This window comes from Poromitra crassiceps (assembly GCF_964638095.1).
Source record: "Poromitra crassiceps genome assembly, chromosome: 5".
Taxonomy (NCBI): domain Eukaryota; kingdom Metazoa; phylum Chordata; class Actinopteri; order Beryciformes; family Melamphaidae; genus Poromitra; species Poromitra crassiceps.
The window spans coordinates 41,351,459-41,460,877 of record NC_139642.1 but is presented as its reverse complement, the minus strand read 5'-3'; the positions used below and the strand labels follow the sequence as shown (position 1 = coordinate 41,460,877).

General features: G+C 43.6%; 4 protein-coding genes across 6 annotated transcripts in view; 2 read left to right on the top strand and 2 right to left on the bottom strand.

Annotated features, from left to right (window-relative positions):
• Positions 1-7,277: 7,277 nt before the first annotated feature.
• mlnr (motilin receptor) lies at positions 7,278-18,867 on the bottom strand (the record flags this gene model as incomplete). The annotated part of the gene is made up of 5 exons (XM_083636667.1): positions 7,278-7,576; positions 13,228-13,577; positions 14,664-14,896; positions 15,604-15,817; positions 18,638-18,867. The coding sequence occupies 5 exons, from the start codon at positions 18,865-18,867 to the stop codon at positions 7,278-7,280; spliced, it is 1,326 nt and encodes a 441-aa protein (XP_083492793.1).
• Positions 18,868-23,914: 5,047 nt separating this feature from the next.
• Positions 23,915-26,225, top strand: LOC310776211 (E3 ubiquitin-protein ligase TRIM21-like). The gene is made up of 2 exons (XM_083636397.1): positions 23,915-24,054; positions 24,288-26,225. Exons 1-2 carry the CDS (start codon positions 24,030-24,032, stop codon positions 25,916-25,918), a joined length of 1,656 nt encoding a protein of 551 aa, XP_083492523.1. The 5' UTR covers positions 23,915-24,029; the 3' UTR covers positions 25,919-26,225.
• Positions 26,226-29,743: 3,518 nt separating this feature from the next.
• fndc3a (fibronectin type III domain containing 3A) lies at positions 29,744-95,522 on the bottom strand. The gene is made up of 25 exons (XM_083637335.1): positions 95,385-95,522; positions 77,529-77,604; positions 56,560-56,636; positions 56,211-56,457; positions 55,065-55,364; positions 53,980-54,038; positions 52,380-52,546; positions 52,209-52,268; positions 51,968-52,106; positions 50,284-50,337; positions 50,035-50,159; positions 49,728-49,902; positions 48,351-48,437; positions 42,437-42,575; positions 41,299-41,367; positions 41,058-41,176; positions 39,823-39,928; positions 39,424-39,599; positions 39,160-39,273; positions 38,849-38,998; positions 37,953-38,299; positions 35,579-35,791; positions 34,669-34,835; positions 33,319-33,443; positions 29,744-30,344 (listed from the first exon to the last, which is right to left on the bottom strand). Exons 1-25 carry the CDS (start codon positions 95,493-95,495, stop codon positions 30,021-30,023), a joined length of 3,726 nt encoding a protein of 1,241 aa, XP_083493461.1. The 5' UTR covers positions 95,496-95,522; the 3' UTR covers positions 29,744-30,020.
• Positions 95,523-108,539: 13,017 nt separating this feature from the next.
• The window catches only part of rcbtb2 (regulator of chromosome condensation (RCC1) and BTB (POZ) domain containing protein 2), a 12,913-nt gene continuing 12,033 nt past the window's right edge, over positions 108,540-109,419 (top strand). For all 3 annotated transcript variants that reach the window (XM_083637327.1, XM_083637326.1, XM_083637328.1), the window contains exon 1: positions 108,540-108,702. The gene's annotated coding sequence lies outside the window, so the exon portion shown is untranslated. The remainder of the gene's footprint in view (positions 108,703-109,419) is intronic.

The following is a 109,419-nucleotide window of genomic DNA, read 5'->3' as shown; positions in this document are numbered from 1 at the left end:
AATTAAAAAAAAAAAAAAAAAAAAAAAAAAAAAAAAAATTTTGGGGTGGGCCAGGGCAGAAGTGGGTGGGCCTGTGCCTACCCAGGCCCACCCGTAGATACGCCCCTGCAAGCGCTCCGAGATCTGTCTCAGCAGATGGGAAGCCCTAGGCTATATAAACTCAATTTATCATAATTAGAAAGCTTGCGCGCTGCGCTTGCTCGATTTCTAAGGTGCACACTCTGGAGATGATGCGCCATGGCCCATGGCGCATCATCTCCAATGTTTGTATGAGTACAGGATTATAGCAGCTCCTAGATGGTGTTGTCTCACCTTCAATGCTGCTGGCTTGCTTTCCCTGGAGAAGGCTGTGTATCTGACCATGAGCAAACACTGGCTGAGGTAGGTAGATGCCAATGCAGTCATTCTCTTGTCCTTGACCTTTGTTGATGGTAAATGAGAATCTGATTGGGAACTGCCCTCTGACAAAGGTGAAGGGAAGCTCATCATTTCTGTCATGGTCTGGAATTTTTGGCAGGAAGATCCTTTCACCTTGTTTGACCCTACACAAATCTCACATTCAACCACCTTACTGTATCCATCATCTGGACCAGCACCATCCGGGTGACTTAGACTGTTATATGTAACCTGAAAAATGTATGATTAAATTAAATGTACAAAGGACTAACAAGTGCTGAAATGAGCATATAACACTTCAATCACATGCATTTATTTAAGCAAGCAAGCGACAAACATGAGACATGCACCTAGGCTACATCAGTGATTCTCAATCTGTTATAGATCTCAATCAAAATGGCCTGAACATGCCACTGTGTACAGACTGAATTGTGAGATGTACTGGCACAAAACCCCACTCTGCAGTCATGAAATATGACTTCCACCACTGCCGTACAAGACAAAACCCTCTCAGTCTACGTATATGTTCATGCAAGACAAATACCTCACACCTTTGATTAACTAACTATGTGCTCACCAAATTCCCTGCTCTTTCTATCACAGCAGTTTTCACAGCTCTAGCCTACATTTGCAGCCTTACAGATGATTGACCTCACAGTCTGTTAAGCGTGGGAAAAGCTTCAGAGACCATGAGGAGAGCCGAGAGTGATCATGATGGGACCCAGCAGGAAAGATAGTGAAACCCAAAGACTTCCTAGAGACAGATGGCATCAGACTCTACCTCACTTCTAGCCCTTGGGCCCTTGGTGCTACGCCCCTTTAAAACTCTTTATTAGCAACCACAAAACATTAGGTTCCCACTGCATGCTATCTTAGAGCTTTTAAGACATGAGGTTCCCACCACATGCTGTTTTAGACCTTTTAAGCGACTGGATTCCTAATCATTATCACAATTGCAGAGATTGTTTTCATACGGTTCTCATAAATATCAGCTTGTTTTGCTTGGAACCTCAGCCTGTCATGAGGTGAGATGGGGATGGGACAAATGCTGGAGCTTGGCAGGTGTGTGTGTGTGTGTGTGTGTGTGTGTGTGTGTGTGTGTGTGTGTGTGTGTGTGTGTGTGTGTGTGTGTGTGTGTGAGTGTGTGTGTCTGTGCGCATGCGTGCGTGCGTGCCTAAACTCTGAATTGGATAGCCTTTGCTCTTTAATTATTACAGTCACACTCTTATTTATTTATCCTACCATTTTTATGATTGTGGAAAGTTGTAAATGGGTCAGATTTGACACAGCTTCCAGTGGGCAAATGTATGGATCAGCAGGAACAGAATGCACAGGGAGCCTTGACCCTGCAGTAAGTGATCATGTGTTTCTTGGAGATAGAGGTAAAAACCCATGACTCTCTTGTACTGTACTTTTAAAAGAAAACAGAGAAAAAGATAATGATGCCTATGATGGGTCGCAGTTTTGTGTTACCGCCGGCTTGGTCGAGCATCCACAGGCACAATTGGCCATGTCTGTGGGTGGGAAGCCGGATTAAGGGTAACGTCCTGGTCCCTGCACTATAGTGCCTCCTCTGGTCGGTTGGGGCGCCTGTTCGGGGGGGAGGGGGGGGGGGGGGGGGGGAGGGGAACTGGGGGGAATAGTGTGATCCTGCCGGTGAAACTCCTCGCTGCCATGCTGTCAGGTGAAAAGAAGCGGCTGGCGACTGCACATGTATCAGAGGAAGCATGTGCTAGTATACAACTCTCCCTAGCTCGGCAGACGGAGTGGAGCAATGACCAGGACAGCAGGTGGAATTGGCCAAGTACAGTTGGGGAGCAAAACAAATACATAATGTTGGTATCCACCATAACCCCCAAGACATCAGCATTCCATATTGATAGGCTAATTCTCAGTCTCTGTATCATCATTCAGATTCAGATTACTTTATTGTCCATACATTTCCATTTTATGTAAATTTGTCAACATCATGATGATAATGATACAGATACTGTGACAATTATGTGACAAAACTTCCCTAGGTGTTACAGTATACTTACTGCATCTGTCTCTCCTGACAGAAAAATACTTTGGCTCCCCCCTCTGGTGGAAAGGACTATCAGACTGAAATGATGTTGCTGATGCTCATGCAGCTGGTGGAGAAAACATTAATCTCTGTGAATTAACTGTGTACTGTAATTGTAGTAAAATGTCTAACTTGGAGAGATTGCAGGTGCAAAACACTGCAGAGAAAGTAAAATGGAATTACAGGTTGATGGGTGTAAATTGATGTAGTCTTTTCCATTACAGGATTGATTGCTTGATTGCTTGATTTGATTCTGGATAAAGAACAACAACATCCAAGGGATATACATGTAAAAGTGTAAACACTTATTTCCAACATGGTCCCTGGTCTGGAACTCTGGATCTGTCATAAGCTTGTCTCTTATCTGTGATTTAGTCAAACCTTTTCATGTCAAGGACCTAACTGACACAAATGAAACCACTGACCCCCATTTGATAAGATTTTGTCCTAGAGTCCCCCATCTCATAAGATTTTTCTTTTAAATGTTTTATTACAGAAAGTTTATGAAACCCATCAATCATAACATTCTGTCATTGTTAGGATAGTCTGATGACCAAAAATGGTAAATTAATTAGCAGCTTTTTGGGATACAGCACAAAAAAACAAATCTATCAAACCAATGATATAGTAATCCTTTACATATACCACACATTGAGAATCCCACCTAAAAAAAATACTTTTATCTTGTGGAAAATTGTGGAAAGCTGAAACTGAAAGTGAAACTGTACAAACTGGCATTTAAAGGGTTACAATTCTGAAAATTAATCAACATTGGGTATGTATGATGACATCTGAAGGTACATAAAAGGTTTATCCCCCCCAAAAAATGAATGGAAAAAATACATTTTCATCCTAATTTCCCCCTTTGACCAAAAATGGTAAATTAATGAATTAAGCATTAATTAATGCAGGTTATGGGAGAAATATGTTGCGTATGCGTATGTTTTGTGTATAGACGGTTTTACTGGAATTCTGTTGTTATAGAGAACAGTTTGGACCCTAGTTTATTTGCTGTTACTGCAACAGGAAACAGGGTCCATTTAGAATATCTTTATGGTGTCAAGTCGAAATGCTCTATAAATTCTCAACACACCTCGCATGAAAGAATCTGGAAAATAAGTTTAATACTGACTGCATGGTTCTCCATGCAGTCAGTATTAAACTTATTTTCCAGAATATAAGCAGCAGTGCCTCATAATGTATCTATAATATAACTGTGATAATCACCAGATTTTGTTTAAGAGTAGGCAAGTAGAACAATGTGCTGTTTGTAGTTTGTGAAATAGTGTATAAGTAGTATAAGCATTCTAAGTTATTATCAACCCAATAAATCTTACTATATGAACATTGCATTGAAATAGACCTATAATTTAGAGTTGAAATTGATAATGAGCGTGACAAGATAATACTATTTTAATTATTTTGTCTCAGCTCAAGCCTACACTACACATGTAGTTGGCTAATTATACATATGTGTGTTTGTGGATCAAAAACAACAAATAGTATGTTTGACAGGCCTTCTTAGTCAGTCTCCTCATTATCAACAAAAAAATAACCAACAGTGGAGCTGTGTGCTGCTTGTTGGTCTTTCCTGAGGCGATGGCAGAGGGATCTAAGGTTTTACAGAGCGCTGTCTGCTCTCCACTCCTCTGGCAGAGACCAGTGGTTTGATGCAAAAGTGTGGTGAGGGTGAGTCAGCCCAGACTGATCTGTCAAACCAAGGCCCAGTGAATCACCACAGATCCTTTACAGAGGAGTATGACGTACATACAGTTGACATAACCTGGAAAAAGTGGGTTTGTCGGGTTTACAAATAGTTCAAGTTAAACAATTGACCTTTCCTGTGCTCCAATAACAGCTGAGCAAGCTTGGTAATAAATGGCAGCCTATGGAGCCAGTGTGTGATGTTACAATTCACTCTAGCTGACTTTCCAGGCTGCACTTTTCACTAAACACATGTTTTAATTGTGACAGTTCAAACAACTTTAACAATACAGTACATACATAGTAGGCTATATTATACATCAAACTCTACTTCTGCTCTCACTCACAATGTCAAAAATATAAGCGATGCGATGTATAGTTTTTGAGATATTATTGTTTGTTTGACACAGCTTTTCAGCTTTTCCACTATTTCACATTAGTTGCTGCTGAAAGTTGATTGGGGTTGACCGAAACTTTCTTTGGGATCAGAGAGGACAGCAAACTAAGAATTGAGTTTTTTCTTTGCATATGACAATAATGAACTTGAACTTGCAAATTTGACTTCATAGCGAGCATGGGGCACAAAATGGACAATTTCAAATCCAAAACACAACATGAAAGAAGAACTCAGCAAGGGTGTACTGTGGATATTATCCCATAAAATACTAACAATAAAGGCTGCCTCAGCTGACAACCTCAATACCCCCCCCCCCCCTTGAAACACACTTAGTGCCGCCATTACTTTGAATATGGTGATGCAGGGACATTACCTGCCAGTGTAAATCTAACTGAGGACCCAGGTAATGTAATAGTGGTGTCAGATTACATCTGACGGCCAGCACGTACACGGCCCCCGAAAACCTCAGGGGCTCAGGTGGCATCCATATAACACACACACACACACACACACACACACACACACACACACACACACACACACACACACACACACACACACACACACACACACACACACACACACACACACACACACACACACACACACACACACACACACACACACACACACACCACTTATCTTATTTTCATATTATCATATATCTTATCCGGTTTAGGTTACCAGAAAGATGGCACAAACACACACACACACACACACACACACACAGAAACATACACACACCGGAATATCCAATCTACACAACAAATGGCCCACAGCTAATAGGTTTTACTCTGCATGCATATTTCCTCTCTTGATTTATGAGAACATCTAACAAACAGCATGATAACCGTTGCTCACCATACATTACACTTCAAAACAAATGGAATCTACAACAGATTGTAGCTGAGACTACAATTAAGCGTTATAAATGGAGAGTCATTTCAAAGAGGGCTTTCTCCTCAGTCAGTGTGTGGATGAATGAAACTGTGGAGTAGAACTGAAATGGTGTGTGTGTTGGATAAGCCTTGAAAAATATGTTTCACTAGGCTACACTAAGTACATGTAAATCCTTTTGCATTAGGTTTAACAGTACGAACCAGTAATCCGTTAACGTAACCTTACATTTACACTAATTCACCCCTTAATTCATGCAAAATCCCGTTAAAATTAGCTAAGGGAGTTATTAATAGTGGAGATCCCATCAAAAAACAATAAATCACCCCTTAATCTTAGACTGCTTACTTAATTTAATGTAAAATTCATGGAGACAGGAACTTTCTATTTATAACTCATTAATAACCCTGTAAACAATGAACACAAGGCATAAAAAAAACTTAATTTCTAGTGTCTCCATGAATCAACCAATGAATAAATCCCTTAACAAAACTGAACAAGCCTAGTTAAGCCTGTCCCGGACTACTGCCACTGCTGCTCAACACTCGCACATGCATGTTTCAACAATGGGGAGTCAGTCAGTCAGTAGGCCTAAGCCGCTGAGATGTTTCTTGGTCGGCCCACTCCGGGTCCTCATACTAACCTTGCTTTGTTCTGAAAGCACTGAAGAATTTAATTTACTTCTTTTCCCTCCTTCGGGCAAAACGTGCCAAACTTTATCACAGGGTTGGTCACAGATAATCCGCTGATGACCTCTAAACAATGACGACAACACACACTTGAAAATCATCATCCAGTCTTTGTGAACAATAAAATAGTAGGCTACAATAAAATACTTTGCAGTATATTTGCATTGAATTGCAGTGGAGCTCTTAGCCCTGGTTTCCCCCTCAATAAAGATAGTAAAGACATTCCTCCTCCGCGGTTGCCTCTGCACATCTCTTCTGTCGGTGACAACTTCTCTACTTTCCTCATTACCTGCCTCTCATGTCCTGATGTCCTGATGACCCCTGACCCTGCAGACCCTGACCCTGAAGCCCCTCACCCTCCACAGGTGAAGTTGGCTACAGTGACACATTCTAACTCCAAACTCGTCAAATACTGACGAGTGGTCGGCTGACTTTTTCAGCATTTTTCCATGCCACGAGACGTAGCCAACATCTTGCGTTACGCTTATGGTTACGCAACTAAAACAACTTGGTTAAGGTTGGCTTCGGGTTAATAAGAAAAATGTTAAATGTGCCTTATGGTTGAAATGTAGACTTTGAACACGCTGGGTATCGAACCCCCGGTCGCCAGCATCAAAGGGAAATGTATACGCCCTTCCACCACCCCTACTGGCTAGCGTTTTATGTCATTGTGTTTCATTTCAGACTTTGTGGGAGTGGAGAGAAAAGGGAACCCTGTGCATCAAAGGGGGTTCCTGACCAAATGTAGGGATGAAACAATAATCAGCTTATATAAAACGTGATAAAATTCCTACAGTTTTAATTATCATTAAAACCGTGTGACCGTGATTACAGCGCTTTGAAAAACTAGTAAATAGTGTCCACCATCAACTAAAGCTATAGCAACAGTCTCCCGGACGCCTTGTGCGTTCTTGTTTTCCTTGTGATTTCATGAGTGTATCAGTGTTTTTTGGCCATTTTCAGCACATTTTAACGATACTGCGATAATACCGATAAGCGATAACCGTGATTATTTTGGTCACTATAAATCGTGATATGAACCTTTCATACCGTTTCATCTCTACGTCGGTATTTGACGAATTTGGGGCGTGAAAACGCATTGACACGTGTGAAGCGAAGCCTCGTCATCTCAGACCCCGGTCAGAGCAGTGGTGTCGTCGATGACGGACAGCTGCGTCTGTCCGCGGTGCGTCTGTCTGGGCGGGCGGTGCAGCAGGAACAGGCGCCTGGCGGCCGCCCTGTACTTGCGGGACATGAGGTTGTAGAGGACCGGGTTGATGGAGGCGCTGAGGTAGCAGAGCACCATGGAGCCCACGTTGAACTCCTGGCTCAGCTTGGCCATGTGGAAGTCGTCGTCCACCTGGGCAAACAGGTTCCTGCCGATGTGGTAGGGCAGCCAGCAGATGACGAAGGCCAGCACCACCACCACTATGGAGAAGACGGCAGGATGAGCAAACCAGTTTCACTTAAAGGGGCGTCAAGTCATCTGTGAACTGTGAAACGTTATGGATTTGATTGGTGGAATGTGCAATAGCTTGGTGTAAGGCATCTGTGCCATATCTAATATTATGGCCTTTGTGGGGGAGATCATCATCATCATCATCAAATTAGACAGACAAGAGATACAGTAAACACAGTGAACAATACACATAAACATACCTAGCAGCAACAACATCAACCAACCCTCAGATCTATCACATGCTACCTGGGGAGTGCGTTTACATGCAGACAATAAAAAGTTTATTAGCGGATTTCTGGAGTTACCTGATTATTCAAATGGTCATGTAAACAGCATAAACCGATAAGCTTTATCCGTTTATGGCCGTTATCGGGTTATAAATAAACCGATAAACATACCTAGGTTTTTGGCCAATAACCTGTCTTTTGAGTGCATGTATACAGCGTATCAGGTTTCTTGTGGGTTTATACATCTGCGCATGTACAAGTTGCATGTAAAAAGTTGAATTACCAACGCCTTCTGGAGAGAAATCCGACTAATTGACTGAATCATGTAAACACGGGTTTTTCCTATTGTCGGATTATTAAAGTGCATGTAAACGCAGAAATCAGATTATTGCCATAAACTGATTACTCACAGTTATCAGTTTATTGGTGTGCATGTAAACGCACTTGACCCAATAAGACAATGTGACAGTGACAGTGTGTGTGTGTGTGTGTGTGTGTGTGTGTGTGTGTGTGTGTGTGTGTGTGTGTGTGTGTGTGTGTGTGTGTGTGTGTGTGGGTGGGTGGGTGGGTGGGTGTGTGTAGGGGGGAGGGGAGGGGGGTGCGGCGGCTTCACCTAAGTCATCATCTGGGTGTATGGTAGCCATTCAGATATTCGATAGAGGACTTCCAGGTCTTGTCAAATGATTTGCTGGGGTGAAAATCTGATCTTTTGATGTGAAGTTTGATGTGGTTTAAAATCTAACTATTGTGTGAGGGAGGAAGAGCATGCTTCCACTTGAATAAGTGGCTACTAGTAGAGTAGAGTACGTGGCTTTGACGATGGGAAGTTGGGTGTTGCAGATGGTGAGACCCCAAACAGAGGTTCAGAGTTAAGGTCAGGACCAGGACCAAAACATGTGAGTATGGTCGGCGGGCGACTGCTACAAATTGTGTTGCAAATATCACTTACCTGGGTAGATTTGGGGATTTGTACTGTATAATGTACTCTGAAGAGAACCTAACAGTATAGTGTTGTCATGATTTTCCCCCCATGTCATGATTTTACATTTTTTAGTTAGGATTTACTGCCATTTTTGATTTCTCTGTGCCCATGATGAAAGGCCAGCCGTGGAGGATCAGGAGGGCGTGGTGTGGCCAGACTGGAGACTACAAAGAGGCAGACTGCTGTGAGCTCTGGATCGCACTGTCACATTTCTTCCGTGTTCACTCTTGTTAGTGCCGGTTATTTTCATTGAGCCAAGCCAAGAAAGCTGCCCAAATTTTTGAGGCAAAACATTTCAACTCTATTTTTTTCACCTACAGGACCAGAGCTCCAATTTTTGTTTCCGCAACCAAGATTTCATTTCTGGACTGGACCTGGAGACATCCCACTGTTTGGCGTTGCCGAAAGACTTTTCAGTTCCCGAAATAAGACGTCGGGTTTTTTCTTTTATTATTTAAACTTTCAACTCCTGTTCTTACCAGTCCTGTCCATTCAAGCTATTAATAAAAGCTTTAAAACTTTCTCTGCCTCCTGCGCTTGGATCCTCCCATCACTGGTTCTGACAAGTGTACTATGAAGAGGACCTAACAGGGTATTTGTACTGTATAGTGCACTCTGAAGAGAACCTAACAGGGTATTTGTACTGTATAGTGTACTCTGAATAGAACCTAACAGAGTATTTGTACTGTAAAGTGCACTCTGAAGAGAACCTAACAGGGTATGTGTACTGTAGTGTACTCTGAAGAGAGCCTAACAGGGTATTTGTACTGTAGTGTACTCTGAAGAGAACCTAACAGGGTATTTGTACTATATAGTGCACTCTGAAGAGAACCTAACATGGTATTTGTACTGTATAGTGTACTCTGAATAGAACCTAACAGGGTATTTGTACTGTAGTGTACTCTGAATAGAACCTAACAGGGTATTTGTACTGTAGTGTACTCTGAATAGAACCTAACAGGGTATTTGTACTATATAGTGTACTCTGAAGAGAGCCTAATGGGGTATTTGTACTGTATAGTGCACTCTGAAGATAACCTAACAGGGTATTTGTACTGTATAGTGCACTCTGAAGAGAACCTAACAGGGTATTTGTACTGTATAGTGCACTCTGAAGAGAACCTAACAGGGTATTTGTACTGTATAGTGTACTCTGAATAGAACCTAACAGGGTATTTGTACTGTAGTACTCTGAATAGAACCTAACAGGGTATTTGTACTATATAGTGTACTCTGAAGAGAGCCTAACGGGGTATTTGTACTGTATAGTGCACTCTGAAGAGAACCTAACAGGGTATTTGTACTGTATAGTGCACTCTGAAGAGAACCTAACAAAGTATTTGTACTGTATAGTGCACTCTGAAGAGAACCTAACAGAGTATTTGTACTGTAGTGTACTCTGAAGAGAACCTATTCAGGGTATTTGTACTGTATTGCACTCTGAAGAGAACCTAACAGAGTATTTGTACTGTAGTGTACTCTGAAGAGAACCTAACAGGGTATTTGTACTGTATTGCACTCTGAAGAGAACCTAACAGAGTATTTGTACTGTATAGTGCACTCTGAAGAGAACCTAACAGGGTATTTGTACTGTATAGTGCACTCTGAAGAGAACCTAACAAGGTATTTGTACTGTATAGTGCACTCTGAAGAGAACCTAACATGGTATTTGTACTGTATAGTGCACTCTGAAGAGAACCTAACAGGGTATTTGTACTGTATAGTGCACTCTGAAGAGAACCTAACAGGGTATTTGTACTGTATAGTGCACTCTGAAGATAACCTAACAGGGTATTTGTACTGTATAGTGTACTCTGAAGAGAACCTAACAGGGTATTTGTACTGTATAGTGCACTCTGAAGAGAAGCTAACAGGGTATTATAGTGCACTCTGAAGAGAACCTAATAGGGTATTTGTACTGTAGTGTACTCTGAAGAGAACAGCAATAAGCCATGCCTGGCACACTCCTACATCCATTTAAACTTTTAATGAGTTACCACTTTTAGGACCCTATCACCTTAATTCAGCTTTAATTTATCTTTTGTACTGTTTGAGAAATTGCAATTTAAGTTTGATACTTTTTTCAACCTTCATAATGGGACCTTATGGAGCCAGCCTTGAGTGTACTAAATTCACACATTTTAAAACTGCGACAGTTCACACAACTTTAGTATTCAACACTACAGATATAATATACAGTATATCAGACCCTTTAGCTCAGACCTCAGACCTGGGCATTATATGGCCTGGGGCCCAGAACCGTCCGGCCCTCATGATGGCTCTGCCTGGACCGGAAGGTCTAAAACAAACCACACCATTTTACTGATTAAGCTAAAAAAAATAATCGAATGAGATGTCCTAAACTGTCTGTTGAGTGATTTTCAATATAATAAATGCTGAAGAATAAGGGCACAGTATGTTCTCTATAATTGAATAGTGATAAGAATAGAGTGTATGGCATGACAATATTTTTTGGGGCCCTGACAACAATTTGGGTATGTGGTCCCCCAGGTGGGGGGAATTGTCCACCCCTGCTTGGTACTTCTGCTTTCACTCACAATGTCACATAAAGGCGATGTGATGTATAGGTGTTGAGATATTCACGTTTGTTTCTCACAGCTTTTAAGCTTTATTTCATACTAGTTTCTGCTGCAGTGGCACCCGTAACTGTTGTTGTTATGATGTCATGCTGATTCGTCCTATAGTGCATATGTGCCATCATTTATCAGGCAATATTCTTGTTGTGTATGTTCTGGTGTATATGGATCAATGTGTGTGTGTGTGTGTGTGTGTGTGTGTGTGTGTGTGTGTGTGTGTGTGTGTGTGTGTGTGTGTGTGTGTGTGTTACTGCAGCTGTAGTTTGATATGAATATGGATATAATGCATGTATGGAGATGCTGTGTGCTGCTATGTCACCTGTGTTCTCTCGACTGCCCAAGACAAATTTCCCCTAAAGGAGACAATAAAGGCTAATCTAATCTAATCTGATGTAAATTGAAGACTGACTGTGGATTCACAGAGCGAGCAGACAACACAGTCGCCTACAGAATCAATTGATATTTTCTAGCCCTAAGGGAATGATGATTATTGACTGCTGAGATGTGACGCCAGCAGATTAAACAGCAGTGTGGGAGCATGCACATTTCCATTAAGTTTGATTTATGGAGGCTTCTGATGGCAATTCAATTTGGGATTCAAAACGTGAAAACAAACGGACAAGAAGCCTGACGACATGGGCTCTGTGCAGTGTGTGCTCAGCTAATGAGCAGCATTAATATCATAATGGATACATCATGATTAAAGATTTGGGTATTACAGATTGGCCTGGTGACTGGTCATGGTCTTCTTGAAACAGGGTTTCCAGCACAACATGTCAGAGCTACAAATGAAGCCAATCAGTGTGTGCTGTAAGGATGTGATTATAGCTTCAAACAAAACAAAATAATTAGCTGGCTGATATCACAACAAAATGGACGCAACAGCTTGTTTTTTTGGTTTATATTTCAAACTCCTGCAAAAGCATCACAGAAGCCAGCCTGTAAAATCACGTGAAGTGGGAGGGACTTAATATTTTGGAGCTCATTTTAAATGGAGTACAAATCAGGCTAGTGAATAAAGCTTATGTTAAAACTATAATGATTGATTTAGCATCAACACACAACTCTGCCAAAGCTAGAAACCAGAAATGCTAGATTCTGATCTGTCAGCCTGGCTTTGCTCCGTTAGCACAAAAAGGAAGACAGACTGTGGGCTGATGGATTGTTTGTTTAAGGTTTTAACAAACAACGTCTTTCTTTGGGGGGGGGGGAATTATGCTGTCAGTCAGATTCCAATTTGAATCGTTCTCTTTCGTTTCAAGTCATAAGAATCAGAGAGGGATTTTAAGAAGCAGAATCATGCAATTTATGACTGTAGGATTCACATAAAACTGTAAATCTGTTTTTGTGTGAATAATTAGTGATCATCAGTATGTTTGACTGACTATTATGCATGTCTCGTTTGGCAGACTCAAATCTAAAACTTAGATTTAGTAGTAATGGGGCCAACTGCTACTGTATCTGCTTTCTGGAGCATATCCTCAGTAGAGACATTTATTCTGTTTTATTTCACAATTTTTTTTTAACCAGGTGAAATCCCATTTATAGCACAAACTAAACTACCTAATGGAAATGAAGCCTGATATTCAGTTTTCTTTATCTTCAACTTCACATTTTTCAGTTTTTATCCATGCTATATGTTCTGCCTCAGATCAGCATTAAGAGGATATGTGTATCTTTCAGTGAATTCCCAATCACAGGCAGAGAGCAGGGAAAAACGTTAAGGTTGTTCTACAACCCAGGTTTTACAAGTGAGAACGTGGATCAGCGTTATGTGAGAATCTGAGTTCGAAACGAAGTAAAACATCACTCACCCAGGATCTTGACGGTTTGCCTGTGAGCGCGTTCGCGGGCCAGAGCGCAGGGGCCTTGCAGGTCGTTCCTGCTCTTCCACAGCTTGCAGCCGATGGAGCCGTAGAGGAAGATGAGGCAGAACATGGGGAAGAAGAAGTAGGTGGTGGACACCCATAGCATGATGTGCAGCTGGCCTGAGCTGATGGCGTAATAGGTGGGCTTGCACTGGCCCGTGTTGTAGTCTGGGTGCGTGTTGTTGTCGTACTCCACCCCGACCAGGAAGAGCGTGGGCGCCGCAGACACCAGGGCGAACACCCATAGTGACAGGATGATGCACTGCACCCGTCGCCTGGTCACCATTACCTTAGCCCTGAGGGTATGGGTGGGAATCGCAGACTAACTCACCATATGATACTATCACGATACGTCAGCCACGATAACAATATCACGATACAGTGATTCTGCGATACTCGATGCATTGCTAGACAACAATATGATACATCACCATATCTGTCTAACTGAAGAAGAAAAAAGTAGCAGGAATTATGTATTTTTTCACTGCATTGTGGCATCAGTTTCACAGAATTCAACAACTAAAATAAAACAATGTACAACAAAGTGCATAGTCTATAGATACATTACATTACATTACGTCATTTAGCAACAGTACAGAAAACAACTATGCAACACAATCAATGACAGCTAAGATATTTTGATAGACTAGCACCATGTAGGAAGTAGTTAGAGAAGGAATAAGTAACATGTAGCATTAGTATTTTATTTTATTTTATTTTTTAATTAAAAGATGTTAGTTCAAGAAGGGCCCAGGTGTAGCCTGAAAAGGTGAGTTTTTAGTCTCCACCGAAAGATTGGCAGTGATTTGGCCGTTCTGACCGAAGCTAAGCTATAGCTTAGTGCCTCTTTACTACACACGCACACACCCACACACACACACACACACACACACACACACACACACACACACACACACACACACACACACACACACACACACACACACACACACACACACACACACACACACACACACACACACACACACACACACACACACACACACACACACACACACACACACAGACTAACTTGTCCTTGTGTGCCATTCCAATGTAAACAGCCATAAACTGGCAAAAGGCCAAACTGCCAGAAAGCAGAAAAGTTCTTGGAGTTAAAATGTTTAAAGGAAGGATACAACTATGCATCACTAAAATCTTTGAAAAATCAATGCAGTGCTTAATAAGCAACCAACTTGTTTTATGTACTATAAACCTGGACTGACAGTCCAGTGACAGTGCTTACCAACTTGTTTTATATAAAAAACAAACAAACAAAAAACAAACAAACAGATATTTGCCACCAGTGTATCGATAACGTATCGCAAGAGGAAGTATCAATCACATATATTCCAGTATGGATATTTTTGTCCAAGCCCTACCTGAGGGGGAAGCTGATGGCCAGGTAGCGCTCGATGCTGAGGGCGGTGATGTGCAGGATGGTGGCGTAGGTGCAGCCCTCGTTGATGTAGTGGTAGAAGCGGCACACCGTCTCCCCAAACAGCCAGGGCACGTACTTCCACAGGCGGTACAGGTCAAAGGGCAGGCACAGGAAGATGATTAGGTCGGACACGGCCATGCTGGACAGGTACAGGTTGGTGGTGGTCTTCATGTCCTTGAAGAAGGGATACACCATTGTGAACATTTTGACAGATACCCATAACCGATATTAAAGCTGCTGTATGCGATATTTTCGTGTTAAAATAAGTGTTCATTAAATACGGTAGCTCTACCTTCTGGCAGCAATCACTGATATAGAGTGTTTGCTCAGCATTGCAACATGGGTCTCCCACTCGCTCTGCTTTGCGGTAAACAGAGGAGAACCTTTTCTGGTATCCCATCCCACTTTATCCAATCAGAAGAGAGAACTCCACAAAGAGGATTGAGTCAACACGGTTCTCATTACCAAGTAGTCGATGCACTGGGTGTTCAAGTGTCAGTATTTGACTACTTGGGAATGAAAACCGCGTTGACTCAATCCTTCCTCCGGAGTCGCTTACAGCAGCTTTAACATTGCTGTTAAGGCAGATAACCGATATTATTTACCAATGTCAATAGGATCTGTATAAAAAAATACGTTGCTATGATAATTTGTACATACTGAAAAATGCTTGTAAACACTGTGAATTTGAAAACGTAATGTCGTTCTTTATTTCCAAAACATTTGGAAAAGCCCATAAATCATAGTTGTACCACATTGTTTCCTCTCAATATCAAAATCCTGGCCGATACGATAACTGATATTAACATTGCTGTTATTTTGCTCATCGGACCGATACCGATACCAATAGATTCCCAATCCAGTATATCGTGCATCCCTACCTTGAAGCGCTGGATGATGAGGATGGTCATGGTGTTGCCCATCACCCCCACCACAAGGATGAGGATGCAGATGACGGTGATGGGGATGAGGGCGGAGGCGGGGAACAGGGAGCCCTCATAGTGGTCGTAGTCCAGGCCATGCCGGTCCGCAGCTTCCCCCGCTCCGGAGCCAGCGGGGGGCTCCACCTGAGCTCGGGTCCAGGGCATGACGGTCCTCCAGGGGCCAGAGAGATTAGATCCACTCAGGAGGGAGTCAAGCGCTGTGGGAAAGTCACTGGCTTCAACTTGGAATAGCTGAAATTATGTAAAAAAAAAAGGTTAGTTAACTAAAACAAACGGTGAAAAAATAGTTCACTGAAAAAAAGTATGTTAGAAAAAAACTGAAACAATACAGTATGTACTTACAAAACTAAACTAAAAACATACAGAAAAAGTCTTTAGTTTTAGTCTTTGACAATTTGGTCAAATTTGTCAACACAACAAGCATGAGGAGCATTGGTGCATATTTATTGAGACTGGAATGTCTACATGATAGAGTCAGTTAGCTTCACTTAAGTGTTGAACTCCTTAAATCTTGCCCCTGACACATAGCCCCCATATTATAATAAAAACAAAAAGCAAAAACTAACACTGAAACGAATAAAAACTAAAACTAAATATTTTTAAACAATAAAAGCCAAACTGAAATGTGCAAACCCACTCTGGAAAATAACAATAATAACACTGAATTGAAAACTAATTAATAATATAAAATTAAACAAAAACAAATGAAATAACTAATGAAAAATACAAAACTATAATAACTCTGAATTGGGTGAGTTTACCTCTGGAGCTGCAGCTGGAGCCTTCAGCTTTGCCCTGGTGTGTCTGTGGCTCTGCCTGTTGCAGTGTGTCGGTGGAGAGCAGCAGTAGACTCAGATGGAGTGGTCCTTGGTGCTGAATACACAGTGGAGCTCTGGTGAGAGAGAGGAAGAGAGAGCACGTCCTTCTCCCACAGCACCTTGAAGAGCCAGGGAGCCACAGGGACGCTGTCCGCTCTGTGTGTGTCTCTGTGTCGAAGTAATTTTATTTGCAATCAAATGATGATGGCCATAACTGGAGGAAACCCCCACTGCCTGGTTTCGGGAAGGATAGAATTGATCGTGGATATGTGTCACTGTCTTCTTCTGTTTCAGAACAGCATCTGCATAATGATCACTATTATTGTATTAATTAAGGCATCAATCAATGCAACCCCATGTCTGAAAGTAATCACTGAAAAATGAATTCTCTGTTTGCTTCACTACCAACACCAACTCCCCCCCCCCTCCCTCCATCTGTCTGTCACTCCTCACTCCCTCCAGCTCATATCTTCCTGTTCTCCCTCCAGTCACCTACTAAGGTTGTTATAACAAACCCAAATCCAACAGAGCAGTTAAGAAGGAGTGGGTGGGCAATTCCACCTATTTTAAGAATTACCATAGGAATTATATCCCTCTGCCCCCGGACAGATCAACCAAAACGTGCAAACGTGCAGCACCTAAAGCGAGAAAATGGATATGTGACATAAAATCTGGCCCTTAGTAGAAATAACATGTTCATTCTTAAAATGTGTGGGAGTTCCCTTTAAGCGCATTGAGAATAACCATGTGTATGGTACAGGTGTATGTCCAATGTCAAGAAAAAAAGGTTGTGATCTATACATTTTTTTTCTAGCTTTGTCACCAAAGCCTAGATAACCTGAAGGATGAACAGTGTAGTTTTATTGTTTCTTAGTCAGTACATCCATTATGTAAAAGGACGTTTGTTAGAAGACTGACTCTGACATTAAGGTTGTGTGTTTACACGAAAGCGAGTGCATAAGCCTCAGCAGGGCAGCAGGAATGTCCCTCTGTTTGTTACTCTGTTTAGGCTTGTCAAAGTGACACAACAGGGAAAGCTTGTTTGGCCTTTTTTTTTAAAGGATTTCCAATCTGTCTCTCAACAAACCCTAAACAGAGTGGTGACCAGGCCGAGCATGCCCACTCTCACCCCCATTAATCATGACTTTCCTGCTTAAACAGACTGAGCTGTGCTGCATCTTTCTCTCTCTCTCTCTCTCTCTCTCTCTCTCTCTCACACACACACACACACACACACACACACACACACACACACACACACACACACACACACACACACACACACACACACACACACAACACACACACACACACACACACACACACACACACACACACACACACACACACACACACACACACACACACATATTCATTCATTCATTCATTCATTCATACACACACAGACACACATGCACGCACGCACGTGCGCATTCACGCACACACAAGTGGGTGTAGCAACAGAGTTTAATTGACCGGTCACAACAAAACAAAGACCAGAGAGAGCAGCAGTTTAGTCTGTGGCCTGCTGTTATATTTTATTTGACATTTCAATATTCCAATCTTTGATTTTTGATTATGTTGTTGGTTATCAGATCGTTGGTTATATTTATTGTGTTAGTTTTGTTCTGTAGGCTATGCTTTCTGGCTTGTGCCAACTGTGAAAAAGCATTCTTCACTGAGGACGATTATCTATCTATCTATCTATCTATCTATCTATCTATCTATCTATCTATCTATCTATCTATCTATCTATCTATCTATCTATCTATCTATCTATCTATCAATCTATCAATCTATCTTCCCTTCTTACAAACTAGTGCAGTGCCCGTTCGTCCCGCTGCTGTACACAGTGCTGTTCACTTGTTTGGTCAAAATGTATTAATACTAGAAAGTTTTACGTGTTTTGCGCGATCATTTCTAGTATTGAGACTCTGGAGACTATGAATCGAGCTTTGCGCGCTCAATTCTGTGACATCACTGATGATGTCACAATGTCTATGTGATAATAAACCTTGTTTTAACCAACAGTGTTTTTCACGGCTGCCAGGAGAATGTAAGGAAACAATGGATGGATAAATCCAGGAGGTGGTAATGCAACATAAAGGATGCCAACTGCCACAAAACAACACAGAAGAAGAAATGTTTTTGACCTGTTGTCTGCCCTCTGAGGACACCCAGCACCATCACCCTTGATGTTGGAGATAAATCCTGTTAGCAGGTGGTGGAAGATCCAGTTCACCTCAGGCCTGCTGCTGTCATTCATGGGAACTCCAGGTTCTTCTGCATGGCCGGAAGCGTGGGGTTCATGGTCACAGTCAGGAACAGATGGAACTTCCCTTCCCTGTGTGATGCCAAGGTCGTCCAGGTAGTGCTTGTACATGTATAGTCTAGGGAAAATAAGGTTTGACCTTAAACTAATTGCAACAGAATTTATTTTCACATTTTTATGTTTATATTGATGCCCGAAACACTATATTAAAAATCCCAGAAAATCCCATTAGTGGAAATATGTTAAAATTACATTTTTTCAAAATGGCTGCCATTATTAAAATGTTGGCCATATCTTGACTCCAACTAGACCTAGAATTACAAATTTGGTGTCTATTTCCACATTTTTGGGGGCAAGGAATCCACAGAAATGGTTGTTGAGTCTCTAAGTAGAACAGATTTTTATTTTCTCATGTAAGTATGTAGTCGTAATACAACATGTCATTTCTCACAATGTTAGCTACAACTTCGTATTTGTTAATCATACACATTTTGGATGATACCCATTACCCTTGAGCATATTGAAGTGCTTGCCATTGAAAAAAAAGTTTGTTGTTTCATATTTCCAATTAAAAATGTGTCACGGTAATGAATTTATTCCCTCACAGTGTCTCTAAAAGTGTCTGGAAATACATAAAAAATGAGCACATCTATCTATCTAAGGGAGCTAGGGCTCTGTTTGTTTGTCTGTTTGTCTGTCCGTCCCACTGATGACATCATCTCGAGCAATTGTGATGTCATCAGTGATGTCACTCGAGAATTGTGATGTCATCAGTGATGTCACTCGAGAATTGTGATGTCATCAGTGATGTCATAAATCCTTCCTGGCTCACCCTATATAAGTGGAAGCAGTGTGTCTTTTTACACGCAAACAGCCAGTCCCATAAAACACCACCAGCAAGCATCCAGTCTGTCCATAAGACGAAAAAGCAGCTCCTGCTGGTACATCAGTTGTGTGACCTCACAGACCTGCAGCATAGGACCGAAGAGATACAAACTCCCCAGGTGGCTATTAATTGCTCAGCCTCCCTCTCCATCTAACATCAACTCCACCAGTACCTCATCCACGCTACAACAGTGAGGCAACAGGCAAGTAACTACTACTTTTGTTTGTGAATATACTGATTCCTACTTGTATTGTTGTGAGATGCCTCGCAACAAAAAACGGAATCAGATGATGAAAAAGCTACATGCTGCAAAGAAACCTGAACCTGCTTTGAATCCCTTAGTTTTAGCTATGCAATGTTCTAAGCAGACTGGATGGCATGCAGCAGAAGCAGATGATAGAACGTTCATCCATAAGAGACTTGAGACTTGACTTGGACTTGTGACCAAAGACGTGAGACTTGACTTGGAGTATAGATAAAAGACTTCAGCCTTGACTTGGGGACTCTAGCTCAAAGCCTTGAGACTTGCCCGGCCACGACCCATTGCTGTGCAGCAGCTATAATTGTTTATTTATGTTTGTTTATTGTTTATTTGCACAAAGAAAATGAATAACAACAGATAGTACCTTAGAAAGTATCTTAATTAGCTATTATTAAGCTATACCTATTAGTAAACTATTAGCTAACTAGTAAGTGCTTATTAAGCTAGCCTACTTTGAATGGTAACACACAAAGACTGTCATTGGTAACAGACGATAAATGGCGGTCAACTTATCCATAACCTTCGGATATGCAGAATACTTAGCCTACCTGTCCACGCGTCTGCATGTTTGAGCTACAACTTGCGCTGTGCCTTGCCAAAATCAAATTGGCTCCAATGCGAAGCAGCTGCTTATGCAAGCTGCAGGGCTAGCTCAGCGAGCTGCAAGGCAGGCAAACTCGCGTAGGGTGCAAGATGCCTAGTGGATTATAATTTCAATTTGAATGGTGAAATTAGATCCTACTTGATATCTTGAGTTTTGCTATGAGTTGTACCATGTTCATGAGAATCACACACCTGTGGCATTCTCAATCCTCCCATAGGACATGGATGAAAGGCCAGGGGGTCTCTGATTTCGGATATTGATGTGTCCAACTGCTGCTATGTCACAGCTATTAGAGGTACTGGTTTGGCTCTCTGGTGTAACTCCAGCTATAATGCCCATAACATGGAATGTGTTGTGGCCATCAATGGTTCTGATGTTATGGTCCACGGTGCCACGATTGTGATGTCACGATTGTCATGTATCAGTGATGTCATCAGTGATGTCACTTGAGCAATTGTGATGTCATCAGTGATGTCACTTGAGCAATTGTGATGTCATCAGTGATGTCACTCGAGCAATTGTGATGTCATCAGTGATGTCACTTGAGCAATTGTGATGTCATCAGTGATGTCACTTGAGCAATTGTGATGTCATCAGTGATGTCACTTGAGCAATTGTGATGTCATCAGTGATGTCACTCGAGCAATTGTGATGTCATCAGTGATGTCACTCGAGCAATTGTGATGTCATCAGTGATGTAATAAATCCTTCTGTGGTGTTTTATGGCAGTTGGCATCCTTTATGTTGCATTACCGCCTGGCTGAGGCTTTATAAGTGGTTGGAGTATAAGTAGGGAGAAGAGCACAAGTGGTAGGCTACATCATCTCCAGAGTAAGTGTTTATTGTTTATTTATGTTTGTTTATTGTTTATTTGCACAAAGAAAATGAATAACAGATAGTACAAGTATCTTAATAAGCTATTATTAAGCTATACCTATTATAGCTAACTAGTAAGTGCTTAATAAGCTAGCCTACTTTGAATGGTAACAGACAATGACTGTCATTGGTAACAGACAATAAATGGCGGTCAACTTACCCATAACCTTCGGATATGGAGACTTAGCCTACCTGTCCACTCGTCTGCATGTTTGAGCTACAACTTGCGCTGTGCCTTGCCGAAATCAAATTGCCTCCGATGCGAGACTCGTGAATGACATGACTATGAAGTTATGGTTTGCGATGGCTGTCTGAGGGAACAAGATGTGCATGAAAACTCACCCTTTTCCACTAACTATTAGAACATATTAGCCACACTTACATTTTTTATGTTTTGTTTTGTTATGTTACAGTATGTTTGGTAGAGCTTTTCCCTAGCCCCACCCCTTTCCTGACCACACCCCCTCCCACCTCCCACATACACTCCCCCCCGATACACCTGTCCATGCCCCCTACCCACCTCTCGAATCCAGACTCTCTACGACCTTCCTATCCCTAGCAACTAGTCTGGGCACCTTCCACCCCGCTTTTTGTCATGGGGGCGTAAACCCCGGACCCAGAATTAACACCGGATGGCAATGCGCCTAACAACGTCTTTGTTGCCGTTAGCTTGACGCGGTGATGTTACCTAAACTAGAGTCTGATCAAAACAAAACTAGCGTTACATAAAACAAAACGTTTATGCAATATGGCATCTCCGCCACCACCGCCTGACACACCGGTCAAAACGGTGAAAGAGGATTCTGATACTTGGGTCAAATTGTCAAGTTAACGTGAAAGTTGACGAGCTAGAAACGCTGCCATCCGGTCTAGGGCGGGCTCTAGGCGGGAACCAGGGAACCAGTAGGGTGACAAAATCAATTGTGGGCGGGAGCCAGGCTCTTTCTCGCCGAGAAGAGCCTGGTGACGCGAGGTTACTAGCAACAGACTATTTTCCCTAGCCCCGCCCCCTCCATTGAGCCGACCCGGATCAGATCTGCTCCAAAATGTAATGGGTTCTTCCTTGGCCCATGCTACACCCTTCCACCAAGTTTCATGAAAATCGGCCCAGTAGTTTTGCCGTAATCCTCCTGCTAACAGACAAACGGTCAGACAAACAGCACCGAAAACATCACCTCCTTTGTGGAGACAATGCCAAATTTGAGAATGTTCCACTACTGGGATTTTCTGGGATTTTCAGTATGTTAAATTGGAAGGTTTCAAGAGCTGAATACAACACAAATCATTTCTGTTGCAATTTGTTTAAGGTTGGGTCATTTTTTCTCACAGATTCCCTAGACTAGTAGCGGGGGAGCCGGTGAAGAAGGAGGGGAGCACCTTCTCCAGTTCTGTCCCGCCTTGTCCGCCTTGGCCTGGGCCACAGCATCCTGCAGCCCACTGTACTGTGTCCTGGTGGTGGTTCAGGTACTGCAGTCTGAATGTGGAACCTGTAGAAGTCCAGGGCAGGTAAGGCCGCCAGCCTATGAATTGAACGCGCCTAGCGCGCAAGATGCCTATTAGTATAGTATTGTATACATTAGTAGTAGTAGTAGTAGTAGTAGTAGTATAGTATATAAAATTGAGTAAGGTCTCTGTCTGTCTGTCCCGTCCCACTGAGGATATAATCAGTGATGTCAGAGGCATTGTGACAACACACACACACACACACACACACACACACACACACACACACACACACACACACACACACACACACACACACACACACACACACAAAGTCCCAGTCATGATGTCATCAGTGATGTCATAAATTGTGACATCATCAATGCTGTCATATGAGGTTGTGATGTCATCAGTGATGTCATAAAAGCAGTTGTGACATCATCAGTGATGTCATAAGACTCCCACTGATGATGTAATCAGTGTACCAGGGGCAGACACTGAAAGAAGTGGGAGTCTGGCTTCAGACCCCAAGTCTTTAGCCATGGACAGCTGTATGTTGTCAGCTCAAGGACAGGTGATCCAGCATCCCTGAAGTATGCCATCAAGGAGCAGCCATGGCCGAGCTGCGTAGTATGCCAGCTGCAGGGCCAGCTCGGCGAGGCACAGGGCGGGCGAGGCCGCGCAGCGGGCGACCCTATAATTGAACATGCGTTCAATGCGAGATGCCTAGCATATTATAATTGCTTGGCAATGTATGCAGTGAGTTGAACTTAACTGCATTAGTTTTTATTTTTAATACATTTTTTTAAATTGGCAGTGATGGAAGCAATTCAGCACTACTATATATATATCAAAGGATATGTATCTAAATGGAATATAACCTTTTCCAGGGGTATGTATATTTAATTTGTATGATATCATCAGTTGAATTTGTGTATCGAGTTTGAATAAAAGCTTTTATTTTGAAAAATTCTGACGTTGCTCAATGGTCCGAATGCATGGGTGGGCGTGGCTCGTCCCCTATCATACATCCATGGGCGAAACCTCCGTGGCACAGATACAGGAAGTGACTGGAAGTTGTGTGTGTATCTAGGTATCTGGCCGTGTTCAGCTGAAATTAAACTAAAAGTAACTCAGAGTAACTCAGAGCGACAGCACTGATCTCTCTCTTTCTCTCTAAAGAAAAAGTAAACATAACAACAATGCAGCATAGTCTTATGTACACAGGTGAGTAGCCTACAGCAGATATTATTTAGTCTACTGTTTAAACGGATAGCAGAGCAGTGATGTTTCCCTGTTTTCATTTTGCACTGATGATAGGCATAGTAGGCATATAATCCAGAATGACTTTGGATAATATTCCAATAATCTAACTTTGATATTTTCCTAATGTGAAAATTCAAGAATTGTGTTACAGTATTGTTAACAATATGTCACTTTCTCTATGTCTTGGTGTCTAGATATGTCTGCTGCCAGTAGTCTCCTATCCGAAGATCAGTTTCTGTGCTCCATCTGTCTGGATGTGTTCACTGATCCAGTCTCCACACCATGTGGACACAACTTCTGCAAGAACTGTATCACACAGCACTGGGATATCAGTGTCCAGTGCAAGTGTCCCATGTGTAAAGAGCTTTTCGACATAAGACCTAAGCTACGGGTTAATACTTTAATATCTGAGATGGCTGCTCAGTTCAGAAAGTCAACTCAGATGAAAGCCAGCAGCTGCCCAGACCAACGCTGTGCCAAACCTGGAGAAGTTCCCTGTGATGACTGCACTGGAACCAAACTGAAGGCCCTGATGTCCTGCCTGGTGTGTCTGGCCTCCTACTGTGAGACTCACCTGGAGCCTCATCACAGAATCAAAAGCCTGAAAAAACACAAGCTGATCGATCCTGTGGAGGACTTGGAAGGTAGGATGTGTAAAGAGCACGATAAACTACTGGAGGTGTTCTGCAAGACGGACCAGATGTGTGTGTGTCTGCTCTGCACTGTTTTAGACCACAAGTCACATGAAATTGTTCCTCTGAAAGTAGAATATGAAGGAAAGATGGCTGAGCTGGGGAAGACAGAGGCTGAAATTCAGCAGATGATCCAGGAGAGACAACTGAAGATTCAGGAGATCAAACAGTCAGTAGAGCTCAGCAAGGAGGATGCAGACAGAGAGATAGCAGATAGTGTGCAGGTCTTCACTGCTCTGGTGCAGTCTGTGGAGAGAGGCCAGGCTGAGCTCATTGAGACGATTGAAGAGAAGCAGAAAACAACAGAGAAACAGGCTGAAGGCTTCATCAAAGAGCTGGAACACGAAATATCTGAGCTGATGAAGAGAACCACTGAGGTGGAGAAGCTCTACACTGAAGACCACCTCCACCTCCTCCAAAACATCCCATCCCCAAACACTCCTCCACACACCAAGGACTGGACAGAGGTCAGGGTCCATCACTCATCATATGGGACTGTGAGGAGAGCTGTGGCTCAGCTGGAGGAGACTCTCCAGAAAGAGATGGAGATGCTGTGTGCTGATGTTGAGCTGAAGAGGGTCCAGCCGTATGCAGTGGATGTGACTCTGGATCCTCATACAGCACATCCCTATCTCATCCTGTCTGATGATGGGAAACAAGTAAATTGTGGTGTTGTAGGGAAGAAACTCCCAGACAACCCAGAGAGATTCTCTGATTGTGCCTGTGTTTTAGGAAAGGCTGGCTTCTCTTCAGGAAGGTTTTACTACGAGGTTCAGGTTAAAGGGGAGACTGAGTGGGATTTAGGAGTGGCCAGAGAGTCGATCAACAGGAAGGGAGACATCGCACCAAGTCCCCAAAATGGCTACTGGACTGTATGGTTGAGGAATGGAAAGGAGTATGAAGCTCTTGCTGGCCCTGCTGTCCCCCTCTCTCTGAAATCTAAGCCTCAGAAGGTGGGGGTGTTTGTGGCTTATGAGGAGGGCGTGGTCTCCTTTTATGATGTAGATGTTGCAGCTCTTATCTACTCCTATACTGGCTGCACCTTCAGTGAGAAACTCTACCCATACTTCTCTCCCGGTGTTGGTAAAAACTCCACCCCTCTAATCATCTCTCCTGTCAATCACACAGATTAGAGTCTAATCTAGTCTAGTAATCGTTATACTATCATTTGTTTTTCTCAGATTGATTGTTATTTAAAATAACAAATTTACGTTACGTTGTTTTTCAGGTAACTGTTATAGCCATTCTAATGTTTAATTCTTTTTTTTACTATATAAAACCACAGAAAAAAACACTTGACAGACTTGTCTTTAGCCCACTTTAGACCAAAGATTCACAACGAGACTGGATGCAACTTGCAACTATTTGCAACCAGCCCCTGCGACTTGACAAGCTGAATTTCTGGCGATGCCATCAGCCGGCTGGAGTTGAGATGAGACGGGTCAGTTTACACCGCTGCAACTTTCCCTGCAACGGTTTTGTCTTGTTGCAAATCTTTGGTGTAAACTGAGCTTAAGCGCATTTGGAGATTTGGGAATTTTGTTCTTTCAGTGGAGCTCTCCACTGAGAGACTAAAACTATGTATCTTGTATCTTTACCTTTCTTCTTCTTTACAAAATGATTGTTTTATCATGGGGGGAAAGAAAATGCGAATAAAGAAAATTGTAACTCCAGATTCTGGTTAATATGGTAAATTCAGTATTCTTGATCCTGTTTTTTTCTTTTATGTATTCCCAGGGTTCAATGTTCCCCAGATATGGCACCTAATTGGAACATGACAAAGAGTTCAATGTTCCCTAGGCCTATGTGCTCTCCCAGGGTTCAATGTTCCCCAGCTCTATCTAAAATAATAAAGTTGAAGTTGTCTATCTTTTATGCCCTCCACACCCCAGGTTTTTTGTTCACCACAAAACACTAAAAATTGTTAGAGCAGGGGCTTTCAAAGTCTGAGACTGTGGGCCTCCCCTCAAAGCTTGGAAAAAGCCCCCCCCCCCCTCCCCTTAGTTTACTTGTTTAGTTTCGAGCAATTTGGGTGATTATGTTATTTGATCCCATAGACACAGACTCAACAAGATAGCCTGATATTGCTGTTTGACATTCCAAATCTATCTGAATTTATATATACATTTGGCAGAATTTTGTCCGGCCACAGCTATGCCATTTTACATGCGATCGGGCTGAAACATTCAGGGGATTTAAAGAGCTTTTGAAATTAGGGCAGATTAATTGCCCTAAGGCTGAGGCTATAGTTCGTTGATGATGTCACTGATGACATCACTGTCATCAGTGATGTCATATAGGCATTGTGAAATCACTGATGTCATCAGTGACACACATGAGACTGAGGGAGGGAGAGAGAGACATTGCGTGCACGCCAATAGGGCAGGCGAGGCCAAGCAGCAGCCGAGCTGCAGGACCTAGGAATCAAGTGCGCGTAGCGCACGAGCTGCCTAGTAGATAAAAAGCTGTCTGAAGGCATTTGTTTTTGACGCTGGGAAAAACAGAAAACATTTCCCAAAACTAGTGTATCTCTGAACTATCTCTTTAACCAAATCGCACACATTGCTATTCTGTGATATCATTTTGATAACATGTAATATTTCTTAACTTCCATTCACTGAGCCTCCCCTGAAACTGTTTGGAGGTAGCGTCCCTCTGATTTATTTCTGTCTGTTAAAACTTGTATCATGTTTCTTCTGAATACATTATAAATAAAATGTGGTCAATATAGAGTGTTGCCACACATTTTCAATTTCCATATCGCTTCCTGGCTAAATTAGATTATTCTTCTAACATACTGTCAAATATCAGTTATTGGTTCTATGACCTTGGAGAACGACGTGTTTATTGCATCAGGACTCAATAAAACCACAATAAAACCTTTCCAAACTTTTCAAGACCTGGAAATGATCAAATAAAATTTTCAACCTGATAGATGCGACCATCACATAAAAGCAAATTTTACAGCAGACTTCCTCAGACAGATGTTGGAGAGGTTCATGTGATGTTGATGAATTTCCAAAAAAAAACAAATAAGTCCAAACTTCAAACATGATTAAGAATTATAAATCTTTTATTGTGCATGGATCCTTTGTAGATATCATGGCTATACAGATACACTTTAGATACATATCTATGATTATACATTTTTCCCATAACGAACATTTTTAAAGTGATATGTCTGGTAGTATGTATAGTATAACAAATTTTCATTTTGGAATGTACGGTGTATGAGGTAACTGCAAACATTAAAATTACATAAAAATGGTCTCCTTTTTTGTGCATATTTTGATTTTTTGTTTTGTTGTAGCGTTTTGTTAATCTCCTCAGCCAAAGGTAATTACCCCACGGTGAAGAGGTGTTAAAATGGCACACGTTGCAATCACTATCAAAAATAGGAATTTGAATTGTTTAAATGACAAAGAAGACATTTTTGCAGAATGTCCGAAAGACCAAATCATGTAATTAACCCAAGCCGTTTTGCAAGGTACCTGTATTTCATTTTACCGGTTGCAACAGCAGTTATCTGCCCATAACCAAACACAACACTAGACCCTACAGCCAGATCACTACTGAAACTCAGCATTAGCAATCTGTTACAAATAGTTAACACACAGAGAAAAGGCAAATTTAGATTCACAGGAAGTACATGATATAACACATTTTGTATCTGCCATTTGCTTTCCATGTTTCATGAGTACTCGGGATTTATTATTTTATCTGGAGAGTATTAACTTATATTACTTCAATATTATAAAAAAATATACTTCACACATGTATGACCCGACAAAATAAATCAAAATAAATCGGAAGTAATACACAGAACTACTTTCAATTTCTCTCACGAATACGTGTTTACTAACATCAAATAAATGTTGCTAAAAATGAAAGGAAATAAAACACATTTTAGTGTTTCTAAAACTAAAAAAAAAGAATTTAAGAGAAATGAAGAAAATGCTCCAGAGATTTTTTTCCCTCTCTCCAATTAAGGCCTCTGAAACAACTGGTTCTCATACTTTTTTTCCTTTCTCCAAGATAGATCAGCTGTTTCAGTGACACATCATGTGACACATCATGTGGTACTACAACTTTTAAAACACCCAAAACACAAGTAGGGCTTGCACAATCTCAAAATGTGTTCTATAAAATGCATCACAAGACCAAGACGCAGTATGTCAAGGTTTTCTTTCACTAAGGTGCAAAATCAATTACTGGAAAAAAACAAAAACCAACAAACAAAACAAAACATACAGGTAAGCTTACATTTTTTGTGAGTAAAGCAGCTGCATGATTGTAAAAACAAGCTACAGTATAACTATATGATAGTAAAAATAATTAGAATTCACTGTTAGTTTGGTTTTTGTTTGTTTTCTAACTTTATACTGAGCAATTTTTCCTTTTATTTTTTTTCTTCAAACTTACAGGTCCTTGTGTCTTACTGTACAAAAATATACTAACATTTCTCCAGTCATTTTTGCATCCTTAAACATTCTGAACATCAAAAAGTTGGAAAGTGCTAAATGAATGCTCTATAATGCGAACAAGAATTTCATTTCCATCATCACCTCTCACTGCACCCCCCTTAAACTCCAGCAGGGGGTCGAGGGAGTCCCTTCGTCTGGCCCTGCAGCCCTCCCAGCCGTGTACCTCTGTGGCACAACTACACACAGTATGCATCTGGACACACACACACGCACGTGCACACACATACACTCACTCACACCCCGCTGTGCAAACACTGGCCCACCAGGTCCCAGAATCAAATAGCACATAGGCTAAGAACATACCTACATACTATTTTTTTGGAACATCTATCAAAAACAGTTTCATACTGGACACATAAATGGAAATATAAATAATGACTATTTTCTATACACATATATATATATACTGTAATCAACAAGTACATGAGTCAAAAGTGTCCCCTCTCTCCCTCCCACCCCCAAAACAAACCGCATCCCAGCTCTTTCGGAGTTCCTTCTGCACAGGACGCCAAATCGTAATGGGACAGAAACCTCAATTGAATGACAGATTCCACAAGAGTGAGCCGGGAAAGTATTTCCTCATTTCCTTACTGCTGTTTGGGCTTCTCCTGCCCCCTCCCCCCAGCACCCGGCTAATGCGATTACTCTGGTGACAACGGAAAACGACAAGTACAAAAAGAAGAAAAACAAATGACAGAGGATGGGGGAAATAAAGCTATAACGCTGCAGCTGGGGCGCGTGCGAGAGGCGTTCATTTGATGACGAAGTACTGGATGACGAAAGCGATGAGGATGGCGATGACAGCAAAGACCATGAGGAGGAGGAACGCGCACTGCTCGTCCGTCATGCTGCGCCGGGGCCGGTTGGACTCCGTCCCGGCCCGGGCCCCCGAGCCGGCCGCCGCCCCGCTCGCCACCAGCTCGCTCCGCTGCGGGGAGAGGGTCACCGTGGGGCTGTAGGGCCCGCTCAGCTCAGGGGCGTCCTGGCACTGCCGGATGGCACACACCCGGAAACGGTAGTCGCTGTTGGGCTGCAGGTTCTGGACGTGGTGCGATGTGTTGGAGCCTTTGTAGGCCTGAGAAAAGAGGGGGGAGGGCGAGGAGAGAAACATGCGATGAAACGCTGTTGAGTACATGCGGATAAAAAAATTACATTTTTTGTGTGAAATAGACCCAACCCACGACAGTTGACAAAAGTTTGGAAGTCAATTACATGAAAACGGTGTCGACTATCAAAAACCTGCTATGGGACTTTTGTGCAGGACAGTCCAGACATACTGTGTGTCATCATTTGGTGAACACTAGACAAAATTTGGAGGACTAACAACAACAACAACAACAACAACAAGTTTTGGAAAAAAATCTAAAAGGCAGAAAATTTAGCTGATGGAAATGGCCAGTGCCTATATGGATGGATGCAGAATGAATGATTGTGGCCCATACGGTTCAGAAGGCCAAAACATAAAGTTGCTATAGAGCCACAATCTGGTCGACATGGGGTCTGGCCTTGCCTGAGTAGTGGGGGAAGATAGGTATTTCTGAGCTGCATGTAAAATAATAATAATCCTAACAAATGTTGGTCTCGACCTAGTTTCAAGATGAGAACCAGTCATGTTACCTCATATCACAATAGGCATCAGCGCTCAGCATAAGTCAAGTATAATCCAAGTGTGACGTCCATTATGACGTGTGTCTCCTGACTCATCACTCCATCCTCAATAACTCCTCAATAGCCAATCAGCCCCTGTCAATATGTCAATAAGACGTTGGTAATGACGTCACTGCCGAGGCTATGACGTGGCAGTACATATAGCCATGGTCAGTGTGTCATCATTCTCTTTCCCTGATGCTTCACCTCATGGTCACTGTACCTGGGCTGATCGTATCCCATCCTCTGAAGCTGCGTTTTGCCCCACCCACCTCCCCAGTCCACCACCAACGTCTTGACTCCTGAAGAATTCCCTACGGCGGGGGGGATTCTCTATCCTAGTCTGAGCAGATGCCCTCCTCTCTCACCACAAGAAGAGAGGCATCTTACCACGGAGTCATTACGCCAAAGAATCAGTTGCCATGCTGCCATGCCATAGAATTAGTTGCCATGCCATTTGTGAATAAAGCTTGCTCCTTAAATTTTACCCACTGGTCTCTCATGATTGAAATAGAATAGGGTTCCAGCACCTTCGGTGCTTGGACCCGTAATGGCTATATTTGTACAGCAGTTTTCTAAAAACAAGTTTACAAAGTCATTTACGTAATAAAACACAAGAGAAAGTGATGTAAAAGTACCAAAATTAAATTAAAGGGGGGAAAATGACCAATAAAAATAGGAATAAAATGTAAATCAAGAGATACACAGACACAACTAGCAAACAGATAGAACAAATGCTGAATCTTACAGAAAAATGTGTTCCCAAAGTATAAGGAGCAATTCAGGTTGTGTTCCTCTTTTAGCTTGCACCAGTTCCCAATTCATGGCCTACTTTCTGTTTTGTTAGAGTTATGATTTAGTTTGTCTTCTTGGACAAGCAGCCCTGTGGGCAGCCATCTGTCTTCGCTGTTTGCCCAGCTGACACGCCCACAAGCACTTAGAAAAAAGCCTTGTGAACCGCTGTTCTGTTTGGTTGTTATGACACCAAATGTTTACTTTATGTTGCAGGTAAAAAATATATAAGTGAATCTAACAGCTTCCTGGATTTTCTCATTTGTGAAGTGAAAACGAGGGGGGGGGGGAGCTGGTACCAAAGTATTGCTTATTGCTGCAGTGCTGCACACAACAAGTCTCTAGAAAAGGTTCCTTTATTTTATATGAGATCAAATAGTTTAGGGGCAAACAACACCTTTCGCTTCCTGCTTCTACAGGTTCGCTCTTCCAAACCAGAAGCAAAACCTGATGTTCGCTCCTAAACCCAGGAACAAAACGCAAGAATAAATCATTTGCAATAGTGGTTTGTCCTGCACTTGCCACCCTAAAAACACAATTTTCAGTAGGGCATCTAGGTTTGACTATTCACTATTTACTCTTTACTGAGTTTTTCCATGAGCAAAATGCTTCTATTTTTACATAATGACAACCAAACTGCACTAAGTCTGGTCTGGTAAGCAAACTGTCTCACTTAAACTCATTCCAGGTAATCAACTCATCAAATGCACAATTCCCCATTGGAAAACATGGGGCTATAAAGTCCAGGTGCTGTGAGGGGAAATAAGGAGGGAAGCGAGCTCCATGCAGAATGGCAGCCGCATATTTCAAGTCCCTTATTCAATTGGGATGTCTGATGTGCTGAGATTAGCATAAGCCTGCAGTGGCCATTACTCTGGTTAACAGTGCTGGAGGCTAGCGAGGGGGATGGATGTGCTGGCAGCGGCGAGACACCTAGGATACCTCATGGATCAATGACGTTTGCTTAATGGGCAATTTAAAGCCAGCGGTGACTCATACAGACTGCTGTGATGCTACGGTGAACACATTAAGCCCCTGCATCCATCTGTATCCTGTATCTGCATTAAGAAAAGGTATGAAACGTTCAGTTATTACAGGTGTGTGTTTTTCATTCATTTTTATTTCATTTTCGATTTTTGTTTTCAATTCAGTTTAGTTTCAGTTAGTTTCCATTCCAGTTAGTTTGGATTTGCTCTTTTTTTTTTTTTTTTTTTACGTTTAGTTCAGTTTTTATTCGTTTGAGTGTTTGTTTTATTTATTTTTTATATAATATGGGAGGGGAGGTATTTGTCAGGGGCAACAAAAACACAACACTTTGTGAAGGCAACTGAGTCATGTAGACATCCCAGTCTCAATAAACATGCAGCAATGAGTCCTTATGCTTTTAGTGTTGACAAATTTGACCAAATTGACAAAGACTAAAACTAAAGACATTTTGTATGTTTTATTTTATTTTACATGACATTATCTTATTTAGCAAAATGACTTGCAATAGTACATTTTGTCAACAGTAGTGCAATCAACTGTGCATTGCACTACTAAGTTTTTAGTTTAGTTTTAGTTAACTAACCTTGGTTCAGACGTAAATCTTAACAGAGCAAGGTGGCTACCTGTTTGAAGTCAGAGTTTCCCATCATGCTCTGCAGGGTATAGATGATGGGGTCCCCCTTCATGGGCGGCAGAGCCTCCCAGGTGATTTCGCAGGAGTTGTCTTCCAGACGCTCCACTTTAGGGGCTGCGGAGGGGGAGGAGTCAGAGGAAGAGAGTGCAGATGCTGTGATGATACACTAAAGATGGGTGATATCTGTAATGATTGAGTATACGGAATGTCTTCGGATATCAAAAAGATCAACCTAATTGATCAGCCAAGGGTTTGTTGTTAACGATGTGGAATGTGATGAGTTACATTACAGTTACACTACAGCTACTGTGACTAGTTACATTTACGCCATATCATCATATAAACATCTAAAAATGGAAATAAGACAACATAGACATCAATGAATATGGTTCAGGAGGAGTTTGAGAAGGTGTGAGTGGTCAATCAGCTCTATAATAATATAATATAATATTAAATATAATTCAATATAATTGGGTTGACACACAAAAAAAACATTACAATAGAACTTGCGTTGATACAACAGTGCAGCCTGTGGCTGAAGAGTGAATTCCCTACAAGTAAATGTGAGTCCCAACCTTTTTTTATGTTCTTTTTCATTAGCAGAGTGTCATAATTATGAAACATGCTATCCTTTAAGTAGTTGTATTTTTATATATATTTACAATAGAACAAAGAAATAATAGAAGAAGTTCTATTCAACTGGTAAAAAAAGAAGTTAACTGCATTAGTCTAACTACAGTAGGAGGATTTTTATTATCCCTTGTTTCAACAATATTCCCAGGCCTGGGAGCAAAGGCAGAATGTTCTGTTCAGAAAGTAATGATCCGTTTTGTTGTGTGATTTAGTTGTATTATTATAGTGCTAGCTTATGTTATACTGTGTATCTTGTGTGTCTTATAAGCCTACGTGGGCTGGGCACTGCCTAAGTGCATGACACAATGAATAAAAACAAATCAATCAATCAATCAATCATATTCAGCTCAAAACTCGATGTGAAAACGCATGGCAAATCATCTGAATTCAAACAGTGGAGGCCAACACACTGACAAACTGACACACATGCCTTGTTGTTGAAAAGAGCCGCTCCCCTGAGAACAAAACCCACATCCTCATTACTGCCTTCAACACGTCGGATCACAAGAGGCTTCCCAGACTTTGGTTTAGTGAAGCACCGCGGGGGGGCGACGACAGCCCAGCGCTGGATCTCTAGCCGGCGGGCTTTAATCAAGCCAGAGTCAAACCCGGGTCACCCGAGGCTAAACGCTGAGCACACAGTCAGGACTGATGCGAGCATGTGTCAAGATGCAGAGAAGAGAGGGAGACCAAGCTGCCACCATACCTTTGACGGGGGCCGGAGGAGAGCGCAGTGTGGTGAATGTGTAAACATTGGAGAAGGGCCCCTCGCCCGCCTCATTAAAGGCCTGGATGCGGAACGTGTAAGAGGTAGACTCATTAAGCCTCTGGACTTTGTGTGTGTGGCATGGTCCTTTATACAAGGAGATAAACCTGCAATGACGAGAGAGAGAGAGAGGGAGAGGGAGAGAGGGGCGGAGCAAAAGGATAAAGACAACAAAAAGCAAAAGAGATGAGTAAGACTTCTGTCAGGGAATATGCAGTGGTATAAACCAGATGGGCTCCTGTCTCCTTGTAAGGCGCTCTCTCTGGCGCGTTACTTTCAATGAAGCCAAAAATACAATAATGTGAAGCTTTGGCTGAGGCACCGGTCGTCCCCTCTGTCTGTTTATCTCCTGTCAGGTTGCTTCCCGTCAGACCAGACTAATGGAGCGCTGACCTGTACACTCCGTTCTCTGTCTCTGTCTGCTTCACTGAACTAGAGACAGAGATCTTTCTCACAGCTATCGTTGTTAAAACTGGGTGGAAACAATTAAGAGTTTTTTAAAAAGCATTGCAGAACCAATCCAGAGTCTTTAGGGCGGCCTTACATATTAGCGGAGAGCATCATTTCCGGTAAGGAGATTACTACGGACAAGAATTGAAAATTAGTAGTAGCTAGAAAGTCTCTGTGCAGGAAATCAGTTTCATGCTCTGTACTGCAACTAAATTTATGTTAAATGGCATCGCCCCCCCCCCCCAAAAAAGAGCTAAAAAAGGGGCGTGTCCCTGACAAAGGGGCGTAGGTTTGTTAGCGGCCGTTCTCGCTGCCATTCAAACAACTACTTTTGACAAGAAGTTCCCAGACGATTGGTAGGCGGAGATCTCCAATTGTCTGGGAGCTGAGACCAGCTGACCTGCCGCTCTTGTCCTCCATCTGCAGCTGGTACTGGAGGGCGTCTGAGCTGGTGGCCTTGGCCGGGCCGTCGCCCCACTTGAGACGGAGGGTCTGATGGCTGAAGGCGGTGCACTCCAGGCGGGGCGGCTGCGGGGGCAGGGGCTTCGTCTTCAGCTTAAAGGTGTGGCTAAAGGGGCCGGCGCCCAGGCTGTTCAAGGCCTGGATTCGGATCCTGAAACACGAGCAAGGAGAGCGAAACCAAGATCAGAGCGATGTAAAGGCTGCGTTGATCTGAGCAGAAACACTACAGGGACTTCAAGGGGCAAATACTACCCACTACTATCCTAATACAAGACCTGAAAGCAGTGATCAATCTCAATCTTTAGCACCTTTTCCATACTCTTTCTTATTTCACTCCAGAATGCACTGATCACAGGACAAATCCAAAATATATGATAATGATCCGCTCTTTCTTCTCCACACCCCCTCCAACAACATGTTTGACCTCCCCTTGATTGAATTGGCGTTAAAAAATACCTGACTAGGTTTTTCCATTGGAACTCCCTCCACGACAGAGAGTGTCTGGTCTTCCACTGTCTTTCAGTTATCATTTCCCATTCCTCCCGCTCTAGATTGAAATTCCCCTCCCCTTCCCATTTTTATTTTAGATACAGAGTATTTCCCCCCCTCAGCATTTGAATACCCCTATATAGCTTTGATATGTTTTTAGAACCCTGGTCAGCGCTATACGCTGAGAGAAAGACCTTCAGCACCCCCTCCCCAATCCCCGACCTCTTCAGCTCTTCTTTACTACATAGTCTATCTGTATGGCTTCTCAGCTGCAAAAATCTGAATAGGTCTTGATTTTCTAGACCATGCTTATCCTTCAGAACCTGAAAGCTTTTGAATGAATACTTTTCAAATAAATCCCAGTACAAGGTTAATCCTCGCTCCTTCCAAGCCCTGAAGGATGTATCGAGCCTGTTTGGATGAAAGTCTGGGTCGTAAGCCAACCAACTGATCATCGAATATGGTTCCCACCCAGGTGCTAAAGGTCTTTACTACTTTGAACCAGATTTTCAGGGAGAGATCCAACCAAGGGTTAGGATTTTCCCCAAGGTAACATTTTAGCTTACTATTGCCAATTATAGCCTGAAGCGGAACTCTGGTAGAGTTTTAGCGAATCTTTAATCAAACGTTTTAACGGAGGAAGACAGCGGGTGGGGATAACAGGTGACTCACATCCAGAATTGACATTCACTCCATGGATTATATAGCCTATATGCCGAATTGAAGAGTGGCGCCTGGTAATCTATTTCATGTACCTCTGTATAATCAAGAAACGTTAAATAATGTAGATGTTTTTCATAGCGAGACAATGGCACGCACGCGTGGGTGGTGGTGTAGCAGATCAGCAGAGGCATAGCTTACAGCTTTTAACATCACGTTTTCCTCCTGGATATTTTCTCTTTACACTATCTCACATTTATTTGGAGAACGGGATTAATTCCCTCATTTTAGGGTTTCTGGTGTCTGGCGATGTTATAATCACATCAATCAATGTGCCTCCTCTTCACTAGTCTCGCTGGCCAGCCTCCCCTCTCTACCTCTTCACCAACTCCATTACACGCATAACGTAATGACTGGAAACTCGCATAATTCAGCATTTTCTTTTGCCGACTTTCTGAATACCATGATGATTTCTGAATACCATGATGATTTCATGATACCTTTTGGATCATGGAAGCCAAATGAGGGAGAAGACCCGTCATCTCGCTGTCACCACGATTGCAGATTTAACGTCCAAAACAGTAGCATTGTGGATGTGAGTGGATCTACGTTTACTAGTTTAATATTATCAATTGCCTGGCCTCCCAGGATACCTCGTAATGTTGCATTTACCCCCATGCACATCGTTTGACCTTTTTTTGTATGAAAAACTGTATGAAACACCATAAAACCAGAGGAGAATCCTGATTTCTTCTGCTTCTATATGCTTCTCTATGGAGCCCTAGGCTCAGGTTGTCCGAGTGTATGGTAGAGCTGCACGTACTGTGATTTGCTAGTCTGCGTTCGGGGCGGGACTTAGCGATAGGTCAATTGGACCAAAAAAGAGAGAGGCTTAAATTTGTGAACACTTCTCAACTGTGCTGTTACATGTTAAGTAAAAAACAAAAAAACAATTTCTATTCCTGCACAAAATATATAAATCCACTTTCAATGGCCCATTTCTACTTTCATAAACTTTCAAGGCCTTGATTTTGTTTCTCAAATTCACAAACTTTCAAGAATGTCAAGGACCCATGGGAACTGTAGTGTGCTAAGATGGCCAGTGCAACTCCCATTCCACTTTTCGTGTCACCACCTGTCACCTACAGTGAGGAGGAACGCACCTGTAGCTGGTGTCTGGCTGCAGATGCTGGATGATGTATTTGGTGATGGGGCCGACGATGATGGGCTGGCGCTCTCCCAGGTCGATCAGGTAGGAAGTGATCTCAGAACCGTGGTCACAAGGGGCTTCCCAGGAAAGACCCAGGCAGGTGGATGGAGAGTAGAGCGGCGGGGGCGGGGAGTCGTTGTCGTCCTCTTCCTCGTCTTCCTCCGTGTCTGCTGAAGCCTCGTACCCACGCATGGCTGACTCCTTCAGCGCGTGGACGCTGTTGACGGCAGCAGGCACGGAGCAGGGCGTCTGGCACAACACTGCCTCACTGAAGGGGCCCACACCGGCCACATTCACAGCCTGCACACCAATAAGAGATATTATGTAAACAGAGAAAGTAAAAAAAACAAAAAAAACACGCACATCCAAATGCTGAAAAACTAGGTGCAGGACTGAAGTGCAACTGAAAATAACAAAATAAAGTCTGCACACTGGTTGCTGCTGATCCCACCCTTTATTGGTATTACCACAAGTGTGATGTTTCGGGCTGAGGAAGGGCTTTGCTCTAAACATCACACTTGGTGATACCAATAAATGGTAGGAGCAGCAGCAACTAGTGTGCAGACTCTATTTTGCTATATGTAAATAAACAATTCACTTTGACCAAGATGGACTTTCACATGTGCAATGACCACATTTGACCACAAGGTGGAGTTCTAATGTAAAAATACCCGGTTTGCCTTTCACCAAATGTTGAGAGGATTGTCGGGATGATTGGGTTTTCACTTGCTGGCCAAGCTATAAAGTCAGAAATCACTACAGATTTGGAAATCTAGGACCCCTAAAGCAGCTTGCAGCTTTTGGCGACATTATAAAGCTGAGGTGGTGTGTATGTACAGTAATGCTCACCTGCACCCGGGAGAAGTAGTTAGTTGCAGGAAGCAGCCCCTTCAGCTCATAGCTGAGTGCCGGTCCACTGTAACACATCTGCATGCTGCCCTCCGCGGCTCCCCACTCCAGACGAAACTCTGACACAGGAGCTCCGTTGCAGGGCGGAGCCTAGAGACATACACCGAGGAAAAAAAGACTATCAGCACTTCAACATAATGTATATTTGAGCAGAATTCCCCATCATATTCTCATGGTGATGATGCACGTGATATATTCATAATCTGTGTGTATCAGTGAGGGAGGTGCAGCGGAGCAGGAGTGGGTCTCACCTCCCAGCTCACCACGACACAGGTGGGGGATTTGCAGGTGGTGTTGGGAGGCTTGCAGGGCTCGGGGGCCCCGGGGCCGGTGGTCACCTCGCAGCGCTCCGAGGGAGGCCCGAACTACCAGCACAGAAAGCACAAATTTAATGTAAATCAGAAACCTGTCATCTTACATTTTACTACTGGCTAAGGGAGGGATTAAAGCATGCAGCTGAAAAATCAATCCTTTTTCGACGTTACTGACACGTCTGTTTCAATAGTCTCTCTCACCCCGGCCTTGTTCGCTGCCTTGAGCCGGAAGCTGTAGGTTTTTCCAGGCAGTAGGCTTCCCACGGTGCAGTCTAGCTCCGGGCCTTGGTAAACCTCCCTGCTCTCCTCACACTGCGGCCCACTCACTTCCACACTGTAGCAGGACACCAGGTTGCCTCCGTCTACCTGAGGGGGACCTGAGGACATTTCCAACAGGCAACGGTCATAACTCGACACATTTTAAATAGGAAAGTTCTCAAAAAACAGATGAGGACACAGACATCTAAATAATACAAAACGAGATCCACACACAAGCGCGGTGCCTCGAGGTATGGGTTTGCAAAAAAGGAGGGGAAAAAAAGCATAGACAAAAGCTAGAATGCAACCCACACAGATTTGAGTTGGAGAGGAATGACTCACCCCAGCGCAGTTGCACCTCCCTGGCTTTGGGCTTGCCCACCAGCCGAGGGGGCTGGCAGGGCCCAGGGGGCACCGCGGGAGTCTGGACCTGCAGGGTCTCCGACAGCTTGCAAGGGGAGACAACACACCAATTAAGACCGAGAGAAAATAACAAATCGACAATCTTACTCCCTCTTTCTCTCTCTCTCACTCTCTCTCTCTCCATCACACACAATGGGTACAGATCGTCATTTTCACCACCTTATCGCAAGGATTCAGGCTACAACAACAATTTGCCAGGGGAAACAAATGCGAATGCAATGAACACTGCCATTCAGAGAAATATGCTCTATTCTGAATAAATCCAAGGATAAAGTAAGACAGATTGTCTGGCAAAAAGAAAACAGTCTTTTTCAGACTCTCAACTTCTGTGACAAGGGGCAAACATGTGAGTGTTATGTCACGTTGTGCTGCACCAAAAAGACAGGAGCTTTGCCACCATGAGTCATGTTTCTTTACCAGCCCCTTCATGAATAAATGCAGGCACACTAACAGCTGATGAAGAAACTAATGAGGAGCGTCTGAACTGAACTCATTAGGAAAAACATCCTCTGACACATGCAGGGAGGGTTAATCAATTAGAGGCCTTTGTCTTGTACTTACACACCAGGAAGCGTAGACTAATCCCCCCCAACATGAGAGACTAGCTGAATGACAATTTCTTATTAAAGCTCCCCATAAATAGAGTGCATATCTAGAATTATTCATGTCAAATTTATCAGATCAACCATGGGGACCGATAAGGTTCATGGCTGGCTGCCAGAACATGTGTCCTTCAGACAGTGAACATAGCGGCAATACCGAGAAATATGACAAAATGAAAGAGCAAAGAGGAAAACAGTGCACAATGATCAGGTTTTATAGTTGTATTGCTGTGTGGACTCACTGCAGTTGCCAACATGTGAATTACGAGTGTGTGTATGTTGGGGCTGATTCTTACAAACTGTAAGCATCGTCTGGTTTGCAATTTTAAATCGTGCTACATTTTCTTATCGGTATTTCACAGTAGCACGATCTTGGCACTCGTGCATGCACATTCATGAGACTAAAAATAAGTGCCAGTTTATGTCTCCTTTCCACCTGTAATCAAGTAAAAGCATAACTGATCAACAAACTCTCTGAACTCCTGCGGTGGTAGTACACAGGAGTGGTGCGCGAGCGCGTGTCCGCGTCGCGTGCGTGGCTGAATGACTCACCGGGCTCTGCCCCCCCTCGCTCATGCAGTAAACTCGGCTCTGGTAGGAGCAGCCAGGCTTCAAGCCTTCACACACATGCTCTACGGCTGGCCCCGAGTACACCAGCTCCCACGACATGCCTAAGTACAAAGAAGACAAAGGAAAAGAACTGTCACTATTTCCGATCTCTAAAGGATCAATTTGCCCAATGGAATTTAATTCATAGTGCGCATCATTTTCTTTATCGCCACTTGTAACGTACCGCTTAGGCCCTCAGATAGCTCCACCACGTACTTGGTGACTTCTGCACCGCCGTTATCTTTCGGGGGTTCTGGAAAGTATAAAAAAAGAACAAAAACATCATTATCAAACGGAACGGTTTGGTAAGTGCTTCAGTAAGATGGTAGGATTGAAAAATGTTCGTAGAGAAATGGCTCGCAGTAACTATCGACTCCAGACAACGTTTCGATCACCAACTGGATTTTCATCAGGTGATCAGATGGGGATCGAAACCATGTCAATTAAGCTGAATAAAACTGCTGCGAGTGTTCAACAACAGTTGCAAGCTATTTCTCTACAAATGAGATGGCCGTGGTGTAGTGCAGCGTTTGGCTCATGAGATAATGAGATGGCTGTGGTGTAGTGCAGCGTTTGGCTCATGAGATAATGAGATGGCCGTGGTGTAGTGCAGCGTTTGGTGTAGTGGTAGTGGTGTAATGCAGCGTTTGGTGTAGTGGTAGTGGTGTAGTGCAGCGTTTGGTGTAGTGGTGTAGTGCAGCGTTTGGCTCATGAGATAATGAGATGGCCGTGGTGTAGTGCAGCGTTTGGCTCATGAGATAATGAGATGGCCGTGGTGTAGTGCAGCGTTTGGTGTAGTGGTAGTGGTGTAGTGCAGCGTTTGGTGTAGTGGTAGTGGTGTAGTGCAGCGTTTGGTGTAGTGGTGTAGTGCAGCGTTTGGCTCATGAGATAATGAGATGGCCGTGGTGTAGTGCAGCGTTTGGCTCATGAGATAATGAGATGGCCGTGGTGTAGTGCAGCGTTTGGTGTAGTGGTAGTGGTGTAGTGCAGCGTTTGGTGTAGTGGTAGTGGTGTAGTGCAGCGTTTGGTGTAGTGGTGTAGTGCAGCGTTTGGCTCATGAGATAATGAGATGGCCGTGGTGTAGTGCAGCGTTTGGCTCATGAGATAATGAGATGGCCGTGGTGTAGTGCAGCATTTGGCTCATGAGATAATGAGATGGTCGTGGTGTAGTGCAGCGTTTGGCTCATGAGATAATGAGATGCCTGTGGTGTAGTGCAGCATTTGGCTCGGCACCAAAGAAACGGGAGGTGCGTTAAGGACTATTAGGAACTAGGCATGAAAATGTTCAACTAGAGAAATGGAGATGGGCGGCGTGAGCTCACCCCAGGCCATCTTGAAGCTGTTGGGCAGGACTCTGCCCCTGATGAGGGGCTTGCAGGGGCAGCTGGGTCTGTCTGGGCTGCTGGTGAACTCCGCCACCTGGCTGGGGTTGCTCTTCCCCTCTGTGTTGTACGCCGCCACCTGCAGGGAGAGCAGGCACACTGCCAGTGAGGAGTCACATTTTTCTGGTGAGAATTATTGCCTACTGTTTGCCTAGATAGTGGAGACATGTGCATAAAGGTCATCATATTTCCTGATAACAGGCGCTGACTAGACACTGCGAGAAGGGTAATGAAGGAATCTGAGGGATGGAGGGAGTGGAGCGCTCTCAGCCGGAAACTGTTAATGGCCCCAGACAAATTCACATGATCAAATAGATTCAGCTCCTTAAATCCTGCCACAGGTTTTGACACAACGCTATTTAGACACTACAAACAAAAACGATGACAAAATAAATAAATAGAAAAGAGGAGGCAAATGAGGGGAAAGTACTTTCGTGGCATTTGCATTTCATTGTGGCACATCTGCTACGATATGCAAATCTCCCTGTGAGCCTGCTGAGAGTTCATCCTCATACTGTACCAAGACAAACCTGCACAGCACCCAGCCTCCTCTAACACTGCACAGCACCCAGCCTCCCCTAACACAGCACAGCACCCAGCCTCCCCTAACACAGCACAGCACCCAGCCTCCCCTAACACTGCACAGCACCCAGCCTCCTCTAACACTGCACAGCACACAGCCTCCCCTAACACAGCACAGCACCCAGCCTCCCCTAACACTGCACAGCACCCAGCCTCCCCTAACACTGCACAGCCTCCTCTAACACTGCACAGCACCCAGCCTCCTCTAACACTGCACAGCACCCAGCCTCCTCTAACACTGCACAGCACCCAGCCTCCTCTAACACTGCACAGCACCCAGCCTCCCCTAACACTGCACAGCACCCAGCCTCCTAACACTGCACAGCACCCAGCCTCCTCTAACACTGCACAGCACCCAGCCTCCTCTAACACTGCACAGCCTCCCCTAACACTATACAGCCTCCTCTAACACTGTACAGCCTCCTCTAACACTGCACAGCCTCCTCTAACACTGCACAGCACCCAGCCTCCTCTAACACTGCACAGCCTCCCCTAACACTATACAGCCTCCTCTAACACTGTACAGCCTCCTCTAACACTGCACAGCCTCCTCTAACACTGCACAGCACCCAGCCTCCCCTAACACTGCACAGCACCCAGCCTCCTAACACTGCACAGCACCCAGCCTCCTCTAACACTGCACAGCACCCAGCCTCCTCTAACACTGCACAGCCTCCCCTAACACTATACAGCCTCCTCTAACACTGCACAGCCTCCTCTAACACTGCACAGCCTCCTCTAACACTGCACAGCACCCAGCCTCCTCTAACACTGCACAGCCTCCTCTAACACTGCACAGCCTCCTCTAACACTGCACAGCCTCCTCTAACACTGCACAGCCTCCTCTAACACTGCACAGCCTCCTCTAACACTGCACAGCCTCCTCTAACACTGCACAGCCTCCTCTAACACTGTACAGCCTCCTCTAACACTGCACAGCCTCCTCTAACACTGCACAGCCTCCTCTAACACTGTACAGCCTCCTCTAACACTGCACAGCCTCCTCTAACACTGCACAGCCTCCTCTAACACTGCACAGCCTCCTCTAACACTGTACAGCATCCTCTAACACTGTACAGCCTCCTCTAACACTGCACAGCCTCCTCTAACACTGCACAGCACCCAGCCTCCTCTAACACTGCACAGCCTCCTCTAACACTGTACAGCCTCCTCTAACACTGTACAGCCTCCTCTAACACTGTACAGCCTCCTCTAACACTGTACAGCCTCCTCTAACACTGTACAGCATCCTCTAACACTGCACAGCCTCCTCTAACACTGTACAGCCTCCTCTAACACTGCACAGCCTCCTCTAACACTGCACAGCACCCAGCCTCCTCTAACACTGTACAGCACCCAGCCTCCTCTAACACTGCACAGCACCCAGCCTCCTCTAACACTGCACAGCCTCCTCTAACACTGCACAGCACCCAGCCTCCTCTAACACTGTACAGCACCCAGCCTCCTCTAACACTGTACAGCACCCAGCCTCCTCTAACACTGTACAGCCTCCTCTAACACTGCACAGCACCCAGCCTCCTCTAACACGGCACAGCCTCCTCTAACACTGCACAGCACCCAGCCTCCTCTAACACTGTACAGCCTCCTCTAACACTGCACAGCACCCAGCCTCCTCTAACACTGCACAGCCTCCTCTAACACTGCACAGCACCCAGCCTCCTCTAACACTGTACAGCACCCAGCCTCCTCTAACACTGCACAGCCTCCTCTAACACCGCACAGCCTCCTCTAACACTGTACATTGGATAATTGGAAATGAGCGAGTGACTCACAGGAGTGACTAATGAACATTCCTATCATTTGGGCATACGGAGGAGGCTTTGATAGGAGAGTTGATAGAGTTAACCCCAAAAATGAAAATTCTGTCACTATCTACTCACCCTCATGCCAGTTGAAGCACAGGTGAGGTTTGTTACGTTCTCTCTCGTGTTGTGCTGGCAACCTCCCTGTGTGTTACAGGACAAACCTCACCTGTGTTACTTTCAACTGGCATGAGTGTGAGTAGATTGTGACAGAATTTTCACAGTAATCTGATTTCCCTTTCTTTTAAACTGCATGCAGCAACTTCTAAAATGCTGGTGTGGAGGTTCTGACTTGTGCTACGATAGACAACCTCTGCACCCTGTTATGCAGTTGATACAAGGCTATTTAGCAAAGCTGGCTATAAGGGGGCGGGTTTGTTAAACAACGTTTACAATTAACTTCTACAATGAAATCAAATAATTCTGCACTGCATTTGTTATTTTTACCCTCCAAACATGCTGTGTGGCCTCTGCCCCACAGCTCTGATAACACTAACCCTATAATAAAACCTTATTTTATTATGCAACAATAAGAGTAATTATTTTAATAGCAATGTGGAGAATTAAAAAAACAACAACAAGAGGCACATGCCAGAGTGTCATGAATTTACCTGTTTGATGACAGGTTTTAATGCTACAAGAACAAGACAAAAGAGAACACCTCAAATATGCTCTATTCACAATATGAATTGGGGGTGGTGGAGCAGCAAGGCTGAAACGCCACTTGATATTCAACAAAGTATAGGTCAAGAATAAACCAAAGCAAAGCCTCAGAATAGTTCACCAGAGACAATGAACTGAATTAATTGGTTTAATTTCTAGCCTACTGTAGAATGCAAAGCACAACTAATCCTTCTGTTAGATTTCAGGAGAAAAAGACTGAAACCCCATTATACTTATAGCATCCTAGATGACCCAATAATCATTATATGAAACGGACATTGAAATAATTTGACCTTAAGGCTATGAGATAACAAGCTTGAGCCTGCACACAGATGCAGAAACCTCTCCCACATTTCTGGCCTAGAACCGAACATACTGAAATCAAGAATGACTTTAAAACAGCTGTCAGTCAATGATGACAATATCTTCTGGGTGATGACCAGACCACAGCTTTTTAGACAAGTTCAAATGAATAACTGAACTTTGAAGTCGAGCTATCCATTCCACCGTTAGGACTCAACATGAGACGTGCCCTTGAATTCTTAATGTCACTAATGAGCCTCACAGAAATCATGCTTCCTTTCAGAGTTTCTTACAGAGTTTGGAAGCCTGGAACTGAGGTGAGCTGCTGAGGAAAGTGCAGAGGTGATCCTGTTGCAGGTTTTTTTTCTTCATCTTCTAAGGAAACTGATTTTCATCCATTGGCCGAAGTGACTGATGGAGTTGAATATTTACTTACCAACTAGATGTTTAGAATTGAACAGAACCTCCAAATGACACCCAATTTCCTGTTTCAATTTGCAATTTTTGTGTCGTGTCTGTCCAAAACTGAATGAGAGCGGACTGGCCAGACAAGCAGCAGCAACAACAGCTAAGCTATCCATGAGAGCTAACCAGGTAGGCTTTGCTCTACTTTACAGTATCAACAGCCTATTTCTACAGTATGATCAAGGCTCCTGCGTTCGCTGGAAGCCTAGACGACGAGTGCCTAAAGGTAATGATAAATATTGATACCTGGGAGCGTTGGTGCCGTGACAATATGCCCTTTGGTGATGATGCAAGATACAAGATAGTTTATTGCCACACAACCAGGTTGGTGGTATTTGATTTAAATACCACCAACCTGGTTGTGTGGCAATAAAGTGTCTTGTATTGAGCTACAATGACAAGCAGACAAAGAGAAAGAGGGAGAGTCTTTCCCAAGTTTCTAAAAATCACTTTTCCTGTCATATCCTCCAATGAGCCATAAGGTTTGCTGTTTTTTTATGACTGTATCTTCTGTCCCAATGACTAAGCCTGTTCGGAATGGTTCACTCATTCACTCATTCACTATTCCCCATGTAGTGTTTATCATATCGTAAACTATATGGGGGACGATCAAACGAGCTTCGGACACTACCTAACGCTTCTTCTTCTTTGGTAAACATGACCACATTGCATTGTGGTAGATGGAAGAAAATGTAGGCTGCATTCGCTGTTCACTAGAAATTGCAGTGCATTGTGGGTATTTTATAGTGAACTATATAGTGAATCAAATTAACAGTTGGGAATTTTGACACTACAGTAGTACAAATTAGCCAACACACTATATAGTCCACTATTTCTGTAATAGGGCCGGGTTTCGAACAGGGCTATTGATTGCGCACATATTGCCTCACTGCATTTCTCCCTTTATGACACTGTGAAACTGTCAAAGCAGTGACAACATTTTCCTAAATACACCTTACTCACTGGATCACCTTCTTTCAAAATCAGTGAATTAAGTAACGACTGTGACTGGGAATGTCACGTGTGACGTGTCCTTGCAATGCTAACTGGCCATACAATAACAGGTGAAAGTGTTGGTCCTGCGTGATGCGTGGCAGTCATTTAGTAAAGTGTTGGTCCTGCGTGATGCGTGGCAGTCATTTAGTAAAGTGTTGGTCCTGCGTGATGCGTGGCAGTCATTTAGTAGTCAAATGAGTCAGTCACAGAGAGAGCGACTATTCAGAAGAGACAATGTGAGAATGCGGCAAAGAGAAAAAGAGAGTGACACAGAGAAAGACACTTGTCTATCCTTGAACTCAGTCAGATAACTGCCAGCTTAAAAGCCATCAAGGTTTGAATGGAGTGGTAGTGCTATGCTGTCGGTTGCCCATCGCCCTGCTGGCAGAATCCTGCCAACGGATGAGTCATAGGGTCTGAGCCTCAGCACCCTCCCTGCCAGAGGCCTGTCGCCTGCACGCACGCACACGCAGTCACACACACAGTCACACACGCAACTGCACACGCATACACAGACACAAAGCCAACTGCACACACAGACACAGACACAAATCCAACTGCACACGCACACACAGACACAAATCCAACTGCACACGCACACACAGACACATACCCAACTGCACACGCACACACAGACACACACCCAACTGCACACGCATACACAGACACACACGCAACTGCACACGCATACACAGACACAAATCCAACTGCACACGCACACACAGACACACACCCAACTGCACACGCACACACAGACACATACCCAACTGCACACGCATACACAGACACACACGCAACTGCACACGCATACACAGACACAAATCCAACTGCACACGCATACACAGACACAAATCCAACTGCACACGCACACACAGACACAAATCCAACTGCACACGCACACACAGACACACACCCAACTGCACACACACACACAGACACACACCCAACTGCAGCCTAAATTAAACCTGTGGATCAGCGACAGCGTAGTTTGCACACATCACAGGGCATGTTGTCACACTCACCCGAAACTTGTACTTTGTACTCCTGTGGAGGTTCCTGACGGTGCAGGAGAGGTCCTCGCCGTCGTAGCTTGGCTGGAAGCCATATCCCTGGGACAAAGACAAATGACAAAGGCAGAAAGAAAACAACCAGGTGAGCAATGGCATATAAGACAGCCGTGGTGGCACACAAAACAAAGTGGGCTGAAGGAGAGAAACAGCTACAGGGGATTGGGGACCTTTTTCTTATTGTTTTTTTCTGGCAGGCACTACGTCTGTAAGAAGTCTGCTACAAGCAGTGAAGGCAGGGGTGACAGTAGCAAGATTTCCTACCAACTCTGTCAAGCAAATTTCATGCAAACTGTTGAAATGTTGCCCAACAAAGAAAAAGAAAAAAGAAAAGAAAAAGTGAGTTAGGTGCGTTTCCATCAGGTGCATTGAAGCAAATACTGGGGTGCCTGAATGTAGAAAGCAGCTTCATGAGAATGCACATATAACAGAAAGATGGAAAGACAAGTCTTCAAGAATGAATTAGTATACTGTGCAACCTGCTTCACCATATTTCATGCTCTCTTAAAGCCCCATTATGTATTTTACCACGTGCGCAGCACTTGTTCTATTTGGGGAACCTGTTTCTGCTTGTACTCTACTTTGCTTACCTTTCTGCAGTGTTTCTAACTGATTTGCTGGGGGAAATGGCTCCAAGTATCCCTAAATTTTAGTGAGACAAGTGTCTAATAGAGCCGCTAATCAAGCTAGCAAACGAAACACGTTTCACTTCCTATACGTACTTCACAATAAAAACATCACGTTAATTTGTCCGCGGAAAACTTTCAATTTGAAGGCCGTACAGGAAATAGAGTTAAAAGTTGCAGGCAACTTGACAGGTTCCGCGACTCCGGGACGCAGCCACCAAAAATACATAGTGCAGGAACAGGCCTTCGGAGGGTGTTGTGGTAATGATAGAGGCACCATTCATCCATATTAGAAGTCAGTGTACCATCAAAATGATTAAGAAAAGTTACATAATGGAGCTGACTACAATTGATAAAAACAGTGAAATGCACATGGCAATATTGTACTGCAGCACGATGGGGGCAACCACCTGTATGACATTTCTGCGAGGTCATGGTGGAACAGTAAAAACAACCTTTGGCTACAAACATTACTGTCATTTATTTATGAGCTTCCATTGCAATTTATCGCAGAGCTTCTTTATTGACAAAAGAAACATTCAACCTCAAGCGGGCATTTGTTCCCCTTTGGGTGAAATTTAGTAAATTGCTTTGAAATGTGCCGTTTTTCCATTTGGCTTTTTTAATTCGATACATTAACAGTTCATATCAAAATGCTGGAGAAAAAGAGAGAGCGTGAGAATGGGTCTGTAAAGGGACTTCCTACCGAGCCTTCCTCCTCCATCTCCAGGATGTAGTAGACGTCGTCCTCCTTGGGAGAGCCGGTGGGCCTCTGCCATTGCAGACACAGCCAGGTCACGCCCGCCTTCACCAGCTCCGGAGGGAGGGGGGGCAACGGCACACTGCACGAGGTGAACAGGTCCACCACTTCGCTGAACTCACTGACAGAACCACAGCGAGTGAGAGCCACACACAGAGAGAGAGAGAGAGAGAGAGAGAGAGACAGAGTGAATGGCAGAAACCAGAAACACCAAGATGGATAACAGCCAGGGTTAGCAAGTGAAGACCCCTACCTTACACCCATGTCGTTTTTGGCTGCAAGGCAGAAGGAGTATCTTGAGGCTGGTGAAAGCTTGGTTACACGATACTGCTTCTGAGGTCCATAGTAGCACTGCTCATACATCCCAGTGCCCTTCCCCTTCAGAGAACAAAGACTTTCAGTTTGAGGAACAGGTAACTCGATGTCTCTGCTGCAGACTAAGTAAATACATCAAAGTGGAGTGTGCTGGTCAGCATGACATTCAGAGTGAGTCGAAGAGTACCTCGTCCCATTGAAGAATGTAGTTTTGGATTTTGGAACCGTTGTCACATGGAGGCTGTGGATATAAAATAGCGTGATTATTTTCAACAATATCTCAACCAGATACACATGAAATACATAAAACCAATGGAATCGGTATTAAGACAACCCCCTCTGCCCAATTCCATTATTTATTGGTATCGTTTTTCATAATGGTACCAAGGAGCATACTACTCCTAAAATAAAATAAAAACAGGACCTGGCATTGCCATTTTACTTCAGTTGTACATAGATTGCCAGTTCTTCTTATGCACTTTATATACTTATTTATTAGTATTGTATGATGATGACAACGACGTATGTGTGTATGTATTATTATTTATTGTGACTTGGTGTGTCCCCTATGTGTAATGTTGTTGGTTGTTTATGTTTTAATGTTGCTCAAGTGTCTTTAATTTATGTTGAATGTTGTTCATTTGTGTGTAAACACAAATTCCCTCAGGGGCAATACAGTTTTCATTCATTAATTTATCAATACTGATACTGACTGAAAAATACATTTAATTACATAAACACTACACAGAAACTGAATCTAAACGTAAATGTTAAGGCAGGGTAATATACTTAAAGAGAACTGTACGAGGAATGTAGAAGGCTTGAACTTTATGTTGCTCAATTAGAGATCTAGGGCAAAAATGTTCGATATTTTGCAGACAGAATTAATAAAAAGGCAAATATTCAGCTCTAGTAAGAGCAAATCAGGTGCACATGCTTTTCTTTCTCCGGGGCAGCTTTGCTGAGCGTGCATGCTGGCTCTCAGCAGCACCTTGCTACACCCTCACACAATGATGCTCCCTCACACCTGGGAGCTGCTCTGTGCACCTGCATCTTCTGCTGCTGGCAAGTGAGCAACTTCTCGGAAGCAGGTTAAGTACCTTGCTGGAGGGCATCTCAGCAGCAGTTGTTGGGGGAGGGGGAGATTGCTTCTCATTCACTACTCCCGATTTTCCCAGCCAGTTCAGGGACTTGAACTGACAACCTTCCAGTCACTAACCTGCTTCTTTTACCTGAATGCTATGTAAACCCACAAATAGTGGGTGTCGCAGGTAACACACACACACAAAACCTGGATTAAAGATGCTACGTGCCACCATTTCACTATATTCCAACATCAATACATCATTGTCAAATTAATTATAATACCTTGGTATTATTACACAAATTTCTAATTATGCAAATGACACCATGGTGTAAAAATAATTGGTAGCCTCTGTTGGTGCTAGTGTTCCTCAAAATTAAGACATTTCCCATAAACGTTGTTGATTCCTGTTACAAAGGTGATGTTGCTACTTGTCCTGCCTCCGCACTCCATCGTATGAACCTGCTTTTGTCTTTTCATTCTCTTTATGGGGGAGGAGAAACATTCTTACACTGATGTTTAGGTCATTTGTTATTGTGAGAAATTGTGAGAAACTCTTGAATACTTTAGCTGTGGTTGCACTGGAATAACAGCATCCTTCTTCCCATCTTGTGGCAATCGATGTTAAAATGCTATACTTTGCACCCACAAGTGCAGCTTCCCATATACAGCCCTCGTTTCCTTACGTTTAATATGACAAATTACAGAGTGACCAAATACTTTCCCATTTTACTAAGCCCCCATATTCTCATCATAATTGAGGTTGAATCTGTCTGTTTTGTCCTACCTTCCACTGGAGTACAAGTGTGCTCTTGGTCCCACTGGCCTTCCTGGGAGGGTTGGGGGGGTCCGGCTCACAGCTGAGAGTGGTGAAGCTCACAGCCTCCGAGGGGCTTCCCTGTAAACAGTTACACATAGCCTGGACCCTGGAGGGGGTAGAGAGGAATCACATTGGTTACAAAATGTTGCATCATATATTAAGACAGTATTTGTGGTTAACGTGACAGTAGATGGAGGGATATGCCAACCTGACATGATAGTCTGTTGCTGGTCGAAGGTCTTCTAAAGTTGCACTTAGTTCTTCCCCACTGCATCGAAAGAAAATGGAAAGAAAAACAGTTATTTTGCAAAAGGGTCATAATGAAGTCTCTCACAATGGTTGCTGTTGAGCATTGTGACATCTTACTACGACCGCTCACCTGTACGTGCTTTTGTACATCCCATCTTTGCCGCTATCTGAGACAGAGACCTCGTAGCTGAAGGGCTCTGGTGGGATGGAGTCATCCTCCGCACTGCCTGCCTCACTCTCTGGCTTGCTAGGTGCGCTCAAGTTCAGCAACGCCCCTCTGGCCTGGATGTCTGACACCTATAGGGCATACGCAGAGATCTTGGCTCAGTATCAAGTCTAACTACAGATGTCACCCTGTTTCAAAGTGCCCTATTGCTGCGTAAGTGTTTTTCTTCGGCTGCTAGTTGAGTGAGTTTTTGCCAGTGATGAGACTAAATGCCATATAGTACAGTGTATATATATATATATATACAGTATATATATATATATATATATAGAGAGAGAGAGAGAGAGAGAGAGAGAGAGAGAGAGATACCGGTACACTAATTCTGAACTTATACCATATAATGATGATGCTTGACAGAGAAAGAGAGATCTTGAGAAAGAGATCTTGTCTGGTCCAAGGCCTACAGATAGGGATCAAAACAGTCCCTCTTTAGCAGGGCTGTGGGACTATGTGCTGTGCAGACCTTTGGTTTTTCATTCTGTTTTTGAGCTGGTTTAAAAATAGCCTCGGCCACACTGCAGGAGGGATTCATTCATAGGAGGACTCAATCAGGTCAAGTCTGTCTCTTCCTCCCCTCGGCCCCGGGGGCCACCTCACTGCCTCGCACCTCACAGTACACTTCTTAGAGGTGCTTTTACCGACAGAGCAGAGATGGTAGAAAATCCACCTCCCCTTGAAGCTGAACCTTCACTGTAATTAAACACGTTCCCTTACCCTTATCCCTCACCTTTCCAACAGACCTGCTTTTCTACTTTTACAAGTTCAGACCTTGACGACGGTGTATGACAAATTCAGACTTATATGAGGTCATGGAAATTCTATTTCTAGTTCAACTGATTCCCATCCATCTGCTGTTAAAAGGACTATGACTGGACCTGACAGTGCATGAAGGTACACTTGTGCTCCTCTTTATTCAGAGCGCTGCTGTGCCTCCAGCACCATAAAACCACAGGCTATTTCAAACAGAGCATTTAAAAAATTATAAATAAAAAAGAAAAATATATATATATACACATCCATAATAATTAACATATTCTAATTAAATTTGTTGCATACGTTTAATATGTACTCTTAGTTTGGGACTAAATTAAGGGCTCTTAATGAGCGGCACAGGTCAAGTTTAGTCGCACAACGTTGATAGAAGCAAGGTGGTTAGTAAATTAAAAAAATGTATTCTTTCCAAAACAACGCTCCTACTGTTCAATAATTGCCAGCGAAGATGTTTGGTGGGACATTTGGAATAGAAATTCTCCCATGGATGCTAGTCAGCGGGTTTAACTTCATTAACTAGATGTCAGCAAGAATACATCATGCATGTTAATAGAATGCTTAATGAAGCAGGACAACACATTTGCATCCTTATGAGTATGACAACAAAACAGTGCTGAGTGACAATAATAGTCATGTGCTATTCGTACGAAATACACACCCAAAAACATGATAGAGATGAGAAGGATTTAGAAGTGGGTAGGAAACGCAGACAGAGTAGTAGATTAATACTAACCACTGGTTTACTGATGGTACTCAATAGTGCTTGCAGGGCCTGAGCTTCTGCATCCAGCTCTAAAGGGATAGAAACAGATAGATCACTAAGCAGGAGGACTCGGCTGCAATTTGAAACAATGTTTTATATTTATAGCCTGGGTAGTAAGTTTATAGAATGCCTTGAGTAAACATTTGTACAAAAACCAAACTATATATGAGAATAGGGATGTAATGATATGACATTTCATACCAAAATATCACAGTATACGGTATTTATTTGTATCGAAAGCCTAACGAACCATGACATAACTGTGTCCCCTACAAAATAAGTCTTGGAATGCATTGAACAACACAAACAGATGATATTTGGTAATAATATCCAAAGGTGGACTTGTCCTTTAAACATCAAATTACAATTATCAGTAGTGTGGATGGAGGCATCTCATTTGCTTCCTCCAATTCCAGTAGCGGTGTTCCTACATTTCAGCCATCTCCTTGAGGTCGTGAGGTGAATTGATCCCCCGGCCCCCAAAAAAAAAGTTTACGGTAATTCCTTAAGCATGCGCTGGTGTGTAAGCATGTGCTGGTGTGTAAGTATGCGCTGGTGTGTAAGCATGTGCTGGTGTGTAAGCATGTACTGGTGTGTAAGCATGCGCTGGTGTGTAAGCATGCGCTGGTGTGTAAGCATGCGCTGGTGTGTAAGCATGCGCTGGTGTGTAAGCATGCGCTGGTGTGTAAGCATGTGCTGGTGTGTAAGCATGCGCTGGTGTGTAAGCATGCGCTGGTGTGTAAGCATGCACTGGTGTGTAAGCATGCGCTGGTGTGTAAGCATGCGCTGGTGTGTAAGCATGCGCTGGTGTGTAAGCACGCGCTGGTGTGGCCAAATTAAGTAGCGGTGATAAACTGTGTGATTAATGAGGAGTCAAGAGTTCGTGTAATCAAGAATAATGTCAGCCGCGCTGCACATCCCTCATCGCCACCAGCTGCTGCAGCTAATGAGGCATTATCATCGGCTCCTAAACACAGGACTTTCCCAACATCCGGAGAAACGCCGCGTGTCGGCCGGATTGTGACCCGTGAACCCTCCGCCCTCTGCCCTCCTACCTCCTGAGTCTCCGTTCTTCCCCCTGCCGCTCTGCTTGTCGGGGCCGCCCGCCGCGCTGCTGGGCTGCCCCTGCTCCGCCTCCAGCCCTTTGCCGCCGACCCCGTTGTGGATGTCCGGCAGGGGGGGGCTGCTGCGGGACTTCTGCGGCGACAGTGGGGGGCTGTCCTTCACCTGCCCCCCTCCCCCACCTCCCTGACGCTCCTTCAGCTTCTTCTGCAGACGCTCGTACGTTTTGCTAGTTCTTTCGTCCCTGTGAACAAACGGCGGGCGTCCGTGTTGGGAGTGAGAATCTGTGGAGACTGAGAGAACAAAAAAAGAAAAACGCTTGTAGGTACGCACAGACGCAAACATCAGTACAAATAAGACCTGTCTGGCAGGGAGATACGCGGGTCAAAGAAGTGGCCACCTTCAAACCCATAGTTAAAAGCAGTAGAGGACACACAAATAAACAGAGAGCAGATGTGAGGCAAACTCGCTGAGATTAAGAACATAAAAGACTAAACAGTTTGACTCGGGCCTTGGTTGTGTAACGTGACTGTGTAAATAAAAGCTCTTGAGCACATAAATAACACCTTAAGGGTGTGTGTCCATATAGCAGCTTTCTAAATGTTTTATGTGGAAAAAGCACTGCTTGGGGCGCTTTTCAGAATCAAAAAAACTGGATTGATCGCCGGGGGGAAATTGAGTAATGCTACAGTTGCTCACACTCTGATAGGGAAAAATATAACATAGACATTATATTATTTTCTCAGGAGAAATAAAACGCGGATCACGGCTACGTCGTCTGAGCAGCTGCTAGCTCAGTAATCAGTTGGTTAGCACTCCTAGCAAAGAAAACAGCGTTGTGGAACCAGTAAAGGCTTACCAGATATTTCCAATACATGTGTTATCCATAGTGCCTTTAGGATCGCTGTTACAGTAACATACATTCAAAAGATTACAACTGTGATGGAACAACGTCCTATTTCTCCTCTTGACTTGCACTTTGAATGGCTGCAGTGTTTTTCAGGAGCGGCCGCCTTCTGTGCGCCTTGCTGCCGCTTCCTGTTGCTTTCAATGAGGAAAGGTGGGCGCTGAAGGTCCGATTTTTTTTTAAATATATGGACACACACCCTAACAGCAATACAGCTCAGACACTAACTCACCCTGCTCTGAGTAGATATGAGCTGGATGGTACTGGGAGATGTACTGAGAGCCCATGTCGCCCACGCCCCCGGCCATGCCCGTGTACAGGTGGGGTGGCGGGGGCATCATGGCGGGGTGCGGGATGAAGGCAGGCAGGTGGGCGTGGGGCGGAGGAGGAGGGTGGTGGAGAGGGGAGTGGCCCCCCGGGTGGAACTCTGGCTGCTGAGGTAAAACCAGAACCCGCCGCACTCCATTCTCCTCAATGATCTGAGAGGACACAAACAAGAGCGTGGATATTTAAGCAAAACCTGAGTTTAGACAAGAAGCCTTCAGAAATGGAGCATGGTGGAAATAGCATAGAGAGCATGCCTGTGAAACGTATCCAGGAGGCACATATATTGGAGGCACTGAACCATTTGGAGACATCATGGGAACCTGAGCAGGACCTGTGGAAGAGAAGAAGAAAAGAAAGGTCAAACACTTTCCCACAACACAGACTTTTCTTGATCTATAGCAGCTTGATCTAGTCTAGTGTGTGTGGAGGATGAATGGCAGACGGTAGTGGACTGGATCAAACAGTCACTCTTGTCAGTGTGTATAGGCTACACAGCAACAGGAGAATATCCCCATGTAGCCTGTACACTACAGTAGCTCCATTTGCAATGACAGCTTTTTTTCCTCCTTAAATACCTACGAGGGAGGGAGGGGGGGGGGGGGGGGGGCACAGAAATGGATTTTTTAAATCCTGGCAAACGCAAGGAGACCACTTTAGAAAAGTGCTGAGAAACAACAAAGTTTCTTGCGTAGCTGTGTTGTAGTGGCCAGCGCAGCGGCTTAGCTCAGCTCAGAGAAGTGACAGCTCAGCAGAAAGCCTGGGAGAGAGAGAAGAAGCTCTCTGCCAAGTTTGCACATTCGCACATTTCTCTTCTTACAAACCCAAGAGATAAACACCGGGAAGTCCAGATGTCATACAAGAGAGCAAAAAGGATCCACTGCGCACACTGACCTCCTGATTGTCCGCCCGAGAAAGAGTTCTCCTTCATGCTGTCGAAGTAGACGTAAGCAGATAGAAGGCACTTCTCATTGAGCAGGCATAGTGGGCCCGGGAACACAGAGGCAGCCCTGTGTAATGGTAGAGTACAGCCTCCCCCCCCACCCCCAAATGTGGACGTCCAGGCTCCACCTCTCAGGGGAGAGGAACTTTGAAATACACCTCAACACACAGAGTGCAACACAGGCCTGGAGCTCGCTGCTGCACCCTACAGCTCAACACTAACACAGACAGGCCATCTCTGCACTGCAACACACAAGGACAGCTTGTAAACACCTTTTGGTCTCTGAACCTGAGGCTGTGTTTCCCGTATATTGATTATATTTGCTTGGCTTGCTTATCAAGTGCTGTGCGTGTCTGCACTAAGCTTGCTTTTAACCTGGCAGTTCTTATCGATGTAAACTACGTTTTAATGGTGTCAAGCACTGAAAGCATGTTTACTGAGCAACAATGACCATAATCCATTGTGCCGATGACGCAGCAGCTGGTCAGTCAGTGGTCTTTCAAATGAGGCAGTGCTGACATGAACTGAACAGAGGGGCAAAGCTTTAAACATAAGCCGATGATGGAGTTGATGTTGTTTGTTCAGGAAGTAATCTATATTAGCTTTGTTATTTCAGATCAAATTAATAATCTCAGAGCGTTACAGGAACCTGGCGCAGATTCTGTCAGTCCTCCTGGCTGCACACTCACTTGAGCCCCTGAGAAATCTGGATCACCCCGAGTGATCACACATGAACCAAGCTACATGTAGCTCACATTAACCAGGTAGTCAGAGTGCAAACCTACATGTATGTTTACATTACAAAATGTTAACCAGGTAGTCAGAGTGCAAACCTATGTTTGTTTACATTACAAAACATTAACCAGGTAGTCAGAGTGCAAACCTATGTTTACATTACAAAACATTAACCAGGTAGACAGAGTGCAAACCTATGTTTACATTACAAAACATTAACCAGGTAGTCAGAGTGCAAACCTATGTTTACATTACAAAACATTAACCAGGTAGACAGAGTGCAAACCTATGTTTACATTACAAAACATTAACCAGGTAGTCAGAGTGCAAACCTATGTTTACATTACAAAACATTAACCAGGTAGTCAGAGTGCAAACCTATGTTTACATTACAAAACATTAACCAGGTAGACAGAGTGCAAACCTATGTTTACATTACAAAACATTAACCAGGTAGTCAGAGTGCAAACCTATGTTTACATTACAAAACATTAACCAGGTAGTCAAGAGTGCAATCCTATGTTTACATTACAAAACATTAACCAGGTAGTCAAGAGTGCAAACCTATGTTTACATTACAAAACATTAACCAGGTAGTCAGAGTGCAAACCTATGTTTACATTACAAAACATTAACCAGGTAGTCAGAATGCGAACCTATGTTTACATTACAAAGGTTTTTCCAAAACATTGTCATTGCACTGTTCTAGTCGTTGTGTACCACAAAATGCACTTGGCATGTGTATTTAATATTTTCTAATAGCAGACAAATAGTCTCACAATTTATTGTATCTAGTGATAAAAAAACGTGGGAATTTAATTTGTGGATCTACTTCCTAATAAACTTCATCAACTCAGTCAAATATGCTTCTTATGCTGAAATCAAAAGAAGGAAACAAGATTTGAAACCCTTTATAGGAGACTGAGCCAGTAGATCTGGGGTCCCCAATTAGTTTCCCCCAAGGGCCAAATTTTGCTGACCATGCTGAGCTGAGGGCCAAATGTCCACGCGCGGGGGGCAGAGGTCGCCGGCAAAAGATTTTGGCCATTTGAAGCCAGATTTAGACGCATATCTAATTTTAAATTACCATAAGGATTAGATGTTGTGATGTAATTATTCAGTCTTAACCATCACTATTTGCTCCTTTTCTCACTCACTCCCATGTCACCACCTGCTCTCCCTGCAGGGCTTGAAATTAACTTTTTAGATCCCCAGTCAATATGGCTGCTAGATTTTAAAGTTACCAGCCAATTAGAATTTCCACTAGCCAAAAGGTTTTTCTTGAAATAAACCAGAATATGAGTGCCACTGGGTTAATTTAAGCATAACAATAATATCAGGGTATCAGGCTTTTCTTGTGGCAAACACTATAATTTTATTTTGTATTTTAATTAGTTTTGTTTTTTAATCTTATGTAATTGTTCATTTCATCTATTTTGTTCTTTTTAATTAAGCTCTGTAGCTCTGTTTGAAGTATGAAAAGTGCTATAGAAAGGAAATTATTTGTATTATTGTTGCTGTAATTATTATACCACAAGGTATGGGGAGGGGTCATAGCCAACGCAGTGCCGGCAGCGACAACATTATTTTGCATGTTGAATTCAGGTGCACTGTAAAAAAAGAATTGAGAGGGGGTGGGGCTGCAGTAGATTGATGGGAAGTAATTATCCTACCTAAGAACACAGGCTGTGTGAGGAGAAAAATCTTAATTCAAGGAGCATAGGAGAGCTCAGCCTGCATGAAGCACAGCCATCATTGATTTCAAATTACAATATGATTTGAGTGGGAGTTCAGTGTGCACCGTTACCTCCGCTTACTTTTAGAGTCCAACAAACGATGCCTTGCCTATGTCACACTGGGCACCTGCGTGATGACTGACAAAGACAACTCCAGTTAGTGAGCAACAGGCTATCTGATGAATCACACTAGCGCTCTATTATGCCGTTGTTTAGCTGTTCAGAAGGGAGGCTTTGCGTGTACCGATTTGGAGGGTAGGCGAAAGAAGACCAGGGGGGTGGGGAGAGGGAGGTACGAGGGACACAGAAAGGGAGAGAGAACAGAGCGAGAGACATAGAAAGAGAGATAGAAGAGAGGTGGGGTGGAGAATAGGGGAAAAAAACACCCACTCTTTTACATCAGACTGACGCACGAGTGCTGACAGAGATCAGATAGAAAAGGCCACATCCCCCTCCCCCTGAGTCAACTGGAGCACTGGTTGTGCTGACGTGGCCGCGCAGTGCCAGCCTTCCAGAGGAAGCAGCCATGGGAAAAACATCAGGCCTCCTCCACAAAACGGCTAAGCCCAGAATAGCCCACAAACAAGCTGCCCGTTCGGGGAGTGTAAACAGTGGTCGGGCAAACACTTTGGGAACTCCATCGTCTCCCGTCAACATCACATAAGCCATGCTCACCTCCCCGCCTCCGGGGGCAGGCTGGCAGGATCAACTGAGTTGAGAGGGGGGCCAGAGGTTACCGCTGGGAGATGGGGATAATTGTTCAGGTTGGGTGAGGAAACCAAGGGAGAGACTAAGGTCGCTTTCACATATAAGCTGTTTAGTCCGCTTTAACCGCGCCAGAGTTCGTTTCCTCGGATAAGTGCGGTTCGTTTGGGGTGGTGTGAAAGCACAAACGAACTCTGTGGCGGAACAAACAAACTCTGGTCCGCTTGAAAACGTGGGTCTCGGTTCGCTTCTAAGTGAACCCTGGCGCGGTTCGTTTGTTGTGTGAAAGCAACCCGGACTAAACACAAGAGCGCCAGTGCATCTGATGCAGGGGCCGATGTACTGGGGTGGCAGCTGCCACCCCCACAATAGGCCTTGCCACCCCAATTCTTTTTTTTTTTTTTTACTGAAACGTTTTTACATACGCAGTAACCATTAGGAGTAGCTGGATTGGTCCGATTTTCAGAAATATAGCGATCTTTTGGAAATATCACAATTTGGAACATTTACTTTCAGAGGCTGCAGCAGGCTCAGTTTTAAAGCCAGAGTGAAGTTTCTGGTATCATATGAAACTAGAAGACCTAAAGCGCCCGGCATGGTTTTGCGCAGCCACGACTTGGAGCCTTGCCGCCGCCGAGCGGCGACAGCGAGACTGTGCATACTCGAACGTAACTCGTCCAAAACGTTATCGTGTCGTTTAACAAGAACTTGCAATCATGTCGGTGGGGGAACATTTTATTGTCCCTCCATTTCAAAACTCATTCCGGTGAGCCTGCAGAAGGCTTTTCTAGATGAGGGACAAGCACGTTAAATGAGGAAATGGCATTTCCTCATTCCTCACAACAAGGAGTTGACGGTGCTAGACGGCGCAGAGTCACATTTTCGAGGAGCTGCACGCCCCCTACGCCGAGCTGCGCCGATAGGACGCCCAGCTGTGGCGACCCCCTCGGCGCAGTCAGCGCCGGCGATTTCACTCGAGCATAATTTGCGCTTTAGGAATTGATTAGTACCAGCCATTCTCAAAGGAGTCCTCTTTTTCACAGCCTAATGTTGGCAGGTGTGTGTATGTGTCCGCGTGTGTCCATACACTTTTTTCAGACCTGTATAACTGTGTGTAATCCTGTGTAAAACTTGGCCTATGCATCTGGGAAGCTAGATGCACAGTGCACAATTATATAATTGTTGTGGCTTTGTCCTTTGGTTAAAATATCACTAAATTATCATGTCTGTCTAGTTGAAGTGCATAGTGTGATGTGCAGGCCATGTGCATCAGATTCTGATGCACTCATGACTCATGCAGTGCATCATGAGGAGAAGATGGTAGAAGGGAGCAAAACAAAAACTGCGGCGTGCACACGTGTACAGTACCTGCGCGTTGTGACGTACGTCGTCATAACAACATCACATTTCTCAACAGCTGGCCCGGCGGCTTGCCTATCTCCTTCGGTACATAGGCTACTCTCATCTGCAGAATGAAATGTTCAACAGCTTGCTGCCTCATCTGCTGCTCATATTGGGCACATCCTTGTTAAATAATTATTTGATAGTAACACCAAAGTAAAACCAGAAATCCCAATATCGCAGGTGGTGTTGCTCCATGGTTTGTGTTTTGCAGATTCACTTTTGTTGTTCAGTCAGCCCTCAGCCAGGCAAGAAGCCTGCTGGAGAGGAGAGATTTCCCTTCTATATTCTGTCCAATAGAGGAGTGACTGTTTCGACAGCGTGACATTGTTTAGAAAGTTTGGCGCGCTGTGCAAATTGCTGTGTGAAAGCGAACCAGACCAAATGAAAATCGCAACAATGTTGAAACTTCACCCCCCCCGAATCGCACCGAGTCCACCAGCTTATATGTGAAAGTAACCATAGCCAAGTGAATGAACACACCACATGCAGGCATGTGAGGCCACTTTCAGGACCCACCTGCTTCCCCTTGACTGAAAACGGATCATAACAAACAGACTCAAGTGGGACTCCATGCAGCTCCCATTAGGCACACTAGGAATAGAGGGAACTCAACAGACTTGGCTATGAAATAACAACAGCCACGCTTGGAGCAAACTGTCTGGTACAAATTAACTCTCAATTAGATAAGGAGACTAAAACGAAGGGTGCCTCGCCGCGGCCACATCCACAGAGAGACTACAAGGCACACGAAGGCAGGCCAGCTTGGATGGGTGTAAAATGAATAAAGGCAGACAGACAGTGAAGGCAAGAGTGAGGAAAAGCGGACATAGATAAAGATACAAGACTGAGACGAGAATCAACCTCTGCCAACCCTAACATGTGACTCAGTGAAGAAGGAGCGCGCTCGATATTATCAATTAAGAGTTAATAAAGTGCCTCCATCCACAAATATCTCTCTCCTCTATAAAAATAAATAAGAGGAGAGGATACGTGAGGCCAGAAGACTAACTGACAAGTTAATTATTACAGCCAAGGAAGGGGAAGAGGCAATAAGTACTAATTGCAAGTTAAAACCCTAACCTCGTTTTCAGCGAGACACGGTGTGACAAATGTTGCCTTTTTTCTGCACGGCATGGCACATTTCTCCTTTCCTTGTGGGCTGAAAAGATCTTCCATCAGTTAAGAGGGTAGTAATTTGCAATAAGTGTAACATTCCATTAGCAGATTACAAGGGCATGGATTTGTCTGCTTGTGCTAGGACAGGCTGCTTCTCCACAACATGCCGATTAGCAGCCTAACAGCAGCGGTACGAGCAGACGCACTATTTGAGACAGAAGGAGGAAACCGCAGGAGAAATGAGAAAAGCGCATTCTGTGAGAATGAGCAGAGCGGCGCTTGTGGCCAGGTGTTGGTAAACTTTGTCTGCATGCTAAACACTTCAAGACAGCCGCATGGTTTCTGCAACCCCATCGGCGTGAGTGACGATGCTTGTGGTTATTACAGAACAGCGCACTGAGCTCTCAGAGAGACACGCCCGGAGAGATACGAGGGCCAGATTTGTTAACGGTGAATTTTGCTCGGTTTAGGATGTGCACATGCCACTTTAATACTAACCTGATATTCAGAGTGAATTGTCAACTCGTAAACTCATTTCCACCTTCTAACAGCCAATTCCACAACTGTGGAGTGGGCGGGGCTTCGAAGGTCTGGGCCCAGGCTACTTTAATACGGCTCACTGCCGTATTAAGAGATTTGATCTCCTGCTATAAGACAAAAGCAACCTCACAAACCCAGTGATGACGACGATGACGCAACAAATAAACGCAGCAGGCTAAATAGACATGGTGTCGCCCTCAACTGAACACACAAAGAAGAAAAACAAAGGATCATCAACATGGAACATGGAAGGAATTTGTATTACGGTATTATATTATATGTATTATGTATTATATATTGTAATCAAGTATTTCAATTATAATATGGTGGTCTAATGTGAGTATGGTAAACAAAAGGTCAGTATAAGTTGTTTTTCCTGGTGCAATTACTCGGGAAGACCGATACATTTCTTTTTGTTTATGAGAAGAGTTGACACCGTTGATATTTGACTAGTCTCGCTAGCCAGCCTCCTCTCCCTTCCGTCCGAGGAGTCTGGCGCCGCAGGTCTCCATAGTGGGATTGCAATGGGCGGCGCTTAGCGGCAGTGCCCTTGGAAAATAGTTTCAAACAATCCAACTTGCCGTTTTCAGCATGTATCAACGAGCTAGCGTGTAGGTTTCTACCGTTAGCTTGCTAGCTAGTTAGCGTTGTTGTTTTCACTGAGGCGGCAGGGCACTATTTACAGCCACACACACGGAGGAGGGAGCGGAAGCCGCTCTGATTGACATGGTCGGAGCCAATGACCGAGCTTCTTAAGCGGGGAGCGGAAATCCGGCAGCGTCTGAAATCGACGCTTCCAATGGGAGAGCAGAGTAGAGCAGGGGAGGGTTTATCCCAGTTATGGAGACCTGCGGCGCCAGACTCCTCGGATGGAAGGGAGAGGAGGCTGGCCAGCGAGACTAATATTTGACTGACATGAATATTGAGTGAGCCTTGACTCATTTGTTTTTTGTTTTTATTTATTTTTGTTGTGTTGTTTTTACTCCAAGGCTTTTGGATTTTTATGTTTGTATTTTACGTGTTTGGACCCCAAGAAGAGTAGTCTCACCTTTGGTGTAGTAGACTAACAACTTCAACTTCAAGCTATCACATCCCTTGTGGTGTGATAACAAGGGAAATTGACATTACTATCAAGATTTATTTGTTGCTATTAAAAGGAGGCTTTATTTCCTATTTAAATAACAAAACACATTTTCAGGGGAAAGGTGAAGTGTAACAATGGTGTGTGGCAAACGTAACGTATTCTCCATATTCTCTCTCTCTCTCAGGTGTGCAGATGAATGACTACTAATACTACTAATTACTAATACTAATGATGCATAATGCACTTTTGGTATCGCTGTCCGGGGTGCTGAAACATCACCCAGAATTAAATTCTGACAAAGATGTTGTAATGTGAATGTTATTTTCAGTTAGCAATGAATTAGCAATGGAGCTGTGTTAGCACAGTGAGCAGTGAAGCTTTGCAGAGTGAGCAGTGCTTGTGTACTGTGTGACAATAAACAACCTTGAAGACCTGGACTGTGAGTCATTGTGGAATGCTTGTTATTATTATTACAGAAGTAAACAAACTTGAGCTCCTTTCAATATGTCAAATACAGCCGTGGGTAGGTGGGTCGCATTCAGTTCACACTCACAGGGGCTGCAGAGCGACACCTTCACCACATCCCTAGCCTTGTCTCGCGCGCACTCGCTTCCCCTGCGTTCGATTCCCGCCTGGGACGCTGTTGACGCTGACTGGTGGTATGTCTCCCCATGCCTTCGTGCGGTGGGTTATCTCATGAGAAAGGGCCTTTCTGTGTGGAGTTTGGATGTTCTCCCCGTGCTCCCCCAACAAGCAAGATTTGTGACATGATGAATCTCGGAGCCAATCACTGTCCAGTATTCAGCAGTTAAAGCCCCAACATATTCTTACTCCCAATTCGTCATAGACTGCAGATCGGTCAGGAACCCTTCTCATCACTTTGTCACGAGTGAGAATGTGTTGAAAGCCCGTGTTGTATGCTGTGATTGGCTAGTTATGTTTTAGATCACTCCGGTTGCGTTGGATTTTTAAATGAGGGAGAAGGAGGGGAAGTCATTTGAAGGATTTTAACAAGATAATTAAACTTTTTAATGGGGAAAACCATCAGACACAAATTCTTATTCATAGTAGAGTATTTTATACACATCTTGAAACATGACTTTACGGGGTCTTTAAAGGAAGATTTATTTCCTATTAAAATCACAATACTAATTTTCAGGGGAAAGGGGAGGTGGAACAATGGTGTGTGGCAAAAGTATTTTCCACCATATTCTCAGTCTGTGCATACAGTATTTACTACAACTGAAGCATAACACACTTCCGGTATCTCTGTCTGGGGTGCTGAAACATCACTCAGAACTAGAAGGACACTCGGAGAGCACAGACCTCCGCTCCAAAATTCAATGGGTTTTTCCTTGGCCCATGCTACACCCTTCCACGAAGTTTCCTGAAAACTGGAGCAGTAGTTTGTCCGTAATCTGGCTGCCAAACAAACGAACAGACAAACAAATGGCGCCGAGAATATAACCTCCTTGGCAGAGGTAGAGTAATTAAACTGCAACAGTCCTCCTTACCTCTATTCTCCTCCCTCTCTGTATCAAGGCAGCGATGGGAGAATGAGTCATGAGCTCCCTCACTCCAAGAGCTACTCTCTGCAGAAGCTGTGAATGAACCACGCCTGCGTGTGCGTGTGTGTGTGTGTGTGTGTGTGTGTGTGTACCCATGCATGTATGTATGCGTGTCTGTGTGTGGTCATGTCCTTGGAGTTGGGTGGGGGAGGTGGTGGGTGTAACAAAGTGCTAATGTGTTTGATGTTTTCGGTCCAATTAGTATGTGAACGATGTGTGCTACAGTAAGTCATGTTTGTGTGAGGTACTAGGGGTGAGGAGACATGTAATATGTAGGGCTGATCAAAATATCAAGGGCAAGAGACAATCATTTTTTGATCCCGTTTGAATTGTGCAATGAGGTACACATTATGATGTTTGTCAATTTAAAAGATAACTTTGCAAGTCAAGAAAGTTGCAGTTTGTTATAAAACTGTTGCACTATAAGTTATAAATCAGAAAGACTACACACAACCAGTCACATAAGTGACGTCTCTCCCGCCAGGCCGTGTTGGTGTGACGTATATTGTGCGAGACTAAACGTTACTCGTTTCAGTTTTACGACAAACTGTGACTTTCTTGACATATTTTAAAATGACAAAATTTACATGTGGACTTCATGGCACAATTCAAACGGGATCAAAAAACTATCATCTCTAGCTGTTCACCACCGTTCATCTGTTTTTCGCGGCTGGTCAGTTTGGCTCTCTATTCAAATACAATTTTTTTTACATTTATTTTCAAATAGTAATACATTATTCATTATGCATCAACATTCATTATTATTACTTATTTTATCAGAGAACAATATTTAACATTAGTGATAGTTTTATACCTCACAGCTCTCATCTAACATTACAATGCTACCAGCAATGAAACTGCGACAGTTTGACCACACAGCCAGCAGGGCCTACATAATAAGTATGAGAACATTTGTTTTTATGGCTTATGACTGTAATTTATTTGATGTGATTATTGTACAGTTTGTATCCATTTTGGATTCAATAAAACGGAAAATCCTTGGAGTCCGATTTTTGTCCTCGCCTCTCATTGTTACTACGTGCACCCGCCCCCATTGAAGCACCAAATATATTCAAATACTTCTCACCGAAGCTTCGAAACTCAAATCTTATTCGGGACTAGGGACAGCCCTCGTAACATGATGCCACATGTGCACCCCCCTCTCACATTGACGAATATAATGGTGCAAGCCCACGTCTTATATGGTGTGCGTTCACAGTCTAAAAGGATGGACTGAACGCTGGAGCCACAGTCCTGCCAGCCCGCCTGTGTTGCGAGTGTTGCGTGTCCTTGCTGCCCACTCACTGGCCACTACGTGTCCTTGCTGCCCACTCACTGGCCACTACGTGTCCTTGCTGCCCACTCACTGGCCACTACGTGTCCTTGCTGCCCACTCACTGGCCACTGCGTGTCCTTGCTGCCCACTCACTGGCCACTACGTGTCCTTGCTGCCCACTCACTGGCCACTACGTGTCCTTGCTGCCCACTCACTGGCCACTGCGTGTCCTTGCTGCCCACTCACTGGCCACTACGTGTCCTTGCTGCCCACTCACTGGCCACTATGTGTCCTTGCTGCCCACTCACTGGCCACTGCGTGTCTTTGCTGCCCACTCACTGGCCACTACGTGTCCTTGCTGCCCACTCACTGGCCACTGCGTGTCCTTGCTGCCCACTCACTGGCCACTACGTGTCCTTGCTGCCCACTCACTGGCCACTACGTGTCCTTGCTGCCCACTCACTGGCCACTATGTGTCCTTGCTGCCCACTCACTGGCCACTGCGTGTCTTTGCTGCCCACTCACTGGCCATTACGTGTCCTTGCTGCCCACTCACTGGCCACTACGTGTCCTTGCTGCCCACTCACTGGCCACTACGTGTCCTTGCTGCCCACTCACTGGCCACTATGTGTCCTTGCTGCCCACTCACTGGCCACTGCGTGTCTTTGCTGCCCACTCACTGGCCACTACGTGTCCTTGCTGCCCACTCACTGGCCACTGCGTGTCCTTGCTGCCCACTCACTGGCCACTGCGTGTCCTTGCTGCCCACTCACTGGCCACTACGTGTCTTTGCTGCCCACTCACTGGCCACTGCGTGTCTTTGCTGCCCACTCACTGGCCACTACGTGTCTTTGCTGCCCACTCACTGGCCACTACGTGTCCTTGCTGCCCACTCACTGGCCACTACGTGTCTTTGCTGCCCACTCACTGGCCACTACGTGTCTTTGCTGCCCACTCACTGGCCACTACGTGTCCTTGCTGCCCACTCACTGGCCACTACGTGTCCTTGCTGCCCACTCACTGGCCACTACGTGTCCTTGCTGCCCACTCACTGGCCACTACGTGTCCTTGCTGCCCACTCACTGGCCACTACGTGTCCTTGCTGCCCACTCACTGGCCACTGCGTGTCTTTGCTGCCCACTCACTGGCCACTACGTGTCCTTGCTGCCCACTCACTGGCCACTACGTGTCCTTGCTGCCCACTCACTGGCCACTACGTGTCCTTGCTGCCCACTCACTGGCCACTACGTGTCCTTGCTGCCCACTCACTGGCCACTACGCGTCCTTGCTGCCCACTCACTGGCCACTACGCGTCCTTGCTGCCCACTCACTGGCCACTACGTGTCTTTGCTGCCCACTCACTGGCCACTACGTGTCCTTGCTGCCCACTCACTGGCCACTACGTGTCCTTGCTGCCCACTCACTGGCCACTGCGTGTCTCTGCTGCCCACTCACTGGCGACTACGTGTCCTTGCTGCCCACTCACTGGCCACTACGTGTCCTTGCTGCCCACTCACTGGCCACTACGTGTCTTTGCTGCCCACTCACTGGCCACTACGTGTCTTTGCTGCCCACTCACTGGCCACTACGTGTCCTTGCTGCCCACTCACTGGCCACTACGTGTCTTTGCTGCCCACTCACTGGCCACTACGTGTCCTTGCTGCCCACTCACTGGCCACTGCGTGTCCTTGCTGCCCACTCACTGGCCACTGCGTGTCCGTGCTGCCCACTCACTGGCCACTGCGGGGGTTGCTTCCTTAACACACATCAATAAGGGGAAGCCACAATGTATGCTCAATATGGAGGCTTGGAATGAACTGCAGGACGTGAGAGAGCGGACTTCATGAAAATGCACTCACACACCCAGCTCTTCAAAAGATATAGTCCTGGTGCTGGTCGCCTCTAGTTCAAGATTGAATAGAGGGAGGGCCATACAGAACACGACTTCATTCTAACAGTGTGAAGACGAAAGATGAAAGAAACAATGGGGGAGGGGCGCAAACAGATTGCCGTCATTTCTTTGACGCTTTATAGTCTATATCTTTAGACACAGGTGGTCCAAATCATTGTTCATTCATTTCTCTGTATACAATATATACAAAAGGCCTGATGGTCCGTGAATGAGTAGCATGCATGCATGCAAGCCGCTTCCTGTCTCCACTCTCGTTTCCTTGTAGAGCTGGGGGGGGGGGGGGGCTAGTATACGTTTCGTGCGCACATCTCGGTGCACTGCTCAAATCCCGCGTGCTCACATCTCAGCTCTAACAGACATCCCCTGCTCTGACGCACGCACAAAGTCACTTATAGAAGTGGCTGCACCGCTTAAAAAAAAATCTCATTGCTGTTCCAAGAACTTGCAGAAAAAAGTAATCATCAAACCCAAAATAGTTTTTCTTCAATATATTTTCTACTAATTGAGTAATATAATACAGTCAGGAAGGGTCTGAGTTTCATCATCTGACAAGTAATAAAATAAGCATCTCGCCCATCAATGTGTGAGATATTCATATGCAGGAAGTTCACATCCATTTGTCACTAGAAGATCACGTTCATTATGATTTATTAGTTGGCATTTCGTCAGCACATATCTGCTGTTTCCTGTATGAAAACTGAACCAGGTTCACATATCTGCTGTGTCCTGTATGAAGACTGAACCAGGTTATTGGTGTGATGGTTAACAAATATAAATGTTCTCTGTGAATGACCCATTGCTTGATATACAGTAATAGGCCAATGTGGTTGATTTAATGACAATTTATGGATTTTTTTGGTAAGCTATACAAAATGGGAATAAGTGGATGTTCCAAAAACAATGTAAAATGTTCTCATCAATCCATTTATCACTGAGACCAACTGTCAAAATCTCTCACCTCCCTCCTTGAAATTTTGCGGTGAGATCAAAATAGCAATGGGGGCAAAAGGTTAATCAGATAATTGTCTTCTCGTTTCCATTTGACAATTATCTACTTCCTGAATCACTATGAAACCGCCCTTGTCAGCTTTTTCACAATGATAGAATGATCACACCCGTCTCATTTGTCAAAGCATTTCATTCAGTACCTGTTAGATGATGTTTCAGGGGAGGAACAAGAGGGGGAGGGAGATAAACTGAAAGAATGATTAGAGTATTTCATGTTATTATTAGAAGGGCTAGACCAATATAGGTTTTTTCAGGCCAATACTGATATTTAAGGGTTCCCCTCACTGTTTTTGTGCTAGTTTAATTATGAGAAATGAAATTTCATTGCAGGTTTTACAAACTTTTTTTAATTTAAATTACAACCCCAATATCAGCCCAACGTATTGGCAAAGCAATACAACTGTCTAAACCTAATTACATAAATAATATTTTTTTACTGTTTCATTGTGTGTATTATTTACCTTAGTCATTTTTGACACCTTTTTAATACAGTAAGATGATGATTAAGCACACAATTAGAATGATTCATTGTTGCTTGATCTTTTGTTACTCATTAGCACTATTTTGTGTTACTGTAGGGGTCTATGTCCAAAACTCAAACTTTTCTCAAAGACAAAAAATATTTTTGCACTTTTGCAGAAGGCTAGAAGTAAATTCCAGCAGAATTGCACTAAAGACAGGTGTACTTTAGGGGAAGTGCACTGCATCAGCTTTGGAACGTTTATCGACAAGATGGGCACTGTCAGATGCTCAAGAGAGCAAGGCTGTGGCTGCTCAGTTTCAGCCACAGGAGACTTGACAGCCTCAAGTCCCTCTGATGGAAAATAGGCTGAGGAGGACGACTGCAACACCAAGAGGAATGACATGATATGCTTCACAGCTACAGCACCAGAGATATGGGACGAGTGGACAGATGGGTTGACTGGTCAACCAGTGTCGAGAGAAAAAGGCAGAGGGCATTGGCAATAGGGCAACAGAGTCCAAGCCAGGTGTGCACACACACACACACACACACACACACACACACACACACACACACACACACACACACACACACACACACACACACACACACACACACACACACACACACACACACACACACACACACACACACACACACACACACACACACACACACACACACACACACACACACACTTTAGCTCCCTGTCAATGTGCCAGAGTGGCTGTCTTGGCTTTTGTGGGAGAAGGCACATCTCTATCAGGCTCAATAAGCCCAGTGGAACGAGACGGTGCTCTCTGCCATTATCCAGACTGAATCATCCAAAGTGATGTGAATCACCGGCAGACTAAGTCAGATAAAGAAGTGGATCTAATCAGCCCAATGGTCCTGATGCTGAGTTGCTGCATCAGTCTCCAAGCTTATCGGGTGGGCTATTGCTCAGCCTCAGTGTCACAGCCTTTAGAGCCACACGGGCAGACGGTGAGGAGGGCTGACCCAGGGAGCGCTGGGGCTCTGGGCTGACGCTACGAGGGCATGTCCACTCGCAGGCACAACTCCTCTTGCGGCGAGGGGATAGCGAGCAGGACGATGCTAAATGTCCGCACTAATTAGCCTGAGCCTCCCCCACTTTATGCTTCCCAGCCCTCCTCCAAGCCAGATATCGAAAAGGCAAATGCTTTTTTTAAACTGGATTTTACAAGATTGTCTGTTCCTATTAAGCAGGCTGTCATGCACTAACACGTAGCAATTACGACATCCAGCTGCTAAAAATACATGAATGAATACACAAATTGGTGTGGGATGGAGCAAATCCAGAAACACGTGTAAACCAGTTCTTCCTGGTTTTGCAACTGTATCACACTATTCCCCTTGGCACATTGCGAGGTTAAGGGTTAAAGCAGCACGCATTATGCACACCAACACACACTGAGGTGAGAACACACCAACAAACCAACCACATGCGTGCACACACACACGCACACGCACACGCACACACACATTCGTCTTCCTCCCTCCTTGCACCACGAGCGGTGAGTCATCCCTCTATTCACGTCACTGAGAGACGAGTGCACCCTGTGACAGGCCAGTTAGTAGCAGTCACACACTGGTCTATGTGACTCCTCTGGGCTCTTTGTTTCTCCTCTGATGGAGAGACCATGTATGCTGGCTCCCTATTAGGAAGCTTTACTCAGCTCGTCATGGAGGTCTGGTGTGGGAGCAGTCACACAGACACCAGGCCCTGCGTGAGCAACCTGTATGATGGCTTCCTGCCTAGGTACTGTAGCATCACTCTGTATCAACGCTTCTGCTCTTTTGTCATCTGAACGTACAAGTCACAGGGAAATAGCCTCAATGTTCCACTGGTGCAAGAGGACAACAACAACCCTCACCAACACTGTCATTCGTTTAAAGGGATATGCCAACATTTTTGGAGATTCGTCTATTTGCCATATTGCCGATAGTATAAGTAGAATGTAGATGCCTTTATCTTTGTGCGTGCATTAGAAAGTGTGTTTCATCCCTCACTGCTACTTAGCTTAGCACTACAATGGCAGTATTACATTGGCACTTTGCAAGTAATTCAGGGACCAGAGCACCTCCGCTTTTAGTGTTGACGTAGATCCAAATACTGGTCGGAGGTCGTTTCCCGAATTTGCTGAGCGGGTCACGCTGGGGCCGGACTTTGAGGCTCCCGAACTGATGTGACACAATATAGGTGATGGCAGGTGTTTGCTTTGCTGCTGGCTTTTTACGGTGCCTTTTATGTTTTTTCCCATGGGACTCTGATGCCTTTATACTCAACGTTACTCATTTTAGCGTTTCCTTGCACAAGATGCAGCGGGTTTCAGATTTGTTATTTTCAACTGCTTCAACCAAGCACTAAATTTGCTGTTCTCAAGCTAGATCTCATTGAACTTGCACTTACCCATTTTAAATTAAAGTAAGCGCACACACCACATCGTGACACAATAGCTAGGTGTACTCCGATAAATTCTGACTGGGCACAGTTAGTGGTTATTCCATGTTGGTTTCATTTTGTAGCTTTGTTGCAGCGTGATATTTTCCCCCAAAACACATTTTAAAGTTAACGCGAACTTTATAAAAGTAACGTTAGCTTCATAATCTAATCAATTTGTAAAAACTGTCAAAATTGTATTTAAGACATTTTAAAGGCCTAAAATTCTGATTTTTGGGTTCTAGACTTTTTAAGGACCCGCGGAAACCCTCTATTATACTTGGGTTTATACATGGGTCACACGAAAAAATGTCTAGGTGCCTACCTGTGTTGGCCACAATAAGGGTCGCAAACATAATTTACTCACAAACCTTAATTACATTGAGATCCTTTATCAAATCAAATTAAAGCCTTAAAGGGAGAGAGAGAGAGAGAGAGAGAGAGGGGGGAGAGACGGAGAGAGAAACAGACAAAGAACTGCCGGAAATATCAATACACAGAGGGCTGTCCATGGCATGGGGTAAGCCATAATACAAAACAAAGCAAATCATTTTCAGATCAATGTTATCCTGGGCAACTAAATTTATCATAATCATTTACAATTAGGGCCCCACAGCTCTACCTCCTACAACTACTCCAGCTGTCTTCCGTTCACAATGCCAGCGACATGTTGGAGCCAGACTTCATTGTTGCTGTCACAAAGCCAGTGCACTCACCAAGCATTGAGGAAAAGGAAATGATTGCCATCAGGACAAATAAGCATGTGTAACACATCTTAGTCAAACACTGCCTTTCTGCCCTAACTCCTCTCCCAACACACTGTAATTATAGCAAATGTTGATCTTATATTATGATAGGTGTATCAGTGCTAGGGATGCACGATATATCGGCAATCATATTGGTATCGGCCGATGTTAGTCATTTTTTAACATATCGGTATCGGTCCGATGTTACAATGTTAATATCGGTTATCGGTATCAGCCAAATTCTTCACATTGAGATGAAATAATGCAGTAAATCTATGATTTATGGGCTTTTACAAATGTTTTTGAAATAAAGAAATGCATTACTTTTTCAAATTCAGTGTTTACATGTGTTTTTCAGTATGTACAAAATATTATTATCATAGAAATGTGTTTTTATACAGATCATATCGACATCGGTAAATATCGGTTATCGGCCATAACAGCAATGTTAATATCGGTTATCGGCATCGGCCAAAATGTTCATATCGGTGCATCCCTAATCAGTGCACACCTCATTCAATCATCTGTCAAATGTAACAGCAGCAGCAGCATGCCAAGTCGCATTAAGGTAGCAAAGTCAGTGACGGAGAAATAATTGATTCGTTTTTTTGGTTATGCCTGGATATGAAGTTGGTTAGTCTGGAAATAAAAATGCCATGGTGACACAATTCTGAACTACAGGAAATTGTTAGGCAGTAAAAATAGGAATCAAAATGACAGTGGGCGCACTTACATGCACAAAATACTCACAGTTGAATGACAGAACTCAAGACTCAAGAATGAAGGTGACTGTCCCCAATCCCCAATTAAATGGGGTTTTCAAGGATTTATGTGATAGTTGGGTAGTTTACCCAGAGAAGAGTGTGAAGCAATGTGATCAAGCACACTCATTTCAATGTCACCTAAAAGATGTAATTTTAACGGGATAGACACAAATATATAGTAGAGATTAGAGCCCGACCGATACTGGATTTTTGAGGCTGATGCCGATACCAGGGAGTAAAAAAATTCCGATACCGATAATATCGGCTGATATTCTTTTTCTTTCTTTTTTTTAAATCAAATTTTTATCCCCCATTAGTGCTAATTTTTTATTTATTTATCCTGGTTGCTGCTCCACCCTCTGCCGATCGGGGGAGAGCCGAAAACTGGCTCCATGCTTCCACATGGGCAGTTAGCCAGCCGCTTCTTTTCACCTGACAGGGGAAGCTGTCAGACATAGCACGTGGGAGGATCACGCTATTCCAACGAGTTCCCCTCCCTCCGAACAGGCGCCCTTAATGACCAGAGGAGGCACCACATCAGCAACCCTCAAATATTAAACACTTGACAAAGATATGAGTTGACATGAATTGAAATATGTAATGTAGGCAGGATATTTTACAGCTTATTAATAAACTCAATGCAATGAAACAGTAAACTTAACTGGGAATTTAATAATTATAAATAACTAGAAATACAAAAACACAATAGAACAAATAGTTAAGAAAAAATATCAAATATACACAACATGCTGTTGTAAAAAAAAAGAAAAAAAAGGGGGCAATATCGGCGCACCATATCGGCCGATACGATATATCGGTAATCGGCCGATAATATCGGCGAACCGATATATCGGTCGGGCTCTAGTAGAGATGGGATATCGATCGCTATCCGGATATCAGTATCGCGGGGTGCCGACTGCCGATACTGATGTAATTCACTCATCGGATATCGGAGTGACGTTGCCGATCCACATTCCAGTCATAGCTTGCCCTCGATCATGAAGCCACCGTAACATAACATGAAACAGTGCTAGCAGTGTAAGTGAGCTCAGACAGAGTGTGGTAAAGTGGCAGTAGATCAATTGTTTTGGAAACATCTAATGACCTTTATTAATTGTTGAATTTAATATTGTGTAATATTATGAAGCAGGTAACTAATGCTATGAGATCATTGATGACCAAACCAAATAGCCTCCTAAATGATGGCTGCAGCTCCTTGGCAGAAGCAGGCCTGATCACTGTCATCTGCAGAGGGCCTTATCTAAAGCAGCATTGTCTATAGGACGAATCAGCGTGACATCATTACAACAACAAAGTACTTCCGGGTGCCACTGCAGCAGAAACTAGTATGAAATCAAGCTGAAAAGCTGTGTATGTAGTGTGTGTATGTAGTGTGTATATGTAGTGTTGCAGTTGTGCAATTTTAGAATTTAGTAAAGAGGAGCCTGCTAGAGTGAGTTCACTGTGATAAACTGTGATTTCTCAAACAGTACAAAAGATAAATTAAAGCTGAATTAAGGTGGTAGAGTCCTAAACGTAGTGACTCGTTTAAAGTTTGAATGAAGGAGTAGTTGGAGTTCAAAGAAGGCATGGTTTCACCATGAACCATGAATTAACGGCAGTTGTATTTATTTTTTTGCCTTGTATATTTGTATTCATTTTGTCTACAGTACTTTTTGCAATCCAAATGCAGGTATCGGAATCAGAACTGAAACAAAAGTGGATCAGTGCATCTCTAATATATAGGCTAAACGTTTCTATATGTATGGATAAACAGGTGGGACATAACGTTGGGAGGAATTTGATGTGACCGTTGAAAAGAATGTATTTTACTGGCCAAATCTGAAACTTACTGGGCATGTTTCAACAACAGTCTAAAGACAATATAATGTAACTCCAGGTTCTAGCGCCTGGCTGGCTCACTGCGCTCATCCCCAGAGCAGGAAGCCGGCTCACGGTTCCCCCGGGGGGCAGACTGCCAGGAAACAAGCCACGAGACGTGGCCGGGACATCGTGAATAGCGATATTTCTGAAATGCAAATTATAACCATTGCCTGTATATACAGTTAGGTCCATATATATTTGGACATTGGACACAATCTTCATCATTTTGTCTCTGCACACAATCATTTTGTCTCTGTACACCACCACAATTAACTTGAGGGTAGTTGCACCAAAATCAGGTGAACGGTGTAGGAATTACATTACATTACAAGGGACCAAAAGTAATTGGAAAAACTAACAAATGGTCACTTTTAATGCTTGGTTGCAAATCATTTGCAGTCAATGACAGCAAGTCTGGAACCCATAGACATCACCAGACGCTGGGTTTTGTTCCTGGTGATGCTCTGCCAGGCCTCCATTGCAACTGTCTTCAGCTCCTGCTTGTTCTTTTCCCTTCAGTTTTGTCTTCAGCAAGTGAAATGCATGCTCAATTGGATTCAAGTCAGGTGACTGACTTGGCCATTGCAGAACTTTCCACTTCTTTGCCTTAAAAAGCTTTTGCAGTATGCTTTGGGTCAATGAGTTGAGTTCTGAAGCATTTGGCTGAATATATGAATATGAGCAGATAATATTGCCCAAAACACTTCAGAATTCCTCCTGCTGCTGTTGTCAGCAGTCACATAATCAATAAATACAAGGGAACCAGTTCCATTGTTCCATTTTTCATTTAACCTCGACTTTAAGACTGGATTACTAGTAGGCATGCAAACATTGCCAGCATCACAGTGAAAAGGGAAACAGCACTGAGACGGCTTTCTTACCTGTGATACACTGAAACTGACCATCCTCTCGTCGAATAGTGAAGGCCTCACCTGGGTTTACCTGCACCAGGATTACCTGTGGAGACACAGAGAACAGAGAACAATATGAACTTGATGAAACCTTTTTTAACCTTTTAGTTTTTCTCCAATTTTCTCCCCAATTGTATTTGGCCAATCCCCCCTGCTATCCCGGTTGTTGCTCCACCCCGTCTGCCGATCTGTGTAGAGCCGTAGACTAGCACATGCTTCCTCCGATACATGTGCAGTCGCCAGCCGCTTCTTTTCAATTGACAGTGAGGAGTTTCACCGGCAGGATCTAGCGCGTGGGAGGATCACGCTATTCCCTGCAGTTCCCCATCCCCTCGAACAGGCGCGCCGACCGACCAGAGGAGGCGCTAGTGCAGCGATCAGGACTCGTACCCAACCGGCTTCCCACCCGCAGACACGGGTGGGTCTAGGACCATCTGACCAAGCCGGAAGTACTGCTGCCAGGAATTGAACCCGGGTCTCCTTGGTGGTAGGCGAGTTCTTTTACCTCTACACTACCCAGATGAGCTGAACTTGATGGAAGACTTTGATGAACCAGTGACTGGAACATGAATACAAAGGGAGGGGCAAAATAACTCAGACCCCTCGGAAGTGAACAGAACTCAAACCTCCTCGGGAGGTGGTCTGAGCGACCATGATCACATTCCATCGTCGGTGATAACGACAAGTGTTTATACTTCCAGCGATGGGCGATGTGCCATCGTTGCGATGAACGTTGCGACCATCCTCAAGACTTCATCTGGATTAAACTTTGACCTCATCGTTGGCTCCGTTGCCATGACAACCACCATTTTTCTCTCCTACCACAGTTTCTGAAGCCACTAGTTAGCTAGCTAGTTGAATTAACAATGGAAGAAGATCACATATTTGTCGAAAACTTAATAAACACGACACGGTTCCTGTGCCTTTGGGCTAACGACCGGGGAGATTATAAAGATGCTGTTAAAAAGGCAAATGCCTGGAAAGCGGACATTCTCAACACAGACGGTAAGTAACAGCTAACACATCATTAGCATGGATAACGATACAGCATGTTAGCAAGCAGATAGTTTTGGAATGTTGCAATCAAAACGGTAACATTATACCTTCACTGGCTAGCTTCTCTGTCTGTCTGTCCGGCATTAATCCATGTGAAAATATCACAACACATCCTGCTCTGCGCCTCTGCGATGCGTTCTCCTATCGCCTAGGTGTTTATACTTTTTACGAGCGACAGCGTCCAAAGTCAGCGTAGAGCGATACTGGAATGGACGTCACGTTCAGCGATGCCCTTCGGGCTATGATAAATCGCTGGAGTCTAAACTGCCCTTTATGCTTATGTGCCTATTTGCTGTTTACTGATAGGCCTAATGTTGAAGTAAGGCAACTCTGTGTTGGTAACAGAAGTTAACATACCTACATTGGTTTTGAATTAGGTGAAAAAGGTTTTGAAAGATGTGTTTTGTTTATCCAATGCATACAATATAGTACAAGTCAAGACAAGTATAACAACAGCCATCTTGTTCCAAGTGAAAACTACTCGTAATCCAAAGCAGTAATGGTCTGAGCTCCAGTGGAACTACGTAGTGTGAGCAGAAGGTTAAAATCCTGGCACCAGAACAAAACTGCATCCGCACTACCGGTATCTATTTTTGTAAGTTAATGAGAAGGTTAAATTTTCAAATTGTGAATGTTGTTTAGCTCCTACCGACACAGCAGTGTTTCCCAATAATTACCTAGACTATGGCGGCCTGCCAGTTTCATAATGAACCGAAAAATATGTTTACACTTAATAAGAGTGTTCCTTCAGCAAAGCATCTTTCACTTAGCCTAGGTAAACCCAGCCCCCACGTGACCTGCTCTCTCAGTTCCCAGTCACTAGGTTCCACCATGATTCCCACATTAACATTAACAGCTGTTTTCATTTCCTCAACGTAGTTGCATAGCCATATAGCTAGTAGCTAGCTCGGGAGCTATGCTTTAGAGAGGCCAAATGCTACCAGTGCTTAAGCCGCAGCAGCTGTTACACGTCATTGACAAAGACGCACTCTCTGATTGGCCGATCACGGCAGGACTGATGTTGGCAGTCACGCCGTCACTCATTGGCTGCGGGTCTGCGCGGGTCTTTCAATCGCCCCAGAAATCGATTTGAATGGCCCGGAGTCTAGACGCTAGTGACTGGGAACTGAGAGAGCAGGTCACGTGGGGGCTGGGTTTACCCAGGCTATCTTTCACTCCCATGCGATGCTGTAGCTCGCATCGCACGCTCCCACACTTTTGACCGGACTCCACATTATCTGTCCAGTGTAGCCCAGATGTACAGTATGGCTCACACACACACACACACACAGGACTCCAGACGCATTTTCTTGAGGACACCTCGTCGTGCCATGAGCGAGTAGACTGTCTCAGAGAAAGATCAACGATGTGCAGCTTGTAGACATGTTCCAGTGACTTTTCAAGAGAAGATACTACAGTGGTTCCCAACCTTGGGGTCGTGACGCTAAGTGGGGTCGCCTGGAATTCAAATAAGGGCGCCTGATTTTTTTATTTTTTTATTTACACCACACACAATTTAAACGACCCTAACCCTACCAAAGAGGATTAGGGCCACTTCTGAGTTTAAGATTCTGAGAATAAAATCAGAATTCTGAACATAAAGTTCATTTAATATCAGAATTCTCAAAAGAAAAGTCGGAATTCTGAGGAAAAGAAGTCAGAATTCTTAGATTAAAGTCAGAATTCTCAGATTAAAGACAGAATTCTGAGAAAAAAGCATAGCATTTAGCATTAGCATAGCTAATAATAAAGTAAAATAAAAAGATCGTCAGTGAATAGTATTTTATAGAAGGAAAAAAGATGTGGTATCAGCAGTGGGAAGTGGTAGTTTGGTTTGGTACATGCCTAGTCACTGTAGTACAATCATTTCCACATTCAAGTGCAATGGCCATTGGCCAGTAGATGAAAACCACAAACATTTTCAAAAGTGGTATCAATGTACAAAAAGAACATAAATTCTCCGTTCAGCTTATTTCATGTTTTTAAAGCTTCGTCATCCACCTTAACATTTACAACTGTAATCCTTCATAACATTCATCTTTCACAACATGGATGTTGTGGCTAGTGGAGTGCATTAAGACAGCTGGAAATAGCAGGTGCACACAATAACACTCAGAAGCCACTTCTAAACATGAAGTGTGGATCATGTCTGGCTAGCCAGAGCAGGATATTTTCCGGTTTTACCTTTCTAGACATGAGGAGTCTGTGTTTAGAAACAGCTGGAAATGGTCAGTATTCTCTCTGCCAGTGGGCGGGGGGAGGGGGTGCGGTAGCATGTATCAATAACAAGAAATGTGATATGGAAACAGCTTTAGCGAATATGTAACCAAACTCCATTCAAAAACATGCCGTTTTAACGGAGGGTCCATTCCGACCATTAACGAGGGATGGCAATGTGCCAAAAATGAGCGCTTCGCCTTTGTTACCTAAAGCCGCCCAGTCAAAATAGTGGTCGCACCGTCGTCAATCACTGTGGGTGATTTATTTTACAAGTGGCATTCAAGTCATATCTGACTAGTTTTCAATTTATTTCTCCCCACAAAAGTTAGGCTAGGCCTATGTCTCGATATAGGCTATCAGTCAGTCAGCTCTCTCCACAGCTGTGTTAGCTTGGACGCTCACAGTCACACAACACTGGACGCTCACAGTCACACAACACTGGCTGCCTCAAATGGCTGCCTCACACAATCCAACTCGAGAAAACTTTTCAGACCCTCCTGGAGACAATCGTTCTCAGAAGAGACTAACGTTAGCGACAAATCTGGAGACTTTTTCTGACATGGGAATGATTACCAGCAAGCAGCAGTAAAAGCAGGCAATGGCGATAGCTGGGTAAGTCCCGCTAACATCGATGCTAAGTTAGCAAAGCACAGCAAGAGCGCAGCTGAAGCTAATTAATATGGACGTTAACATCCATATTGCGCGATGACATCGTGTATTGGTGATGTCAAAGGGTGGCGATTGACGATCTGACTGAGGTCAAGATCGCGCAACTCTAGTAGGTTTATCATCTCCCTTGTTGCATTTTTAAACTGGCAGATGGGGGACAAAGAAACGATTAAACTTTTAGTTGTTTACTCACCTAATTTGGCTCTCTTCCAAATAATCCAGCCACGTAACTACGTCCATTCATGAAAATAATGATCACTGGGACATTAATCGTAAAGTGCCACCACCCGCCCACTCAGACATAACAGCTACATGATCAGGATCATGACCTGCCAGTGTTTAACAACAGCCGCTTTTGCTATAATGCGGATCGTATACTTGGGCTTGAGATGGATATGATACGGACTCGCGGGAGTGCGCGTAAGCCGGCTAATTGTTGTTTAACATGCAGGCCAACCGGCTAGGAGCTGGTTATAATCGGGATTCCACTGCATGTTAAGAAGTGGCTAGAGTGAGATATATTGCCTCTCTCACTACAAGATATGGCCAGCGCGATAAAAATCGGCACGCAAATTGGACTGGACAAAGCCAGATATAAGGCCCGCTTGCGCTGGCCAAAAAGAAGCTGTATGAAAACAATTAATTTTGGTCCAAGAAACAAACTTTTAAGATTCACTTAAAAGCACCTCATTCTGTATGACAATAGTCAAAATAAAAATAAAAGAACATGAATGGAATTGAATAGACATCGCAAAATAATTTGTTCATCCCATAGACTTTGCCAGAAATAATTAAAACAACCTGAAGCTTCTCCCTTCCCTCGCAATTCCCCTCCACTTAATCTGATCAACTCTAAAAACGGTGCATATAATGAGGCTTATGTGGCTGTGCCCTGTGTGTGGGCGGCTAGTTACCTCACTCTTGTGGAAGTCGCTGTCATAGAACCTACACTCCCATGGCAAAGTAATCATCAGCACCTCCGTCTCTGACATTGCTCCCATTCATGAGCTGAGCCGCGAGAGGAAGGGGCCCTTTGACTGCCACACATATCATTTCACATGCTCATACACACCCACACACGCAGCAACGGCGAGCGTAGCAGCGAGTGAGGATGATGGTGGGTGGGGGGGGGGGGGGGGGGCTGAGTGACGTCTAACTGAATCAAAGTCAAGGCACTCCACACACAGTCGCGTGCAGGTGTACAAGTCCACCCGCTTCTGCGTGAAGCAAACACCTCGCCTCCAATGTTCTTTGCCTAAGAAGTTACATGTGAAATCAATAGTGCCATTCATTGCCACTTCCATAAATACAATTGAAAGGGGAGAACATGTTACTCTCAAAAGACTGCCACTTACTGTTGCCCGCATTGCTTTTTCCTCATTCAGGCGTCGATATTCACGCAGTCGGAGAGAAAAAGAGAAGATGCTCCGGGCCGGGGGTCTACCAGACCCTCTCCCACTTCACCCAACTCTCACGAGGAACCACATGACCTGCGATGCTAACACATCTGGCTAGGCTGGACCTTGACTGCCTCCACTGCCGCACAAACTCCAGCACAGAACCCGGGGAGAAGCCGGTAGAGAGGCGAGTAAGCAGCAGCAGCAGGGGCTGCGGAGGCGGGCTGGGTTTGGTGCGCTGGCTGGATGTAGCGCTCACAGAACGCCTGTTTGCTGAGCCTGGCTCAGCCGCGTCTGCTCCATAGCGGCGCTCTCTGCAGCAGACAGCTCCTTCACTTCTTGCCTCTGGCTCCGGCGCAGCCTCCTCACCGCCAGTCTCCCAGCAACCCCTTCAACAAATAAGCCACGGCGATGTCCGAGCCAAAGCGTCAGAGGAGGGATTGAAACCTTATCAGCGGTGGCCACTCTCCGGAGGCGGATGAGCCCGGGAAAAATAGGAGAGAAAATAAAAGGACTTGTGGAGATTCCTCAGTTTGTTATTCAGTGTCGTTCTTGCCTCTGTCCCCTGACTGTGTGGCTGCTCTCTGTCAACGCCTGCTGCTGTGTACATTAATATGGTTAATTTCAAAAGCATTCCATCGGGGTCTGATCGTAGCACAGCTGTGGAGTGAGCCGGCTAAGGTAAAAGGGTTCCATAGCCTATCAGGGGGAGGGAGTCCTTTGTTCTGCCTTTTTTCACAACGACAACAATGGCGTGAGGGAGCTGAGAGACCCACGCAGCTTCAGAGGCTGACATAAATGACTACGCTACAGTCCCTCTCCCTCCCTCCCTCCCTCATCTCTCCCTCCCCCTCACCCTCCCCCCCGCCCCCCGGCTTCCTCTCGCCCATTCACACAGCGACATGCCGTGCACCCTCTGTTAATACTGCGATCGATGCAAGAGGAGATGAGGTGGTCGGACTTCAATTGCAGAGCTCCAGCGCTGGCGACAAATGCAGGCCTGAGTTCTGTCTGTCTCATATCTTGTCTCACAAACCAGCCCACCGACAGTCAAAACAGAGGCACTTATTGTGCAGACACGAGACAGCTTGCAAGTATTCACAGTTTGTGTAACATCTGTCCTCATTCATTCACCTCTAAGACAGCATCCCTTAGCGCAACGGTGCTGATCACTTGATCACCGAGTGCCACGCTAACAAACCCTCTGTCATTACAGCTGCAATAGACCTTTAAAACCCCCTCCACAAAAAATTATTATTGCAGAATTCTCCATAATTTGTCTGAAATTTGATAAAATAGGCCTAATTATCAGAATCAGAAGTAAACCTAATTATTGTACGAACCTGATTTCATCATAATTGTAAAATAAGCCTATTGAAATGATTTTGTTTTGGATTGGGGTGTTTTGAGAGGGGGGGTCGGTCTTACGTGACGTCACAACTTGGTTTTCAATTTGAGCCACATGTCGAAGAGGCCGTCTGAGAGCCAAGTCATCAAAAAACAAAAGAATATACACGCATGAGCTGGGTCAGCGAGGTCTTCTCTCTCTCTCGGTCTGTCTCTCATTCTCTCTCTGAGCCACCACCTGCGCTGCAATGAGTGTCATTATATGTGCCTGACTAGTGGATGTAATTTGCAACCCAAAGCTGTGTTTTACATGAGTACATTTGTATTGAATTGGTAATGTAAATACTGCTATGTGAGAGTAGCAGAACTTATCCTGGAAAATGCAAAGATTCAGACCATGTGCAGGATGGCAAAATCAGGATTTGAACTCTTAACTTTTGCATTAAAGTCAAGCGGAAATGCTTTTCCAGAGTATTAACTTCGTTATCATGATGTATTTCTGAGTGAAACGTTGCCTGTAGGCTCATTTCTAGGGCGGAGACTCTGGAGACGATGCGCCATGGGTGTCATTGTGTGTGTGTGTCATTGGGCCGAGCATGCTCAGTTGACATCAGTGATGTCAGCAACTTGGATAATTGTGTCACTCACTGATGACATCACTCTGAGCAATTGTGCACCGATAATGTCACAATTCAAGAGTCTGTGTCTGACATCATCGGTGATGACATCGTCAAGAATGACCTCACTCACTGATGTCACACCTCTCAAATGTTGATGACATCATCAATGTCTGTCTTCTTCTTCTTCTGTGGTATTCTAGTCTAGTTAGTCTCATTAACATTTTCTAGTTTAATTATGTTAACCAAGATAGTTTGTGCTCTTCTTCCATAGCATGTACTCAAAAAAAGTTAAAAAGAAAAAAGAAAAAGAAACAATACAACCAATAACTAAAGCTAGCGAATGGAATATAACTATGATCATGATAGTTGAGTCATTTCTGCACATCTTGATGTTAAAATATATGGGCAAGTATTATGTCGTCTTCGCAGAATTCGAATCACATCATACAAAAACAATGTTAGGTTGGCTACAATCTCTAACAGATTTGAACCATCAGCTCCTCTCTTAAAAAAAACCTCAGAATACTCCCCATTCATGATATCAACTAGGGTAGGGATGCACATTTTCGACTAATTCCGAACTCGATCATTGGTAACGTTAACGAGCAATCAATCGAGTAATTGTAATTAAAAATAAAAATAAATCCAAACCATACCAAAGTTTTCCTCAATAAAACCTTTATTTATACAGCAGCAACTTATTGTATATTTCTCACAGCATTGCATAGCATAGCCTACGCTATGAAACACATAAAAACGTAGAGGCATAACTTTTAGACATGTCAACATTTGCCCAGAATCCCCGCCGTGGCCGCTGCCTTGGTCCAACAGGGGCTCACTTACCGCAGATTATTTTTTCTGCTCGCAGTACGTCGCAGCGGTCGCAGCTCTTAAACACTGATGCCGAGTTGCTCAGCTCCAGGCCAGCTGAGACTAGGATCCAAATGAACATTGTTCAAGTGATTGTTGTTGTACGTGCGTCGCAACTCTTCCTCTTCCTCGCTGATGGTGGGTTGCTCCAGGTTTGAGGAAGAGGAGCCAGCCAATTTATCTGAATGAACACTGTTCAAGTAGAATATCTTATGACTTGTCTGAAAAGGGCTATAGTGATGTAGCCATGTGTCCGGGTCCGCCTATTACATACACTTTGTTAATAAAACAATAAACGAGAGACTCAGGCTGTAACGTTATAACACGCCTGCACATTCTCAGACAGCCAGCGCCTAGCGTTAGCACACTCATCAACACCGGCTCTCATCAACAACATAAGTCCCCACTTCCTGTTCTACGGTAACTCTGAGGGGACATCCACAGAGCCTCGCATACACACTGAACAGTCTGTTACAGTGATATCATTGCGCCCTCTGGAGGATCATTGAAAAATGATTTGAAAACACCGTTCTACTGACAGAATGCACGTTGCTTTTTTGTTTTGTTTTGATCGAGTAAATTTTCACATGGTCGAGTAAATCCTTAACGAGCGAGTAATCGAGCTTCGATTAATTGTGTGCATCCCTAAACACACTCCAGGTATGCAGTTTTGTCTATAAATGTAAATTGGAATTGTGTGGTGTAGTCTGTTCTATGATATATTGCAACTACTTAAAAAAAAAGACAGAAGACAGAAAGAATTTGAGAGATAAGATAAGAATACAGATTTCATACAGCCATTTGGAGGTGGATGGACACTGCAAAGGTTACATTTCACACCGATGACTAAGCACTGTAATGTGCAATGGTTTCCTGGTCACACTCACAGGAGGGATGATGTTTTTAACAGAGCACCAGATGGAAGAAACCTTGCGTTAAGGGAACAGTGGCGATGAAAATCAGACGCAGTGCCAAAGATTCATAGAACAACTTGATCATAAAGTCTAACCCCCCCAAAAATCAGTCTTGTCCGCATCATTGTACAAGGTTGGTTTCATCTATACGGCCTATGCAAAGAGAGAGTGGAATGATTAGTGCAGGCTGCCGTCATTTATTGCCCAGGAGAATGGGCCTGCTCCGTGCGTTCACGGCTATTAGCTCTGACGTTTCTCGCTTGGTGGTGACTCACGGTTCAGGTTATTCACTATTTGTTCCTCTTAATTGTTTACTGTGTGCTGATGTGGCATAGCAGCTGGCTGGACAGGAAACAGGACGGGAGCAAAGTGACATGGGGACGATCCTGCCAGCATCTGACAGAGCCAGGAGCTAATGCAGTCTCCCTGAAGCTGATGGCACATGGCTTACTTGTGCAATGGTAATTCAAGGCAATTTGGTGATCCACTCTCCTGGATCCCCTGGAAACGTCGCAAGACGGGAGAAAATATTTCTGAGAAGTGTTCATGCTGTAGCAAGCGCCTGTGAATAGAACATGTATGTGGATTGTGGAAAGCCAAAAAGCAGAGACTATTATACAAGAATATTTATCAGTGGAAACACAGAACATGACCAAACCAGCTAGCCCACGAATAACATCCAAGTATGTCTCGCAGTATTTTCCATCTGCTTACTATGTACAGTAGCTTACTATGTACTATGTTAGCTAGCTTTCATGTTTCCATTCAACTATTTCCAACGTGCCGAATCCGCCATTCAAATAGCGATGTGCCATGGTGCAAGCGCACCTGGCTTTTAACACATTCACTGCCAGCCATTTTTTTTTTACTGTAGGTAGCTTCTGCCAGAGGTTTTTTTTGAGGATTCTGGCTCATCTTTCAAGACCCGAGGATTCTTTTCTGCTAAGATTTTGTGAACACAAAATATCTCAAAAGAACTAATAGAATGTGTGCTTTCTCTGTCTAAAAGAGTTAGTTTGTAGAGTTAGTAGTTATGTAGGCATTAGCACTTGAATACAGCATGGTTTCAGCGTCTGAAAATTTAAGCTGAGATAAATAGCTTTTTGTGAAATTCGATAGAACAGTCACTTTAACCATTCATTTTTGGCATCAGTAAGACGTCAGACATCTAAACAATAGTTTTGAACAGTAATTTCCTCCATAACAGCAGGAAACCCCCCTCTACTTCAAACTCCTCCCTCCGTGTGTGTTCTTCTTGGCTGCAGCGGGCGTGTCACAAGCGAGTTGCTGCTGCTGCTGCTCCTGTCTGCTGGCGGCCGCTGGGCAAGTCTGGATGGGCTCGCTCGTTTCTTGGGGTTTCGGTTGAGAAACCCCAAGAAACGGGGTTTCTTTTGCGATTCTGGTCTTATTTATGCTGCGTGTTTCAAAGTGTGTTGCACCCATAATCTATTATGCAAATTTGCAATCCCCCACCGCCAGCAATCAGCGCGAAAGCGAAAGCGTTTTCGCCAATCCATTTTACAGTATAAGAGAATGGTTTCATCGCGCGTTCCCATGCAGTTTTGGCTCGGCTTTTTCTAGAATGGAGAGCACTGTCGCCACTTAGTGGGTCGGTGGAATGGGTTGTACACGTTCGGTGGCTTCAATATTTATATAAGAGATGTAAAAGGGTTAGATCAACGTCCCACCGTATTAACACGTCATTGGCAGTCAACCGTTGGATTTTTTTTGACGTATCAACACGTCATTGGCAGTGAACGTGTTAATTCTTTCCTCACCTTTTTTTTGCCAGCCACCCCAGCATTTTTTTTTAATCCTTTTCACTAAACTTTCAAGAACCACAGAATATTTTGTTCTATGAATGAACATGTAAACAGTGAATATAAAGAAAGGAGAAAGAAGGAACAGAGCCTTCTTTTTTTAATCACCACTTTTTAATCAATGCCAGGCCTTTGTTAGATTTTAATTTAGTATTTAAAAAATGGCATTTCAAATACTGGCCTTGACTACAAATGTCACTGAAAAAAGCAAATAGAAGTAAAACTAAGCTTTGGTCCCTTTTAGCTAGGCTAGGTGTTGTAGAATGGAATTTATATCCATAACATTCTTCTCCCGCATCTCCAGCCAAAATGAGACGTGACAGTGAGACAACTTCCTGACTCCTGGCTTCATTATTTTGATGTCACATGGCTATTGATTATGAAATAAGCTAATGTAACTTAAATGTTTCTATATCACTGGGGTAATGCATTTATCATCAAATACGCAGCCCATTTTCTGAAAGTAATCATAGCATCATTTAACAGTATGGCACCAGTAAAGGGCTTCTTTCTTTACACTAATGATAATCCAAACACACTTTTACAATTAACAATGGGCAGAGGTAAGTACAACCAAAAAGAGCAGCAGTTATACCCTCACAAACCATTTTCCAAACAACAAAAAGGGAGCAGTAATTTGCTTCTTTATTAGGTGTTAAGTTACGTATAAGCTTGCCTACATTCACTACTAGAGAGACAGAATCTCTATGGAAACATTGCTTAGTTCACCAGAGGCAGAGGAGTGGAACACCAGTAGGTGAGATCTAAAGAGGAGATTAATATGCTGCACGCACCATAGGCAAATTATGATCTGCCTCTTTGGCGTGGCCATAACTCCACTTTTTGTTAAGTATTTGATATAATAATATGCCCTCGTCTCATGGCCTTAGAGGGAGAAATAAACAGGAACCTCACGATTGGATTCAAATTAGATTCTGAGGGTTGTAATTGCATTTTATCGTAATTTGTGATTTTCAAGTTAATGCAGACTGCAGGCTGATTCTTTACTAATAAAATACTCCCTCAAACTTTGGATATGCCCCAGATTTGAGAAGACCTGGTCACAGGAAGTTGTAATGCACGATTTCTCAATGCAGAAGCTGTTACCATGGCAATGTGAAAAGGGGCCTATCTCTATGATCTTGATCAGATTGAACAGTGAGTAATATGATTCGTTTCCCCTTTAAAAAGAAGTGACTCTCTGGAAAAACTCCAGACAGCTGTATTCATTTGACAAGCATTAAATGAGCTAATTAAGTAAAGTTGGTATAAATATATGGTGTGAACAGGATTTATTTTTCTTTTCATTAATTATACAGTCCCCCTTGATTATTCACTTAGGTGCTTTGTATTACTCCAAAAACGGAAACGTGTTCAGTTATAAGGGTTTTATTCTGATGTTTTGACCAGAAGGCATTTTGTATTCTATTCCATTTGTGAAAAAGAACACACTGCCAATTCTTTCTTTATTTATTTTTTATTATTATTAAATATCATTAAATATGATTACATTTTGTTATTACCCTAATTAATATTGCTATTGTTTTATTTTGATTGAGGACTGTTACACATTTTTTGTCTTTATTTTCATTAAATTAAGCACTTCTTTCTGTAATTGTTGTATAATAACACTAGGTGGCATGAATGAATGTTAATTGAGTGGTTCTCTGCTCAGTATTAATTTCAACCCATCTACTCATAAAGCAATAGAAAAATTGGTATGGGTCGGGGCGCCTGTTCGGGGGCCACGTGTTAGGTCCTGCTGGTGAAGCTCCCTGCTGTGTCGGAGGAAGCATGGTGCTAGTCTCGGCTCTCCCCAGATCGGCAGACGGGGGGCAGCGACCGGGGCAGCAGGGGGGAAAATTGGCCAAGTACAATTGGGGAGAAAATGGGGGGAAATCAGAGAAAAAAACAAAAAAACAACAACTCTAACCGTAAGGTTGGTCGAGCTGGCTTGGTAGGATAAGTGTAGGACCATATGATTTCTGCAAAATGGAAAAAAACGGACAGAATCATGGAATTTGGTAATAAAAATGGAATCAACTGTAAAACATGGAATACTGTAGAATTTTCCATAATTTGACTGAAATTGAGAAAAAGGAGGCATAATTATCAAAATCACAAGTACCGGTAAACCTAATTACTGTAGTAACCTAAATGATTTCATAATTGTAAAATAGGCCTAGAGAAATTATTCCGTTTTCGATTGGGGTGTTTTGAGAGGGGGGGTCGGTCTTGCGTGGGACCCTCACATCACCTCACAACTTGGTTTTCACTTTGAGCAACACTGTGGAAGAGGCTGTCTGAGAGAGCCAAGTCATCACAAAAACAAAAAATATCACTCCTAACAATCTTCAAGGACAAAAATGAATTTGGGGGGGGGGGGGTGGATTTCATATGGCCCTACATAAGTATCCTAAACACTGTTGAGTCATGCACTGTCCATCTCGTCACACTGCCCCCCGCCTTCAGAGTGCCTTGGATGATTCAGTGGCTAGCCAGGAGACATGTCGAGTGGCCTACATTTTTGCCACACAATCTCCAACCCAGTAGCAATCTGTGAGGGGCTCATGTCCAAGGCCCCGTGTCTCCTGTGTCTGCCTATGACATACAAGGCCAGCACTAAAGACGGCAACGAGGCCTTTACTATCCCACTGTAACATTAGCCCACGTATCGCACGCAGCCACAAGCAGACCACATACTCATGGCTGTCTGCTCCGCTCAATTGGTGAACTTACTGGTCTATGCAATGCTCCTCTCACTCAACCACTCAAACATCGACGTTTGCTCTTTCAATATCTGCTCTAGTCGTAGCAGATTTAAAACTGACATGATCATATTTCGATTTTTTTTCTTTTTTTACAAAACAATGTCAGAATTCAACTGAAATAATAAACGCACAAAAGACATCCTAGTGCTACCTCTCCTCCATGCTTGTCCTAAAGCTGAGGTTACTACAAGATAATTCCCCCGACAGAGGATTTGGATTTCCAGTTGGGCACAGTCTGTCTTTGTATTAGGGCTGCACAATTAATCGTATTTTCATCGTCATCGCAATATGAACATGCGCAATATACACATCGCAAAGACTGCCTGAAAAGCATTGAATAACAAAAGTGGTTTTATTTACATGCGTCATGCATTCCCACTCAGCATCTGATCATTTTGTCTTGTGTTGTAAATCCAGCGTACACCTTTCCCTTGCAACAGTGCGCTCCGCCCCTCTGCCAAAGCTCCTAGTAGTTTGTTTCAGCTAGAGTCAGTGTGTATTTCATTTCTTTATTCAGTGGGCATATAGGCTATGTTTGGGGTCTATGTTAGCATTATTAAAGCAGAAAGACATAGGAACTGTATAGCTAATATGCATACTTTCATATTTGTTTATTTATCGCAAGTCGTATCGTCATCGCTATATTGAACAATGTTATCGCACATCGCAGATTTTCCTCATATCGTGCAGGCCTACTTTGTATACACTAGTCTGCAGTTGTTGTGGGCAGTTGTTGTGCCAGTCAGCACCAAAATCTGTTAGTGTATGATGGGGTTAACATATCCCTCGACAGCTCCTCCCTGACTCAAAACAGTGTGCAAACAGTGAGTTTCCCTGATTGGTTGGATTCTTATGTAGGGGTTTCTCACAGAGAACCTGCACAGCAAGGAGGCCATGCCAGATAGTGATACTGATACTCTGAGAATATTTGTGGAACAATAGCAAATGATTAATTGACTAATAATGAGTAATGATTAATTGGCACATTAATTTAATGATTAATACCTAGGAACAATTTATCAAATGTTTCCCATTGTGGTTTTATCACTTAATACATGATACACTGTCAGGCCACAAAGCCACAAACATTGAGAGAGAAAAAAAACAAAAAAACAAAAAAATTAAAAATATCAAAGGTGCATGAAAACACAAGAAGAACAAGGTACCCAAAAGCTTGGGGAGGGGGAGTGGAACATGTCATGTACATACCTACCACTAGAGAAAACAGCTACATACATAAACTATTAGTTAGGCTTCAACATTAACAGAAAGACTGAATCATCAGTTACCAATTTTTTTAAAGCCCCATTCTGTAGTTTTTCTATTTGGGGAAGCTGCGCCCCATCTAATGCTACACTTCCCTGTTTGTACGTCAGCCTTATTTTACCGTTTCTGCATGCACTCTCTACTTTGTTTACCTTTCTGCAGTGTTTATAACTGGTTCACTGCAAAAGAAAATAGCTCCAAATATCCCCAAATGCTCTTGTCTCGACTTGTTTCAGTGAGAGAAGTAGCTAATCGCGCCGCTAATCAAGCATGTAAGCAAAACGCAGTGTTTCCCCTACCATTCTACAGGCCTGGCGTGTCCGCCAAGCCAACGACGCCCCCGCCAGGCCAGACAAAAAAAAAAAAAAAATTCTGCTTCCCCCAAAACTTCAATAAACCTTTATGGCATATTATTACAATACAACAATACTGATGTTGACAGTGTTGACAGTAATAGAAGATGCCAAATCATTCAAAACAATAAGCATTTTGCTTCTAGGAGCATTGTGCCAGCGTGCAGCGCTGTTCCAAAACGTGTCAACGTGTGTCGTTGCCTGGGAAACGCACATCCCATAATACAACTGTTCGCATCGCATCCCATAATAGTATGATGATACTTGGGATGCCATTGCGAACATAGATGCGAACAGGTTAGCTAAAAGTTTAGCGTCGCCAGTGAGGGCCCCCACCGTTGCGGTCGGGTTACATTTCGAAATCCCTCCAGGCCTGAAAATTTTTCTAGGGGAAACACTGAAACGGGTTTCACTTCCTATACGTACTTCACCTTAAAAGCATCCCATTAGTTTGTCAGCAGAAAACCTTTAATTTGAAAGAGTTGTGCAGGAAATGCACTTAAAAGTCCCAGGCAACTTGACAATGTCAAGCCGATCTGCGACACAGACAGCAAAAATCCATAGTGCAGGAACAGGCCTTCGGAGGGCGGTGTGGGAATGGCAAAGGCACCACTGTCCCTGTTAGAAGTCACTGTAGTACCATCAAAATTATTAAAAAGCTGTTATATTATTAAGGTAAATAGTTATATATTTAAAAAAAAAGGTAGGAGCAGAGAAAAGTAGAGGGGGGGGGTGCTTCACTGGATGGAACCAGTGAATCATAGCACAGCCAAGTCATCTCTAAAAAGGAATCATCTCATGTAATGACCCCGATACAACAGCTTCCTCTCTGACTCACACTAATTGGTCCAACAGAGCGTTAAGACTGGGGCACAGAAACCAAGAACAAAGAACGAGGTGTCCTTGCAGCCTCTCCAACTAGAAAAGGTGAGAGACAGAGGGGTCAGTGATCGCTGTGAGGCCTCTTCTTCACTGGCTTCTTCTGCCTCGCTCTGTCAGAGCCAGTGACTCCTCTGCTCCTCACACTCCAGCTGTCATGACGTTTACACACCTCTCCAGACGTACAATAAACAGCTAAGCTACATCTCACTCACAGTACAGGCCGCCGTCAAAATCCTTCAAATGGTGTGTGTGTGCGCGCGTGCGTGCGCGAGATCAGTATTGCATTCTAACTCTGTGATTACAAAATGAATCTCATCATCACATCTCCAGTCCAGTGCCAGATCTGCTTTCCAGAGGGCAATAAAAACCTAGCTCCCTTTAATCAGAGAAAGCATTTCATTCAATGCCTGAAAGGTTAATGAAATACACAACAATCCAAATCACAAACAATGCGAGGACAAAATGATCACGCTGTGGCTAGAAAAGCACAACAACTGCTCGGTGCCATCTGATACGTGTTATTTCTCCTCATCAGAAGACATTTCAGTGCATTTAACCGTCATGAACACGCAGTGTCTCAAATTGGCCTGAGCAGCAGGGTGGTAATAATAGCAGTGTACATGGCCAGCTCTTATAGCACAGCGTAAGCCTCGACATAGGATGTGTAGAAGAAGTAATCACCGCGTGGTGGGAGGTGGGAAGGTAACTGAATTCCATGAGAACAACACCCTCGCAGCCCAACAAAACAAGCCAAATTTGATCTCTACCTGAACAAAGCCCGATTCAGGCAAGGGTTTTTCCACTGCGGAGAGGCGTGTTCACAGCAGTGCTGCTAAGATTAACAAGTCTTATGTGGACAAAGTGAATAAGACTGAGGAAATGATGGAACGATATGGCTCTGGGTTACACGCTATCCCCCAGGAAGTCACAGAAACCTAAGCAAATCAAAATCAAAATGACAGGGAAATCAGCCAGGCTTGTCAGAGCCACTCAATCTCAGTCTGATAGCATCATCACCCCACATCCTTTAACTCATACAGCGAAGCCCGCTACCAAGACGCAGAAGCAGAGAGATGTGCTTCATCATCAACACTTGTTGCCTCACAAATACTTGCAATCAACTGCCGAAATTATTACATAACGACAGCAAATCCGGTCGAGGTTCTTTCACTATTCTCTTTCAGAACTCCTTTTCCGAGTGAGAATCACTTTTGAATATTTAGTTTTGCATCTGAAGCGAGCCTCCGAAGGCAACAGGTTTCACAAGAGGCTGCTAAGTTACATTGGTTTCATCATTATGCCGAAATTAGTCTGTAGGCAATCTGAATGTAACAAAAGGTAGATTAATCACTGCACCCCTCATTAATATTTTTGCTAAATGTCTAGTCAAGTTCAAAACAGCCAACACTTGGAATTCTGAGTTCATTTTCTTCGTTATAGGGGTGGCCACATGCAGTTTAACACAAAAAATAGCCCAGTTCAGCAGCTGCACACAAAAGGGAAGACAGGCTAGGCTAGACAAATCTTTTCAGCTCTAATTACAAAGTAATTTGTTGAAAGGAAATGTTGGGCACAACAGTCTTAATGCAGCAATGACTCATGGGGGAGAAAGAGCCATGGGCAGGAGGGTCTGGACGGTACCTGTTGGGGGCCCTCCCCGTTGACCATGGCAGGGGGCGGTGGTGAGGCCAAGATTGGGAGTTCAGGGCTGAGAAGCTGGCCGGACTCCAGAGGTGGGGTGTGGTCTGCCATGTCTCCCTCATTCACACCACTGAAGAGGAACTCCTGCAACACACACAGCGACAAGACACAAACAATAATCACAAAGATCTGCAGCAACATCGTCTTGAGGAAATAGTCTTCTAGCCAAGTAATTAGGCCTATGCCAAGTACTGGCCAGTGGCCACATAAGCCACATAAGAGAAATTCTACCAATAATGATCATTAGAAAATATGTCATGACTGTGCTTCAATTTCTAGGGATACGTTTGCAAGTATTAATACCAGATTTCTAAGCACAAGTCAGTTCAACACTACTATGTTGAAACTTGACAACCGGCTAAATGTTTGGTACGTATTTGATATGCATATATTTTGTGTTTATGATCAACATTTCTGCCAACATTGCCATCCTATATTCTTTTGCTGAGTTTTTCTCTTGTTGATCGTGACAATATTTAAGCAGGTAGAGAAAGGGTTAATCAATGAACGCATGAATGAACACATGAAGGAAAGGAGGAAGAAGATGCCACAACAGTTTCCCTACCAGTTTGTTTGAAACCTACGGTACATTATTACCAGCAAACCACATTAATTTGCAGGCACAATTGAACAGTTCCTCTACCCTCCAATCAGTAAAACATTTTGAAAGTCATTGCTGATAAACAAATGCATTTCTGACAACATTGCCATGCAATATAATATTTTGCTTCGATTTCTTTTTTCTTTTTTTTTTATAAAATTTGAAAATATGTCATACTGTATTTCAATTTCTATAGATACATTTGCAAGTATTAATCTCTAGATTTTCCACTGGGAGTAGGAACGTTTATTAGGTTCCAACAAAATACCTATGAACACCTAAGACTTGTGCGCGTGTAGCCGTGCACATACTTCTGCCTTGTTTTAATACATTTCTGTAAAGCACTTTGGTACAAACCTGTTTTGTTTTTTAAAGCACATACAAATAAACTTGAACCTGACAGCTGGGTTTGTGCTGCCCGTCCGTGTTTCTTTTACTTTCGCTTTGAAAGTTAACTCTTGCTGAAAAGACATCAAAGTTATTGTGATACGTCGAGCCAAACATAGTGTACTGTGCTTTGTGTGTTAAAGTGACCCAATCGTGGATCATTTGACAGCAGAAACCGTGGTGCTGTTCATAGCCTACATAAGGTTGTAGCCTACCTTACTACACTGCACTGCGGTGGGATAATAATGAGCTCACATCAATCTCTATACCGGTATATCTATTCCTCAAAATCGTCAAAGACGTAGCAAACACCTTGGTACAGATCAAGTCAATACACTGTTTAGATGTTTCAGGGGCCATCAGAATCTCTTGCTGTATTGTATGTAACTGTCTTTTTGGATGCCCCGCTAGTATTCGCCTATTTCCCTTTCCACCCAATTCACCCATTTTGTGTCTAAAAGGCAGGAAGTAACACATGTGCAAGCAGAACACCTATGAGGGTTTCCAACTTTCAACCCATTTAGGTCTTCCAGTGCTGGGGCCCTAATTAATGTCTTGCTTGCACCTGTGTTACTTCCTGCCTTTGAAACACAAAATGGGTGAATTGGGTGGGAAGTGAAAGCTAATGCTAATGGTAATAAACAGCGGGAAAGCAGCTGGCACGTCACATCAGCTGAGGTAAAGTTACAAAGTGGCTCACTTGAAACAGCTTGCGAGGGAAGGAGACATCATCAGCAATGGAGAGTGTCTGGCTCTAGGCTATTGTCACCAATTGAGTTGATGCAAAATAACCTATTCATCCTTTTCATTTCAATTTTTAAATGAGCTTGCTGCTTACGTGCTTTGCTTTCTTTAAAAAAAATCCACAAAAATAAAAGCTCACTACTTGAGTGCAGTCTGCCACTGCAAAAAAAAAAGATTTCTCATTTGCTCTATATGTTCCATTTCATTGGTTTAATAGAAAGTGATCTGTTTGTTTGCTTAGTAATGCCTTCATTTATTTATTATCTGTGACATCAGAATAAACACTGATGATAACACGAAAATACATTAATATTGTAGACAGCTTGTCCAATTTTGGACACGTACGTGCGTGCGTGCAAGAGAGAGAGAGAGAGAGAGAGAGAGAGAGAGAGAGAGAGAGAGAAGTCACCAACGGGCCTAAACCTGAGAAGTCCTGCAAAACACATCCAACACACTGCTGCTGGGAGAAATCCTACGGGAAACACTGAAGTATGTTCTGAATCTGAACTATGAGCCAGTGAGAACTGCATTGAAAACACAGAACTGCATCTGAAAAAACAATCAGGCTCTAAGGATATTGAGCTGTGCACACAATAAGAGTGTAACAGTGAAGAAGATTTTTTTTAAAGACATTGAAAAAATGATTTAATTTAGAGAGACAGTTAATAAAAACAGCTTACATTGTTCGCCAATGTGTTTTATTATTATATTCCAATAACATGATTGTCTTGATTAAAAAAATAAGATCTGCCCTTCGAAAAGGATTTTTCATTTTATTTTCCCAAAATGTGTCTTGGAAAAGGGGAGTCGTCTTATAATCGGACCACACACTATGTTATGTTGTATGTGTTCTGTTGATTGTTAAAATGTGTTTCTACTTTTTTCCAAAATCAAGACGACCATTACACAAATGTTAGTTATACACAAAAGTGGGATTACAAAATATGCCTGCCTGGGAAACAAATGTGTATGGCTGGTACAATTTAAAATCGGCCAGCCTCTTTGGCTGGCGGACGCAAAAGTCAATTTCCAACACGGACAGGAATGCCCCACCACAGCTAAAGCTGGGGATTGGCAAGGACCTCATGGGTATACATGGGTGACGATACCATGCATCGGCCCTATGCCAGGTTTCGACCTGGCCTTGTTTTTTCAAGTGCTGCAGTTTTTAGGAAGAAATCTCAAGCGAGGCTCAAAGTGGCTCCCACAGAAAAAACTACTCAGGATGACGACTGACTGAAGTCCTGTTTGTTATCCAAAGTGTTCTCACATCTTTCACATAATACACAAATATCTCAAAAAGTTGACTGTGGGCCGTGGTGGCAGCTTAGTGATGAATAAATTCAAACAATCATAAAGCGCACATCAACCTAGGGGGATTATACAGAGGCTCATGTCACAGCCCTATGGGTGGATGCAGGGACGATACTCTCCATTGCTGCCAAGACACAGCAATTAAAGTCTAAAAAGGCAGTGGGCCACAGTGAGGGCTCCTCTCACTCCCACTTGTCACTAAAAAGATTACATCGTCAACACAAAATTTGTCAAAAACAGCAGAACACCAAGAGAAATGGAATATGTGTCCTTGAACCTAATTACAATCTAGCGCATGCGCTCCTAAACCTCACAGTGATCTGGCTTATCTGTTAGCTTTAGCCACTCCCCTCCTTAAGCTTAAACAAAGTCAGTTTACAGTGTGATGGTCAATGAACTGGATTTGAGAGAACTGCTGCTACAGTAGAGGAGCGACATGAGATTAGCGTAGTATTACTAGGCTTTAGATGATGGCAGGCTCCTTCTGCTGTCATTAGGCGTATGAGTCAAACACTACAATCACCGGCGGGATCTGAAACACTACTAGACAATATTAGATCCGTCAACACTTAGGTTTACCATCAGAGCCAAGAATATGCTCACCAATGGAGGAGAGGGTGCTGACGCAAAAGGAAGCCCTGGTCACAGACAGTTCTCTACTTTTAGTATGCACCCACCCACACATTTTCACCCTAATGACGACAACGCAAGTGACATGGTACTGAGGAAATATGGTTTCAAGGGTTCAGGGGTAATTTTCTCAACATGAAAGCCATCTTATAGAGGTGAACTCTGATCTACCTGCAATTATCTGTAGTGGCTGCATGAGTACCATCTTACCTGTGTTAGAAGATTAAAACAAAGACACTGCCTCCTGACCTGCCATATCTTCACTCCTATGCCAACATGAGGAATGGGACACAAGTTGCTGACGTCACACCAACTTCCTATTAAAAACGTTACCAGTAAAACAATAGCAACTCACCCTGAAAAAGGACTGCAGCTGTTACAGTGAGCCCAAAGTTACTTCTACATCCAAATTGTGGGAACTTTTGTATTTGCCCTGACTGTACAATAATATTTGACTGTGGCTAGACAGCAACTGATAACCAGAGAACAGCTGTTTTTCAGTTAGGGGTTTCATCTAGCAGGGGAAACACCTTGAATGAATAGAATTAACCTATCTAGGCAACGCTTTTGTCACTGGATTGTCCCTCAGTACCATGTGTACTTTTATATTTAAAGGCATAAGAAACACGTGGTGACGAGGATTAATATCAATTCCATTCTATGAAGTTAGGTTCATTAAACACGTTATTCTTTCAGTTTAAAAACAGGGTTAGGGATAGGGTTAGGGCCCTAACCCATTCATCTTTAGTATAACCTTGAATGTTTTCGCTAAGTGTGGAAGCTTGACTGCAACATCTGGAGAAATTTTTCCTGATCTTCACGTCTTACACTTAAGTAACCTATCTCGCCCGCTTATACAAACCTTCCGAAATATTAACGTTGCCAATTAAGTCAATCCATTATAGGCATTAACCAAATATATTTAATATCTGACTATGGTCGGATGATAAGCTCCATGTCTAATGCTGACGTCCCTAACTAGCCAGAGATGTCTCGAAGCAAAGGCAAATGTTTACTCTAGTCTACAGGTGTGTGTGTTGTGTGTGTGTGTGTGTGTGTGTGTGTGTGTGTGTGTGTGTGTGTGTGTGTGTGTGTGTGTGTGTGTGTGTGTTGCTAGCCTGGCATACTTTGGCAAAGTGTGTGTGTGTGTGTGTGTTGCTAGCCTGGCATACTTTGGCAAAGTGATTTGATATGCCACATATCCGGCAAGCCTTACCGTAGGCTGGACACTGCTCTCTGCCCCGTTTGTGGCTCTGTGTGTGTTTTATGTACAAAAACTAGCGGTTACTTTACCTAACTGACGCATAACATTAGCGTTAATTAATGAAAGTGACTTGAGTTTACTTTAGCGAGCGAGGCTAGCATTCCAGTAACGTTAAATGCACTGACTGTAGTCTGTCACCATTACAAGGAAGAGTTTTATTACCAACAACACAGTTAGCTAACGTTACTCACTCAGTCAGTCGGCACAGCAGATGCAGTCTTGACTGACACGCAGATACACAGGGATGAATCCTTTGCAACTTTCCAAAATATGTTAACGTTATCTAGATCGGACAACAAGCTACTTTCAGCACCACCTGAGATGGATAGCTTGCTAGCAACCTAGACGTGAGAGAAGGCAAAATGTGACATGCTAGCGTTAGCTAGCTAATGCTACCTAGCTACGGTAATAGTTAGCAGGATGAAGATGTGCTTTACTCGAGCTTTGAACGGCGATCCTCGCATTAGCTAATGTTAGCACTAAAAACAGATCGGAGTAACTAGCCAGCTACAGCGACGCTGCGAAGTATCGATTACGTTAGCTTAATTGCCAATTTTATCGAGATACTGCTCCGCGCATAAAAGGCTGGAATGTCGCCATCACTCGCAGGACTCCGTACGCATGCGTATTACACCAAATAATGATGTGTTCCAAGATAGCGAGCAGCAAGATTTCCGATATAGGACGCTAGGTGGACGCGACGCAAGTTTAGTCCAAAACTGTACGTCTGTCTGCCTATAGAGAGCCTGGTGACGCGAGGTTAGTCTGCCTACCTATATTATGACTGTAGGCGGACTTTAACATGTTGACGTGGCTGTGATCGGTTTATCTGCCAAGTCAGTAAAGTGCACAAAATGCTTATGCAGTGAAAGACGAATATAATACATCGCTATCTAGTTAGGATATGGCCGTGGCACGCTCAGCCGTGCACTACTGAACAGTGAACAGACCTTAATATAATAGATCCATATGGAACAGACATGCAAGGGTTATGACACTTTCTCTTTCCTTCAACATTTAATGACATGCTACAGTCCCGAGTGCAAATGGACCGTGTAAAACATGTTATAAGTCTCAAAGGCCACAGTATTGATCATTTCAGGAAGGGTGTAAGAGCAAAAGTGGGGAGCTATGACAAGTAGCATAGCCTACAGCCATGGCATTTGAATCAAATGTAGCCTACTTATCATAGGAAGATGGGGAGGAGGAAAAGTAGGCAGGTACCTTTGTTAAATGAGGCATTGTGGTCGAATATGAATGAAGGCTGAAAAATTAAGTTCCCTAAAAGCCCCTGAATGACTGCTGTGAAAATCTGTGCAGAAGAATACCTGCAAACAATGAACATGATTATATGTGCTATGGAAGCCAAATGATATGGAAATATAGCTATATATTTATCCACATTTTCTTAAATTACCTTTAAACGTAGAGGTAAAACCACTAAAACCATATAGGCTACATAACCCACCCATCTCCCATCATAAGCTCCCATCCAGGGCCGGCCCTGTACATCTGAGGGCCCTAAGCAGGATAAGTCTGGGGGGCCTGCCTCGCAGACAGACAGTGAAGTATTCATAGAACCAGCCATATGCAATTATAACCCTTATGCATTTTATTTGTATCTATCAACATGATGGGCCACAGTTCTTTTACTGCTAATTAAATAGACTCAGTGAAACACTCAAAGTAAAGCTGACTGACTGCACTTGTCATTTTTACTTCTTTGTTTTTGTCTGAATGCTTAGTTTTGAATATTTTAAAATTGCATTAACTGTGTTTATCCACTAGGCGGCTCCAAACCTCACTTCAGTATTGCTCCTGAGAAAGTGATTTTTATTTATTTATTTTAATCAGAAAATAATGCTAAATGTAAATCAATGTAAATCCAGGGGTATATAACGTTATATAACCATACAGCGGGTTTGGTTCCCCCTGGCGGCCAAGTAAAAAAAAAAAAAAAAAAAAAATGTTGTTTCATGTTTCATCACACATGAATGCAATTGGGCTTTTTGGATTCACAAGAGTCTCAGCTTTGTTGCCATACTGAATTTATATAATTCCATGAGTGTTTAGGTACCACGGTGTGCAGATATTCACCTTATGTAGCCACGCCCATTTGACCCGGTTGTGTGGCCGTATCAAAACTTCCGGCTAAAAATAAAATAAAATAAAATGGCTGGCTGCTCCAATATCATCCAACTCTGAATTAACTAATAATTTAGCCAATTGTATATAACATACCAAATAAAAGCAAACGGTAATGTCTAAGAATGCAACGCCATGTAACTGGCTCGTTAAGTCTCGCATTCCAGGGAATTACGTTAACATCTGCGGGTCTTATTGACGTTAGTGGCTCGAGCGCAACTCGGAGGAGAGAAAACTATCTGAAGCTTTCTTTGTTGGAGTCCAGGTATGTTTTACAAGAAAGTGCTCGTCATTGTCGACGATAACGTTATCTGACCTGGCTAACAGTGGATACTCGCTTGCTTGCTGTGTACCGGCTCAAAGTAGTAGGCTACGTTCTTTATTTTACCCCCTTCACTGTCCGCTCCAAAAACAACTCTCTTATTTTGCGCCTTGACCGCCGGAAGTGTTAAAAGGACCCGGAAGAATTTGGCCCACTGTAAGGTCTGAACATAAGGTGAATAGGGAAAGAAAAAAAGGCGAGAATAACATATTTTCACTGAATATAGCTGGCTGTCTTTAGGACCCTGGAGCTCTTAAACCCGTCAGAGGTAAACATGGCTGTGAAGCTAGACTCCTGCTGTTCTAATGACTCCACTTTAATCCTTGTACATTTTGTATCGCTTTTGCGCTTTTTAAGTGGAAATCTTTTACCTTTACCATGTTATTATTACTCTGCAAAGCACTTTGAATGGCCCCAGTAAGTGCACGTCTACTGCGATGAATATATGTCTTAAAAGTCAGACACTGCTAAACTGATTGCAGCCATAATAGGGCATTCATACAAAAGTAGTGGAGCATCACTAAAACACTAGGGGTTTCTTACATACACTATATTTATTACATCCAGCCTCCATTCCTCTTTGGAAGCTACATGGAGCAACGGGACAAATTGATTGGCATTTCTGATAAGAGGCCAATTATTCATATATGTAAGGAAGGGTTGGTGTATTAAAGTTGCGGCTTGATATCTTGATGTGAGAGCGAGGTCTAGGAACCCGTTTGAAAAAATAGTCATGCCCATTTACCTTTGTAAAAAATAAACTTCACCGACTTTGGTGCTATTTTACACCCACTTCCCAGTGAGCTAGCATAACAGGGTTGGTCCTATTCGTCTGGATGTCTAGTTTCCGCTAATACCAGAAGTTCTGCTCAAGCTTAAAAACTGAGCATGCGAGAGCTTGTCAAAGACGGCCCTGCCATCTTCTTCCCACAGGGGCCCCTTGGCGGCTGCGGGGCCCTAAGCAGCTGCTTAGTTTGCTTATAGGGAGGGCCGGCTCTGCTCCCATCATACTCTACCCAGTGGAATAGTCGGCCCATGACCAATAAAAAAAGTCTCTAAAGTTGTAAGACCAATGAGTGAGTCAGATTTTCATGATTTGTTGTAAAAGTGATTCTGAAATCTCTGTGGAGGCAGTATCCTTGTCCATGTTTCCCCCAGTGTTTCCTTTCACATTTATTAACTCAGCATTGGTCAGCATTACAGTTTCTGCCTCTATGGCATTGGCAAAAACACAAGCAGTATACAAATAGGCTGTCAAGGAACTAGTAGTTCCGAACTATTGGTAGCACTTTACATTACAGCTTATTAACAACATGATAATAGGGGTAATAGTGTGATAATAAAGATGTAATAATTATGATATACCATGTATATAGAAATGTAAACACTTTTTCATCTTTAAAAAAATAACACCTCATATAAGATCAAACAGGCTACATTTTCCTCTCACCTGTAGTGCTATTTATCCATCTAGATCGCTTTGTGAATAGCATAAAACATGGCATATTTATTTATTATGTAACATTTTCTTGTTTGGGAAGGTGCGCGTTGGACTGTTTGTTTGAGGTGCTTTTTGGATAGAGAGATTCGCCTATGGGCGTGCACTGTACTTAGGGGGCGTGCTCTGTATTGGCCCCGGCTAGAGCTGGATGTTGTGCCCATGACCTCCCCTGGATCATAACCCCATCACCATGCAAATGTTCAGACCACTAGTTCAGACCAATTCGACCCGGGGTGTGGGCATGCATTAAAGATACACACACACACACACACACACACACACACACACACACACACAAACAGACAGTCAGACAGACAGACACACAACTTCAACTTTATTTATTATAGGTCACTTCTTAAAACCTATTTTATAAACTTACTCTTATGTATTGTACATTATATTGTCTCTTTAGTGGCTTTTTACCATCTTTTTTTATCACCTATTGTCTTTTATCTCAACTCTGTCTTAATTCTATATTTTATTCTATTTTACTGTTTATCTTGGTTTTCATCCTACAATTCCTGTTTATTATTGTTTTATTCATAATTTGAGTATACTGCTTTTATCTTGTCTATTTTAAAGGTGCTATAAATAAAGTGAAAATGTGACAAGTGAAATATCACCTTAAAGATTATTTTTAAAGGCACATATTACACATGATTGTATCTTTGGCACAAACAAATTAAATTAGTCCAGTAGCTCATGAGACCTGACCGTCAGGCTATCCATGGCTCCACCTGCTGGACCATTGGAGCACTAATAATAGTCGGTCTTTTACATCTTGAGCAGAATTTGTCCTGCAGAGAAAACCGATGACCAACCTCTTGATTCATGGAGAAAGCGTGATGACAGTGTATTTTCCTCATATCATTGTTATTATTATGACTTGTTCAGTTGGTAAAAGAGGATTGAAGTGGAGGGGCATTAAACAGTCTCACAACATGTGTTTTTTAACAGGATTTTAGTTGTTCAAAAATAGTGAAACAATATAGGCCTAGTCTAACCATATTTATCAATTAGACTACGAAAACAGTTTTAAAATGAGTCAGATTTGATCACCTGCTGCTACCTCCTGTACATTTTCCATTCGTCTGAATGGAACCTCCCCCTCTTCTTTTTTTGGGGGTGGAGCTACATCCATGTTGGAGGTGCAACGTTGCATTCATGACAAGCCATTGCTGGGAATGTTTCATAGGCCTGTTTGTTTCAGCTTGTTGATAAGCTATAGATGCAGTGTACAGTTGGGGGAAGGGGGGTCTTGTTTAGCAGGCCCCATCAAAACAAACTATTAAAACTACACAAAATATAATATTCAAAACAAAACACAAACCCATGGCACACATTTTCAAGTCTGCCTGACATGTATGAGAATGTGTTCTATAGCCTACATCATTTTTTTCTTACCACACATACTACCCTATCTTAGCAAGGAACCCCATTTATGAAGATTTGATTGTTAGATCTGTTAGGTGTTACTTTTTTGTGATTAATCGTTTTTTTATTTAAAACAAAAAGGGCACAAGATACAACAACAAACAGAAAACACACTCCACAACAATGACAATAACAACAAAAAGGCAGCACACAAACAATAGAAATTAAGTAATGATGAAACATACATTCCTATTCAAAATTTAATTACAGTAGACTTAAAAAAAGGCTTGCAAAAAAGAAAAAGAAAGCTCTCAACGTGGAGTTTGGGGATCCCAAGAGGGCCTCACTATAGTGATGTCACAGAACTGATGTCACAGATCACAGATGTCACAGGCAGTAATGAGGTCATAGATCACCGATGACAGCAGCAATTGTGACGTCAGCAGTGACCGCCGTCTGTGATTCAAGCAGTTGTGATGCCATAAGAGATGCCACCGCGGTGATCGATGTCATCTGTGACATCCGTGAATGATGCCACTTGAGTTGTAACCACTAGTTGTAACGTCATCAGTGATACCTATATGTCATCGGTGAGTGATGTAATCAGTGGTGCTGCCCTCAGTGAGTGGAGACATTGTGCACAACTAAGGCAGAATGTAATCCACCCCTGGGCAAGCCCTTAACATGGGTTGCTGCAATTACCATCAACACAACGCTGTTACACTAGTTTGCCCACTCCATTTCTGATATGACTAGTTATAGGGGGAGTGTGGGAGATGGGGATGGGCCCCATCCGATGGGGAGACTCCCTTGAGGTAGTTCCTTATGCCTGCAGGCCTGCAGCTATATTTGACCATGCCTGCATGCTAGTAGGTTATGCTAGTAGGGTTGGTTCTATTGAGTCGTGCTGTTTGATGTTTTACACACAATTACAAAAATTAGACACAGAGTAAAACAGCTAATATAAATTAATACAAAGCAACTAGGCCTACTCAAACAATATTTTCTAATAGCTACCGTAGTAGTCCACAAAAGCAAAAAGTTTCCTTCTTGCACAATTCAGTGGCACAGCAGCAGTAGGTCACTAGCAGTGGGAGTATAGCATCAGGAGCATTTTTTTTCTTCCATCATCAGTAGCTAGTAACGTTTTAGTAGTTGTAGTTGTAGTTGTATTAGTAATAGTAATAGTGGTGCTGGTGGTGATGATGAGCCTCGCAGACGAGAAGCCCCTGACTGCAGTACGCAGATCGGGGAGTGGCTCAACGTGGGCGGAGTCCGCCCACTCAAAGTCAGAGCCTCGCCCCGCCCTCCCCGTGTGACGGCGGGTGGAGCGCTGTCCTACGGGGAGGGGCCGCCGTCGGCTGACGGGGGCTGCTCGAAAATGTGACTTCACGGCGACGATACGTGCGTGACGACAGCTGCAGGAGAGTTGTGATTGGCCGTTGCCCTGGCTCTTCGTCGTAAAGTCGCCTTTCAAAGCATGATGTTAGATTATAACAACTAGTTGTGTGGCTTAGCCTTCCCAAATGTTGAGGGTCGTTTTTTAGAATTTAATACATAGAATTGGGAACGTTACATTCAATTTCATTCAGACTGCCTGGCACACAATCGCCGCCATTTTCACACGGAGCTTCCGCGGGGGGGGGGGGGAGCGGGGGCGTAGTGGCGTCCGAGCATGTGGGGCTCGCTGGCGCCGCCAGACGGCGAGACGGCTCCAATTCGAGGCGGACGGACGACCATGTTTAGGCCTTAAACCCAAAGCGTTGCCGCCATAGACATATATAAGCCTTATATATGTCTATGGTTGCCGCCGCCGGCACGCGAGAAGCCCGTGACTGCAGTACGCAGGTCGGGGAGTGGCTCAACGTGGGCGGAGTCAAACGCGTGAGCGGGGGCCAATGGGGGCTGTGTGGGGGCCTCTGGATGCTGAGCGGGGGCCAATGGGGGCTGTGTGGGGGCCACAGAGTGCTGCATGGGTGCCATGGAAGCTGCGATGCGCCATGGGAGCTGGTGTATTTGTAAATGCCTGGCAAATTGCATTCTATTTATAATTGTGCAATGAAAATGTGTTGCTGTCCGACAACTTAGGCCACACTTGATCATTGTGAATTGTAAGAGAGGAATGAAGGGAACAAGATTCATACTTGTGAAAAAATAGTATATAATATATATAATAAGTAATTAATTTGTGTAATATGTAAGTTCCGCACCTTTGTGTTTCACTGTGGAATGGCCTTTTATATGGTTGTCAACCATATGCTTTTCTCCCGTGTACTACTTACAGAAGGGACAGTGGACAAGTTCACTGTCCCTGCATTTAGTAATTTCAGTGACCTCACCATCTATGATAATAGAAAGGTGTCTCTATATATCAGAGGGGAAAGAATAGACAAAAGGCACAGCAATTAAAATCCACAAGACAAAATTAAATAATTTTTCATCTCAACAACAAATGTTGGCCCAGACCGGCCCAAAACAAATGATCAGATTTTTTTTATATATAGCTTACTGTTATTTACCATTTAATTGTTATTTCATATCCTGATCTTCTGTTTTACTCAACAAACGCAAGCAACATCAAACACAAGCAACACAATATTTCATTAATTAAACATCAGTTGATCTTTCCTGCAGATTACTCATGATGGCTATTCGATTGTCTAATGCTGTAGTCAGGGCTACTTGTCGCAGACATCGGAGAACTCCCAACTCCGATTTACCTTGAATGCAACATTTGACCCCTTCAGATTACAGGAAGTACCGTACAAGCAGAGTGGGGTTATCGAGTGCAGTGAGCGAGCGAGCGACCCGAACAAGCTAACTACAACAATCAAAATCAGTCGCTCTGTGTGAAGCTTGATTGAGGAGATCATCAGCAACTTGATTTGTCAAAAATGTTGGCTGAGAAATTGCCATCATCACTGCCGATTCGACAACGACATCGCTGACGATTAGTAGAGGAACAACAACAGCAAGGTAACTGTCAAACTATAAACAGCGCTGCCTGCATTAACATAAACATTATCGTTACACAAGCTCAGCTATCTAGCTAATTAGCTCAATAGCTCTTGTTAAAGCTCTTGGCTTTAACGTTAGTTTGTAGATTAATGTCATGGTGGATGTAACTAGTTAACGCTAAATTGCATTTCTATTATTAGCTAGCGTTAGCTTGTAACGTTAAAGTCCAACTGCTTTTGCTATACAATACAACGTGCATTGTGTTTTGTATAAGTCGTTAACGTTAACATCTTGTCTGTTTTGTTTATTTATAAGTAACGCTATAGTTGTATGTGTGTAGAGTCATAGCATTATTTCATCGATCGCTGAAATTTGAATTTCTGTCAGTCATGTATGTTAAGTGTTATTCTTTTCTACATGCACTGCAATAATGTGAGTGTGAGGCAGGTCGTTGGAGATGCACATTCATGGTTTAGCTGTGGTATTCCTGAAACCCAGTAGTAGCAGGCTTGAGAGAGCGTGGTTAGGAAAACATCAGAAAACCTGACAGGGAGTTGATTTCAGACACATTTTCTATCTTTGGATTGCTAAAAGGGAAGGTGTGTATTTCAATTCTGGGGATCCAGATTGAGTCTCTCATTATATATATACTGTCAATGCTCTCTCATGACCCCTAGGCATTTTGTGTGTGTGTGTGTGTGTGTGTGTGTGTGTGTGTGTGTGTCTACACTCTAT

Coding starts and splice junctions, on each gene's coding strand:
- LOC310776211 (XM_083636397.1), top strand. CDS start 24,030: ATGCAGCATAGTCTTATGTACACAG. Junction 24,055..24,287: donor GCATAGTCTTATGTACACAG/GTGAGTAGCCTA, acceptor CTTGGTGTCTAG/ATATGTCTGCTGCCAGTAGT.
- fndc3a (XM_083637335.1), bottom strand. CDS start 95,495: ATGGCAGACCACACCCCACCTCTGGAGTCCGGCCAGCTTCTCAGCCCT. Junction 77,605..95,384: donor ACGGGGAGGGCCCCCAACAG/GTACCGTCCAGA, acceptor GTGTCTCCACAG/GTAATCCTGGTGCAGGTAAA. Junction 50,338..51,967: donor CACTTGTACTCCAGTGGAAG/GTAGGACAAAAC, acceptor TTATATCCACAG/CCTCCATGTGACAACGGTTC.